This window comes from Eublepharis macularius, chromosome 4, assembly GCF_028583425.1.
Source record: "Eublepharis macularius isolate TG4126 chromosome 4, MPM_Emac_v1.0, whole genome shotgun sequence".
In the NCBI taxonomy this organism is placed as follows: domain Eukaryota; kingdom Metazoa; phylum Chordata; class Lepidosauria; order Squamata; family Eublepharidae; genus Eublepharis; species Eublepharis macularius.
This window is the reverse complement of record NC_072793.1, coordinates 174,139,053-174,281,821: the sequence shown is the minus strand read 5'-3', so window position 1 is coordinate 174,281,821 and position 142,769 is coordinate 174,139,053. Positions and strand designations below refer to the sequence as shown.

The following is a 142,769-nucleotide window of genomic DNA, read 5'->3' as shown; positions in this document are numbered from 1 at the left end:
CCTTCCAGTGGGCCTGTAAGACAGAGATGTTCCACCAGGCATTTGGTTGAGGCCAGTACTCAGATCCACCGAGTGGCCTCCCTGCCTGTCTCCTATTAGCGGGGGGCTATATTGAGTCATCTGCTCTATGTAGAAACGGTGGCTAATCTCGCACCAACTCACATCCCCACCCCTCTCTTCCCTTGTGGTTGGCAGGGAAGGGTGAAGTGAACCTGGGACACAGTGCAGAGTCAGAACATAGGGCAGAGTTTGTTTTTATACTATTAAGTCTGGCTTTTATCATTATTTAACGTACTGTTTTATCAGTGTGTTTTTATCTGTAGCTTGTAATCCGCCCTGAGCCTGTCCACTGGGAGGGCGGACAAATAAATAAATAAGTAAATAAAAATAAATAATAAAGCCATTTAGCAATTCCTTTGGCTCCCGTGATCACAACTGGGCATTGCCCACACGCTGTCAAATGTAGCCTCATAAGGGCTAGAAACCTGTTTTTGTTGTCTATTTCTAAAAGAAAAAGTGGTCGCTGAAATTCTCCAAGGCCAGGTAGCAGCTTCTGAGCTGCTTCTGTATTTTTGTGCAATCCCTACAAGAATTTTTGTGGAATCCAAACCCTCAAGGATAAGAGATGTTAGAGACAGAAGCCCACCAAGTACAACCTGGCAAACTGGAATTCCCTCCCACCCAAGCCTTCCTTCACCCTCTTGCTTCTCCATCCTGCTGAACGACCTCAAAGCTATTTCCATCAACGCTCTCTCTTTTGCTAGGAAACTCACAGCCACTTCAAAGAGCAACTCTCAGAGCTGAAAAAAGAGAACACCTTAGTCAAGAGAAGAGGACCTTCCCTTTCTAAAAGCAGTGGAATAAGTCAAGAAAAAAATCTCTCTCTACAAGCTAAGAAGCCATGGGCTGTGCCCTTGGTTGACTCTGGACCCCTGATGACTGTCTGGCTGAGACCCTCTCACCTGCCATTCTGGTTTTTCGGCCTCTTGCTGCCTTTGCAGGAACTCCTCTGCCAGGGCCACGGCATGCAAACAGCTCTCAATACCATCTCTTTCAACCCAGTGCCTCATTTCTGAAGGCAGAACAGCCAGGAACTGTTCCAAGACAACCAAGTCCAGCATCTGCTCCTTGGTGTTTCTCTCCGGCTTCAACCACCCATGGCAGAGCTCGCAGAGTTGGCTGTATACCTCCCAGGGCCCCTTGGCCTCCTCATAGCAGAGCTGCCTGAAACGCCGACACCGCATTTCTGAGCCGACAGCCTTCTTAGTCTTGATCTCTGTGGCTTGCCCACCAGCAACATCCAGCATGCTGTTGGCTTGTTGGGCCATTCCCTTGAAGGGGGGTAAGAATTCAGTCTTGCCTTCATCTTGAGTCCCATGGACAGTGGCCGCTGATCCCTCAAAGGGGGCTACAGACGCATCACCCCATGATGCAGTCACTGGCAGCTGTGGGGTTCCTTCTCCAGGCCAGGGCACCTGCACAATTTTGAGAAACTCCTGCCACTGGGTATCCCAGTGCTGCGACGAGGATCCCTCTTCCGGTTCCTGTTTAATGCTTTGGGAGTCCAGCGAGCTCAGGTGCCGCCCAACTGTTCCCCTGTGGTATGCACCAGGGGATCCCACTCTAGTTCCTTGTGCTCCTACATCCAGTTCCAGGCCTGCTGGCTCCTCCTCCTCCCTTTTCATTCTGGCTTAACACGTTCCTTTAGCGCAATTTGGTGCTGGAAATTCAGGGCTGGGAATTTGCCCCACAGATGTTTCACCTCACAGGGGCTATGCTTACCTGAGTACTTGTTTATTAAATGTGTTTTGTGTGTGGGGTGAGGTAGAAATCCAGCCTCTATTTTTGGACCCCCAGTTCCATCAACACAAGACTGAGGATTCGGACAATGGATAACGGGGCAGGAAGGGTTCCCTCAGAGAATCTTTATCTTGTTGGAGTCTCCCATCAGTCAGAAGCCAACAGCTTTCTCTGGCTGCTGAGGCAGTTAGCCCTGAAAGAAAGAGACATGCGTAGCAGTGAACTGAAGTGCAGAATCATGCAATTTAGAAGATGAGTGCTGCTGAATTGGAACCATCTAGCCCAATCACATGATTCTGACGGAAAGCCGTCAGAAAGCTCCCTCCAGAGGCAGCATCCAGCATTCAGAGGCACTGGACATGCAGATTTCCTTCTTAGTTTGGCTTGACCTAGTCCCTGCCTACCACCCACTTTCTAATGTTTTATTTACTTGATTTGTAGCTCACCTTCCTCACTGAGACTCAAGGCAGATTATAGAATAAAAACAACAAAACTCTTCCAACGTAAGACATCCAGTGAACCATGCAATGGGACTTGGGTTACAGAATTAGGGAACAATGTGAACAACAGACAAGGTATACTATAAACAAGGTCGGAAGTGGAATCACAAGCGTAGAATGCTGTAAAACCAGGATAATACTTAGAATAATCACTGCAGTAGGATACAACTACAGTAGGCAGCACAGTAGAATAATCACTGCAGTAGGCTACAAGTAGCCTATTCCATTATACAGGCTCCCTTCTGGATTCTTCCATTCCACTACATTTCTGATTCATTTATAAAAATGCCTTCCTGAACATTTCTGTTTTGTACATTCTGTGAGTTGCTGACCTCCAGGAGATCTCCCCGAATTACAACTGATCCTCCAGATGACAGAGACTAGTTCCCATGGAGAAAACAGCTGATCTGGAGGGTGGTCTCTGTAGCATTATACTCTGCTAAGGCCCCTCCCACTACCTTCCCCAGGCTCCACCCTGAAATCTCCAGGGATTTCCCAGCCCAGAGCTGGCAACTCTAAGAATGATAGAAGAGTGGGAGACTTTCTGACCTGCTGGGTCAGGCCATGAAGGCATAGCCGCTGCTTTTCAGAAGTACACGGCCTCGTGCCTTTGAACATGAAAGTTCCACTCTAGCCAAAGGAAAGGCTACATGGAAATAGAACTCCCCCCCCCCCCACACACACACACTGCCTCAGCTCCTGGAAAAACTTGTGTAGAAAAGGGACATTTACCAGCTGCAGTTTGTCAGGCCTAGAGATGCATTTGCAGAAATGCCCTCTTCAGCCACAACTTTGGCATGTCCAGAGTCTTGCTTAGCATCTGGAACCACCTACCACATCCCTCCCTCTGCCTGAAAGGGCAGGACAGCAAACACCATAGAAGGGTTTGTCCTGTGTGTAATACAAGCAGGGAGGAAAAGTTTTCATATTTGTCTTCTCTCTCCTAAGAACAGGCCTGCTGGATTAGCCCAAAGGTCCTGAATGATTTTCATTTTTTAACTGGATATTTTCACTGAACTTCTTTTTTTTTTTGGCCACCGCTGACCTATGGGTGATCCCTCGGGGGCTTTTCAAGACAAGAGCTGAGCAGAGGTGGTTTGTCATTGCTCACCTGGGCGAAGCAACCCTAGACTTCCTTGGTGGTCTCCCATCCGAGTTCTAACCAGGGTCGACCCTGTTTAATTTCTGAGATCTGACCAGACCAAGCTATCCTGGGCTATGCAGGTCAGGGCTTTCATGGAATATTTTTTAATAGTTTGACAAATTGTACCCTGCTTCTGATGCTATGTGGGGGGCTAACTATTTACTTTGGATTTCTATTCCGCCCTCCCCATGGATTTCTATTCTGCCATCTCCCCAGGGCAGATAATATCACAGCCTTTGTTCACTGCTCTGAGTGGGGTACTAATCTGTCTAGAAGAGCAGCATAGCTGTTGTTATTGTGTTCATTATCATCTCTGTGACCTGGAAATTAATTACTTAAAGAGAACTCCAGGCTACACCTGGAGGTAGGCAACCCTCCTTCACAGAGAAACAGTTTCTCCCCCAGCAACTGATCTTCAGAGGTATAATACTACTACTAAACACGGAGGCTCCACAGCCATCAGGTCTAGCCACCATTGGCGCAGCCTCCACCCATTTGCCCCTGCAAAAGGAATATTTGCGGATCTCCATTTTACCACTTTCCCCGGCAGCAACATCTCGCCTGGCTTCGCCTTTGTACCAAACCCCTTTCCCCCGCTCCGCCCTTTAACTCACACGGCATAAACACGAAGGTCCACTTTCCCCCAAAAGAAACACAAAAGCCCAGCCCGTAGAAAGGCCAAGGCAGAAAAGCGCACCCGCAGTTCGGGTCCCCCTAGGTATTTCCGTTTCGTTCCTCTCTAGGAATGGGGACTCAATAGCTTTAACCATTGAATGGACCTGGGGAGGGCGGATAGCGACTGCAGTAAAGCAGGAGCCTCCATCTTTTTCTTTGTAAATGCGTACGCGTATAAATCCTGGCTGCTCGCAGTTTTCCCGAATCGAGCCCTTTTACTCGCGTGGGGCGGCGTCGTAGGCGATTGGAGCGCTCTGGATTCGAAGCCGTTGAACGTTTAACGGCCGTTTAACGGCCAACCGCCTGCTGGTTAGAGCGGCTCTGCTCGGGCGGCAGTAACTGCGCCTTTAACCGAAGGATGTCCGGGAACTTGGCTCTGGAAAGCCGGGAAATCTTGTTGTTTTTTAAAATGTTAAAGCAAATGGCGTTTTATTGATCCTTTTTGCCCATTCCTTGGCAGACTTCCTTGGCTCAAGGTTTCCCGTGCTGGTAGATTTCTCACACTGTTTTGTATTTTGTATGTGATGTGCCTTATATACGTTATGCTTTTTCATACTGCACGCTTGAATGTTAATTTAGCTGGTAAATATCATGATAATAAAGATGTGGGACACAGCCCTGACCTCCCCTAAATTCTGAGTCCCTGAGTGATATTTTATGCAACTCTAGATATAGCACAAACGTATCAGAAAGATGACTATATGGATGTAGATGTAATCATGTTTTATGATTTTTGTCTTTACGCAGCCACACTAAGAGAAGCCTCTTACTCATCTTTTGTCCTTACAACCTAACAAAAGTGCTGACAGTAGAAAATGAAACTGCATTTCTAGAATCTGTGAGAACAAAACAATTAAGATCCAGGACTGTAGCATCTCCGTTCCCTCATTGGTAACATTGCAAGAGATAGATGGCCATCATCCTGCCGTACATTGGGGCACTTGTATTAAAGCCTTTGTTTCAGGAATGCTGGGAAATGTTCTGTGCCCAGCGCCTATATCATGCAATGGAATAAATTAACACTGGGTAGTTGTCCTGCTAGTTACATCAAGGATGGGAACAGATCCGGGCGAGTCGTGAAAATGACACACATCTGCCCAATGGATACTTGAACTGATATCAGAGTTGTCAAAGAAAGAGTGTTTGTTCTTTGAAATGATAAACAACTTTTACAAGTGTTTATTGAGTAAGGGGACACCCCTAATTATGCTAAACCAATGGAATGATGCTAAGTCATATGTACACGTAACTAACTCAACCGATCAGGAAATTTCCCGTATCACGACTTATGTGATACCCCCAAGCCCGGGACTTGTTTTCTTGGACCTTTGGGGAGATCTAGATATTCCTCATCTGCGGAAGGCATTGGTCAGAACTCTCCTAGTAGCTGCAAAAACTGCAATTGCACTCAGATGGAAATCGCAATACCCACCCACTCTTGACATATGGTACAGAATAGTGTGGGATCACCTTATAATGGAAAAGATAACAGACAGAATTCGATCATTGCAAAACCCCTCCAAACCTACACAATTTTACGCACAATGGTACCCCTTTCTGGAATTTTTATCTCAGAATGAATGGCTGATCTCTAAGCTACCTCACTACACGATTATAAACCCCGAAATTTGACCTATGGATTTACTCTGCAACATACTGGATGTGCCTGTATATGCTCCTCCCGATGCTGTTGTAATTGGCTTACTTAACACTGTATTGGAACCCTGTTGATTATGTATAACATTTGCACACTTGATTATTGCCGACTATTAGTGTTTTGCTGTTTATGTATTGTTGTATCCGAACACTGTTATGTATAATACCGTCTTTTTTCTACGCATTTATTGTTGATCTTGTTACTTGTTATACTTTCAATAAAAACTTAAAAAAAAAAAAACTAACTCAACCGATAACTTACTGAATACATAATGAATCCAAGGTGATAAAAGTTGATGTAATGTTTCTCAGACCTCTGAAGAATGATTGGTTTTACTGGGCTTTTATTGCCCTTGTATCCATGGTCTTCCCTCTATTCGAATAAAGTAACTCCGTTTCCTCTTCTCATTGGACTCTGTCTGTCTGCTTCTTCTGAATTGGGCCTGAGGCAGAACAGGACACGAATTTGCAGGGTTCAAAGGCTTTTGTGTTTCTGTCTTTGAAGTATGGAAATGTCCTTGATATTGATTGCACTAATCTCACTAGGGGTGTGCAAGGAAAAAACTTTCGGCATTCTTGTTTCGGGATTACCCGAAACAAGATTCTCTACCGTTAAAGCCGAAAGCCGAAACAAGAATCTCTTTCGGGATTCGGGATTCGGCATTCTTTCGGCATTCTTTCGGCATTCTTTCGGGTTTTTTTTTTGGGAAAATGCCTCCGTCTTTCAGGACGCCTGGAGGAGGCATTTTCCCACCAAATAAGCCCAAAATTGGTGGGGACCTTCCTCTAACCCTTCTCTAACAACTACCCAAGTTTCAGACAGATTGGACTTTGGGGGGCCATGTTATGGCCCCCCAAAGCAGGTCCCCCCATCCTCCCATAAGAAAGCAAAGGAGCAGCATATTGTTAGCATGCTGCTGCTCATCTTTCTTCATTATTTCCTATGGGGAAAAAATGAAGAGGCAGGCTTCCTTTGCCAGGGGTGGCATTTTGCATGCAAAATGCCCCCCAGCCCTCAGGGGCCCTTCTCCCACCCCTCCTCCCACCCCCCACCAAGGCTCAGCCTGCTCCCACTTGGGGGGGCCATTTCATGGCCTCCCCAAGTAGGTGCTCTAATCTCTACCACTGACAGCTGGGGGAGGCTTGTGTTGCCAGGGGTGGCATTTTGCATGCAAAATGCCCCCCAACCCTCTGGGGCCCTTCTCCCACCCCTCCTCCCACCCCCCACCAAGGCTCAGCCTGCTCCCACTTGGGGGGGCCATTTCATGGCCTCCCCAAGTAGGTGCTCTCAGCCCCTAAAGTCCACCCCTCACAGCCCCACACAAACCCAATTCCCCCCCAGCTGCCACACACAGACCCAAATCCCCCCAGTAGCCCCTCACAGACCCAAATCAACCCCCACCTGCCCCACACCCACCATAACCCCAGGAACAGGCTGGCCTGCCCTCCCCTTTTGGGAACCCCTAAACTCTCTTTCCCAGGGCAGTTCTGCACAGGCAAGGGGTGCCACAATGGTGGCAGTGCCAAATCGTCCCTGGGAAAGAGCACCTGCCCTGGCACACAGACAACCACCCCCCTGACCCCCCCACCACCCGCAGAGAAGGCTGGCCAGCCTGCCCCATTGTTCCCTATGCTGGGAACCAACCTCCCATCAAAGAAGGGAACACAGACACACAATCATTAAGTTTAAAAAACCTTTATTTTCTCATTTTCAAATTACAAGTGGTCAACAAATCACAACATATTACACTTATTGTCCCTCATAGCACAACACAACACAATTAACTACACATCAGAGAATCTTAAACACAATTTTTCTTTTGAAATGGACAAACAGTAAAGTTTTGAACATTACAACAGGTTACATAGTGAGCGGGCACAACAGGGCATGGAAACAGAAGATGATCATAACTACCAGCCTAATACAACTCTCCCTCCATAACATGACTTAATGGGGGGGAACCACTGCAACAAAATCCCCCCCAACCCTCTGGGGCCCTTCTCCCACCCTTCCTCCCACCCCCCCACCAAGGCTCAGCCTGCTCCCACTTGGGGGGGCCATTTCATGGCCTCCCCAAGTGGGTGCTCTGCTCTCATCTCTACCACTGACAGCTGGGAGAGGCTTGTCTTGCCAGGGGTGGCATTTTGCATGCCAAATGCCACCCTTACCCTCAGGGGCCCTTCTCCCACCCTTCCCCCCACCCCCCACCACATGCATTCCTTGACAATCAAGAAATCTGGAGTTAAATATAATGTGCATGTAAGTCCCTCAAAGACAGAAGCAATATGGAGGTAATGACCCATTTGATTTCCACAACCTCAGACACAATTAGGGATCCGTTTCCCCTTGGTGGGGGATCCCCCACTCTCACCTATCACCCCGAAGGGGGAAAGTCAGTGAATGAGCCTTCAAGGTACGCTCCAGGGGCTGCTGCCGTGATGTCACTGATGTCATCTGGCTGCCCTGAGAGTATTCCTGTGCTTTGCAGTGGGCTGATTTGGGCCCTACAGGCCAAAGCAGGATCCCTTGTGGCCCAAATCTGCCTGCTGTGAATTGTGCGTGCTCCCCAGCCTTGTGTGATGATCACATCACTTCCTAGAACAGACATCATCATGCCAGAGCATTGCCATTAAATGATCATGCGTGTGTGAACAGACCCTAAGTATCCTGTAGGCTTCAGTGATGGTATAGTAATGTTTTCACTCACATTATAGAGAGAGAGAGAGACAGAGAAGGGGGGGAGGCACTGAACCTAGATTATTTCTTCTATTTTACTGTCCCCTTCCAAAGCCAGGGTGGCATTGGCACAATGCCCCCCTCCCCCCGGCCAGAGCCTTAGTACCAGTATGCATTGACAGGCCCATGCATCATAGTCCTTTTTGAGACCCAGCCAAGTTGTGTGCCTTTTGGAGAAAAATGTTCAAGTTGCTGGTGGGGGTATGAACAATTTTTAGATATCCACTGTAGTGCAATGGCTAGAGAGTTGGTCTAGAATCTGGCAGACTCTGATTCTGTGCCTTGTAGGCTTGATGGATGTTCTTGGCTCAGCCTAAGTAAACAATTGTGTTGTGTTTTCCAGAGGCAGTCTAGGTGATTTTGGGGCCCTGGACAAATGTTCTGGACGGGGCCCCAGAACCAGTGCCGCCCCACCACTGGCTCCTTGCCAAGGCCAAGCAATTTGGTCACCTAGGCCCCAGATAGAGTGGGCAGGAGTGCGTTGTTTCCTTCCTCCCCCCCCTCCACCCCCTCATACAACTAAGAAGGCCATCGGTGGAGTCACTCCAATGTGAGGCATGGAGCAGCTGTCTATTGTTAGCCTGGTTGTGATGAGGGTGAAACAAATCAAGGGAGAACAGCAATGTGTAAACCACTCTAGGTTCCCATGGGGGAGAAAACCGGGGCATAAGATAAACCTTTAATTTGGTGGGGAGGGGGTATATACATTTTATGTGTATGTGTCTGTATGTTTTATGCATTCAAATCACTTGTGGTGTACTTTAGAATTATATTGAGCTCCACAGTATCCCAAAAACCTTGTCCATGTATTGCAAACCGAAGTCAATCTACCACATCTAGGGTATTCTTCTTTTTCAATTTTTCTTAGCATTATTGTCTTTTCTAGTGAACCTTGTCTTCTCATGATGTGACATAAGCACTATCATCAATTGATATCTTCAAGGGAGAAAGCAGGCCTGATTTGGTCTGGATGCCACTTACATGTCTTTTTCGGAGTCCATGGTACATGTAAATTGAAACTTTCTTCCCACTTCACAGTGTGAATGCTTTTTCCTCCTATGAGCTTTGTCTAAATTTTACTGCACTGATACTGCTCATTTGGCCAAAAGGCCTGCCCTTGATCAATGCCACATTAAATACTTCATAATAAAAATATGTTTTTAGAACCATTTAAAAGTGTCCTTAAGTGCCATACGCTGATTTAAAAAAACATAAGCTAAATGTTTGGGAACACAACCAGATATGTGAATGACTGAAATGCAGCCCAATCCCACTGCTACTTAAAATCCATTTTTGATGGAGGTCTGGATTGTCTTACAGTGGTGTAATTGGGCTTGGAATCAGAAACCTGGAAGTGTTCCATGGGGGCTACAACTTTCATGCCAAGGCTAAGAGGGTGGGAACGGGATCTCTCTGGGGTGGCAAACTCTGGCCTTGGAAGTTACTGGCAATTTGGGGGTGGGACTTGTGGAAAGGAAAATCTGAGTAGGGATCTCCCCCAGAATCCATGGTCCGCATTTGCCCTCTAAAGAGATTGCCCTTGGAAGCAGCCAGTTTCTCTGTAGGGAACTACTCTCTCTAACCTGAACTCAAGCCCAACCAGGAGTTTGGCAGCCCTAGGAAAATTTCTGAAAAAGATGGCAAAGGAGGGCCAGCAACTGATAGAGGCATGGAAGCCCACACCAGGACAGTAGCAGGGGCCTACTTGGGCACAAGGGACGACCAGTGCTCTCATCCCCCATAGTCCACTCCTTACAGCCCCACACAAACCCAGTTCCCCCACCCCAGCTGCCACACACAGACCCAAATCCTCCACTCAGCCCCTCTCAGAACCAAAACCACCCTCAGCTGCCCCACACCGAGTACCCCAGGAACAGGCTGGCCAGCCTGCCCCATTGTTCCCTATGCTGGGAACCAACCTCCCATCAAAGAAGGGAACACAGACACACAATCATTAAGTTTAAAAAACCTTTATTTTCTCATTTTCAAATTACAAGTGGTCAACAAATCACAACATATTACACTTATTGTCCCTCATAGCACAACACAACACAATTAACTACACATCAGAGAATCTTAAACACAATTTTTCTTTTGGAATGGACAAACAGTAAAGTTTTGAACATTACAACAGGTTACATAGTGAGCGGGCACAACAGGGCATGGAAACAGAAGATGATCATAACTACCAGCCTAATACAACTCTCCCTCCATAAAACGACTTAATGGGGGGGAACCACTGCAACAGGGTCCAGCAGAACCAATGTCATTTCCTGTGGCTGTGCTTTCAGTTCAGACACACAAAGCTGAACTGGGCACTTCCAAGGCACTGGACAATGGTATTTCTGGAGCAGTTCTGCAGAGGTCTCCCCCCACCCCCACACCAGCCTCAGAATTTACCTGGGAACATCTGTGAGAGATCATCATTGGCCGGTGCCCATCCACCACTCTTCCCGCATCCCCCAACCATGCAAACCCAACATTAACATCAAATTTTTTTTTTTTAAACATGAACATTCAATCAACTTTTAAAAAACATAATCACAACATTTTTTTTGGGTTTTTTTTTTTAAACATGAACATTCAATCAACTTTTAAAAAACATAATCACAACATTTTTTTTGGGTTTTTTTCCTTTTTTTAAACATGAACAGAACATCAACTTTTAAAAAACATAATCACAACATTTTTTTTTGGTTTTTTTTCCTTTTTTTTACATGAACAGAACATCAACTTTCAAAAACCAGTACAACAATTCTTCTACAATTTTTTTTTACAAGGATTTCATCTGATAAAAACACCTAAGCAATCCCTATCTAACCTGTTTCTCCCTCCAGTAGCAATCCATGTTTCTGGGGCATTATTTTTCATAATAAATTTGGTCCCACAGGGTATGTCTCAGTGATGGGAGATGTTTTGAATACCCTGGGGGGGGGGCTTTCAAATTGCTGGGTGTTTTCCCTTTGCCACTGGTTCCTAACCACCCTCCCTCTACTGGCCGGTTTTAACTGTATATACAGGGTTTTATACAGGGGAGAGCGCGATTCCAAAGGATTGGACTCATAGAGGATGCAGGCCACAAGTTGGGCTCACCTCAGTCACTCTGGAAGTCCAGTCCTGAGAAATCGAAGAGGCGAGAGTTGACCTTCAGGAAGGTCAACTGCTCGACTCTCCATGGGAGAAGGCGAGTGCGATGTGGGCCGACAATGTCGCCCGCATGTGAAAAGACGCGCTCGCTCTCCACGCTCGTCGGAGGGCATGAGAGCAGCCGCTGCGCCTCGAGGGAGAGGTCCGGCCAGACCGACTCCTTCCTGGCCCAGTAGCTGAGCGGATCGGTGGAGAGCGACTCGCAGGGCTCCGCGAGGTAGTCCCTGACCATCGCCTCCGCCGGATCCTCTCTCACGGTCCTCACGACCCCAGAGGGGACGAGGGCCCACCGGAGCATCTCCATCTCCATCGGCACTCCGGTGGTGGCCTCGGGGGGGGCCTGCGCAGAGGGGGCGTCAGAGGGACCCGCACGGCAGGGCCCCTCTTGCGTCCCCCCTGTCGACAGGCGTCCCCTCTTGGCCTGCCTGCGCCTCACCCAAGAGCAGAGGCCGTCTCTGGCTTGGGTGAGGTTCCCGTCCTGCTCGGCGAAAGTGCCCTTTATGCGCGGGTCACACATGGTCGCCAACATGTATGACTCTTCCTTAGTGAGAGGAGTTAGCCTGGCAGCTATGCCCTGCTGCAGCCTTCTCACTAATGCGCCCACCGCTGGAACAAGGTCAGCACGGGGCGCGACCCGGTCTGCAAGGATGGCCAGATTCCTCTGGAGCGTGTGCACCAGGGGAATGACCAGACCGAGGGTCGCCGTGTCTGACGAGACCGCCACAGTGAAGTCCTTGAAGGGCTTCAGGACCTCCACTGTCTGGGTGATGGTGAGCCAATCCTCCCGGCTGAACTCACCCACCTGACTCGCACCGCGGTTCTCGGAGAGCCACGCGTGGAGTGCGGCCTTCTGCTCCACCAAGCGCTCAAGCATGGCGCAGGTGGAGTTCCAGCGAGTGCTGACGTCAGTGATCAGAGCGTGCTCTGGCACACCTGTCCTGACCTGTGTCTGGCGCAGTTCGTGCGTGGCCTTCACGCTGCGCGAGAAGTGACCCGTGAGCCTCCGACATTTCTGGACAAGTAACTGGAGTTCACGGGTCCGGGTATCCACGGGTTCCTTCGAGGAGCCCAACCCCAGCGCATCTCTCACCACTAGGTGAAGCTTGTGAGCGGCACAGTAGACGCTCTCTCGGCTCACTAGATGCGCCGCTGCCCTCATGTTCTTGCCACCGTCCGTCACCATGCATCCCACGGTGGCGGGTCCCTGGCCTATCCACTCGTCCAACTGTCTCCTTAAGGTGGCAGCGATGTTCTCCGCCGTGTGGGACACGTCGAGCACCTCGGCGTGAAGCAAGGCCTTGCAGTAGCCGGCCTGGCGGTCTCGCATCCTTCCCTGTCTAGCTGTGCTAGGCACCTCCCCCCGGCCCCCACCCAGAACCGACTCGGGTTCCCACCAGTGAGCAGTAAGCGAGAGGTACGCTTGCTGCACACTTGGGCAGGTCCAGATGTCCGATGTGAAGTGCACAGTTCTCCCGGCAACCCGGGACAGCTGTGCCTTCACATGATCCCTGGCAGCCCTGTAAAACGAGGGCACCACCGATCTGCTCAACGACGTGCGAGCAGGGACGGCGTACCAGGGAAAGCAATCTTGGAGCAGCCCTGAGAAGCCGAAGTCTTCAACTACGGAATACGGTTGCCCATCCACTGCTATCATGTTGACGATGTGGCGCGTGATGCGCCTGCTCGCCCTCCGGATCCCCTCTCTGGGCACACTAGCGCCCTGCATACCAAGCATCTCCGGGAGAGAGGCTTGGCGTCCCTTTCCTGCAGGTACCCTTGGGGGGAGAGCACCAGAGGAGCCTGCCTCCTTCTGGCTAGCTGGCGGCCGTGCGGCGCCACTCGAACCCTCCTCCCGAAGAAGCACCGCCTGGTGGTGCCTCTTCATATGGTACCTCATCCCAGACGTGGAGAGATGCCACACATCTTTGCCACGGCTGACGCGCTGCCTACAATGCAGGCACAGGGCTGCTCGGGGATCCTCCGCTGCCTGGAAGTGCTTCCAGATTTCGGAGGAAAAGGGCATCCCACGCTTCCCAGGAGAAGCGCTTTCGGGACCACCCTGCGGCACCTCCTGTGAGGTGCTCTGGCCGGACACACCGTGTCCCACTCTCGGCCGGGCAGGTGGGGATGGACGAGGCTGAAGGGGCAGAGATGTGGGCTCTTCCACCACAGTCTCTGCCTCTTCCTCCCGCGTCCTCTCCTCCTGCACAGCCGCGAGAGGCCTGCTGCTGGCCTCAGAGGAAACTGGGGTGGACCGCCCCAGGGGGGGTCTCACGGGCAGTTCCTCCAACATCCTCCGGGTTCCTGGGGTGAGCGGGAGCGCAGGGAAAGTCATGTGCTCCGCGCCCATCCCAGGAGACACCACATGCTGCCCCTCCTCCAGCAGCTGGCTCGCAACCACTGGAGGAGGAGGAGCCTCAGCAGCAGGCCCCCGCCCAGTGCCAGCCCCTGCCTCACGCACCCGGGTTGGGGGTGGCCCTCCAGCAGCTGCCTCAGGAAAGAGAGTCTTGCGAACCCTCTTCCTGTCACCAGAAGCCAGGCTGGTGAACGGCAGCAGCGCAGGGGAGGGCCTCCTCCGCTCAGATGGAGGGGCTGCCGCAGCAGTCCCCCTCCCCCTCCCCTCCTCCCCTCTAGATTTCTCCCTAGCCTTTCCCCCGGGGCCCCTCTCTGCTTTCCTCTCCGACATACTTTCCCCTCCCAAATTCAACCCTAACTAATCAGAAAAGATTTAGAAAACAAAGGTCAACTTTGTTTTCAAGACCTAACTAACCTGCTCTAAATCTGTGCTTCTAGTGGCTCTGTGACTTGGAGATGAACAATCAAGTGCCTTTTTAAGCAACCCTATTTATGTCAGGGAACCTGAGCCTGCCAATCAGCTGAATTCCTCTGGAATTGAGCTGGCCCTAAACCCCAATAACAGGTGACAAAGCCTTAAACACTCACAGACTAGTATGCCCGGGCCGGCCTGGCACCACCACGGGTGCCAGAGATGGGCAGTGGAACCCTAGTTATGGGGGCACTAATGGGAAGCCTATTGACAGCTATTACAAATTTTTATATATATATATATAGAGAGAGAGAATTCAAACCTAACACTCACTCACTAATGCTTTCCCTGCTGAGTCCCTATTTAGTTTTTTAAAAAAAACTAGGCTCGGTTTCCCTAATAATTATGTTGAGGGCAATTATCCACTGATCACCTACCAACTGGCCTACCTACCTAAGAGACACTATTTAGCGGGACCGATGTATCTGTGGTATGTCGGTGTGGGGTGTGGATGTGGTGTTTTGAAGATGAGCCTCCCCCCTCCCAAGCTAGCAAGAACCCACCCCCAAGGCCACCCAAATGTGAACCCGGACTCGCTCACAGTAACACCAGTCCTGCAGTCCAGCGATGTTCAGGCGGTCTTGCAGCTGGTCCTCCTCTCCTCCACGATGCTGTCAAGAAAATTGGAAATGTTAGCAGAGTCAACACCACACGCCGCACACGCAACCCCCAAAATTCAAGGCCCCGTTGCACAAGCCAAGTCAGCCCCCCCCCTTAAAGGCTAGGGCCAACCAGCAGCAAAACAAAACACATCCACCCAGCAGAGCTTCTGGCCTGTGCAGGCCAAAAGCTGGCACACTCATTTTTTAGTCCTGTGAAACAGTAGTTCAAGCCCACCCCACACTCAAACTTGAAAAATGAAACATGAAAGAAAGCAGGCACTGCGATCAATGCTGGCCCCCCTAACCCCCAAACAATATCCTCTTGCCCAACCAGAAAATGCCCCCCCCAGCCCAAGCCATAAAGACAGAGCCAAAGCATATGCTCGCAGGTAGGCACAGCAGCAGACATAAGCTCAAAAACCAAATTTAACAACAACCCTACCAGTCCACCAGTGCAGATGTCCAGCAATGTTGATCCTCCACGCAGAGATCTGCAGGCCGATGTCCACCAAGTGCAGTCCAGTCCAGAAGAGGTCCACCAACGATAAACAACCTGAATGTGAAGCAAAACAGTGAGTGCCAGGCCAGCAAACGGGAAGGGTTACCAAAGCCGGAGCAGCAGGCCTGTGTGTGGGCCGAAGGCTGGCACAGTTGATCAGGACGGAGCCTGTTGGGAATCCTTGCAAGCAGGGGACCAGACACAGAAAAGCAAGCCACACCATTCCAGATTGTGGAGCACAACTGTGAGTGCCAGGCCAGCAACCAAAAAGGGTTACCTTGGCCAAAGCAGCATACCTGTGTGTGGCCCACAGGCTGGCACAGTTGATCAGGACGGAGCCTGTTGGGAATCCTTGCAAGCAGGGGACCAGACACAGAAAAGCAAGCCACACCATTCCAGATTGTGAAGCACAACTGTGAGAGCCAGCCAGAAGAAAGGCTTCTGGCCTGTGTAGGCCCAAAGCTGGCACACTCTTGTTTTAATCTTAAAACAGTGGATCAAGCTTAAAGAAGGCAAGCACAACAACCAATGCTGAAACCCCCCCCCACCATCAAACATTGTCTGCCCAACCTGTCCCCCAGGCCATACCTGTGTGTGGCCCACAGGCTGGCACAGTTGATCAGGATGGAGCCTGTTGGGAATCCTTGCAAGCAGGGGACCAGACACAGAAAAGCAAGCCACACCATTCCAGATTGTGGAGCACAACTGTGAGAGCCAGCCAGAAGAAAGGCTTCTGGCCTGTGTAGGCCCAAAGCTGGCACACTCTTGTTTTAATCTTAAAACAGTGGATCAAGCTTAAAGAAGGCAAGCACAACAACCAATGCTGAACCCCCCCCCCACCATCAAACATTGTCTGCCCAACCTGTCCCCCAGGCCATACCTGTGTGTGGCCCACAGGCTGGCACAGTTGATCAGGACGGAGCCTGTTGGGAATCCTTGCAAGCAGGGGACCAGACACAGAAAAGCAAGCCACACCATTCCAGATTGTGAAGCACAACTGTGAGAGCCAGCCAGAAGAAAGGCTTCTGGCCTGTGTAGGCCCAAAGCTGGCACACTCTTGTTTTAATCTAAAAACAGTGGATCAAGCTTAAAGAAGGCAAGCACAACAACCAATGCTGAACCCCCCCCCCACCATCAAACATTGTCTGCCCAACCTGTCCCCCAGGCCATACCTGTGTGTGGCCCACAGGCTGGCACAGTTGATCAGGACGGAGCCTGTTGGGAATCCTTGCAAGCAGGGGACCAGACACAGAAAAGCAAGCCACACCATTCCAGATTGTGAAGCACAACTGTGAGAGCCAGCCAGAAGAAAGGCTTCTGGCCTGTGTAGGCCCAAAGCTGGCACACTCTTGTTTTAATCTTAAAACAGTGGATCAAGCTTAAAGAAGGCAAGCACAACAACCAATGCTGAAACCCCCCCCCCCCCACCATCAAACATTGTCTGCCCAACCTGTCCCCCAGGCCATACCTGTGTGTGGCCCACAGGCTGGCACAGTTGATCAGGACGGAGCCTGTTGGGAATCCTTGCAAGCAGGGGACCAGACACAGAAAAGCAAGCCACACCATTCCAGATTGTGGAGCACAACTGTGAGAGCCAGCCAGAAGAAAGGCTTCTGGCCTGTGTAGGCCCAAAGCTGGCACACTCTTGTTTTAATCTTAAAACAGTGGATCAAGCTTAAAGAAGGCAAGCACAACAACCAATGCTGAACCCCCCCCCCCCCACCATCAAACATTGTCTGCCCAACCTGTCCCCCAGGCCATACCTGTGTGTGGCCCACAGGCTGGCACAGTTGATCAGGACGGAGCCTGTTGGGAATCCTTGCAAGCAGGGGACCAGACACAGAAAAGCAAGCCACACCATTCCAGATTGTGGAGCACAACTGTGAGTGCCAGGCCTGCAACCAAAAAGGGTTACCTTGGCCAAAGCAGCATACCTGTGTGTGACTCATCTGCACACCGTGATATTACAGCGATTAAGGAACATACATTAAGGAATACACACAGATGATAGACTCTCTGGACATCTTTATTGGCTATATATAAACAGTTTGTATAATTTTCGTGCAATTGCCTTTGAAATTACCTTATAATATCATATAAAAAGTATATTAATTTTTGGTTTGATTCCCACGAGAAATTTTTCTCTCTCTTTTCTGTTGGTACAATTTGTGGGGATAGCCTTCATTTCTTGTTTCTAGTTCTCATTATGGCTTCCTTTAGGATGTTTTGGCTTTTTCAGCAGAGGAACAACAGGAGATTTTGTCCGGTATGACTTCTATCTTTAAAGAGACAGACAATCCACCCAAGGATGATTGGGACACATTATGTTTTTTGAAATCTAAGCAAGTTAAATTTGATTTGCATGCTTCCACGTTATTTGATTATCATACATCTCAACTTATCCCACGTGGTTTAAGAATTCAAAAACCTCCAGGGATGTTTGCCGATGATGAATCATTCAAATCAGATTGGGCGTCAATTTTAAACAAATGTAGCTTTGACCTTATGCTTTTGGTTACTAAACGTTGCAGGAAGGAGAGTCAGGCATTGGTAGAGGAAATTCAAACCATGGAAACCTCTATCAAAGACACGATGCCCACTATTGAATTTGATGCTCGCCTTAAACAAATAGCTCAACAGGTACAACAATTTGAAACTCGTACCAAGGAACTTAAAATTAAGAAATATAAACGTGATAATTTGGATTATGCTAATAGTAGGGTTTATTTTTGGTGGGATCAGTCCAGGACTAATACTAGAGGACCACGTAAGGTATCTTGGGCTAATCCTGTTAGCACTTTTTCAGATTTGGAAACATCGGGGGTGTCTGACAGCTCGGGTGATGAGGGTCCTAGCAGCAGGAATCTTAGAACTAGAACAATTTACCCTAACCAACGACCATCTTTTTTAGAAAGAGGCAAAAAGAAATCATTCCAAAGAACGCGGATGAAAGTTTAATTTTCAATTTGTCTTCCCGTGAGCTGAATTCATTAGAAATAGCTGTTCTCAATAAGGGATTGGGATTTGTCCCAACCCCCAAATACCAACCACTTCAGACACGAGTAGACCTATTTAAGTTGGTTCGGCTTATTAAACTTAGATATTTCTTTCAATCTCAGCCGACTACCCCGGTTCAGGGAGAGTCTTTATTACTTAGGAAATTAAAGGGTCCGTCATCTTTTGTGCCGCCGGTCTCAGATCACCGTATTGACACGTTTGAATATATGATCCTTAGGGACCTTTCTCAATTAGAAAATGAACCTTACGGTACTTGGCACAACTTGTCTCGTTTAGAGAGACGGGCTCTTGAAACCTTACGTTCCGACGCTAACATTGTCATTAAGCCTGCCGACAAGGGCGGGGGTATTGTGATCATGGATAAAGATATGTATGTTAATGAGGTTCACAGACAGCTTAGGGATACCACCTTTTACACACGGATCTCTTCGGATCCAACTAATCATATTAAAGACCTAATTAAGATTGTCTTGGATGAGGCAAGGGAGATGGGGGAAATTACAGATACCCTTTATTATGCTTTACAGGTTACTTCACCTAGAATCCCATTATTCTATGTACTTCCAAAAATTCACAAAAAAACAACGCCCCCGCCAGGTAGGCCAATTATATCTGGTTGCGGCTCAATTTTGGAACCATTGGCAATCTTATTGGACTCTTTTTTACAACCGGCTATTACTAAAATTGAAGGTCTATTGCATGATACACGTGATTTCATTAAAAAAGTTGAGAACATCACCCTGTCGGAGGACACAGTATTTTTAACGATGGACGTTAACTCTTTATACACCATCATTCCTCATCAGGAAGCCCGAGAGGTAGTAGAAGAAGTTCTTACAACTACAGAAAACACTATCCCATCATCTTGCCTACTACAATTTCTCGATTTAGTTTTGGAAAAAAACTATTTTTGTTTTGATGATCAATTTTTCTTCCAGAAAAAAGGCGTTGCTATGGGGTCCCCGGTGGCACCCAGCATCGCAAATTTATTTATGGCCCGTTGGGAGAGATTTCACATTTTACAAGACATCAACCCTTTCAGGGGTAATATTGTTTTCTTTTGTAGATATCTGGATGATTTATATTTTTTATTTCAGGGAGCTGCCCAGATACCGGATTTTTGTAAATGGCTTAATGAACGGGATGCGAATGTTAAATTCACCTGGCGGTCAGACCCCAACCAAATCAATTTTTTGGATGTAGTTACATATCGGGATGCCTTCCAAAAGATACAGGTTAGAACCTACAGTAAAGAGACAGATCGGAATTCATATTTGGAATTTGGTTCCTTCCATCCCCGGCACCTTAGACAAAATATACCATATGGCCAATTTTTGCGTATCAGACGGAATTCCACCACAATAACTGATTTCGACAGGGATGGTAGGCAGATGGAACGAATGTTTACTAATAGAGGTTACCCATCTAAAATTATATCTCAAGCCTTTTCTAAGGCTAGAGCTATAGATAGATCTGTACTATTTCAGACTCGGGAAGCCCTACCAGATCAAAGAATTAGATGGGCATTGGACTACACACCCTTAACATATAAAATTAAAAGAATCGTAGCTCGCCATTGGCCCCTTATTGAGGAGATTGCGGGATGTGAACAACCACCGTTATGTGGTTTACGAAGATCCAGGAGCCTAAGGGATGATTTAGTTCATGCTACGATGCGCACTCAACTTCAGGAAACATCATTACCTGTGGGAAATTTTAAATGTGGCCGATGTACTTTGTGTAAATTTATGCTAGAGGGGAAGGAGATTTTTGTTAAGGAACGGAAACTGACAGTTAAACACTTTGCATCATGTTACACATCGGGTGTGATATACTTACTTGAATGTCCCTGCGCTCTTTTTTATGTGGGTTGTACGATAAGACCATTGAAAACTAGGATCTTTGAACATATGTCTAGAATTAGGCACAGAGTAATGGAAGCACCCCTGGTACAACATTTTATCGAGCATCGTCATGAAGAAAATTCCTTTAAAGTAGCGGTACTGGAGGTTGTAACTAAGGGACATGCAAATCAAATTAAGCTACTGAGGAGGGAAGCATTTTGGATTGTCTTTCTGCAGACGATTAGACCGCACGGCCTCAATACGGAACTATCATTGAATTGTTTTTTATAATCAGTTATGTTGCTTTAAAGTTTTGAGATTGGATAATGAGTATGTGATTTAAACTGCAGTTGAAGGGTTTGGCCACAAGCAGGAGAAGATACAGCTGCTGTGACTGTGATACTGGAGACATACGTTTCCACAATAATTATTGATTCAAATACCCTATGCTGTGTGAATACAACAGGTCAGTTCCGCTTGGGGGATTGCAATAATACTTAAATGTTGGTTATTGTATATTAAAGTAAGAATGTTGTTTTTTACAGCTATAAACCACGCCCCTGAAGAAGGGGACGAAATCTGTTTGTAGCCGGCCCCAGATTGGGCGTGGCAATGTATATGATAAGCTGTTTAGCTGAATTTATATGAGAAGACTTTTGTGATTATATTCCAAGCTGAATGCATATGAGAAGCTGTTTAGCTGAATTTATATGAGAAGACTTTGTGAAGACTCATCTGCACACCGTGATATTACAGCGATTAAGGAACATACATTAAGGAATACACACAGATGATAGACTCTCTGGACATCTTTATTGGCTATATATAAACAGTTTGTATAATTTTCGTGCAATTGCCTTTGAAATTACCTTATAATATCATATAAAAAGTATATTAATTTTTGGTTTGATTCCCACGAGAAATTTTTCTCTCTCTTTTCTGTTGGTACAATTTGTGGGGATAGCCTTCATTTCTTGTTTCTGGCCCACAGGCTGGCACAGTTGATCAGGACGGAGCCTGTTGGGAATCCTTGCAAGCAGGGGACCAGACACAGAAAAGCAAGCCACACCATTCCAGATTGTGAAGCACAACTGTGAGAGCCAGCCAGAAGAAAGGCTTCTGGCCTGTGTAGGCCCAAAGCTGGCACACTCTTGTTTTAATCTAAAAACAGTGGATCAAGCTTAAAGAAGGCAAGCACAACAACCAATGCTGAACCCCCCCCCCACCATCAAACATTGTCTGCCCAACCTGTCCCCCAGGCCATACCTGTGTGTGGCCCACAGGCTGGCACAGTTGATCAGGACGGAGCCTGTTGGGAATCCTTGCAAGCATAAGTAATTTACACAGCATGTTTAACAATGTGGAAACTCCCATTAGGCGCATGCGCCTAACAGGGTAGTGTACAATTCCTGCACTTAACAATGCATCTCTCTCCGTTTCTTCTTATGACACAATCATAATCTGGGGAAAACACCCTGCTAAATAATTCAGTTTTGCATAGTTTGTGAAAAGTCAGGAGAATAGGGGCTCGCCTGACCTCCTCAGGCAGGCTATTCCATAAGGTGGGACCACCACAGAGAAAGCACGTGTATGAGCAGATGCTCATTTTGCCGAACTGCAGAGCAGTATTTGCAAAAGTTCCTGGTCGTGCAGTAGAAGTACTGAGTCGCTGCTTGACAGCTGTTGTCAACAGGCTGAAAGCAAACACATTGAAATTGAACCCAAACAAGATGGAAGTGATGCTGGTTGGAAAAGCAGAGATCTTGAAGGACATTGTGCTTCCAAGCTTTGATGGGGTTCAATTTCCCTGGGCTGACTAGGGGTTGTACTCGATCCAGTGCTGCTACTAGAGAAGCAAGTAAATGCAGCTTCAAAAAAGGCCTCCTTGCAATTCAGACTCACCTGGAAGATGGCCTCCTGCCCTGACCTAGTTGATCTGGCCACCTAGATTCATGGCACAGTAGCATCAAGAATAGACTACTATAATACTACTGTAACAGTTAACTCGAAGACTCCAGCTGGTGCAGAACCCTGCAATTCGTATATTCTCATGGAGCAGCTATGTTTCTATGCCCAGAGGCCCTGCTAAGGGAGGGGCCACATGCATTGCTGAGTATGGATGCTAGGGGACACATCCTCCTCTGGCCTCACACACTCTGGGCAGTTGGTCAGCTATAGCTGCCTTTGCAGTCATCCTGCATCCAAGAGTGCTGCTCTTGGTCAGGATGTGTTCTGTTTTCCTGTGATGCTGGAAGGTCTGAGAGGTGTCACTCAAGCCTAGGGTGAGCAGCCAAACCGCACCGGAGTGGTTCCCGGCTTGAAGGACTTTACTCTGTGCTCCTTCCTCTCCCCTCTCCCTTTCTACCCCATCCAGGAACAGATTTCAGCAAGGCCCTGAAGAGGACATCTGGGCCTCTTTACCAGAGCTTCTGCCATGGAAGGGGCTTCTTCTCCTCCAGCCAGCCCAGAAGGGCCCCCAACTCCCCAGCCCAGGCAACCTGCAGCTCTTCTAGGTAGGGGAATAAAGCCGTGCTTGTGATGTTCCTCCGCACAGGTGCCCTGTTGCTCCCAGCCAAGCCCCGGGATGCGGTGGCTCACACTGCCTTTGTACTGAAGCTCTCCTTCGCTCCTGGCAGTTAGCCATTTGAATGTTGAACTTGTTTGGGACAGTTTTCAGTGTCCAATCAGACAGTGAGGTGCTCAGAGCTGTTCCTGCAGCAGAAAGGCTGCCAGGATCCGGGAAACGGAGGATTCAAATCCCTCTTCAGACACCAATTCCACTTTGGCACACCATTCTCAGGGCGGGAGTGGAGGAAAGATTGGGGTGAGCCAAGCTTCTGCCTGGAGCAGAGAGAAGGTGAGGGCAGACTCTGTGAATCTTGGAGAGGTAGGGGCGGACCCAAAAAGCCCAGGAAAGAGACCGGCCACACACCGCATGGAGCAAGGGACAAAGAGCAGGGTGAGTCCCGCTGGCTCAGATGGGGCGGGGACATGGTCTCCTGGGAGTGGTGACTAATGCTTGCCTCTCAGAAGGCAAGGGCCACCAGCATGTGGCGATGTCTGGTGCCCACCTCACCCAGTGCCCAGAGCCAGGGGAAGGTGAGCCTTGCCACTTTTAGGGTGGAGAGGAGGCACCAGTACTTCCCTGTTCCTCAGTGTGGCCTTGGCAATTCTTGGTGAAAAGCAGGAATCATGCATTCCCTTCCAAGAAAGTAATTCTTGTGTGGTGGATGTAGTGCTAAGGGAGGCCAAAGATCCCAGACCCACGTCTGTGGGGTGGAGACAGTGGGAGGCACGAGGGGCCATGAGGCTGGAGCTGCCCTGACAGAGTCCACGGGGCACTCACCACCACTGCTTTTGCTTTTGTCTCTCACAGGACATCATGCTGAAAGACTTTTTTGGCACCTCAGCCCTCTTCAGAGAGTCCATGAAGGCGGTCTCTAGCCTCAGGAATACCTCCCTTGGAGGGAACATCTCTTCTCAGCAATCAGAAGAAGGGCAGAGAGGAGGGCAAGAAACCTGGAGATTGCAGAGAAATGAACGGAGGAAGAGAAGCAAGAGTCTGTGGAAAGAGGCAACTGCCCCTTGGCCACTTAAGGGTCTCTGGGCCCAAGACAAGATTTGGGCTCCCCCTCCACCCCCAGCAAGGGCCCAGAAGCATTCCAAGAGAAGCATGGCCCTCAGAGGGCCTGCAGATCCCACAGCCCTTCGGCAAAGCCTTGGTCTGCGTTGGTGGGAGGGGGCATGACTCAGATAGCTGGTTCCTTCTCCCACACAACAGCGTCCAATCTTTTCTCCTCCATCTTGCTAGCCACTTCCAGCCCCTGCTGAGATGGGACATGGAGTCCTCTGCTGGGCCCTGGGCCCTCTGGGTCATCTTACACCAGAGCCCAGGCTGGGATGACCCAACAGGCCAGATACGTTCCATTTGGAATGCCTTTCTGAGAGTGGCCATGAATCCTACTGGCCCCGCAGCACCTGGTGCCAGGTCTCCTCTGGATTGCGGAGATGCAGCTTCCAAATTAACTCCCTCAACCAGGCAGGAAAAACCCTGGGAGAGCTGCTTTGCAACAGGGCTTCCTTTAAGGCTTCCTGCAGCTTCCTGGGGGGAAGGCATGCAATCCAGCCACCACCACCCCCAGCTCCCTCTTTCCTTTCAGACTCTTGGGGCCATGGTGGTGTGGAGCTTAAGGGGATGTTACAGGAAATGTACAGGGAGTCACCCACTGCTCCGTACCTCGTGACACTTCTCAGCATAAGTATGTGGGAGAAGAGGTGGTGGAGTTCCCTTCCACCACCCCACTGGCCCTTCTGGAACTCCCCACCTCATGGTTTGTCTCGGCCATTGCACCAGGGAAGGTTCTTGAGAGTGTCCCGTGCCCTGGAATCTCAGGGCTGGCTTCTAACATGCCCAAGCCATGGTTGGACTGGACCTCTGTAGGGTGCTGGTGGGAGAAGGGACCCATGGCTGACCCATCCTCAAATATCTCCGAGCGTGACACAAACTCTTGTTCAGGAGGAAATTGGTTCCTTGCTTTCTTCCCCACAGATTGCTTTGAGATATCTTGATGGTGTCTCCCCCCGCCCCCATTCACAATCCCTGGATGGATGCAGGCAGCTATCCCACAGGAACAGAGCCCCATGAGAATGGGGATTTCTGCGCAGAGGAGCAAAGTCATTGGTAGGCTCAACTGTGGCACGGATCTCGGGCCTGATTCCGAAGATCTGCTCCTTTCCACAGCATCTATCCTACTGCGTACAAAGCAGCTGAGCGTTTGGAGGCACTCTCCCCGTGCAGTTCACTGCTGCAGTTTCCTAGCCACTTGCTCTCCCTTGAGGTATCCCCAGCCCACCCACCCCCTCTGCCTGGGATTTGAAGGGAGCAGGAGAGTCAAGGCCAGGGCTCCCTGTGGATTGGCAAAAGACGCCTCTTTTTTTCCCTCCCTGACTAGAGGGCACTCTCCACCACAAGGACACCTCCAATCCTGTCTTCAGACACCTGCTGGCTCAGGTGGCCCTCTCCCTGCTGAATCCCAAAACAGAGCATGGCCCCACTCTACAACGTCCTTGAGGGCCAGCGGGGTAAGTAAACAGGGAGGGATAAGGCTAGCCAACCTTTCTGTCAGGAACCCCTTTATATCAGACCCTATGCGTGCTCAGAGTTTCCCTTCAAGTCCACAGACTTCTTTCTGAGACCCTTTTGTAAAAATGCATCTTCTGAAAAGAAGTCCTTGTTCATGCACATAAGCCCAGTCAGACCCATCCTGTGAGTCTCTTCTCCCCAAGCCTCCCCACCATCAGTCTACCTTAACGCACAGACAAGCCTTGGCCCTTCTCTCGTCCACACCTGGTTACTTGAGCCTTGCCTCATAGCTATTCAGAATGGGGCAGGGAGAAAGAGAGGGGCTGGAGGGGAGAGGGGCTCAGAAAACCACCACCTCAAGCAGTTATTATCCCAAGGGTAGCAAGAAAGAGAGCCCCCAGGGAAAACATCAGGGCACAACAACCAAGCCTGGACTTCTGCTGTCTTCATGCTTTGATTTGAAAGGTCGGATAGCTCCCTCAAATGGGAGCAGGACAACTGGCAGGCCTGGAAGGCCCCATATCGAAACATGGATGATGTGAGGAGAACCTTTTTTTAAACTTTTCACATTTTTTGGAATTATTTCTTTTTAGTAACAGAAAAAAAATTACACCACAGCAAATCAAAGGGCATGGTATCTAACAAACTACAAGGGAACAAACTTTGATCCCATTCCACAATCCTTAGATCTTTTCCGGATTTCCATGCACCTTGATTCGATAAATACAGGTATAGCTTCTGTTCTCCCAATTTAGCATTTTCAGTTTTATGTAGCTTATCAATTCAAAAGATTTATCCTTTAGTTTGAAAGTCTGCGATGAATTTCCTTCATCGTTGTAAAGGAACAAGCCTAAGAAATTTCCAGGCTCTTCATTTTTTAAAAAAAATCGTAAATGGCAACATGTTTGGGAGCGCTGGAGATGTCTCGGGTGGGGGAGATGTTCTTTGATATGTAGCCCATTGTAACAGCAGCTGAAATCATTCTCATGGCTATTTTTATTCTGATTTCATTTTCAGTTCCTGGGGAACACCAGCAATTCTCTGGGCCAAAGGCTGCAGGGCCGAATTCCCGCACTCATGTGATCCTCTGGCCTCAACCTCCCCCTGCGGACTGGGATTGCAAGTGCGCACCACCATGCCTGGTTTGAGAGCATAACCAGGCACTTCATCATGAAATGGTGGGGGGGAGGTATTTTCTGGCTCCCCATGGCCAGGGAAGGTCAGAAGATGGTCTTGCTGGTGAGAAGGAGTCCGTTCGGCCCTCCCCAGCCTGCCTGCCTGCCTGCCCTCTCCACCCAGATCTGAGTTTCCCCCGTTTTAACTCTCGCTCTGCACCCCAGATTTGTTTAGCCTTCCAAGATGCTCTCTTCAGCGTGGGCTGGCATTCCATACAAGTGGGAGGAAAAAAACTGGAGGATATTATGCAACTAGTTTGCATCTTGTCTTACTGTAATTGCTTGTGATTATTATGAACTGAATGTTGTGACTTAAACTGTGATACAATTACATTTAGAGACAACTGTTTTATTTTGAGAGAGCTGAAAATAGTCTGGGAGAGTTACAGCATACCATTCTAGATACTCCTGGTTCTCCTGTCCATTCTCTCATCAAGCAGATATTTTATTTAAATGCAAAAGGACAAAATTTCAAGATCATACATTAGCAATATATATATTGAAGAACTTTACAAAAATAGATGTTTCCTAATAATATTTTGAATTTTCAGAGATAATTCTTTAATCACTTCTGTTCCACTGTTCTATTTATCCCAAACAGCCTGTAACATACACAAAGTACTAGCTTAATATATCAAGTAAAGGTACTTTGTTAGGATTTGCAAGATGACAAAGAGTGATTTTCATTGCTATAAAATGGAGACTAGTATTCAGGTAGGTGTCCAGCTTGAATTCTTGATCTGTTAACTTCATTACTGAATATAAATTACCAAACTGCTCAACAGGTAAGGAAGCAAAATTTTGTAAGTATCCATGGATCCAGCTTTCCTCATTGTCAAAATGCTGAAAATGTCTGCCTGGTGTTCCCATAGGGAACAAGTAAAATACAAAGAGCTGGAGGAAATACTGAATAAACAAATCTCTCTACTACATGTATTTTTTCTGGTGAGGGCTCAGTGATATGAAGTGAGGATCCTATATCCTCCAATGTTCTTTCCACACTGAAGTGTTTACAGTTTTGGATGGGTAGCTGCATTGATCTGTAGTAGAAGAGCAAGATTCTGGTTCAGTAACATCTTAAAGACCAACTAGATTTCCAGAATATGTGCTCTGGAGAGTCAGAGCTTCCTTCGTTGGATACGAGGAGTGGAAAATGGAAAGAGTCCTTATAATCCAGGTAGAGGATAGGAGAGGTGTTGTAAATTGGAGTGTGAAAAAAAATCCCAGATCAACAAAGCCAAAATGATACCAAGGATGACCCGCTATAATATAAGCCCAAAAGGAATAAAACAGAACACCACTGGTAGTCACATGTAGCTATCAGCTCGAACCAGTTCAGCAAATTGTTAATGACCTGCTACCTATCCTGGAGAACGATACTGCTCTCTCATAGGCATTGGGTGGCAAACCTTTTCTTGCTCACAGACAGCCTGCCCACCCACCCACCCCCCGCAACCTTAAACAACAACTCATTCACAAAATGCATTTCCTAACAGGAACAGAGACTCCAGGACAAGGGCCTGCAATAAACCAAGAGGCCAACTCTGCCCCCATATGCATTCCAATCACACAATCACTGGACCTAATAGCACCAGCTATACCATGTCAGGATCGTTCACTTGATCATCTTCCAACATTATATATGCCATCAAGTGTCAGCAATGCCCTTCAACTCTCTATATTGGACAAACGGGTCGGTCCCTTCACAAAAGAATGAATGGACATAAATCTGATATCAAGGATCACATTCAAAAACCAGTGGGAGAGTAACAGTTCTCAAACGGAGAAACTTGAAAATTACAACACTAGACTGCAAACATTGAGTTTATTTGCAAATTAGGAACAATGGATCCCCCTGGGTGGAAGTAGAAGATAAGATTTTTCTCACATCACAAATGGTAATTTTCTGCTCTTCCCACCCAGGCTCTGTCAAGCTAACTACAACTTGTATTATAGCTAGCTTCCTCACAATCTATTTTGCAATACCCTTCCCACTCTCTGCCTGGATTATAAAGTCCCCTTCCTTTTTCTGTTCCTTGTATCTGACGAAGCTCTGACTCAAAAGTTTATAACCTGGAAATCTAGTTGGGACTAAGGTGCTACTGGACTTGAATTTTGATCTTCTAAAGTGTTTACCGGTATTGTCTTCTCCATCAATTCACACGTTTTGCATTTCTTTTATCCTGAACAGCCTGATCATTTAGACAATCTCCCCAAGTGAATGCTCTGTTTGTGGACAAGAGCTGAACCTTTCTACTGTTTTTTGCCTCGTGTGAATATGCACATGTCTCATAAGGTTTGAGTGCTGGCTGAAGCAAGATCCACATTCCTGGCATTTAAATGGCTTTTCGCCCGTGTGAATTAGTCGATGTCTAATAAGATTTGAATTGTGACTGAAGCAACTTCGGCACTCCAGGCACTGATATGGTTTCTTCTTGGTTTGGGTTCTTGTATTGGTTTGAGTCTGGTTGAAGCTCTTTTTACATCCGCCTGTCTGTACATTTTTATGTCTCTTAAGACTTATGCTGTGGCAGAAGCTTTTGCCACAATCTAGGCATTTATATGGTTTCACCTCTTTGTGGGTTCTTTGATGGTTTGTAAGTCTTTGGCTCAAACTAAAACTCCTTCCACATTCCAAGCATTTATATGGTTTTTCCCCTTTGTGGAGTAATTGATGTTTCATGAAGTTTTCATTTGTTGTGAACTTTTTTCCACATTCTGTACATTCATTTAATTTCTCTCCTGTGTGTATTCTTCGATGGATAGCAAGACTTGATGTCTGACTAAAGCTCTTTCCACATTCCAAACATGTATATGGTTTCTCACCTGTGTGGGTTCTTTGATGCATAATAAGGTTTGTGCTCCGCATAAAACTCTTCCCACATTCTAAACATTTATATGGTTTTTCACTTGTGTGGATTATTTGATGTCTAATGAGGTTTGTACTTTGCATAAAGCTCTTTCCACATTCTAAACATTTATACAGTTTTTCACCTGCATGGTTTCTTTGTGGTATGCTCTGCCTGAAACTCTTTCCAGACTTGTGAAACTGATGTAGTCGTTCCCTTAGATGAATCCCTTGATGTCTAATGAGATGTGATCTTTCAAGAAACCTCTTTCCACACTCCAAACATTTATAGGGTTTTTCTCCTGTGTGAGTTCTTTGATGCACAGTAAGGTTTGACTTCATATAAAAGCTCTTTCCACATTCCAGACATTTATATGGTTTTTCTCCTGTGTGGATTCTTTGATGCACAATGAGGTATGTACTATATCCAAACTTCTTTCCACATTCAAAACATTTATATGGCTTCTCTCCTGTGTGGGTTCTTTGATGCATTGTAAGGCTTGACTTCAGAATAAAGCTCTTTCCACATTCTGGACATTTATATGGTTTCTCTCCTGTGTGGGTTCTTTGATGCACTTTAAGAGTTGAGCTTTGACTGAATCTCTCTCCACACTGCAAGCAGTCATATGGTTTCTCCCCTGTGTGTACATTCCGGTGTGCTTTAAGTGTTGCAATGCTAGCAAAGCTTTTTGCGCATCTAGAGCATTCATTCCTTCTCTTTCCTTCCTGTGTTGCTTCATGGTAGCCACCATTACAATAAGGAACGGATTTACTTCTTCCTTTATCCAGATGGTCTTCCTCCTGCTTTTTTGGGATATCATGGTTCCCAAAGTTCTCTTTCACCTTTAGACTCATATCACTTCCCTTGAATGCGTGATGTGTTTCATTTTCATTAGCAGTGCCCCACAGATCTCCTGTTGAAACAGGGAACCCAGACTTAAATTTAACGAAGAAAATGTGTCATTCAACTATTGCGGAGAATTATAGAATGCAGGGAGTATCTGAGAACACCAGGAATGTCTAACTTCGTACAGGCTGTCAACCTTATTCAAGGATAGTTACATTGGTAGAGGGTCAAAAGACATTCAGATGTATGAGAAACCTGTAATCGTTAATTTTGCATAGACTTTGTTAAGACAAGAAGCAAGAATGAATTAACGATTGTTCTATGTTTCAAGAAGAAGTTTCAAACATGGATAACCTTGTTTGGTGTATGAAATCAATAAAGCTAAGGACCTTCAAAGCCCCTCCAAAAACAAAGGAAAGCCTCTGCCATTCTTCACAGATGACACTGGTTGGATGGATTAATTTTCTAATTCATCAAAGGGCAATTCTATGTTTGTTATTCTGAGGAACTGAGAATATCAATGGGGTTCCTCCCATATCTCCCTGTAATTGACAGAGCAGATGGCTTGTTGCCCTGTGTCAGGATGCCCTCTTTGCCAGTTTAGAGGAAGCTGTTCTTCAAAACTCAAAGCAACTACAGGAAAAGGACTTCTACTAAGCCCCCCTCCCACATGCCTCTGCCTGCCTTCCACATCTGCTCCAGTCACTATGTAGCTGCCCATTCTTTCACATCATGTGAGCCCCTAATGCCATAGCCCATTGCTCATCAATTCCATATCACGGCCCAAAGGCCGTGGGAACACTGCAGATTTTGCACTTTCCACATGTCTTCCTACTTGTACTAGTGATCTATAAGGAATATGGAAAGAAGTGAGCCCTTTCACCATACCACAAATGTTGCTTCTGAACTGGCTGAAAAAGAGATTGAAAGAGATCTTGGGGTTGTAATGGAAAGCTCAATGAAAACGTTGACCTAGTGTGCAGCAGCATTGAAATTATATGCTGGAGATTACTAGGAGAGGGGTTGAAAATTAAAAAAGCCAACATTATAATGCCCTGTATAGACCTATGGTGCAACCTCATTTGAAATAGCATGTGCAGTTCTGATCACCATTTCTCAAAAAGGACATGGCAGAGCTGGAAAAAGTACTGAAGAGGGCAACCAAGATGACTGAGGAGTTGGGAGTACCTTTACTGCATGGAAAGGCTGAAATGTCTGGGACTTTTCAGTCTAGAAAAAAGACACCTGATGGGAAAAAAGTTTATCAAATTATGCATGGGATCAAGAAAGTGGTTAGAGGGAGCTTTTTCTCCCTCTCCCACAATACTAGAACTTGGGGGCACCCATTGAAATTATTTGGAAATAGATTCAGAACAGAAAAAAAATATTTCTTTACTCAAAAATAATTAAATTGTGGGATTCACTGCCGAGGCAGGTGGTGATAGCCACAAACATAGATGGTTTTAAAAGAGGGTTATACAGATTCATGGCAAACTGGGGCCTTGGCCTCTGGGCCCTATGGGTTTGGCCCTTCATGGCAGCTGGTTGGCCACTGTGTGAAAACAGGACACTGGGCTAGATGGACGACTGGTCTGATCCAACTGAGCTCATATTCTTATGTTCCTAGTCCTAAAATACATCCAGTCATCTGGGTGAAGCATGGGCTGAGGGGATATGATCTTATTCGGTCTTCTATAAATATATGTTTTTTGGTATTGCTCCATTTCTTTAACACTAAGATACAAAAATACTCACTTTCATCAGCCGTAGTTTGGATGAAAATATCATTGAGCAATCTTCCTGAAGAAGCCTCAGGCATTCCTCTTGGCTCGGGGCCTTCCTCTAGAAAGTTCTCCTCTTTGATCTCTGTCATGGTCCTTTCATCGGTGGGAGACAGAGGAGGCTGTAAGAACCACCCAAGGCAAATTACCCAACAGCTAACCCACAATGCCGCACTTTATATGTCTGAGGCTATCCACCCACCTGCATCCCCTTCTTGAGGTGTTTCCCCTCAACCCCAATGCTGCAAGAAGGCTTCTCATTTCTGCAGTCCATCCAGCACCAAGGGCTGCTAATCCAACTGGAAGGCCCTTTTACATAGACCCCCCCCCCACAGGGAATAAGAAAGACTCACATATCACAAGGATTCTCAAAAGGGAGAAAATGATGAAACGATGGGAAAATCTCACTATAACAGAACAATGGAGATCGTGTAGTTAAAAGAAAAGCCTTTCTTCCCTCCTTCGGCTCTAAGATTTCCTAAAAGAAATGGGCTTGCAAGAAACTCTGCCTAAAGAGTAATTGCATTATGTCTGTTTCAGCACAATGGGGAGGAGGGCTTTAAAGACTAACAAAATTTTATTCCATCAGACGCTTTTGTGAACTAGAGCATACTTACGCAGCGCAATCCTATACAGTAGCAGGGGAAATGGATAAGGAGTTCAAACCGTCAGATATCCAAGTATTCCTGAGGTTAGGATGACTCATTTTAATGACTGTCCTAACGTAAAGAGTCAATGTAAGTCCAATTGGAGTAATGTTACCTAGCGGTCATCAGAGTGCCTCATCCCAGGTCCTTTTCTTTCCAGCTGGAGACCCTTCCTCCCCTTAATCAGCTAGATCCAGGTTTTCCAGACTACGCAAAAACATGGAGCCACATTGGTCCATAGCTAGAGACAAAATAAATAAAATATTACATGACAATTGCTATTAATATCAACCAAAATAACACAACCAAGCTTTTAGGATGCATGTTAAAAGGGGGGGGGGATTCCTTTAGGCCAGGAGGAGCTTAATGCCTCTTTGTTCTGGGCAGGAGGGGAGTCTCACTGACCACTGCTCTTTCTTTACTCCCAACATTGATTTCTTCCTGGCGTCCCCCCTTCCACTGTAAAAATTTCATCATTTTTCTCTCCAACTACCCTCCATTCCTCTTCCGTTCAGCTATGGACATAAGAGGCAGGCAGGCATCATCTTCAAGGAAGGAGGAAAGAGGAGCCAGAGGAAGGAGGGCTTCTCTCCCCACTCATTTCTGCCCTTCTCTCTTTTCTCTCTGCCTTTGGGACTTGCAGCCCCACAATTCACCCCCTCCTCTCTCCCAAGCCTCCCCCCCCTCAACTCACCAACTCCCTCCCAGCCTCTGAAGCATCAATCAGAGACTGCTTTGCCTTAGGCAGGAAGGAATCTGAAGAAATGAGTTTCACAGCTATTTCCGCCTGACCCCCTTCCCACTGAATGCCCGTCTAGGCCTGCGGCTCAGTCTCCTTAACCCTTAGAAAGGATGTCAAAATTTGAGTTATCTGGGAAAACGGAAAAAGGTTGCAGTGGGGATTCTCACTATAACTTTCACCAAATTCTGAGATTTCCCACCCACTAGTGGCTTCTGAGCATAACTAGTGACCACTTTTGCATTTTATACAATAACATTTCACAATCACTTTCAATCTTCATCCTGCTGGAACCTTGCTGCATGACCTTGGTCCAACCACATACTCTCTCTCTGTCTAATTTACCTCATAGGTTATTGTGAGAATAAAATGGAGGAAGAGAGAGCCCACCACACTCGGCTCCTTGGCATAAGGGCAGGATGTAAAAATGTAAATCTCCCTCATCATCCCTACATTTATAGTCTCTTGACTCGTCTGTCATTTTGTTGTTGCTGATATTGTTTTGTTGCTCAGACCTCCTACCTGCACCGTGAAGATCCATGCGTTCTGCCTGAAGAAGAGGGTTCCAGTCCACAAAAGCTTCTGCTGGAAGGTGCTGGAAGACTCCTGTTTATTTGTGATGCAATCTGAGAGAGAGCTGGGTTCCAATCCCCACTTAGCCATTCAACTGACTGGGGGCTCAGCTTCACTTACCTCACAGGGTTGTTGTGAGAGTGAGACAGAGGTGGGGTGTATAGGTAGCCCTGAGCGCCTAGGTTGATAGGTGTGATAAAAAAGGGTTAGAAAGAGCCCTACTTGTGGTACTGATTTATTTCCATGCATAGTCCATACTGGAGACACACTGAAGCTCACAGCAGCTCCCAAGGAAACCTGTGGCCATCTTTTGGGGCATTTCTACACTAGAGGTAAGGTTTGCAGCTCCAGGTTGGGAAATGCATGGATATTTGAGGGGTTGGAGCCTGGAAAAGGTGAGGGTTGTGAAGGGGAGGGACCTCAGCAGAATATAATGCCATAGAATACACCCTCCAAAGCAGTCTGTTTCTTCAGGGTAACTGATATCTGTTGCCTGTAGATCAGTTGTAATTCCAGAAGATCCCCAACCTTGAGGCTGACAATCCTATGGAGGGCCAACAAGAGAACATAGAGGCTAAGACCTTCCCTTGATGTTTCCTCCTGACACTGGTATTCTGAGGTTGACTGCCTCTGAATGTGGAGGTTCCCTTTAGTCACCATGGCTAGTAGCCACTAACAGACCTCTCTCCTGCATGAACTTGTCTGCTCCCCTTTTAAAGCTATATTTGTGGGCTTCTTGACATCTACTGGCAATTCCATATCTTAATTATTTGTTGTGTAAAGAAGTATTTCCTTTTGTCTGTCCTGAATCTACTGCCCCAACAGCTTCACTGGATGCCTGTGAGTTCTTGTATTGTAGAAAAGGGAGAAAAAATTCTCTCCGACTACTCTTTCTACTCTGTGCATACCTTTATAATCCTCAAACTCATTTACAATAGAAATAGTATTCCATTTGGTAGTAGAGTTACCCAATAAAAAGTGTTTCCCCCCAAATGCAGTAATTAGAGAGAGAGATGCAGTGCCGCCCCCCCCCCCAATGTCCAAGGCATACTGAGTTGTCTATTGCAACAATTTAGGGAACAAGACACTGTAAATTTTTTGAGTCCCAAGGCTGTTTAATTCAATTAAAGGGGGGGAGCTAAATATACCGTGCTTAAAAGAAACCGTCTTTGGAATTATTTCTCCCTTGGTCCTTCTTGGTTGGGCATCAACCTTATGCCATTTTAAGTGCGAGGCCAAAATACTTCTTTTTACCCAGGCTTTTAAAGGAAAGTTTCCATCTTTTAAAGCTCTTTTTAGAGTTTGTTTCTTGCCTGAGGGCTGTTTTCATGAATATAATTTTACTCTACTAAAGTTGTTTTATGGTTTTTCCATCTCCCTTTTTAAAAAATGTATAATTCTCAAATGGAAAGTACAAGAAGTGCCAACTATTGAAGATTGGATCTACAAATTGCTGTATATGGCTGAAATGGACAAGATGACAAGAAAACTGAGAGATCTGGACTCAGGGCAGTTTAACACAGACTGGGAGAAGCTGAAACAATATCTGGAGAAGAAGTGGGAGGTGGGAGGAAAACTGTGGCAGTTTGAGAACTACTGAAGTATAATAAAAGTATAAAAGAGAGGGGTGACTTTACCGGGGGAGGAAGAGAAATGTGAATTTATAAGCAGTTAGATTAATTGATTGAGATATATATAGATATGTAAAGGTTAATTGATAGGATATTGATAGAGAATAATTAATGGTAAGGTTTAAACATGAGGATTGAGTAATTAACAATATTTTCTTTTTTTGATAAGATTTATATGCACCAAACTGAATGCATAGAAGAGTTAAATTGATTGATTATGTGATGAGTTATATAGAATTACCATAAAAAGATGAAATGAGTAATATATAGAGAACAAATCAAATTGTTTGATTTAAATGTGGGAAATTTTTATGGTTTATGATATATAGAAATATTCAAAACTGGAAAATGGGATAAATTGTTTATCTAAAGACGTACAGTTTGGGTGTATAATAAGTAAAGGAGTTAAAGATGTACTGCTTAATATAATGGAGAATGTATATTTGTTTTAGATAGAGGAATTTAATAGAAGTAAGGGAAAAGGGACAGAGGGTGGGAAAGCTGTTGGAAGTCAACAAAAGGGGGGGAAAGGGAGGGGGTTAGAAACGAAAAATTAGGGGAAAATTGAATGTAATGTAAAAATAATAATGTTCTAACCCAATAAAAAATTTTTTAAAAAATAAAAAATAAAAAATGTATAATTCTTAGGCTGTTCTTTTTTACAATTATATTGTGTTGTTTTTTTACTTTGAGAGTTGCCTTGAGGAGGATTCTGGAGAGGCAGCACATCAATCTTATAAAGAATTTAATTTTAAAGTAGACACTTCTTTTTTTAAAAGCTACCAAGACCTGCTACTGTAACTGATCCTAAGGGGGAGATAGACAAGCACTGGAACGAGCCAATGGGAGAGCTGCTGAAAGGAGAGACAGCCAATCAGGAAACACAAGGCTCTAAATCCTATCCTCTATGCTTTGAGAAGTTTTGGAGGGAAAAGTCCTGAGGGAAGGAAAAGAGCTCAGCTGCTTTTTCAAAGTATCCTTCTTGAGCCATATTTTTGTGATTCAGTCACAACATGATATTTATTTATTTCATTTGTATACTACCCCTCAACCAGAACACTCATTTAAGGATGGCTAACAGCTGATGAAAATAATATCACAACAATAAAATACAAAGGAAATCGAAAATACAAAATAGCAGGAAAATACAGGAAGGAGCATTAAAAATCATCAAGTCATCACTGGAAATAAAAATACAGGGTATGACTATATATGCCTAGTATGGTTTCCTCACATCTTTCCTAAAAAATGGATTGAAATTGTAAGCACTCCACACACTGTCAGTTCTGTGAATACTGAATACTCTTCCCCCCATCTTTGTGCACTTAATATATATATATATATATATATTATTTCCTTCTCCCGTGTATGCCTCCTTGCCCTAGAGTCTGCAGCCTGGCTCTCCTCCTAGAGCTGTCTCCATGCATTCACTCTGTGAGTGCTTTTCCGTGCTTCTCCTCCACCTTTCTGCTTAGCACAGCAAATTGGTTCATAGTCTGGATTTCAGGTGACATGAAAGAAATGTGGAGACCCGTTTTGGCCCTCTCAATGTCTACAACTATTGAACTATTGCAACCAGGGAAGGTTGCTTGTGACTGAAATGGATTATGGTTGTTGTGGGTTTTCCGGGCTGTATTGCCGTGGTCTTGGCATTGTAGTTCCTGACGTTTCGCCAGCAGCTGTGGCTGGCATCTTCAGAGGTGTAGCACCAAAAGACAGAGATCTCTCAGTGTCACAGTGTGGAAAAGATGTTGGCAGGTCATTTGTATCTACTCAAGAGGGGTGGGGTTGAGCTGAGTCATCCTGTAAGAGTTTCCCAGAATGAACAGAGCATGGTTTCCAGTTCTGAAAAACACTAGGCTAACAAAACACTCTATACTCGACAATAGCCCTGCAGAGAAGATTAGCACATCAAGCACCAATCCATATGCAAAAGAACCTCCTCAGGATACAGTGAAGCCTCCCGCCATTAGCATTCCACACCCTGGGAAACTCTTACAGGATGACTCAGCTCAACCCCACCCCTCTTGAGTAGATACAAATGACCTGCCAACATCTTTTCCACACTGTGACACTAAGAGATCTCTGTCTTTTGGTGCTACACCTCTGAAGATGCCAGCCACAGCTGCTGGCGAAACGTCAGGAACTACAATGCCAAGACCACGGCAATACAGCCCGGAAAACCCACAACAACCATCGTTCTCTGGCCGTGAAAGCCTTCGACAATACATTGAAATGGATTAGTCCACAAACTCAGCTACATTACATAAGTATGTGCATTGTTGACATTCACTAACAAAAACTGACAATTTCCAGCTTTAGACTTCCATCATAACAACCCAAAAGTATGTATAGCCATTCTATACATACAGAGCAAATAACTTGCCTCAGACTACCAGTTCGGATTAATAGAGGTATTCTATATGCTGGAAGGTTCTAAAAATCACTACCAATAAAAACGTAGCATATCAGAGAGAAGACCAAAATAGAACTCATCTCTTTAACATAAAATAAAGTTTTCTGTGCGAATGGAGGATTAAAAGAAGAAAAGAAAAAATGGGAATATGGAAACCGCAGTTTTGTTTAAATAATTTCTTTTATTTCATCTTCAGATACATGCGATAGGTATAAAATCAACAGTATACTAAAATCTGAAATTTGGCATTGTTTTTGAATAACTAATTTGACTTATATATTGCAGCTAGTACATTTAAAAGCAAAGGAAGTGGACAGGGAAAATAAAAAGTAGGAAGGGGGATAAAAAAGAAAAAGAGCTAAGCAGGGTAAAGAGAACATGATCTTGCATTTCTAATTACACTATGAGCTGACAGGTTACATCACTTCCAAAATTCTGCCTTCAAAAATCTCCTAACATTTCAAGAGGCAATGTTGGGAACCTTACCAGAACTGGTTCACAAGCTGAAGTTGGCAAAAGGCATTACACGCAGGGCTCATTTCAAGGGGGAACGCACAGGAACGCAGTTCCGGCAGTTCCCCAAAGAGGTCACATGTCAGGTGGCCCCATTTCGGCCTGGATTGGGGTCGAAATGGCCTGGATTGGGCCTCTGACAGGAGGTGGATCACTCTCCTGCTCATCAGTGGCCTGATCCTGACCATTTTGGGCCCCTTTTCAGACATTTTCAGCCCCTTTTTGCCATTTTGGGCCCAATTTCTGCCCTGAATGGCCAGGATTGGGTCCAAAACAGCCAGAATAGGCGATGTCAGGGGTGTGGCATATGCAAATCAGTTATACTAATGACACACTTCCGATGATGGCAAGAGGCGTGGCATATGCTAATGAGTTATGCTAATGAGTTCCTCCAGCTCTTTTTCTACGAAATGACCCCTGATTACGAGGTTGCTGCATCACATAGCATCTGTCATTTCATCTCAATGAAACCACGGGATTGGCTTCCACAGATCTAACTGTCACGTGGACCTCTCCCCAAAACAAATTAAACATCCCACCCAACAGGACCAGCCAGGGTTATGCTAAATTACAAAATGTTGGAAAAACGGGGTGGGTTGGGAATAAAGCCCAACTGTAAGATCAATGTGTGACCATGCACCAACTTTGTTAAATGGCACCACAAAGTTTGACTTTGTGATCTTGTGGGAACAAGTTGTAGGGGGGGGGCAGGCACAGAGGCAACAATGAGCTAGAGAGAACAGGCAGAGGGAGAGGATTTCCTCAAAGCCCCCCCCCTCTTGTGAAGAGAAATATTAAAACATTTAAAAGCATTAAAACAAAACAATATGAAAACATGACAATATAAACTGATCGGTGGCAGGGTCATCTACCAGCATGCAAAAATACTTTCAACTAATAAATTCAACCCAGTTGAAAGCCCTCCTTCACAAACATTTCATTTCCTACAATCTATATTTACAAAAGCCATTTCCCAACAATCTGTCACACTGTCCATGTGGCTGAGAAACAGAACTCTGATGTCTACTGGAAGTTCTATAATTCCTAGGCATGTCAGGGCCTGATGCTGATTGAGACCTGGGATTGGGGTGTTCAAGCCTCTCCTTCACATGTCCTATCTCCCAGCCCAAAATGCTCCTGGATACCTATTTGCCCTGTTGGTTAAACTTGAGTAACTGATGGCTACCTGTAAGTTTCTCCAATGGCAAATTTTAAGTTGGAAAAGCAGCACGGTAGAAAGAAGATTTAATCCCCTTTTCTGCTATGCCACAGTCATAAACTGGGCCTCTGCGAAGCATGGAACTCCTAGTGCACATCTGACCCAAAGTCTTTGTTGACGGCATAATGTGCAAATCATCCCTCGGTGGCAGAGATCAGCAGGGGCACTGAGCAGTATTCGCTTCCCTTCACAACAGTATCCCTTGATGAACCTGCTCAGATTGTCCCTCCACACACACAAAGAAACAATCATTGTGTTATCCCTTTAGCCAGACATGCTAAACTGGCAGTTTGAACATCTAATAAGCAATGTAATGGGACTAGGATTACAGCAGTCTGAAACAAAACAAAGTATTAGGCATGATAGGTTAAACCATCTGGAAAATAATATTGCATAGTTTGTGTCAATGGCAAAACTTACTTCACTGATTAGAGAAAAGCCAGTTACATTTTTGACTGAATGGAAACCGTTTTCAGACTTTTAACATGAAATAGATAATAATGACTTGATAACATCTAGATTTATGGATTAAGAATAATGAACAACAGAAAAAAGAGGGCTCTTGTGTTTAACATAGCATAACACAACATAAGAAAGACTTTGAAAATGATGTATATTTGTTGCGGATAAAATCGGAACTCAATTTGTAGTTTAGTTTTTTTTCTTTTTTGTTTATTATTTTATGTTTATATGTATTGTTAGTGTGTGTGTGTTTTAGAATATTGCATTTATTTTTTGTTTATTGTTTATAGCTTTTATGTTACCGTTTATAGCTTAAATAAAGAAAAATTCCTCTAAAAAAATAGTATTATCTAAAACAAAGAAGAGTGAGATGATACCTAAAGCAAACAGTAAATATATACTTTACACAGTGATATAGTTCACAGCCCTGTTCCTTCCATAAATCTCTTTTTGAAGCATTTTCTTATAATGTAGCTTCTATTGTTTTTATAAAGATGACTTTCAGACTGCTGTAATCCTAGTCCTATTACATTGCTTATTAGATTTCTTATCATATTTGTTGCATTGACTTACGCTGCGTAAGTCTTAATGAGAAAGGCAGACTATAAAGTAAATAATAGTAATGTTGAGGACTCTTCTGGATATAAAAGGAATGTATTCAACAGTATGGTGGCATAGATGTGGTTATTGAATAATCTCAGAGAACTGAAAATATAATACAAAGATTTATTTGTAGAGTTCTACAATAATTGTTTTTGCTAATGTATGATCTTGCATATTTCCCCCTTTTGTATTTAAATAAAATATCTGCTTGATGAGAGAACGGACAGGAGAAACAGGAGTAACCAGAATGGATATGCTATAACTTACTATGACCGCTTTCAGCTCTTTTAAAATGAAACTGCTTGTCTTCAGACTTAAACATATTACAACTTAAGTTTCAATATCCAGCTAATCATTTGAACCACAAGAAATGATGCAATCAACACACACAATTCCCTCCCAATTGTTGCCACACCTTTGTGCCTAGAATGTAAGGCAAAACTGAAAAAAGTTCTTGGACAGAAAAAGAAATTTGGACCTCTGAGATGCACCTGATAAACTATGTCAAATGGAGATGACAAGGAGTGATTTTCATTGCTATAAAATGAAGCAACAAATAGCAAGTGCACGCGCGTGCACACGCACATGAAGCTGCCTTGTACCAGGGTCTCTCATTTCGCCTACTGTATGGCCCTTTTTAACTGGAGATGCTGGGATTGAACCTGCATGCAGATGTTCTTCCACTGAGCCACAACTTCTCCCCCAAATCTTCTCCTCATAGTGTTCTGCTATGTTCTGCAACTTGCATTGTTATTTATATCTACATTATTGACTATATCACCAAACTGCTCAACTGGTAAGGAAGCAAATGTGCAAGTATCGATGGGTACAGCTCTGTTCAATACCGAAAACATTTATTTGGTGTTTTCATATGAAACAAGTAAGACACAGAGCTGGAGAAAGAGCTGAATGAGCAAACCTCTCTGCTGCTGATTTTCATACTGGTGTAGGCTTCATGATGTGAAGTTAGGCTTCTATTGACTCCACTGCTCTTGTCCTAATAAAGCATGGAAAGGTATTGTGGCTGGTTTTAATTTCTACATTTTACAGTGGATTTACAGCACACCTGAGCATCTAGACAACTTACCTGAGTGAATGCTCTATTAATTCCTAATTTACAGACAAGAGCTCTCCCCAGCCAGTCTGAAGATCTCTACTGTTTTTGCCTAGTGTGAATAATTGCATGTCTCGTAAGGTTTGAGTACTGACTGAAGCAAAATCCACATTCCTGGCATCTAAACGGCTTCTCCCCCGTGTGAACTCGTTGGTGTATAAGAAGGTTTGAGTTGTGACTGAAGCAGCTTCGGCACTCGGGGCACTGATAAGGTTTCTTCTTGGTTTGACTTTTTGGGTTGCTCTGCATCTGACTGAAACCTTTTTTGCATTCCCCTGTCTGAATATCTTTATGTCTCTTAAGACTTCTTTTATGACAGAAGCTCTTCCCACAATCCAGGCATTTAAAGGGTTTCACATCTTTGTGGATCCTCTGATGGTTAGTAAGCCTTTTGCTCAGACTGAAGCGCCTCCCACACTCCAAACATTTGTATGGTTTTTCGCCTGTGTGAAATATTCTATGTTTAATGAGATTTGCATTCCGTGTGAACTTTTTCCCACATTCTGAACATCCATATATTTTCTCTCCTGTGTGAATTCTTTGATGGGTGGCGAGGCTTGAATTCTGGCTAAAGCTCTTTCCACACACTGAACATTTATATGGTTTTTCACCTGTGTGGGTTCTTTGATGCATAGTGAGATTTTTACTTTGCATAAAGCTCTTTCCACATTCCAAACATGTGTATGGTTTCTCACCTGTGTGGGTTCTTTGATGTCCAATGAGGTTGGTGCTCTGCATAAATCTCTTTCCACATTCTAAACATTTATATGGTTTTTCACTTGTGTGGATTTTTTGATGTCTAGTCAGATTTGTACTCTGCATGAAGCACTTTCCACATTCTAAACATTTATATGGTTTCTCACCCAAGTGGTTTCTTTGATGTACAATGAGGTTTACCCTTTGCCTGAAGCCCTTTCCAGACCTGACAGATTGACATGGTCGCTCCCTTATGTGAACTCTTTGATGTCTAATAAGACCTGATCTTTCAAGAAATGTCTTTTCACACTGCAAACATTTATACGGTTTCTCGCCTGTGTGTGTCCTTTGATGCATATTAAGGCTTGACTTCATACAAAAGCTCTTTCCGCATTCCAGACATCTATATGGTTTCTCTCCTGTGTGGATTCTTTGATGCACAATGAGGTATGTACTGTATGCGAACTTCTTACCACATTCAAAACATTTATACCGTTTCTCTCCTGTGTGGGTTCTTTGATGTACAATAAGAGCTGAGCTTTGACTGAATCTCTTTCCACACAGCAAGCAGTCATATGGCTTCTCCCCTGTGTGGATATTCCAATGAACTTTAAGGGTTGATATGCTAGCAAAGGTTTTCCCACAGGTAGAGCATTCAATCCTCCTTTTTCCTTGCTGAATTGTTTCACGGTAGTTATCTTTGTGATAACCAATGGATTCACCTCTTTCTTGTCCCATTTGATCTTCCCCCTGGTTTTTCACAATATCACAATTCCCAGAATTCTTTTTCACTTCTTTATTTGTAACACTTTCCTCCAATACCTGATGAGCTTCATTTTTACTTCCTGCATCCCACACATCTCCTGTTGAAGTAAAGAGACTCTTGATATGAATTCAAAGAAGAAATTGACCATAAAATCAGGAAATGTATCAATGAAGCAACTCAACTACTGTGGAAAATTACAGAATGCAAAAGATGTGTCTGACAGTACACATATTGAAAACTTGGTGGGGAGACATTTCTGCTTCCAATGAGACAACTGGGAAAGAGTCTTGCCCGAGATGAAGAAAAGCCTCTGCCATTCCATACATACAATACTGATTCACTTGTTATTTTGAGGAGCTGAGAATATCAGTGGGGTTCCCCCAATACATTTCTGCAATTAACAGAGCAGGTGATCTGTTGCCCTGCATCAACATGCAGTCTTTGAGCGGAACCACAAGTGACGCCTGACACGGGTTGGACACTTGTCAGCTTCCCTCAAGTTTTGATGGGAAATGTAGGCATCCTAGTCTTGCAGCTTGGCTCTCTGACTGCTGTCCAACGGACTTTTCAACTGTCACTTGTCCAACATTCCACCAACCTGCCTACATTTCCCATCAAAACTGGAGGGAAGCTGACAAGTGTCCAACCTGTGTCAGGCGTCACTTGTGGTTCCGCTCTTTGTGAGTTTAGATGAAGCAGGACTTCAACGCTCAAAGGGGCTGCAGGAAAAGGCTGTCCCCTGGGACTTTCCACCATTTAAGCCCTCTTCCCACATGCTACCACCTGCCTTCCAAAATCCTCTCATGTCACCAAGTAGCTGCCCACTCCTTCACACCATGTGAGCCAGCAGTGTCATATAGCTAACCCATTCCATGTCATTGCCCACTGGTTGTAGTGCTGGAAACATAGCACATTCTACACTTTCCATACCCCTTCCTACTTATACTGCTATTCGGGACGTTTTTTCTGAGAAAAGAGGTGGCGGAACTCAGTGGGTTGCCCTTGGAGAAAATGGTCAAATGGCTGGTGGCCCCGCCCCCTGATCTCCAGACAGAGGGGAGTTTAGATTGCCCTCCGCACCACTGAGCAGCACAGAGGGCAATCTAAACTCCCCTCTGTCTGGAGATCAGGGGGCGGGGCCACCAGCCATGTGATCATTTTCAAGAGGTTCCGGAACTCCGTTCCATCACGTTCCAGCTGAAAAAAAGCCCTGCTGCTATTCTGCTATTCGTCAAGGTATTTGGAGAGAAGCTGGAATCTGCATAAACACCAGAGGGAAGTCAAGCCTTTCACACTACTACTACTGTTCATTCCTAGCCCTGAAGGCATTCATTTATCTAGGTGGAGTATGGAAGGAACGCTCTGCCCTGAAAGTCTTGGACCGTATTCATTCCATACAAATATATGCATCTTGCCCAAAGTACACAGCTAAATTTCCCCATATTAGGATATACATCACCAACACTATTTTCCTCCCATCCAGAAAAATACTCACTTTCATCAGCCATCATATCCTTGGACAATTTTCCTGGAGAAGCCTCAAGCATTCCTCTCGACCCAGGGCTTTCCTGTAACAAATTCTCCTCTTTGATCTCTGTCATGGCCCTTTCATCTGTGGGAGACAGAGAAGATTGTAAGAACCCCCAAAACCTCAGTCTAAGTTTTAGAAAGGCAGGAGATGCCAAAGACGAGAAGAGCAGGTAGAACAGTCAGGGAAACAAAGGCTACACCAACTAAATCAGGGCTGAGAAAAGCCATCACGTCTCACTCATCCAATTTCCTCTAAGGAAAAAATTTTTCCTGTTGGAGCTACTGAGGGGCTGGCCTGGAAGATGGTTTGGAAACTTCAGATAGTCCAGAATGTAGCAGAAAGGTTAATTCAAAGTGTTGGTTTTAATCTATAAAAACCTACAGAGTTTAAGACATGGATACTTAAAAAAACACTTTCTGCATATTTGTGTTAAGCATCAGGGGCATTGTGTTAAGCATCAGGCCCCCTTTTGTGTGCCCTGACCGCCCCCCACATACACACTAGTGGGTTGAATGGCTGTTGGACGTGTGTCCTTTTCAGCTGTGGCCTCCAAATTTCAAGCGTCTTCCTCTTTTCTTACCCACTGGAATGAATTTCATTCCTTTTTAGAGTGTGGCCTTTTTTTTGAAGTTTTAAACCATTTTATTTAACAGTAACATCTGAACATTACAAATGTAACCAAATAAGTGATTGTTACAAATTTGAGTCATGTATAAAAAGTAAGTATACAGAAAAATAAATATATAAACATGAACTAACAACATGGCAATATAACAGGTTTCTTATTTATATATATATCAAACTAGAAAGAGATGGATGAGAAGAAAACAGTAAAGATTTAGTAATACAATAATATCATATGAAGAATGTTGTTGTTACAAAACTTCGGTTCAATTGAGTTGGACGACATTTTCTCAATTAAAGGAAACCATTTAGAGTATGACTTGGTTTTTAATCTTGCTGCAACTATCAAACAAAGGGTTGCACTTTTTATGTCTGTGTTTATCCATCCACCTGCATCCTCTTCTTGAAATCTTTTTTCACAATTCCACTGTTGCACAGACTCTTATCATTTTTGTGGTCCATCCAGCACCAGTGCTCTAATCCTGCTGGAAGGCCCTTTCACACAGACCCTGACAAGGCATAAGAAGTTCCCACAAATCACAGGCATTCTAAGTGAAAATAACAAGGATTCCAAAATTAAAAGGGAGAAAATAAGAGGATGGGAAAATCTCAGTATGTCAGTTTTATAAAGGATCAATAGAGATGGCATTGGTCATAGAAAGATCTCTGTTCCTCCATGGGTTCAAAATGAAGATTCTAGAAACGTCGCTTTTTTATGGTCAGTTCCAGAGGAATAGCCACATTGTCTGTTTTGGGGTGGGTGGGAAAGGCACTGTGACGTGTAACAACGTTTTATTCCATCATACAAATTCATGAACTAGTGCATACGTGTAGTGCAATACTATGCAGACTTACTCCAGTAAGCCCCCCACCGCCCCAGTAAAGTACCCTCCCCCCACTAGACAGGCCATTATGCAGGAGGAATCGGAGGGGAGAACAACAGATTCAAGGCATCATCGAATGCAGAAAGTATCATTTCTGGGTACAGTTGTGCGAGGGGCACATAAAAATATCACCTCCTGCAGAAAACCCGGCACCAACTGACCGCCACACCTAACTCTGTGCTTCCAGGTACCTCCTTGAGTAAAACATAGTGGTAGCAGCATTAGTCCATAGTAAAGTTCAAAAACAGAAAAGCTATGTAAATTTTTATTATTATTTAATACTCAGATTTATGCTTGAAATTGCTTATGTTTCGTTCCAGCATTTTCAGCTCAGATTTGTGCTTGTTTTCAAATTTCTGCCATCCATACCCTGTTGCATTGATTTCAGTGGGCTTAGACTGGAGTAACTCTGCTTAGGATTTCACTGTAAGGCCTCCCTGTGCTGGGTGGACTTCGTTCTGTCACTTTTAGAAGGCGTGACGCGTGGACAGCATCAAGTGGCACCAGACCACACATAGGCAGTCTGGGAATTCTGGGATACAGAAGCAAAAAATGGAACCCATTCAATTGCAAAACTAAAATCCATCAGATATACATATCTCCAGGGCCAAGAAGAGAGTCTGTAACACCAAGAGCAAAGGGTAAAAAAAACAGTAGTCTTTACATGAATAATACTGGAAATTAGTTTCAATTGATGAATAAAGACCAATGTAAGCTAAACTTTACTACTGTGGTTCATTTTCTACTACTTTTGTAACCCATTCAGTAAGGTATATTAAAATTCAGTCAGTGTGTTGCCTTAAAACAGTTCTTTGCCTAAATTGTTCTGTTTATTAGAAATCTTTACTGTCCAAATTGGGTTTTGTATTTTGTAATCCCCTTGCTGTTTGATTGAATTGTTTTTCTCATATTTTGTAATCCGCCTTGAGTCACAATGAGAGAGGCAGACTATGAATGAAGTTAAATAAAATAATGGTGAAGATGATGATGATGGGGGAAATACTACCTAGTGGTTATCAGCAGGCCTCATCCCAGCTTCTTTTTCTTCCCCCTAGTGGTGAGCCCCCCTTTTAACCAGCCAAACTCCAATGTTCTAAAAACAAAGGGATCCATAGCAAAACTCAAAAATGAAATTGAAAAGATATCATATGGCATTTGTTAATAAGATAAAACAAAATCAACACTTGAGCAAGCTTTGCAGCCCTGCAGAACTCTTCATCAGGCTGTATGTTAAAAAATGAGCTGGGTAAGGATGATCTTTCACGCCAGGAGGATGTCGATACCTCTTCCTTCTGCTCTCTAAACAAACCTTCTGACGGAGGAGCCTCACTGGCCGCTCCTTTCTTTAACTGCCCCCCTCCACTAACAGTGATCTCTTGCCCATTCCTGGAGCCCCCACTACCTAGCTGCAAATGATTTGGCTTCCTCCACAGCCCCTCTCCCTCTCGACCTTCCAGCTACAAAAAAGACTGCTAGATCCATCTTCATGGAAAGAGCAAATGGAAGCCAGCGAAGGGGATTTGATGGTGTGTGTGTGTGTGTCTTCCCTGCTCAGTTTAGCAACTGCCTTCCTTCCTCTCCCTTCTCTCTGCCTAGGGTCCTGCACACACACACCCATTCACCCTTTCTCCATCCCAAGCCCCTTTGAACTCACCAGCTCCCTCCCAGCCTTAGAAGCATCAGATAGAAGCTGCCTTGCCTCAGGCAGGAAGGGGATCTAAATAAATGACTTTCACGGTTAATCCCCCCCCCCACACACACACACTTCCCCAGAATGCCTGTCTAGGACTGTGGCTCAGTTTCTTTAACCCTTAGAGAGGATCTCAAAACTTGAGTTATTTAGCAAAATCAAAAAGACTCCAGTAGCACCTTTAAGACTAACCAATTCTATTGTAGCATAAGCTTTCGAGAATCAAGTTCTCTTCGTCAGATGCATGGTACAGAAACTGGTCAAATATAGAAGAGGAGGGGGGAGGAGGGGAGGAGAGAGAAGATGCAGTTAGGGGGGGAGAGAGAGGGATGTAACCAAAACATTCCTTTGCTAGTAGATAACATCTGACGGGGAGAGCTGTGGTTATCGAAGGCTTATACTGCATTGGAATTGGATGGTCTAGCTGTTTTACTGCTACAAACTAACATGGCAAACTCCTTTGAAGCCTCACGCCAAAAGGAGATGTTTACATTTACTAGCAAAGGAATGTTTTGGTTGCATCCCTCTCTCTCCCCCCCAACTGCATCTTCTCTCCCCTCCCCTCCTCCCCCCTCCTCTTCTATATTTGACCAGTTTCTGTACCATGCATCTGACGAAGAGAACTTGATTCTCGAAAGCTTATGCTACAATAAAATTGGTTAGTCTTAAAGGTGCTACTGGAGTCTTTTTGATTTTGCTACCACAGACTAACACAGCTAACTCCTCTGAGTTATTTAGGAAACCGTAAAAGGAGTGGGGAAATATCATTATACCTATTATTTTCATACTGGAATCCAGGATTTCTTAACTGCTAGTAGCTTTCAGAAGAGCCAGGGAACAGTCTCAGTATTTCACAGCCTGCTTTTACATCAATAATACTAATACTAGTACTAATAATAATAATAAGACAATTGGGAACATCATCCCAGATACTACCACAGCAAACCTGGCTACTGAACTTGGCTTACTTATCCTCTCCCACAACCAGGTTGGTAAAGTTGTTGTGGATTTTCTGGGCTGTATAGCCGTGGTCTTGGCACTGTAGTTCCTGACGTTTCGCCAGCAGCTGTGGCTGGCATCTTCAGAGGTGTAGCACCAAAAGACAGAGATCTCTCAGTGTCACAGTGTGGAAAAGATGTTGGCAGGTAATTTATATCAACTCAGGAAAGTGGGTTTGGGTCATCCAAAGTGGGTCATCCTGTAGGAGTTTCCCAGGGTGTGGAATGCTAATGGAGGGAGGCTTCACTGTATCCTGAGGAGGTTCTTTTGCATATGGATTGGTGCTTGATATGCTAATCTTCTCTGCAGGGCTATTGTGGGATGTGGAGTATTTCCTTAGCCTGGTGTTTTGCAGGGCTGGAAGCCATGCTCTATTCATTCTTAAAGTCTCTTCTTTCCTATTGAAATTGTGTTTATGCTTATGAATTTCAGTGGCTTCCCTGTGCAGTCTGACAAAGTAGTTGGAAGTGTTGTCAAGCATTTTAGTGTCCTGGAATAGGATACAGTGTCCTGTTTGAGTTAGGCTATGTTCAGCCACTGCTGATTTTTCAGGATGGCCAAGTCTGCAGTGTCTTTCATGTTCTTTTATTCTTGTCTGGATGCTACGCTGAAAGACACTGCAGACTTGGGAGGTTGAGGGGGCCTGGCAACCCTATGTTGCGCTAGGGTTGCCAGTTCCCTGTGGAGGTGGGAGATTCCCCACTCCCAGCTTCCACCCCGTCACCACTCACCTGGCCAGCAGAGGGAAGCGGTGTGGGAACAGGCCTCCCAGGGCGTGCTCCTGGTGCGGCGCAATAACATCAGTCCCAGGAGTGACATCATAATGCAGGCCCTGGGAGGGCTGCTGTGCTGTGCGCCAGGCCAATTTGGGCCCCAGCACAAAGCGCAGGAACACTCCCAGACTCCGCAATGACATCACTCCTGAAAGTGATGTCATTACATCGCGCCAGGAGCGCACACACACGAGGAGCAGCTGCAGATGAGTGCCTTTTCAAGGGCTGAAACAACCATGGGAGAAAAAGATTACCTGGTTCCCCCAGGTTGTGGGCCTTCGCAGCATTTTTTCATGGATGAATTCATCTCTAAAATGGCACAGGTTTCCACTTGTTAAACCCATAGAAGCCATAATGTCTAGGCTGGCCCTTAGTCTCCCCCTCTTTCTCTGTGGCCCATGGACTACAATGCTGTTCTTCTCCACTGCTCTGACACAGCTACTGGACCCTATCATGGAGCATCACTTCATCTCTCCCAAAGCCCCTCTCCAAATTCCCTGGTTCTCCGGCTCCTACCAGCCCCCCTCTAATTTCACCATGTCTCCAGCATAACTCTCCCCCTTCGATCCCCAGGCCTCTTCCTTGCATTATCTTTTATTCCATTTTCTTGTCTCATCTAGCCATTCCCTCTTGTTCTTCAGGGATACGCACTAGCCATGTGTGAGACATAACCGGGCATCTTAATGATCAAAGGTTTAAAAAATTGTTTGATAAAGACTTGCTGAAGTAGATACTTGAAATGTCTTTTTTTTAATTTGCCACAGATTTTGATTGCCAACTGCCTTAAAAATTTCCTTTTTGTCTTGCCACCAATCTATCCACTTGTAGTTAACAAAGTTAAGCCTTTTAGAAGAATGGTCTCATTCATTTATGAAAAAATGCCATATCACTCTGCAATCCATATATACAAAGATGCAGGTCTCACAAGGCCCAGAACTGAGGGTGCATGTGTGAATGGCCACACCCATGGACTCTTCTGGTCCCTGGGTAACAGGGCAGATAATCTCTCTGGGGAAAGAATTCTTAATACTCCTAGTTCTATCCATTCTCGCTTTAAGTATTTTATTTTTAATGCAAAAAGGACAGAATTTCAAGATCATACATAGTATATCTATATACTGCAGAACTCTACAGAAACAGATGTTTTCTTATAATATTTTTCAGTTTTCAGAGATCTCTCTTTAATCACTTCTATGCCAACATTCTATTTATCTCCATAAATCCAGAAGAGCCTCAAACATATACTAAGTAGTAGCATAATATGTCAAGTCAAGGCACGTTGTTATCATACACAAGACAATGAGTGATTTTTTTTCAGTGCTATAAAATGAAAGAACAACAAGTTGCTAGGGATAAGTAGTGTTCAGGCTACAGAACTGTTGATCTGTTAACTACATTACTGAATATATATCACTAACTGTTCAATAGGCAAGGAAGCAAAATCAGTTTTTTTTAAACATCCTTGGATCCAGCTTTCCTCACTGTCCAAATGTTAAAAACATCCGCTTGCTGTTTCCATAGGGAACAAGTGAGATGCAAAGACCTAGAGGATGTACTGAATGAGCGAATATCTCTACTACACCCTATTCTTTCTAGTGAGGTCTCCATGGTATGAAGCGAGGATACTATATCCTCCAAGTTCTTTTCAAACTAAAGTGTTTACAGTTATTATCTTCTATGTTAATTCTCATATTTTAAATTTGATTTATCTGAAACAGCCTGAAAATTTAGATAAGCTCCCCAAGTCAATGCTGTATTCATGGACAGGAGCTTTCCCCATAGTAAGAGGGTGCCTATTGTTTTTGCCTACTGTGAATAAGCACGTGTCTTGTAAGGTTTGAGTGCTGGCTGAAGCAAGATCCACATTCCTGGCATTTAAATGGCTTCTCTCCTGTGTGGATTAGTTGGTGTCTAACAAGGTTTGAGTTGTGACTGAAGCAACTTCGACACTCCAGGCATTGATATGGTTTCTTCTTAGTTTGAGACCTTGGATTGTTTTGCATCTGCCTGAAGCCCTTTTTACATTCTCCTGTCTCTGTATTTTTATGTCTCCTAAGACTTACGCTATGGCTGAAGCTTCTTCCACAATCCAGGCATTCAAATGGTTTCACCTCTTTATGGGTGGTTTGATGGTTAGTAAGCCTTTCGCTCAGACTAAAGCTCCTTCCACATTCCAAACATTTATATGGTTTTTCCCCTTTGTGGAGTAATTGATGTTTAATGAAATTTGCATTTGTTGTGAACTTCTTTCCACATTCGGTACATTCATATAATTTCTCTCCTGTGTGTATTCTTCGATGGATAGCAAGACTTGATGTCTGACTAAAGCTCTTTCCACATTCCAAACATGTGTATGGTTTCTCACCAGTGTGGGTACTTTGATGTTCAAGGAGGTTTGTGCTAGCAATAAAGCTCTTTCCACATTCTAAACATTTATATGGTTTTTTATCTCTCTGTTTTTTTCGCTGTATGCTGTGGCTGAAGTTATTTCCAGGCTTGCGGATATGATAGGGTCGCTCCCTCACATGAATTTCTTGATGTCTAACAAGACGTGATCTTACAACAAATTGCTTTCCACACTCTAAACATGTATAGGGTTTTTCTCCTGTGTGGGTTCCTTGATGCACAGTAAGGCTTGACTTAGTACGAAACCTCTTTCCACATTCCGGACATTTATATGGTTTCTCTCCTGTGTGGATTCTTTGATGCACAATGAGGTATGCACTGTAAGCAAACTTCTTTCCACATTCAAAACATTTATACCGTTTCTCCCCTGTGTGGGTTCTTTGATGTACCCTGAGAGCTGAGCTTTGATTGAATCGCTTTCCACAAAGCAAGCAGTCATATGGTTTCTCCCCTGTGTGGATATTCCAGTGTGTTTTAAGGTTTGGTATACTAGCAAAGGTTTTCCCACATGTAGAGCATTCAATCCTTCTTTTTCTTTCTTGTATTGCTTCATGGAAGTTACTGCTTCCTTGACCTATTTGGCTTTCCTCTTGGCTTTTTGGAATATCATGATTTCCAAAGTTCTCATTCACCTCTAGCTCTGTATCACTTTCCTCTAAGACCTGATGAGTTTCGTTTTCACTAGCTGTATCCCAAACATCTCCTGCTGAAACAGCGAATCCTAATAGAAATGTAAAGAAGAAATGCAACATCAAATCAGGAAATGTGTCAAATGAAACAATTCAACTACTGTGGAGAGTTATGGAATACAAAAAGTGCATTTGTCAAGACGCTGCTTCCAAACCACCACCAATGAGAACTGACTGAATGACAATAACCACACATCTAAAAGAGAATACCAGCTACCCAAACTGATCACTAATTAGAAATCCTCTCTGTTACGAGAAGACACTTCCTCATGTGAGAGCAAAACCAGCCAGAGAATTTGCTCTTTCCTGCTCTGCCCTGGAACAGCCCTGCCAACCTCTCAAATAATGGGCCGTTTGTTGGTCTCTCTCTTTTTCCTTTTCTCTCTTTCTCTCTCTCTCAGGGTAGAGGTACAAAATTAGGAGATGAGATTTGGCTTAAAAAACTGGTAACTGATAGCAGATTTTCAGTGAAATCCTAAACAGAGTTACTCCAGTCTAAGATCCAGAGAAGTTAGCCATGTTAGTCTGTAGAAGCAATATAGTAAAGAGTCAAGTAGCACCTTTAAGATGCATCTGACGAAGAAAGCTGTGGCTCTCAAAAGCTTAGGCTACAATAAAGTTGGTTAGTCTTAAAGGTGCTACTGGACTCTTTACTATTTTACTCCAGTCTAAGTTACACTTCATTGATGCCTTATTTTGTTTCCCTGTGTCGTCATTTTTAATTTTTACTACAGCCTCAAAACCTGTCATTCTGAACCAATATGAGGCGTGCTCAGATGCAACACTGCTGGGAAAGATCTTTGCTTAAGATGAAGGAAATTTCTGCTTCTCTGTTCTGATAACTGGCTGGCTGGACTAATTTTCTAACTCTTCATAGGGCAACTTTCTATGTCCGTTTATGATCCTGAAAAACTGAAAGTATCAGTGGGGTTCCACCACATATCTTCCTGCAACCGACAGAGCAGATGTTCAATTGCCCTCCTTCAACATGGCATCTTTTCCAGTTTAGATGAAGCAGGACTTCAGAAGTCAAAGGGGCTGCAAGAAAAGGCTGTTCCCAGGGTTTCCCACCCAATAATAATTTGAGCCCCCTTCCCACGTGCCCCTGCCTGCCTTCCAAAATCCTCTCACACTGCTAAGTAACTGCCCACTCCTTCAAGTCTTGTATCCCTAGAGTGTCGTGGTCGGTTGCCAACCTATTCCATGGTTGGAAATGCCGAAACCGTTGCAAATTCGACACTTTCTACAGGCCTTCTTACTTGTACTTCTAATCTTTAAGGGATTTGGGGAGAAGCTGAAACCTGTAACAAGATCCTATGGGAAGTCAACCCTTTGCCCCAATAAGACCATTGCTCTCTAGTCCTGAATATGGATTCATTTATCTGGGTGGAGTATGGAAGGAGCGCTCTGGGCTGAAATCTAAAGCATTTCTGCTACTTTATGCGATATCAGCTAAAGATACATTGCTTAATTTCCCCACTATTACATCACCTGTACTTGTTTTTCTTTGCCACTATATCATCCTCCTCCCATCTAGAAAAATACTCACTTTCATCAGACATATTTTGGAAGAAAATATCCTTGGCCAGTACTCCTGGAGAAACCTCAACTATTTCACATGACTCGGGGTCTTCTTGTAGAAAGTTCTCCTCTTTGATCGCTGTCATGGTCCTTTAATCTGTGGGAGACAGGAGGAAAAAAACCTTCTAAAACCCCCAAAACTTCAGTTCCAGTTTCAACAAAGTAGGAGATGCTGAAGAGGAGAACAGCAGGGTTGCAGGGGGACAGGGAAGCAAAGAAACAATATCAGTGCCCAGAAAAACCATCACATCTCATCAAATCCCTTCTGAGGAAAAGGAATTCTCACGTGGGACTAGCTTGGAAGACGGTTTGGAAACTTCAGATAGTCTAGAATGTGGCAGAAAAGTTAATTCGAGGTGGTGGTTTTTATCTATAAAATCTTATGCAGCTTGAAAGCAGCATATTTAGAGAACCTCTTTATGCCTGGGCATTGCGTTTATTATCGGACACCATCCTTCACGCACCCATTGCCCACCAGAGGGGGGCAAATAGCCATGAGACATGTGCTTTTCAGCAGTGGCCCCCAACTTTGGAGGGCCTTCCCCTTTTCTGATCAACTGGAATGAATTTTGTTAGTCTTTAATGTGTGACCGGACTCATTTTTCTGCAACATCTGACCCAAGCACATTGTACTTCTTATGCCTGTGGACTTGTTCCTGCTGTCCATCCAGCATCTAGCACTGCTCATGCTACTGAAAAGCGCTCTCTCTCATACGCATGCACACACGCACACGCACACACACAAATGTCCCACAAATCATGGGCCTTCTGAGCTAGACTAGCAATGAACTACTTGATTGCCTGATGTTATCATATAGTGTAATCTGCTTACTGATTGCCTGCGACCCAGCGTGGCATAGTGATTAGAGTATCGGATTAGGATCTGGGAGGCCCAAGTTTGAATCCCCACTCTGCCATGGAAGCTTGATAGGTGACTTTGGGCCAGTCACTCTCTCCCAGCCCAACCTACCTCACAGGGTCGTTGTTAGGATAAAATAGAGAAGAGTAGAACAATGTGGGTAACTTCGGGTCCCCATTTGGGAGAAAGGCAGGTTATAAATAAATACGTAAGTAAAATTTAATTGTACATGTAATTAGCCTTGAGTCCCAGTGAGAAAGCCAGAATAGTCAATAAAATAAAATAAATCCTATGAGGCACCATCATATAGCCACTGAATCACAGGCAATGCAGTTCTCCCCTCACTAGACTGTTAGGTAAGAGGAATGAAAAAACAAAAAGAACAATAGGTTCAAGTGGCCATCAAAACTGGGCACAGTTACGAGATGGGTGCATAAAACCATCACCTCCTGCGCAAAGTCCACTGCCAAGTGACCGCTACACCTAACTCTGTGTTTCCAGCTACCTCCTCGAGCAAAAGACCGCAGTAGCTGCGCTGCCTCTTAGCAATAAAAAAGCCATGTGAAATCTTTTATTAAAATTCACCAAAACAACATAACCCGGCATGCAAGCTTGCTTGTTCTCCAGATCTCTTCAGCAGGCTGAATGTTAAAAAAGATGCAGGGGGGGGGCAGATTCCTTCAGGCCACGATAACCTCAAGACCTCTTTGTGCCCGGTGGACTTTGTTCTGCGGCCTTCAAGAGGGTGTGAAGTGTGAATGGTATCAAGTTGCACTATACCGCACATAGGGACGAAGAAGCAGAAAAGGAAAGCCCTTTTAATCGCAAAACTAAAAAGCTAAAAATAAAAGAAGCCCTGAGGCCAGGCTGAACTGTCAGGCTTTACATGAGAATCCGTAACACCCGGAGCAAAGACGTGCCTTTACATGAACAATGGTGGATAGCCATTTTAGTTACTGTCCTTAATAAAGAGTCCATGTAAGGCCAACTGGAGTAACGTTCCCTAGTGGTCATCAGGTCCTTTCCATTCCCCCTTAATCAACTCTACTCAGGTATTCCAAAGTAGACAAAAACAGAGGCAGCCACGTTGATCCATAACAAAAAGATTAGTTACTAAGATCAACCAAGATTTTGGATGCACCTTAAAACAAACGGGAGGGGAGTGCTTTCAGGCCAAGAGGGTCGTATTTCCTCGTTATTCATTCTGGGCAGGATTGCATCCTGAACACACAGTCTCTTTTCACACCCCCATCGATCTGTTGCCCCCCGCCCCGGTCAATATTCCATCATTTTTTCTCTTCTCCCCTCCCCTCCCTTTCAGCTACAAAAAAAGCGGCAGGGAATCACCGTGAAGGAAGGAGCAAAGGGAAATAAGCAGCGACGCGGGGGAGGCTTCTTTTCTCCCCCGCACTGAGCTCCGCAGCCGCCCGCCTTTCCCTCCGCCTTGGGTCCTGCATCCCCCGGTTCAGCGCCCCCTCCCGAGCCCTTTAAACTCACCAGCTCCCTCCCAGCCTCTGAAGCGGAATGCCTTAAGCGGGCTGGGATTCCAAATAAATGACTTGCACAGCTAATTCCCCCCCACCCCACTTCCTCCTGAATGCCTGTCTAGGACTGCGGCTCAGTCGCCTTAACCCTTAGACGGGATCTTGCAAACTGGCTCTGCTTGGGAAACTGGGAGAAGGGGAGGGGGGTGTCCACCGGAACTGTGACTTTGTTATCAAAACCTGGGAATTCTCCCTCGTGGCTTCCTAGCATAAGTAGGGAAGGGCCTTGAATCGCATGTGGGGCGTTGTTCTTTGTGCTGAAAGCCAATTTGGCGGAAGATCATCAGCTTTTCATCAAAACTCATTCTAACAATGGACAACACATTTTATTTATAGAAAAGCGCAAGAGTCCAGTAGCACCTATAAGGCTAACAAAATTTGTGGTAGGGCATGAGCTTTCGTGAGTCACTGCTCGCTTCTTCAGAGACAGCTAGAATGTGAGTCTATCTGTCCTTATATCTTCGTGAGTGGAGTGATTTCAGATGCTGAAGGACAACAACAACAATAATAACATTCGATTTATATACTGCCCTTCAGGGCAACTTAATACCCACTCGGAGCAGTTTACAAAGTATGTCATTATTATCCCCACAACAATCACCCTGTGAGGTGGGTGGGGCTGAGCGAGCTCCAGAGAGCCGTGACTAGCCCAAGGTCAACCTGCTGGCTTCAAGTGGAGGAGTGGGGAATCAAACCCGGCTCTCCAGATTACAGTCCTGCGCTCTTAACCACTACACCAAACTGGATCTCAAGTAAATAGCAATAGTAGGTAAATGATAAAAGCCAGTGAATGACAATAGCAAGCTCAATCTGATAGGGTGGGGTTATGCAGAGGGGTGGTGGGTGTAGAGAAATCAGCTTCGCAGTAATGAAACTGGAAGTCTAGGGCCGATTCCAGACGGGCACAAATAGAGCGAGTGCTTTCGCCTTTTCAGCAACCTCACTCATAAAAACCCGCAATTTCCCGTCCTGGCTTACCTGTGGTCCATGGCGCTCAGTTGCGCTCTATAAGTGGACGGTATGAACGCAGTATTGTGGGTTTGCACACTTCTGGACGCTTCGTCGCCGCGGAGAGGCCCTCCCGTTTCCCTCCTTCCTTTGCCGGCCGGCCGGCAACAATATTCCCTTAATTTTTTTTTTAAAACCGGGCACCATTTGCACAGTTGCACGTTTGTGCACATCGAACTGCGCAAATGTGCATAAATGCACAAATGCACAAAAGTCAATGCTGCATATTCGCATACCTGCACATTTGCGCATTTGCGCAAAACACGTAAAAAAAAAACCAAAATGTGAACCAATGAAGGCCCCCCCGACGTCAACTGTGACGGGGAGGAAACAACCAATCCCGGGTACCTCAGTTGGCCGTGCGAACATCCGGAAGCGGGATGGCTCGGCACGCTGCGAGACAAAGCGGATGGAGATGAAAGTGAACGCGTGGCCGGTAAGCGATTATTTCCACAGAAAAACCGCAATTTCTGGCCATCTGGAATCGGCCTAGGTCTCAATTCAATCCAGGTGGATGCATTGTCTACATGACGTTTTATTTATGTCATTTATAATGACATTTATGTCATTTTTAGTTCCTCTTTCTCACTGAGACTCAAGGAAGATTACATAGTGTGAGATTAGTACAGTCAATATCAAGGACATTTCCATAAACAATGCCATTGGGTAAATACATACAAATTTACAAAGACGTAGCATTAGCAAGAATCCAATACAGAGTTAAAGAAATGCTGAAACAGAGCATAAGCAATTCTAGGACTGACATTAGACAACATGAAGCACAGGTAGTACATAGGAGCACATATTTAAAGCAACAGATAGGACATAAGACAACATAATGGTGAAGTCTATGGTCCCTAACTCATTAGTCAAGCATCTGAGACCCCCTCCCTACAATATAGCCCTTCTATCTTTTTGAATAATTCAGTTTTGCATCATTTTCAAAAAGCAAGGAGAATGGGGGCTCTCCTGATCTCCTCAGGCAGGCTGTTCCACAGGGTAGGGGCCAACACAGAGAATGCCCATGAACGGGCAGCTGTTGATTTTGCCCATGTGCAGGGTGGCACCTGCAGGAGACCCTGTTCAGATGAGCAAACGCATCATTTCATGCGTGTCATATATACCTATAAATTCTGTATGTGAACTGCATCTTACATGATTAATTCTACGTTCTTTTGCAAGACCACAGAGATTCCCCTGCGAGGAAATAGCAGCTTTAGAGGGCAGATGGCCTTGCTGAGCTCCCTCCCCTCCTGGTACTCTGCAGTCCCCAACAACTGCCCTCAAATCTCCAGAAATTTCCCAAGCTGGAGCTGACATCCTTAAATTGGTGTTAAGGTATTAGCCCTTGGAGGCTGTAGTCTTTTCTGTCTGGTTGGACACACTAAAAGATGAACAGAATCAATGGGCTGGGATTTGCCATGCGGAGTGCCCCAGCTCTCTCCTCTCTCTCTCTGCGTATATAGTAAAGATTGTCTGGAGCTCATCACGCCATCCAGCCCTACAGTTCATTGCCCAAGCCTCCAGATGCATCCGCCTTGCACGGAAGCAGTGCTTTGAGGCCTCTGTCAAGTGCCTAAGGCAGAGGATGTGGACCAACATGCCCTGGATCCAGAGCAAGATGAGAGCTTGGGGGGTGCTCATGGACCCAACCTGGCTGTTTGAAAAGCAGGTGGGCGCAGTGACCCAGAGAAGCTTCTGTCGGTTCCATTTGGTTCACCAATTCTTTTCCGCCAGTCTGGCCATGCTGATCCATACCTTTTAGTAACCTTATGACTGGATTACTGCTACACACTCTGTGTTGGGCTGCCCTTGAAGACATGAAACTGCATCTGGTTCACAAAGTGGCTCCCAATTAGTTCCAGGGGCTAACCAACAGCAATACATCTTGCTTATTTTAAAGTAGTTATATTGGCTGGCAGGTTTGCTTCTGAGTTCAATTCAGGGTGCTGGTTCTGATCTTTAAAACCACAGCTTAGGAGCTGTACATCGGTAAGGCTAGCCAAAGGACTTTGGGTGCCCCAGGCCAGTTGGCCAGGGCATGCCCCTTGCCAACTAGGTGCCCTCCCATGCTAGGCCAGGTGCACCCTGACCTGTTGGCCAGCAGCCAGCAAGCATGCATGTGCCCTGAGCCGACAGGCAGCTAGCTGGTGGATGCACATATGTCTTGAGCTGCTGGCCAGCCACTGTGCCTGTGGAATGGGCTCCCAGGCCACCATTCTTAGAGTGTTCAGGAAGTGTTAACAGCGTCCCCACCAACGCCGGGTGGGGAAATTCCTGGAGAGTTGAGGGTGGTACTTCGGGAGGCAAAGTTTGTGGAGGGGAAGAAACTTAGCAGGAATGTGCCCCCTCCAAAGCTGCCATTTCCTCCAGAGGTACCAGTCTATGCAGTCTAGAGATCAGTTGCAATTCCTGGGAAACTCCAGGCCGTGCCTCAGTAACTCTAGTTGTAAGGCCATTTTATCTTGCAAATGCTTTTGATGGGGTTTCAGCTGAAGGCATTTTTCTGGGGAGAGGGTAATGGCGTTTTGTTGTTTTTTGTCTTTTTAAAAGCATTTTGGAACTGTAAGCCGCCTTGAGCCCGAAGGGTAAGGTGGGGCATACATATTTTAATACATAAAATGACATTAGGAAGGTTTTTGACTTAGTCACTCTCATCTCACGAATATATTCACAAGAGGGAGAGATGCAGATGACAGCAGCAGCTGACCAAGCCTGTCTTGCAGTATCGCCAGGGGCTGCTGCTATTTTTTTGGTGTCCACTTCAGGCGGCGAGGAAATTTCCGGAGGGTGGCTAATTCCAGAGAATGCCCCATGCGCCTTTTCCCTCTTCGCGGCACCTTTCACTTATGAGAGCCCCTCAAAGGGTTACAATGACCGAGTTCCAGTCCTAGAAAGGCATGGAGGGGGGGGGCTACCTTTCAAAGCTATTTCCTGCCTGCCCCCTCCCTCCCTAGAAACCAAGGGGGCCTCAGTTTCCCAGGCTGCTGCATCAGTAGTTGGTGGGATCTGGTAAGTTCAAAGTGTGGCTGGGGAGAGGGAAGGGAAGTTGTCTCAAGGCAGGAGTTGGTGAATGTTGGGGGCGCTAAGAGAATTGCCCCCTCTGTCTCCTTCTTTCCATTTCTTCCTTAGCTTCGTGGCTAAATTTAGGCCCCTGCGGTCTTGCTCTATAGCTGGAAGGAGGAGGAAATTGATGGGCTGAGGGGAGACTCTAGAAATAACAACAACAACAACATTATTTGATTTATATACCGCCCTTCAGGACAACTTAATGCCCCCTCAGAGCAGTTTACAAAGTATGTTATTATTATCCTCACAACAAAACACCCTGTGAGGTGGCTGGGGTTGAGAGAGCTAGGAGCTGTGACTGACCCAAGGTCACCCAGCTGGCTTCAAGTGGAGGAGTGGGTTCTCCAGATTAACCACTGCACTCTTAACCACTACACCAAAGGGGCAAGAGACTTCAGTTCTGATGGTTAAGTAGGAGGCAATGTCCCACCATAAGAAGTCTTCAGTCACTGGCTTTTGCTGAGCCCCTCACCCATCCAGCCGCCTGGCAAAAGGCTTATATTTTGTGCAAAATTACCATTTTGAGTGGTGCCCCATAGCTAATAAAACAGACGGAAGGTAGGATTGCCAGCTCCAGGTTGGGACATTCCTGGAGATTTGAGGGTGGATAATGGGGAGAACCGGGTTTGGGGAGGGGAGGAACATCAGTGGGTAATAATGCCATAGAGTTCACTCTCCAAAGCAGCCATTTTGTCCAGGGAACTGATCTCCATTGTCTGGAGGTCAGTTGTAATTCTGAGAGATCTCCAATCCCCACATAGAAGTTGGCAACTTTTTGGCGGAAAAGAACGCCTCCTTGATACAAAAGAACAAACTTCCCCTGTGAAGGACTCTGATTTTTTCATCATTACCCCTTCCCCCTCCTCAAAATTTCCTACATTTATCCTCACAACAACCCTGTAAGGTATGCTAGGCTGAAAGTATATGGCTGGCTCCAGGGTCACTCAGTGAGCTCCTGAAGCAGACTGGGAATTGGCTCCTGGCTGTCCCAGATCCTAGTCTGACTCTCTAACCACTATACCATCCTGTCTTTTCTAATCCCATTGACTTCAGTTGACTTAGAATGGTGTAACTCTGTTTAAGATTGCGTGGCGTGTAAGAAATGCCATGCTGGATTAGGCCACTGGTTGTCCGTCATGCAAGATACTTGTAAAATAAAGCCAAAGCAACTGGCAAGACAGCCTCTGTACATGGATGGCCATGATGGACCTATTCCCCCACACCCACAAATTTGTCTAGCTTTCCAAAGCCGCAGCCATATCAGTAGAATCATACTTCTCATAGCTAATGTAATAGGATGAGGAACTGCAGAATTTTGAAAAGGGGCTGTCATCTGAACAAAGCATAATCTTAAACATGACATGTTAAAAATGTAGAACGTGACATTACGTCAGTGTCGTGCATTTTTCTGTACCATCCTGATAAGATACATGCCTGTTTCTTTATAAAAATGCCCTCCTGAACACATTGTTTGCACAATGACAGGAGCATAGGCGCCTCCCAGGCCTCCTCAAGCAAGCCCTTCTGCAGGGCAGGGGCCACTACAGAGAAGACATGCGTACAGGCAGTAGTAGATCTTGTGTATCTGCTCAGATGAGCGGAGCTGTCACGGTGGAGCATAGGAGAGTTGTTCTTGCAAGTGTGCTCAAAGATGGAGACAGCTGGGTTTTGCCTAAGGAACTAGAAGACAAAAACATGTACATGTGATGAAAAGTTTCCTGCCATTTTGCTTTCTCATCCTAGCCGGCAAAGGAAATATGTCTGTGATGGATTCCAGATCTCCTCCTTGTTGTGATGAAGTTGAAACAATTGCTCAGGTAAGGGACGGATCAGGAGACATGCCATTTTGGATGCTGTCTCCTCTCCCCTCCTCCTAGTGTAAGTAGATCTGCAAAAGAAGAATAACCATATATTGACCGTAAGCTCTATCACAAGGAGAAATGCAACTCCATGAGCCGTGGCTCAGAAATAGAGTCTCTGCTGGGCATGCAGAAGGTCCCAGGTTCGATCCTCAGCATTTCCAGTTAAAAAAGGGCCGGGCAGTAGGTGATGTGAAAGGCCTCTTCCTGAGACCCTGGAAAGCCACTGCCAAACTGAGCAGACAATACTGAACTAGATGGACCAAGGGTCTGATTCTATAGAAGGCGGCTTCATGTGTGTTTGCTCTGCCTAGGGTTGCATGTGGGTGGAATCGAATGGGCAGCAATGCAATACCCATTGTTTTCTCTACTCCAAACTAACAACCCAGAGAGCTTCTTCAGGAGATTAGATTAGTTTCTGGCTTTTCTTTGTTATTTTAATTTCAATTATTTCTACCCTACCAGTTTTGAGGCGGCTTACAAAAATTACATCCATAAAACAATGATAAATTAATGGCGTGAAACTGCCTGACTGCGTCCACCTCTGGATTTTTTATACCTCTTTTCCTCGTTGGTTAGGGTGCCATTTGAGAGGAAAGAGAGGTGGGAGAAAGATTCTTCTGCATGGTTGTGGACTCAATTTCCCTCAGAAAAAAACATGACTGATGTCCCCACCTACCCACACAATCATACCCGTTTGTCATTTTTCACTAACAACACCCAGATGGGCAAGATATTTCTCTCTTGATAACAACTTCAGGGCTTTTTTTATCCCATCAAATGCACTGTCCCTTTGCTTTTATATTATGACTGTGTCATTGGCTGTACAAAAGAAGGCTGTAGCTTCTTTTAGCTGAGTAGTAAGTAGATGGTGTATTGATCTGACTATGGGAGCTCTGAGTCTCGAAAACTCATACCCTAGAAATCTAGTTGGTCTTTATGATGTTACTGGACACAAATCTTGCTCTTCTACTACAGAACAACCTGAAACTATCTAAATGGTATAATGTTTCCGTCTCAGCTCCCCAGTGACATTTTCTCATTGGCATGCAGCTGTATCAGGGAGACTGAGGTAGGAAGCCATTATCTATTTTCCTCCAACCCCCTTGTATGTTGGGTGGTGGAGTCACCTTTGGTAGCTTCCCACCACCCCTGGATATCTGCCTCTATACTAGAGAATACCTCTTGTTTCCCAGCAACTGCCCAGCGATACAGTTGCCGTAGTGTTCCCTCAGTAGTGTTGGCTAGCGGTTAGAGCCGTTTTGTATCTGAATAGAGAATAATTTAAAAAGCTTTATTATTACCAACGCACAACTCTAGAGTAAACACAGTACAGAACTAGGACACAGGCTAAGAAATAAAAGGGACTGGGAAAGGTTGCTAAGCTAGATGGAAACTTACAGTTTCAGTATTATTTTCCCCCAACTGGTGACGACAGAAGGGTGTTGAATTCTACACATGCATCTTTGTGTGTTCATGGGTGTACACACACATACAGGCAGCTCCATTTCAGGATATCCCCTACGTGTGCCCAAGAGATACTATCCAATCTGAGCTTGAGATTTAGGAATCCAGGGCCTGCCAAACCCGGTTTGCCCAATAGTGCAGTGTTTACAAATCAAACGGATGCTGGTGGTTTCCCGCTGGGTTATAAAATCGACCATCCTGGAATCAATGGGTTGGTCCCCAGCCTGTGTGATTCCACAGGCTGTTCTTTTATCACTGTAAAATGTCAAGCTCTTATCTGCCCATCTGCCCACTTGTTCCTCAATCCAGATGGTATTTCGTAGACTTTATCTTCTCTCTGAGCTATCAAGGCCACTAGTCAAAGCTGAACTGTTGTAAGGCAAACTCAGTTTCTTCTTCAAGGCCCATGTCAGAGTCTTAACACCATGTAAGATGGACAGCAAAAAAACTCCACTTTATCTTGGTGTCTTGCATGAGATCTAGTTTGTTAGATACCTTGAAAGATGGATTAGCAAATTTCTCTGATCCGGTTGCCATGAAAGAGCCTCCTCTTGATTAGAAAAGAATTAGGCCCTAATAGTTTCCTGCACTCTTTTGAATTTTGAGGGAGGGCATGATTGCTCTCTTAAAAATTTGAAAGGCTGTCATTTGGAGGGGGGCAAGGAGCTGTTCCAGTTGGCAGCAGAGGGTAGGACCCGAAGCAATGGGCTTCAATTACATGCAGAAAGGTACCGGCTGGATATTAGGAAAAACTTTTTCACGGTCAGAGTAGTTCAAAGGTGGAATCAGCTGCCTAGGGAGGAGGTGAGCTCCCCCTCACTGGCAGTTTTCAAGAAGAGGTTGGATGAATACTTGTCAGAGATGCTTTAGGCTGATCCTGCACTGGGCAGGGGGCTGGACTAGATGGTCTGTATGGCCCCTTCCAACTCTGTGATTCTGTGAATTGTGTGTACCTGCTCAATACTGTTTGGTTTGGGATGCATCCTCAATACTGCAGTAATTAAACTGTGGGACGGACGTAGTGATGGCCATGAGATTCCAAACGGGATTTAGATTTGTGGACAAGAGGTCCATTAACGGCTACTAGCCATGGTGAGTAAGGAGGACCTCCATATTCAGAGGCAGTCAACCTCTGAAACCCAGTGCAATATCAGGGGAGGAAGGCCTTGGCTTTCCCACTGTGTGGGAAAGGATGCGGGCCACACTGATAATCTGATGCAGCAGGGCTCTTCCTTGTTCTTACTGTTCCTGATAGAACCTTATTCCAATACACCAATATGGCCGTGACCTGGATGGCCCAGGCTCACCCATTTTGTCAACTCTCAGAAGCTAAGCAGGTGGGGCCCTGGTTAGTACTTGGGTGGGAGACCTCCACGGAAGTCCAGGGTCCGCACAAGAGACAGGCAAAACCACCTCTGCTCATCTCTTGCCTTGAAAATCCTTTGAGGGTGTTGCCCTAAGCTGTGACGTGACAGCACTTTATGCACACAGACCATTATGGCTGCATGTAAGTTTTGTGAAGAGATCAAAAGTCGATTTCTCTCAGAATCCAACGTCCTTTGATTAAGCTGTTGGGTATTTCATTGTGCTGGACCCAGGTCAAAAGGTGGGTACAGGGGTCACACTGGAGAATTCTGGGCATGTGGCTTCCCTCATTAAGGGTCCTTGTTTCCTTTGGTGGTAGGAACCAGGCGCTAATTCCCTCCAGGCTTCTGCATCTCCCACTGGAGAACAGACTCTGATTCCCAAACTTGATCTCATTGCCTGTTTTGAAGGCGAGAAAATGCTGTGTGTCCAAGCTCCTGCTGAAGAGAAGAGATCAGCAGGTAGGTACTTGTGGTGTGCGGTCGGAGGGGACATCGGCAAACAACTGTGAGGCTCCTGGCAATCCTGAGCTTCACGGGCCTAGCTCTTCACCACAATGACATTGGCGGAGGCCGCCACAGCTGAGCGGGCCGTCAGCTTGGAAAGGATGGCCCTGGCTCCAGCGCCAAAGGCACGGAGGTGCCTGCAAGAGGCCAGGAGAGTCCCTGAGGCCTGGAGGGAGGGAAAGAGGTCAGTGAATATCTGAATCCCAGGAGGCAACGTCAGGAGAAGGCCTCAGCCTCTCTGCCTCGTTTGTTGGCTCACCAGAGTAACTGGCTGGCTGCTGTGTGAGACACGGGATGCTGGACTCAATGGACAAGCGGTCCGATCCAGCAGGGCTCTTTCCATGCTCTTAGCAGGAAATGGGAGCCGTAAACGTCCTCCCCTCTGAGTCTGAGGCTCTGGGGGAGTTCTAGGGAGAAGACAAGCCCATTACTGAACCCCCCCAAAGAGGCAGCCTCCACCAATGGGAGACATGAATGGCTAGCAGGAGCTTTACAGGGGTTCTTCACCTTGTATGCTCCCCTCCGCCCCAAGTTCTCCTGCCTTTATGACCCACAACTGAGTATTTGTGGGGGGGGGGAGGCATTTCTTAATTGTTTCTTCTGTCCCTCAAAGATGAAAGGACCATGACAGAGATCACAGAGGAAAACTTTCTACAGGAAGGCCCCGAGCCAAGGGAAATGCTTGAGGCTTCTCCAAGAAGATTGCCCGAGGAAGTTTCCCTCCACAATATGACTAAGGAAAGTGAGTATGGTTCTAGATGGAAGGAAAATGTGGCGAAAGTCTAATTTAAAAAATTACAAATATTTCATATTCTAATCATGGGGGAAATATTTCAATCATATTAGGGTATAGGTAAAGCAAGTGGGGGACCCACAAGGACTTTTGGGGAGGCATCTCATTTTCCCCTCCCACACTATTTCCCCTTTCCCTTCCCTGAAAGCCCCCACAGCCTCTCCCCTTTCCCTGATTCTTTCTCTCCTTCCCACCCACTAGCTAACTTATGTTTATCTACCCCCTGCCTTAGGGATGCTTGCCAGAGGCTGGCAGCTGGCAAGAATCTGGGAGGGAGAGGGTCATGGGGAGCACCATCAGCAGTTATGTCACATCCGGGGAGAAACCTGCCTCTCTAGGAATTACTAGAAATCCTATGGTAGAACCTATTGAGGTCCTCTGTTGGCCCATGGTATCCCCATGCACTGCACCAAATGATTTATCTAGCTCCAGAGCAAAGATTTGTAGGCCAAAGGAGTTAATTTTTTTTTCCCAGCGGTTGATACCGCATGTCCAAACATAAGCTTCTTTCCCAGTCCTTTTACATTAGCAGCACTCATGCCATCGAGTTGGGAAAGGCAACCAGTATGGAAGGCTGCAGAATGAACGATAGTCACTTTTAGCCCATGAAATTCTCATTTTGCAAGAATATTTCAGCTGGCGGGAGATAGGAGGCCAGGGGCTTTGGAATGTAAGAGGATTTTGAGACCAGCCAGGAACATGGTAGGATTGAGCTTCTGGGAACAATCAAGCCAGAGTTATGGGGAGTGCGGCCAGGGATTTCAGAGGTTATGATGAGATTTCAGTATAGAGGCCTGAGCTGGATGGCCCAGGCTAGACCCATCTTGTCAGGTCTTGGATGCTAAGCAGAGCTGACCCTGGTTAGTTCTTGCATAGGGGACCACTAAGGAAGTCCAGGGTCACCACACAGAGGCAGGCAATGGCAAGCCACTTCTGAACATCTCTTGTCTTGGAAACCCTACAGGGTTGCCACAAATCAGCTGTGACTTGACGGCACTTTCCACCACCATATTTTTTAGAAATTAGCCTGTAGATACAACTGTAAATAGAAGAGACTGAATCCAGGCCTTGCTTCACGGATAGGACGTAGCTGACAGCTACAGCTTATCTTCTAGTTCTTCTAGCTCTTCTAGTTTCCAACTTTTAGTCTAACTATCAACTATCTCGGCTAACTGATATTACATTTTTGATCTGCTGTTAATATTATGAGAGCCAATGTAGTGTAGTGGTTAGAATGTTGGACTAGGATCTGAGAGCCCCAGGTTCAAATCCCTACTCCGCCATGGAAGCTTGATAGGTGACCTTGGGCCAGTCATACACACTCTGGCTGATCTACCTCAAAGGGCTGTTGTGAGGATAAAATGGAGGAGAGGGGAATGATGTAAACCACCTTGGGTCCCCACTAAGGAGAAAATGGAGTATGAATGAAGTAAATAGTTAATATTATTGAATCAATAATCTTAGTTGTGAGCAGCTTAGTCTCTCTACTGTGTCTTTGAAGGTGGATCCTGACAAAATACTGTATTCTAGAATTCTCCACATAGTTAAATTGGCTCCTGTCCTGAACTGATGGTCCATTTCTTCTTTGAACTCATGTCAGAATTTGCTTTATTTCAACAGAGGATGTGTGGGACACTGCAAATGAAAATTATTTCCATGGAAAAACTAGATCTACTGGTTGTCGGAATAGTAACTACCATGAAACAATACATGAAGGAAAGAGGAGGATTGAATGCTCTGCTTGTGGGAAAAGCTTTGCCAGTGTCTCAACTCTTAAAGTGCACTGGGAAACCCACACAGGAGAGAAACCATATGACTGCTTGCAGTGTGGAAAGAGATTCATTCGGAGTGCAAACCTCATTATCCATCAAAGAACCCACACAGGAGAAAAACCATATAAATGCCTGGACTGTGGAAAACGCTTTATGCGGAGTACAAACCTCATCATACATCAAAGAACCCACACAGGTGAAAAGCCATATAAGTGTTTGGAATGTGGTAAGAGCTTCATTCAAAACTCAACCCTTACTGCCCATCAAGGAATCCACACAGGGGAGAAAACATATGAATGTTCGGAATGTGGAAAGAGCTTTATGCGGAGTACAAACCTCATTATACATCAAAGGATCCACACAGGAGAAAAACCATATAAGTGTTTGCAGTGCGGAAAGAGCTTTAGTCAGAATTCAAGCCTTACCACTCATCAAGCAACCCACAAAGGGGAGAAAGCGTATGAATGTTCAGAATGTGGAAAGAAATTTATGCGGAGTGCAAACCTCATTTTACATCAAAGAACCCATACAGGAGAAAGGCCATATAAATGTTTGGAATGTGGAAAGAGCTTTAGTCAAAGATCAACCCTTACCAGTCATCAAGGAATCCACACAGGGGAGAAAATATATGAATGTTTGGAATGTGGAAAAAAGTTCACACGGAGTGCAAATCTAATTTTACATCAAATAATCCACACAGGAGAAAAACCGTATAAATGCTTGGAATGTGGAAAACGCTTTAGTCAGAGCTCAAGACTTGTTACTCATCAGAGAATCCACACAGGAGTGAAGCCATTTAAATGCCTGAAGTGTAGAAAGAGTTTCACTCACAGCACAAGTCTTATTAGACACCAGAGGATTCACCTAGGGGAGCAACCATTTCAGCTCCTAGAGTGTGGAAAGGGATTTGTACAAAGTGCAAATCTCAGTGTAAATCAGAAGACTCACTCAGAGGAAAAATTGTATAAATGTCTGGAATGTGGAGAATGCTTTAATCAGAAATCAAGTCTTACTAAGCATCAGGAAATCCACACAGGGGTGAAAAGAAATGCATGTTATCTATGCGGCAAGACCTTCACACGGCATGCAAACCTCATTTTACATCAAAGAACTCACACAGGAGAAACGCCATATAAATGTTTGGAATGTGGAAAGTGCTTCAGTCAGAAGTCAACCCTCACGAACCATCAAGGAACCCACACAGGGGAGAAAATGTATGAATGTTTGGTATGTGGAAAGAAGTTCACACGGAATGCAAACCTCATTTTACATCAAATAATCCACACAGGGGAGAAACCTTATAAATGCTCAGAATGTGGAAAGCGCTTTGGTATGAGTTCAAGGCTTTCTAATCATCAGAGAATCCACACGGGAGTGAAGCCATTTAAATGCCTGGAGTGTGGGAAAAGCTTCATTTACAAAACAAGTCTGAAGAGACATAAAACGATTCATACAGGAGAGCAACAGTATCAGTTCCTGGAATGTAGAAAGAACATCAGTCAGAAGAAAAATCTTGCTTTACCCCAAAATATTCAAAGCACAGAGAAACCATATAAATGCCTGGAGTGTGGAAATTGCTTCAGCCAGAGCTCGAGTCTTATTAGACATCAACGGATCCACACGGGGGAAAAGCCATTTAGGTGCCTGGAATGTGGAAACTGCTTCAGTCAGAGCTCAAACCTTATTAGACATGAAATTATTCATGCAAGGCAAAAATTGTAGAAAAATTTAGAATTTAATAGATATCAGAGAAGTCACTGGGGAGGCCGTATCAGTCCTCATACTTTATACAAGCTTCTGTGATAAACTGACTGTAAAATGTGAGAATTCACCCAGGGGAGAAACCGCATGAATACTTAAATTTGGGAGAAGTGTTAGCATGAGTAGAAACCTTGCTCCCCATCAAAGAGCTGGCACCAGCAAGTAATGTGATGAAAGGTTACTTGTATATTTAAAAAAGTAAATACATTGGCTATATCCTACTTATCTGATAAGGAAGCAAAGTTTGGTGATATATTCAACAATTTTGTTAAGAGATCGGTAATTCGAGTAGTAGTTCCAAATCAGCACTCTGCTGGTTCAATGCCTACTACTGCCATGAGCTCAGCTGGTGGCTTTGGGTCAGGCATTTCACCCAGCCCCAGCTCCCCAGCTGTATTCTGAGGATAATGATAACACTGACTTAGTTTGCTGCTCTGAGTGGACACTAATCTGTCCAGAAGGGCAGTATATAAGCACAAGGTTGTTATTATTATTATTATCCTGCAATTTTATAGCAATGAAATTCTCTCGTTGTCTCCTGCTGTTGACATAGTTCATGTGCTGTTCCAAAGGTTCACTTTTGTTTCTGTCTCCGAGATCATCTTTTTTTCAATTCTGCCTGAAATTCCAGGCCAGAGTGTTGGGAAGAAATGGGCAGAAATTGTACATTTACCGTGCAATCCTATGCTGAGTTACTCCATTCTAAACCCACTGATCTCGATGGGTTTCGATGGAGTAATTCTGCATAGGATTGCCCCGTTAGTTTGCGAGCCATCTTATCTTAGTTCAGATAGCTGAATATGGAATCCGGCTGCTGTCTTATCCCTAAACCTGGATAGTTGTTCATACGAGAGCACCAAAGTGGCAGTGGAGGGGGAGAGCGTTCACTTTATGGACGCACTTTCATTCACAGGAATTATTTCATTTCATTTGACTATCCCAAAGGGACAAAACTACCCGAAGATGTGTGTTACCAATTTTTTATTCTAAAATGTATACAAATAAAGGTCAACATTGTACAAAACGTTTTCATGTATCATGGGATACTTCATTAACCACTTCTTTGCCACGGTGCCATTGAGTTTCATTCCTTCCCTCTTAGATCAACGTGTTTGAAGGGCTTGCTTCAATGAGTGCGATTGTTATGAGAAGCAGCCTGTGATACTGTCATAGCAGTGTTTCCAAATACAGCACTTAAATCCTCCTTGTTGAAAGGAATGGCAAGGAAAGGGGTTCATATGAAAGATCCTATCGAAGTACATCATCGCGATCCTGGATCTTGCTGACCTACTGAGTGTATCAGTCCTGCTCCTCTCATCATGTGCATCCTTAGTTTCATCTTTGGGTCATATCACAATGTGACGGGGTACCAAAAACTAGCTTTTGTATATGAAGACTTTAGAAGATTAATAACAATTTTAAAATTCTCTTTAGAAGACCTTCTAATTTGACCATGGACTGAAAGGCATTTCATGGGTACTGAGGACTGCAGCGATTCAGTTAATGTTGTGAGGTTTTCATATTGTTTCCTTTTATTGTTTTAAATGTTTGTCCCTCTGGAAGCCATTCGCTCAGTTCAGAACAGGATTTGTTGATCTGCAAAGGATCCTGAGAACCAAACGGCCAATGGCTTTCTTCTACTTGCACAGGCGATTCATAGTTCATCATTATGTCTGTACCAGCTGACTGGGTTGTGCTTTCCTTCCAAACCAGGTTTTCAAACCACAGAAGTAATTGGCAAAGTACAGGTTTGTGGGGAAAGCAAAACGCACCCTTTATTTGCTGGCTATGCCCAAGGGGAGGAGGGAGTACGTGGGCTCCTCTGAACTGAGCTACTCTTGGCTGGTCAGCAGCAGGCAGTCCATTTCTTGGACATTATAAAAGAATGGAACATTTGCAATGGGTTTTGTGTACCTTTCTATGTGTTTTAGGATGAAAACAATAGTATCTCCCAGGACTTTTTTTCTGGGAAAAGAGGTGGTGGAACTCAGTGGGTTGCCCTCAGAGAAAATGGTCACATGGGTGGTGGCCCCGCCCCCTGATCTCCAGACAGAGGGGAGTTTAGATTGCCCTCCGCGGCGCGGAGGGCAATCTCAACTCCCCTCTGTCTGGAGATCAGGGGGCGGGGCCACCACCCATGTGACCATTTTCAAGAAGTTCCGGAACTCCGTTCTCCCGCGTTCCCCCTGAAAAAAAGCCCTGGTATCTCAGTTCAGGAGAGTTTTTGATCTCTTGGCAGACAGTGAATTTCATGGATGCTGGAAACAGGGCTCCTATTATTGATTGTTTTCATGTTTTAAATGTTTACATTTTTTTAAACCTCTGTTAGCTCCACAAGAGCCATTGTTGGCTAATCGTGGCTGTATAGATATTGTGGAATAAATAAATTATCATATGAGATGGCAAAACTGTGCCAACCATCGTCTCACATGCTACAGTGCTCACTGGAGCTCTGAAAGGGTGGAACGGATGAACTGACTTAAGCAAACGGGTCGGTGCTAGCAGAAGAAGATCTAAACCAGTGAAGATTCGAGTCCAGCAGCACCTTAAAGACCAACAAGATTTTTGGCTATAAGCTCTCAAGAGTCAAAGCTCCCTTTGTCAGATACTCTCAAAAGTGTATACCCTGGAAAACCTGGTTCTTTAACGTACTACTGGACTCCAATGTAGCTGTCCTACTGCAGTCCAAAATAGCTACCCACTTCAAAATAAATCAGCCAAGAGTTGTGTTGCTGTTTTAAAAAATCCTTATTATCCCAAACTCTCCTCAGTTTCAAAGTGGCATGGGAGGAGTCCAGTTTGAGAAACACAAGATTAGAAATGCCGTATTGGGCCTAAATAAACAGGAACCAAGCTGCCTGGCAGTGTGGAAAGGGCACAGGCCGCCTTGGAAAAGCCAGTCCTGTACTTCGGGCCACCCAAACCCTCCTTGCTTATCAGCCAAAAACATCTGGAGAGGGCTGCCAGGTTTTTTTTAAATATTCTGGTTCCTGCGAGTGGCCCAAATGTGAAGCCACGTGATGAAGAGGAGCAGCTCAACTAATCTCAGGGTGACAGGCAGGGGCTCAAGGGGCAGGGGCTGGGCTGGTGAGTCAAGGATCGAGCCCAGTGGTGGCAACTCACAGAGCACAATCTCTCAGCTGTTGCCTGTGCTTGCATGTCCTTGTATCAACCACGTGTCCCATCAGGCCACTACTCAGACCAGCCAAGGACTTTTGTCAATCTAGGCTAATGACTTCGCTGCCACCATCCTGAGGACAGTGTGACTTCACTGCCACCTTCCTGGGGACTGTATTTTGCTAACAGGGATGGATTGGGAGACGAGAAAATGACCTTTAAAAGGGCCCTGTCCCTTGGCCTGCCCGTGGCGCTGGCTGCTGATGGGGGAGGGCAGGAGACAGGCTCACTTCGGGCCACCCATGGAGGCAGAGATGCCTTTCTGAGCTGCAAACCCCAATGCAATGGCAAGTTTTGGCACACACACCCCAGCATCCTAGGAAATCACCTCCATGTTCCTAACTTAGGGGACAGCCCTGGCCTGTACAGATTGGCCTAATACAAGTGTGTAGAATTGCCAGCTTTGGCTGGAGAAATTCCTGGAGATTTGAGGACAGACCCTAGGGAGGGTAGAGTTTGGGGGAAGGGAAGGCGCTCAGCTGGGATGTGATGCCATAGAGCCTGCCTTCTGAAGCTGCCATTTCCTCCAGGGGAACTAATCTTTGTAGTCCTAAAATCCCTTGTAATTCCAAAAGAAATCCAGACCCCCACCTGGTGGTTGCAATGGCTGAACCAACTGAGTCCTGCGCAAGGCAAGGAAGGCACCTTGTGAGTCCCACACAAGGTGGCTGGCCCGCACAAGGCAAGGGAAGCAACAGCCGGCCCAAGCAACCCCCTGGTCAGCCTGTGCAAGCCAAGGGGGGGGGTTGCACCTGGTCAGCAGGGGAGACAGGTTGCCTCTTCTTCCCTTCCACCTTTGGCAGGGCCCTTTCCCCCTCCCAGTCTACCCCTGCTCCTTCTTAGGCAGGTGTACTCAGGATTCATTTCCACACAGAGGCATCATGATCATAGGCCCTGCCCGTCTTTTAGGTGCTGTTTTTGCTAAAACAGACAGCACAGTGATAGCGTGCAAAGTCTGATTGCATCTTAATTATAGATCCCCCTGGTTTCATCCCTTTATTGTCACAACAACCCAATCAGTAAGTTAGCCTGAGAAAGAGTGACTGAGCCAAGATCCCCTTCACGAGCTTTGTGGCTAAGTTGTGATTCGAACCTAGATCTTTCAGCCCCTAGTCCAATACTCTAACCACTATACCACTTTGGCTCCAGCCACAGTGCAGCACTCCTGACACTTGATTATTTGGGGCACTTTTCTTGCTTCTACAGGGAACAGAAAAGAAGGATTCATCTACATAATGTTTTAATTATTAAGTGTCAGCTGCCTTGAGTCTAATAAATAAATGAAATAATAAACCAGGGGATATTTAAATTGTGGTGAAGCAAAGAAAGGCCTGCAGAAGTGCTGTGCCTCTGCTCTGAGTACTGCATCTCCTGAGGGGAGACAACCAGAACAGAGACTCTGTGTGAGTCTCTCTACACAAGACATCTTACACAGAGTCACTCAAATGACTTACTTTCAGTGTGGTCTTATATTCAAGTGTATTTTGTCTCCCTAGCAGTGCATGTGTATCCACCATGGGGGAACAAGTGTAAGATTTTCGCTTGAGCATCTCTGTGTAAGATGTCTTGTGTAGAGAGACACTGTGGCGGTGCCCCCTCTTGGAATCTCCGTCCCCTGGCTATGGGTAGCTGCCTATTTTCCTCACATTTTGGCACTGAGGCAGAATTGTCCACTCTTGCCTGGCATTTGTTGCCTTTGTGTCTAGAAGGCTGCGTGAGTCATAAGATTTAATCTGCCCCTAACCATTTGCTGTAGTCCTCCTAATCTAAAATGGGGTCTGTGAGCAGGCTGCTTAAGCCCAAAATCCTAGTGGGAACTTCAGACAATTAGTTCTCAACATGTTGCCTGGTTTGGGGCCAAGTCATCATCAATACTGGAGAATTAGTCACCCTGTGAGGAGTATGGATGTTGAATCTCTGTATGTGTCACAGTTCATTGCTTGCCCCCTTCTATTCAAGATTGACTGACTGATTCACATGGAAACCTTGGGATGGGGGTGTGGGGGGGGGAAGAGACTTCTGCAGGAACCTCTCAAGCTTTCTTTGATTTTCCTAGAATGGTAGTGAGGTGTTATTGCATCAGAATAACCCGACGTCTCTTGTGCCCCCTTAAAGACTAACCAGATTTTATTCTAGCAGAAGCTTCTGTGGACCGGAGAACCCCCTTCTTCAGGTGCAATGAGTGAGTCCTCACTCTGCAGTCTTTTTTATACAGGACATTTGGGAAAATACAACTCAACCGCACAAAATGAAATACAAACTCAGCAAGAAAAATATAGAGCCCGCCTGTTCCTTTTCTTGGGTTGATGTTGTGAGAGGATAAAATTATATAAGGCTTTGAGTCCCTCTGGGGAGAAAAGCAGGGTATGAGTAGCTAAATAGATAAAACCAGGTGCCTCTTTTTTTGTGAGATCCTTTCTAATGGTTAATAATGCAAGACTGTGTTTTTCTCTTTAACAGGAGTCTCTTGTGTTGCCTTAAAGACTAACCAAATGTATGCTAACATAAACATTCATCAATGCGAAGGGTTAAGGCAACTGAGCTGCAGTCCTAGACTGGCTGTGGGGGGAGATAGCTGTGAAAGTCATTTATTCCGATTCCTTTCCTGCCCAAAGGGAGGCTGCCTCTGATTGATGCTGGTGAGTTGAAAGGGGCTTTGGATGGAGAAAGGGTTGAATTGGGGCGTAGGGTGCAAAACGCAAGGCAAAGAGAGAGGAGATGAGGACAGGCAGGAAGCTGCTGAACTGAGTGTGGGGGGGGGCAGGAGAAGCCCTCCCCCCATTAAACCCAGTCCACCAGCTTCCATTTGCTCCTTCCCCAAAGATGGCTCCTGTAGCCTCTCTCCATCTTTGAAAGGAGCAAGAAATTGGGGGGGATGGATGCAGGAGGAAAAGGAGAAAGTATTTGCACCTGGAGGGTCGGGGATGAGTAATGATGCTCCTCCATAAGTAGGAGTACTGTGGTGCAATTCCATCAGAACAAAGCGGGATTAAGGTCTTTGTGCCTCCAAGGAGCATCCACCACCCGCCTTGTTAAACACTCTTTAATTGAGGAACTCACAAGCTTGGTCTAGGCGTTGTGTTAATTTGGTCAATCTTAATAGCAAAAGCAGAGCAAAACTCCGCTGTGAGATAATGAAAAGGCTGTGCTTCATTTTTCTCACATGTGCACCGATAGACAAACCCTTTCGATAAAGCATAAGCATATCACCTTTGTCTTCTTCAAAGGGACTTCCAGTTCCTCCATTCTTTGTAATGCAGAAGAGAAAATTTCTTTCTAAAGAAATTATTTGTGATGGACTTGAAAAAAGTGTACTTACTTTCCTTTTGGTGCCACATGCTACCACCACCACCCCAACTAAGAAACCCGGTGGTTTTTCTTATCTAAAGCCCTATGTGGTATAATTTGGTGTTCCAAATCCACGTCTCTGTGCTATGTGCCATCAAGTCGCCTCCATCATATGGCAACCTTATGATTGAAGGATCTCTAAAACGTCCTATCATTGACAGACCTGCTCAGATCCTGCAAACTGGAAGGTGTGGCTTCTTTTATTGAGTCAAGCCATCTAGGTTTAGGTCTTCCTCTTTTCCTACTTCCTTCCACTTTTCCTAGCATTACTGACTTTTCCAGAGAATCTTGTCTTCTCACGATGTGACCAAAGTACGATAGCCTCAGTTTTGTCATTCTAGGGAAAAATCAGGCCTGAACATCTGGTATTTCTCGTTCCATATATGGTAAGAATTTTTACTGTCGAATTTTGAGTACCACTTTGCTTGCGTGGGAAATTAACGTGATAACCTGATAATTGCTGCACTCTTTGGCATCCCCCCTTTTTTTGGAATTGGAATGTAGACTGAGCATTTCCAAATCTATAGCAAGTTTATAAAGATTGTAGCTCGTCTTGTAGGTCTGTTTAAGAAACAGTAGAAATCTGATACTTTTTACAAGGACCAACCATAATATCACCAAATAGTGATAATCCCAGAGGGGCAGCTGCGTTAAGTCTGTTGCAGCAGAAATAAACAGGAGTCCGTATAGTGTATACGGCACCATCAATCAAACCTTATTTATTTTCAGAATGAGGCTTGGAAACTCTCAGCAAAATGGACAGGAGAAGTGTGAATGTGTTAATTCTCCTGGATGTCTCTGCAGCTTTCAATAGCATTGATCACAGTATCCTTCTAGACCACCTTTTGGGTTGGGACTGGGAGGTACAGTCCTGCGGTGGTTCTGGTCTGCAGTGGTTCTGGAGGGTAAGTTTCAGAGTGTAATGCGGAGATTGCTTCTTGGCCTCTTGGCCTCTGGCTTACGGAGTCCCACAAGGCTCCATCTTGTTTCCCTTGTTTTTTAACAATACGTCCCGTATGAACCTCCTCGACCAGTCATCTTTGTAGGTCCTGCTGCCTCTACCATCTAAAGCTAGATAGGTGGCATCCCAAAAAGGGGGCTTCTTTGTTCCAAAGAGGGAGTTCTTTGGAACTCCAAAGACAGATTAATCCGTTGCCCTCTATTGTTGTCTTCTGCTGGTAGATGAAGACAGTTTGGTTTTGTTTGGCATTCCCTCATTAACTCCGATTAGCCTACTGCCCTGTTTGTCTGTTTTTATGAGTTTGTGTTAATATGAGTTTATGTGTTAACCACTGTAGCACAATGGTTAAGTGGGTCGGCTGCAAATCAGCAGTCTACTGGTTCGAATCTCACTACTGCCATGAGCTCAGTAGGCGGCCTAAGGTAAGCCACTCCTCTCAGCCCCAAATCCCCAGCTGTATTGTGGGGATAATAATAATGCTAACTTGTTCACCACTCTGAGTGAGGCACTAATCTATCTAGAAGAGCAGTATATAAGTGCAGTTGTTATTATTATTAAATATTTTTATATATTTGTATTTTAAATGCTTTTTAATGGTTGGAATGTTTTAATGTTCACTCTTTGGGGATCCTGAATTGTGTAAAAGCAGCATAGAAATGTCTTAAACAACTAAATAAAAGCTCATGAGTGAGGAAGGATTAATTTTTTTAAAAAGACTAACACAATTCTGTTCCATCTTAGCCTTTCGTGTACTTGAATCCATTTCTTCAGATACAAATGGGTTCTAGTCTGTGAAAGCTAACAGTGGAATAAAATCTTGCTAGTCTTCAAGGAACCATTAGATTCCCACAAAAAAGCCAGCAACCTTTTTGAATTCCTCAGAATTCTTCAGCAAAATGGATGTCTAGAGGGGATAAATATAATATGGTTGCTCCAAGGATTCAGCAAATGAATGTATGCGTGAAAAATTGGAAGCCAGTTTGGTGTAGTGGTTAAGAGCGATGGGACTCTAATCTGGAGAGCCGGGTTTGATTCCCCCACTCCTCCACTTGAAGCCAGCTGGGTGACCTTGGGTCAGTCTCAGCTCTCTCAGAGCTCTCTCAGCCCCATCATCCTCACAGGGTGTTTTGTTGTGGGGATAATAATAACATACTTTGTAAACTGCTGAGTGGGCATGAAGTTGTCCTGAAGGGTGATATATAAATCAAATGTTATTTTTATTAAAAAGTTACTGGAATATTCATTTATTTTAGGAAATCATGTGGGACAGAATCCAGGAAGGGAACACAACTTGTTCATTCTATAAGTAACGTCTCCCTTATTAGCAATACTGTCTCCATTGTTTTTAAAAAGTTGACATGGCTGGATTACTGTCCCTTTTGTCATTTGCTCCCTTTCAAATTGCAAACATAGGAACCTGGCATAAGGAAAGAGGTGGAAGAGAGACATGAAAGATGGTCTGTGATGGTGAACGCAGTGCCAGGCAGGACATAATAACAAGAACATAATAACAAGAAATAACAAGAACATAATAACAAGAAATAACAAGAACTCTGCTGGATCAGACCCATGGTCCGTTTAGCCCAACATCCTATCTCACACACAGTGGCCAACTAGTTTCCCAGGAGGGCCCAACAAACCACATGTAGAAGCCGAGCACCTGATGCAGTCTCCTAGTATGTTGCCTCTGAATGTGGAGAACTCTGTGACAGAAAGCAGTTCTTTAAGTACTCAGCTCCCAAGTTGTATAAAGGTTTATAGGTTAAAGCCATTACCTTGAATTAATGTCTCTCCTGAAACCTCACAATAGATACTTCCTGAGAACTCCTCCTTCTCAGAAGAGGTTGTATGAGGTGTGATAGATTTTCTTAGCACTGATCTTGTTTCCATATCCTTTGTTTCCTTTCCTTTCCCCTCATTCTCCTCCTCTTTGGCATCTCCTGCCTTGCTAAATCTGGAACTGAGGTTTTGGGGGTTCTTAAATTTTTCTCTGTCTCCCACAGATGAAAAGAGATCTGTGATGGAGGTCAAAGAGGAGAACTTTCTAGAAGAAGGCCCTGAGCCAAGAGGAGCGCTCAAGGCTTCTCCAGGACGATTGGCCAAGAATGTATTCTTCCAAACTATGGCTCATGAAAGTGAGTATTATTCAAGATGAGACAATGAGAATATAGAGATGAGCGGAAAAAATAATACAAGTGACATATATCCTAATTGTGGGGAAATCAAGCAATACCAGGATATATATCTTTGTACCAGAGGTGATAACATCAAAGAACTTCAGCCTATAGCACAGCACACTCCACCAAGATACATGAATGCACTTTAGGGATAAGAAGCGATAACAATAACAACAACTCATATATCACCCTTCTGGACAGATTACTGCCCACTCAGAGCGGTGAACAAAGTATTATTATTATTATCCCCACAATACAGCTGGGGAGCTGGGGCTGAGAGGAGTGGCTTACCCAAGACCACTTGCCAAGGTCGTGGCAGGAGTGGGAGTTGAACCAGCAGAGTGCTGATTTGCATCCCAACCACTTAACCACAATGGTACAGCAGTTCTCAGTGTTCTTAGTAAGGTGAAAGGCTTTATTTATTATTTATTTTACTTAGAACACTTTTGTGCTGTCTTGCCACACAGTTCATGGTCTCCAAGACAGCAAACATTTAACCCACTAAAACATTTCAAATATTAAAAAGCATTTAAGATGTTAAGATGCTAACAGGGGCTGGCAGAATAGTTGGAGAGCTCAATAGACTCGAGTACAGTCTCTGAAATGTTCTGCTCCTAAGGAAGGAACAAAAGTGACTAGTTTCCCTGTGACAGCTTATGCTAGCTCTTCAAGCTTCCATCTTGTCATTGAAGAAAGGATTTCTAATTAGTGATTGTCTCACATCGTTGATTTGTAACTAAAATCATTCAAAAGGGAACATTTTGGAAGGGGTCGTTCTTCACAGTAGATGAATTGCTTCAGTCCAGATTGGTTGTCCCTCTTCTTTGCACTAATGTCAGGATTCTCTTTATTTCAGCAGGAGATGTATGGGGCGTAGCAAAAGAAAATGAAGCACATCAGATATTGGGGGCAAGTGATAAGAATCTGGACATGAAACAGAAAGTTGGAAACCAGGAAGAAAACAAAAAGGATAAAAGAAGCAGTAATTACGTTGTCTGTGAGAATGGTGACTACCAAGAAACAATATACAAAGGAAAGAGAAGAATTGAATGCTCTGTCTGTGGGAAAAGTTTTGCTAGTATATTAACTCTTAAAGTGCATTGGAAAACTCATACAGGGGAGAAACCATATGACTGCTTGTTGTGCGGAAAGAAGTTCGGTCATCCCTCAACTCTTACTGTGCATCAAAGAACCCACACGGGAGAGAAACGTTATAAGTGTTTGGAATGTGGAAAGAGCTTTATGCGGAGTACAAACCTCATTATACATCAAAGAATTCACACAGGAGAAAAACCATATCAGTGTATGGATTGTGGAAAGAGCTTTAGTCAAAAGTCAAGCCTTAACATCCATCAAGGAACACACACAGGAGAGAAACGGTACAAATGCTTTGAATGTGGAAAGAAGTTCATACAAAGCACAACCCTCATTTTGCATCAAAGAATCCACACAGGAGAAAGACCATATAAATGTCTGGAATGTGGAAAGAGCTTCATTGTGAAGTCAAGCCTCACTCTTCATCAAAGAATTCACACAGGAGTGAAACCATTTAAGTGTCTGGAGTGTGGAAAGAGCTTTAATGAAAGTACACGCCTTCTCAGACATCAAAGAATTCATATGAGGGAGCAATCATTTCAATTACTCGAGTCTGGAAAAGGGTTCAGGCGGAATGCCAATCTCAATGTACATCAAAGAACCCACAAGGGAGAAAAACGATATAAATGTCTGGAATGTGGAAAAAGTTTTATGTTGAGTACAACTCTCATTATACATCAAAGAATCCACACAGGTGAAAAACCATATACTTGTTTGGAATGTGGGAAAAGTTTTATGCGAAGTACGACCCTCATCGTACATAAAAGAACCCACACTGGTGAAAAACCATATATTTGCTCAGAATGTGGAAAGAGCTTTATGCAGAGTGCAAACCTCATAATACATCAAAGAACCCACACAGGCGAGAAACCATATAAATGTTTGGAGTGTGGAAGGAGTTTTATCCAGAACTCAAGCCTTACTGCCCATCAACGAAGCCACACAGGAGAGAAAATATATGAATGTTCAGAATGTGGGAAGAAGTTCACACGGAATGCAAATCTGATAATACATCAAATACTGCACACAGGAGAGAAACCATACAAATGCTTGGAATGTGGAAGGAGCTTTACTTTAAATAAAAGGCTTATCAACCATCAAAGAATCCACACAGATGTGAAACCCTTTAAATGCCTGGATTGTGGGAAAAGCTTCAGCCACAGCATAACTCTTAAGAGACACAAAAATATTCAGACAGGGGAATGTAAAAGGAGCTACAGTCAGACACAAAGCAATGCAAGATCTCAAACCAAGAAGAAACCGTATCAGTGCCTGGAGTGTAGAAGTTGCTTCAGCCACAACTCTAACCTTATTAGACATCAGCTAATCCACACAGGAGAGAAGCCATTTAAATGCCAGGAATGTGGATCTTGCTTCAGCCAGCACTCAAACCTTATGAGACATGCACTTCTTCACACTAGGCAGAAACAATAGAAATGTTCAGAGCCGGGGAAAGCCCTTCCCCATGAATATAGCAGGAATAGAGCATTCACTTGGGTAGGTCTGTCTAAAGGAACTTGCATGATAAATCAACTGTAAAATGTGAGAATGGACATTGGAGACAGTACTTGTAAATGCTTTAGAATGGGAAGAACATTGGAATGGGTAGAATACGAGCTTTGTGTCGTGGAGCTCACACAGTAAGAATATCAGCAGCAGAGATGTTTGCTCAGTCAGTATTTCCTCCACCTTTCTGCATTTCTTGTTCCCGGGCAGATGTAGTCAGTATTTGGATAATAAGGAAAGCTGGATCCACAGAAAATACTTTTGCTTCCTTACCAATTGAATATAATATAGTCAGTTTTGGTGAGACTTTCCATACTTTCATCTAATGGTCCACAATTCATGTTGGGCACTTGGCTGACCCCTATTCCTCCCAACCAACCCGTCGTTCTTTTAGTTCATAGCAATGAAATTCATTCCTTGTTTCTCTTTCCAAGATCTTCTCTTTTCGGAGCTGCCTGACATTCCAAGCAATTGCAAGGCAAAGAATGGAAGGAAACTGTGCATTTCGTTTGCATCGTGTCTGATGGTCTGCATGGTTAGGTGAATAATGAAACTTAAAATAGAATAAGGCTGGAGACAAAGAGTTATCTGTAGAGAGAGCTGAAAGCAGTCCGGCAGACTGAAAACATACCAACACAGATTTGTCTGTTTTTTCTATCCACTCTCAGCTTTTGTAGATCAAATATAGTGTTTTCAGTTTTTAGAGCCCATCAATATGATTGGCAGTTTGTATATGCAGAGGAAAGGCCTAAACAAGTTCCCCTGGTGGATTCCGTTAGGGAGCCTAATCCTGTTCAGTGTCCCTGCTGCTCCCGGCTGCTGAGGGTGTTCACATGTTACAAAGTCCACTAGGACTTTGGATCAGGCATGTTGTGGGAGTTCTGTATTCCCTAGGTGCATGGTTAGTCTTCCCCCAGCACCTTTTTCCTAAGACTGTATAAGCCCCATTGCCTCACTGGAGAAACTTGACAATACTGATGGTTACACATAAATTTCCCCACTGGGGCAAAGTTCAGTGTCCTAAGTTGAACTGGGCCTGCCCGTGTTTGGGAAGTATGGAACTGCCAATGCAAATCTGATTCAAAGTCCTCATAGTGACCGCAAGAGCTGAGCTAGTTGTGCTGTGAATTAGCCCTGAGCATCAAATCTCCTCTCTGCACCGCTCACACAGCCCTTCCAGGTACCACCAAAGTTTGGCAGAAAGTTAGGAGCTGGCTTTTGTGTGTATATATAGACATAAGTGAAAGCATTTCTCTTAAGATGGGTTTTTAATTTGATTGTTGGCTAAAGGTATTTTATGAATGCTGTAGATTAGCTTGCTTGCTGCAGATCCATTTGTGGTTTTCCTATTTAGTGCTTCCTATTTTAGTCTTTTAACAGTTTTCATTTTGCCTTCATAAGAGGGGGCCCACGAGGACTCCCCAGAAGAGAGGTAATCACACCCCACCCTCCACTCTGGCTGTCCCTTCCTTCCCTATTCACCTCATTATGGCCACTGTGATTTGAAGGGTTGGGGCACATGACTCCTAGATATACATATAGAGAGAGATCAGCTTTTATGAGAACTATTGGTTTGATTCAGATGAAAGGACATAGACCATGTGATACAGCAGTCTGGTTAGTGCGGAATGGGAGGCCTGCACTGAGCAGTCGTTGACCTCCAAGTTCTTTTCTGACCCCAGCAGTGGTTTGCTGCCACGTGAATTTGTCTCTGGGTTCTGTGTGGCCAGCTAATGAATTTCTTCTGCTCGAAAGATGCCCGAACCAGCAATCTATGGCTTTTGCTTTTCCCATGAAACAGAATTCCAATACAGGATTCAACCACTGTTGATACAGAATGGCAAACTATGGATTTACGGGGAAAGCAGGAATCTATCCATTAGCTGTCTGTGCCCAAGTACAGGCAGGAGCATATTATGGACCCACCTGAACTGATCCATTGTCGGCTACTCAGTAGTGCAGATCAGTTTCTTGGTCCTTAGTAGGAGAGAGAAAGTTTGGAATGGACATTACAACCAGGGATAGCTATATATCCACCACTATGAGACCTTTGGCTAGCTTACACAGAAGTCTTTGGGTAGGAATGGTGACCAACCTGTTGGAGAAAAAGTGTAATTAGAAGTGTAGGCTCATGTTCTGCTCTTCCTCTGTTTTTAAATTTTGATTCTCCTTTTTCTATCTCCCTTCCCCTTCCTTTGCCTCTAAATTTTCGAGTTTCCACGGAGTAGTTGAATTATTCGAAAACATTTGCCATACCTTGAATTTATAGTCACATTTATTATAGACCTGTCACATGTAACTGAATGTAAAATAAAATAAATTATTTAAACAAAAGTGACCACTTTTGGAATTCTGAGAGTGTAGTGGTCCCAGCCACAAAATGGGAGGTGTGATCAACGCCCAAACATTTAAGGTCCCTAGGCCAGGGATCTCCTTCGGCAGAGAATGCTACTTCCCAACAGTTGATTTTTCAGACACAAATGTGATGCCTTTGGGACTCTTCTAATACACCTTCAGCTCCAAGGAGGCAGAGGAGGTACTTTGTGGGATGCCGTTTGGCATCAGCTTCTTAAGAAAGAGGTCACAAAATAGTAAAGAGTCCAGTAGCACCTTTAAGAGTAACCAACTTTATTGTAGCATAAGCTTTCGAGAACCACAGATCTCTTCACCAGAGACATCTGACAAAGAGAACTGTGATTCTTGAAAGCTTATGCTACAATAAAGTTGGTTAAAGGCAGGGCTTTTTATCTGGGCAAAGAGGTGGTGGAACTCAGTGGGTGGCCCTCGGAGAAAATGGTCACATGGCTGGTGGCCCCGCCCCCTGATCTCCAGACAGAGGGGAGATCAGGGGGCGGGGCCACCAGCCATGTGACCATTTTCAAGAGGTTCCGGAACTCCGTTCCACCGCGTTCCCCCTGAAAAAAAGCCCTGGTTAAAGGTGCTACTGGACTCTTTACTGTTTTGCGACTATAGACTAACATGGCTAACTTCTCTGGATTTAAGAAAGAGGTGTATTTGGTCCCTCTGTGGCTACAAGAAGAGGTCACCAAAGCCAGGAAAATAAGAATATCTGGGTCTAGGCCAAGCCAAGTGTGTGCAGATGTGATGTGGCTGCCTAGAACAAACTCTGTATTCTTTGCAATTAACCCCAAAACCACTAATAAGTGGGCGCCACTATAGTTACTCTTAGCTCATTCCCTTATTTTATTTACTTTTAAAATTCCCTTCCTACTCCAGAAGAAGCACCTTCCCCAAACTATACCACGATATATGCTTTTCAAAAATTCTAATGAGATGGTAATAGTGGTTCACGAGGAAAACTTCATCTTGGTCTGTGCCACTTCAATCAATAAACAGGGAAGCGCATGACTCAATGTTCCCATTTTTTAAAAAGCCCTCCCTGCATCTATAATCATAATAAAAGGGTGGGTGTGTCTGTCTGTCTGTCTGTCAGTCTACCTTTGGCAGGCATGACTCCGCAGAAAATAAAGCTCTCAGAATTCGCCACTCGCTTCACAATGATTAGGGTGTTTCCGTGCCAAAAATGAAGGGGAATGAAACCTGGCCCAGCTCCAGAACATGCTGTGCTTTTGCATGCAATGCGAGTGACGGCGCACTCCCTACACGCCAGGAGGCAGAGGCGGCTCAGATATGGGACGGTGAGTATATCCCCTCCTTTAGACAACAAGCTTTCACACCTTGCAAATTAACAGGTCTTTTCAAGGAACAATACACTACAGAAAATAGGTAGTGGCAAAGGAAGCCAACTGTCTGTATCCTATAACATGATTGTCTTAGCGGGTGCCGACGACTCACATTGATTCCACTGCGCAGGTGTGCTCTCCCCTGCCCCTAGCGGGGAAAAGAGGCTGGCGAGAGGGAGGGCGGTTTACCTGCTGTCCGCAGTCCGGATCGGGGTGGCGAGGCGGCCTCACACCTGTCAAGCCCCCGCTGGGCTGCAGGAAGAAGAGTCGCTCGGCTGGCAGCGGCTATCCAGCGCCAACGGCGCAGGAGCGGGGGGGGGGGGGGTGCAGCAAGCTTCGCTCGCCGTCCCTCCCCGCCAAGCCACAATCTCGCTGCAGCCCTGACTGAGCCAGGGAAGGGGCGGGAAGGGTGAGCCGCCCTCCCCAGCCCGCCTTGCCCGCAAGCCCTCCCCAGCCCCCCTCCAGCCCCCCAAACCTCTGTGGCCGCAGAAGGCCCGCAGCAGGTCGGCTCAGCCCTTCCCAGCCCGATTCGGCCGGGGAAGGACGCCCGACTTCGAAGCTCTTCCCAGCGGCAATGAGGTTGGCGCCAAGGTGGGAATGCCCGGCCCGCCTGCCCGTCCTCTCCACCCCGATCCGGGCGCAGCACTGGCGGGCAAGCTTGGCGAGGGAAAGCGCTCTGCACGTGGGACTTTAGCGCTTGCTGAAAGCTTCGAGCCTGCCCGCCGCTGGCAATGAAATTCTGGAGGGAGGAGGCTGAGCAGGCGCAGGCGCAGGTTTGGCTGGCGGCGGCGGCTCTCCGCACCCCAGGGACTCCTGACACAACTGGGGGTGGCGCTCCTGAGTCCCAACCCTGCCTGCCTCACCGCTGCCTGTCCCTTCCCCTTCCTTGCACCACCCGTCTGCGATCCGGCTCCAGGCTAGAGCACCGCACCTTCTGTCTGTCCCTCGCAGTGGCTGCAGCCCGTGTGGGTTGGCCCCCGCTGCCATAGGCCAGCCCTGGCGGGGACCCTGAGCTGGGCGACTGTCAGTCCCCTTGCCCGCCTTGGGCGCCCCTCTCCACGCGCCCCCCTGCCTCTGGCAGCCTGCTTGGCGTCTGCACACTTCATTGGGACCTGGGCACTTTTCCTGCTTGCCCCGCAGTGCCTCCCCGGTGCCTTCGGGCGCCTTTCCTCTCGTGCTCCTGCTCGCTGCTTCCTTTTCCATGCCCCTGGCAGCCCTCATCTGCACTTGCCACCCTTTGCCGCCTGGCTGCTTTTGGTAGCTTCGCTCTTGCGCGCAGCCCCCCCTCTCACCCGTGCCCCTCTCCCCCGCCCTTCCCTGAGCCCCTCGCTGGCCGCGATCTCCGCTTCTGCACTGCCGATCCCTCCCTCAAAACTCTCTCAGGCATCGCGGTGGCTCTGCTTCTTTCCCCACCCCAGCCCTCTTCCTTATCAGCTTGCCCGAATGACCCCCTCCCCTTTCCCCCACCGCATGGTTCGTGCTGGAGCTTTGTTTTATTTTAGCATATTTATATCTCGCCTTCCTCTCAAACAAGCTCAGGTCGGCTCCCAACAATAAAAGACTAATAGAATTTTAAAAACAGAATAGAATTACAGAAATTAACTGCCTGGCTCTTCCAATCAATCAATGAATTCTTCTAGCTCTACTCTCCCGCAATGTTTCTCTGCTCCCCTCCTCCATTACCCTCCTATCACCCCCATCCTTTTTATTTATTGCTACCAGCTGTGAAAGGCCCCCTGCAGGGCACCCCTCTGACCTTTCTGCCTGCCTCACTGTGCCCCCCCCACCTGTCTCTCCATCCTCCTTCCAATCAATTCTGGTTAACCCAGACAAGTTTCCTTTCTCCCCTGGAGCCCCCTTCCACTTCATGCCCTTGGGAAAGAATGTTGCATTGTGCATGACAATATAGGGTAACCTGCCAGTGTGGAGACTCGAAGAGCTGCAAACTCTAGAAATTTTCAAATGTGCATCCAATGAAGTGGGCTTGGGGCGTAGGAAACCTGCTGCCACCATGTATTGGTTATGCTTGCAGGGGCTACGTAATTCTTTGTGTTTTAGCTGGGGAGCGGCTGTCAGTCAGAGTTTGGGATTGATCCTTGGAGTTTGGGATTGATCCTTGGATCAATCCAATCCGGGCGCAGTGGTGGCCGACATGCTCGGCCCCTGCCAGCCCCCCCAGCCCGCCCTCCTGCCAGCACCAGCTTTCTAGAGCCCGTTGTATTTTTTCCCACAACGGGCTTTGCTGCTAGTCTATTATAATCGAATTAATTATTGAAAAACTATGCTGTATGTCAAATGTATTGTAACATTGATTTTACACCAGTTACATGTCTTTGGATGTAAAATAAAAGAAATTACTTAAACAAAAGGGAGCACTTCTGGAATTCTGAGAAAGGGTAGGTGGTCATAACCATGGAATGGGAGGCATGGCCAATACTTAAATGTTGAAGGTCTCTGACCAAGTGATCTTCTACAGCGGAGAAAGCTCCTCCCCAACAGTTAACTTTGCAGATTCCTGGGCTCTTCTGATGGGCTCTTCAGCTTTGAAGAGGAAATCTGGGGCTGGATCTTTGTGAGAAGCTGCTTGGTGTCTGGCTCCAGAAAGAGGATGGTTTGGTCCCTCTGTGTATAACTGTATATAACCACATAAGAAGCAGCTGCCCCCAAAGTACAGCACAGGACACTTTTTTTAAAAAAAAATTGCAGCGTGAGGCTAAATGCTTAGAACAGAACGCTCCCGAAATATGAACTGGGCTTCATGTGGAAGAACTGATCTGGGTATGTGCTACTTCAATTAATGAATGGGGATGCACGTGATTCAATGCCTCCTATTCTTTTAAAAACCATCCCGTTATGCAGGGCTAAACTAATCAAGATGTCATCCCCCAGGTTCGCCCTCCATTTTGTAGTCAGAGAACACCTTTTAAGAGCTCAGTTGGAGGCTATTCAGTTCAGAACAACAATGGTGTGGGGGGTGGAGATGGCGATGGTGTACTGGCAAATAATGCCCCCGCAAGCCATTTTGGGTCAGAAAAACAGTGTGGTGGGAAGCGGGAATAGCACCTCCTTGTGTACCGTGGTGATCTTGACCACAACCAGACCCCCTGCAGCGCTCTTAAAAGGTGTTCCCCGACTCTATAAAATGGAGGTCCTCAAGAGATGGTGTCTCACTCAGTTTGGCGGTATTCTCTGTTATATTCTAGTTCTCTGTCTTCCTTGATTTTCAAATATACATTCGGACCCATAGAACACCCATGCCTATTAGTCTAGGGCTGTGTGTGTACACAAGAACAGAGTTAGTGTGTTCCCTGTCCATTCCTTTTCCTAATCCCACAAGACTAGAAATTATGTGTTTTTTCTATTTCCTGAAGTTTCTCTGCAGAGCACAAATGGCAGGCCACTATGAGGCCTAGTTAGGGTTGAGTCGTTCTGCCCTCTCTCTTTCCATGGGTTCCCCTGCTCTTCCATGGGTTCTTCTGCCCCACATTCCTCCTGCCCTCACATTTTTATGGATTAAGAAAAAGAAGAAAAACAATAGGATATGTTCGTGGCAGGATATCCTAGAAACCAGATTGACACACTGTATAATTTTCATTAACTCCATCCCAGGCAAAACTGTTTTTTTAAAAAATAGACAAGAATGCCAGGTTCTAAGGCAGTCAAATTCACACATCCTTGGGCTAAGGGGAGTGATGCGCTCAACCACAAGATCCAGCTCAGCCACAAATGTCCTAAAGAATCCATATGCCAGCAGCCCTGTTGAGCCATTAACTGTTTTGTACAAAAAGGGACATCGCACCAGAAAAATGACAGGATATTCCATTCCACTACTAGCAGGGACAGTAATTCAAGGACAGATTGAAAATAACCAAGTACCACACATCAGGAAGGAATTAATAAATTTATTGTTGATTGTAGCCAAAATACAAATTGCACACGGATAGACAAAATGAAAACGTCCAACCATGACAGCTTGGTACAACAAAAGCTGTGATATTACGGCAAGATTCGAGTCCAGTAGCACGTTAGAGACCAACAAGATTTTCAGGATCCATCGTTCCAAATTTGCAAATAAACTCAGTTTCAGCAATCTTGCATTGTAATTTTCCTTTGAAGTATTCCATCTCTGAGTAACAGTTTTCAGGCAGAGAAACTTCAAAGGAAAACTACAATGTGAGATTGCTGAAATTGAGTTTATTTGCAGATCTGGAACAATGTATCCCCCCAGGGATGAATTGGGACATAGGATTTTTCTCTCATTATAGATGCTGATTTTCTGCACTTCACACGGAGGCTCTGTCCAGCTAACTTTGACATGTATTATAGTTAGCTTCTTGATACTCTAATTTACTATACCCCTCCCACCCTCTGCTTGGATTATAAGGACTCCTTCCTTTTCCCACTCCTTGTATCTGATGAAGGGAGCTCTGACTCTCAAAGGCTCATACTTTGGAAATCTAGTTGGTCTTTAAGGTGCTACTGGACCCAAATCATGTGGTAGAGCTGCCAGAGACAGAATCTCAGACCTTCTTCATGTGAAACTCTTGAATGAGGATTTCTGTCCTTCACAGACACACTCCTTTCTTTTGCTCAACTATCACCCCTTGTCCAGCGGGCTTTGCTGTGTGTTCAAAACTGTACCCAAATATGCATGAAATATTAAAAATCCTGAGCTGTCATCCCTCATTCCACTTGCCTTCAACTCTCTGGGCATTTTGGAAAGCTGGTGGAATGGAGAAAACCAATGGGATATAGTTATTTATTTATGTATTCGATTCATTTCTAGCCTGCCTTTCTCCCTTGTAGGGATCAAAGGTGGCTTTCATTATACTCCTTTCTTCCATTTTATCCTCACAACAACCCTGCAAGGAAGGTTGGCGGAAGAGTGTGTGGCTGGCCCAAGGTCACCCAGTGAGCTTCCATGGCAGAACGGGAACTTGAACCTGGGCCTCCCAGATTCTCACCACTACATCACACCGGCTGGATATAAGTTCTATAAACAGGGCAGGGAAGGAGATGTTGGCATGCCGGGCACAGAATCAAATACACCAGAAAACAGATTGGAAACAGCTGGTCATGGGGCATATTAGAGGAAAAATTACCAAAGACTTTGATCTGGTTGGTGCTTGAGACCTGCAGTGAGATGTAGATTTTTGTGTGTGTGTCAGCTGGAAACTGTGGCCAAAACACCGTATAATCAGTAAAAGTTGTGAAAATGTTAAGTCTGCACCTCTGTCTCCACCTCTGGGGAATGGGATGCCACTGAGTAGTGCCCTGGCCAAGGGAATGCAGAAAACATCTATTCAATGAAGGTGGGCTCAGAGCACCATTTTCTTTTGGGGGTCCGCCTGTCTTGAAAATTGTAAAGGGATTTTTTTTTAATGACCCCTAGTCTAAAGACCTATGTATGAGCATTATTGGAGCTGCCTTCTCACACAGAAGGCAAAACCTTTACTTTGCAAGCAGATTCCTTCTGACAAAGCTTAAAACACTAAAAACTTCAGGCCAGGAAGCCCTATAGTAAAGAGAGAATGTCAACAATTCCTTTCTTGTCTTCACTTTATACTCAAGAATTTACCTTGGATAAGCAGTCTCTCAGGAAGACACCCAAAACTCCTGTGTGGCACCAGCCATTTAGCGTGTTTATATTACAGAGAGATTTTACTGTCTTGTCAATCAGGCTTGTTTTAGTGCCATGCCTCCTGAAGAATTTGATTCTGAAGAATTGTTTGTATTTAGTTTTATATAACAATGTTATCTTATTCCGTAAACAATTAGCTTTGAATGTATATAAGATTCTCTGCTATGGCTGATCTTTATGCATATGTCCTAACAAGGCATAGCATCTGGGTTTTATTTATGAAATAAAGCTCATATTTCACAGTTTGGTGTCTTAATTAATAGAGGGTTGTTTTCCGTAACAAAAATTCTGTCCTCCTCTCCTGCTGAGTCCTATCCTTTCAGGTTTTACCCTGCTATACTAGCAGGGATAACAACAACAGCATTTGATTTATATACCACCCTTCAGGACAACTTAACACCCACTCAGAGCGGTTTACAAAGTGTGTCATTATTATCCCCACAACAATCACCTTCTGGTTCAGATACTTGGCTCCTGGCTTTCCTGATCCTGTGCCTGCCCCCCCCTTGAGACCACCCTCTGCCTCCCCTGCCCCCCCTGCCACCACTCAGCTGGCTGGCAAGGGGGGAGGCAACAGAACAGACCTCCGAGGCACACTCCCGGAGTGGCACAACAATATTACTCTCGCGAGTGAAGTCATCATGCTGCTCTGGGAATGTGCAGAAGAAATTAGAAAAGGACATCATCCTGGTTTCCTGAAATGAAATTCGACTCCCCTAGCATCTTGAAGACCAATAAAATTTCCCAATTTTGTGAGTCAAAGCTCAGTTTATCTGTTACAAATGAGAATGAAGAAGGCCCACCAGCCTTTACATCCAGGTCAGAAAGTGGGAGGAGTGTTAAAAAGAAGGGATAGTTGGAGCCAAGGTGCAGAGGTACAACGCAAAATGTAATCAACATGATTAGAACAAGGAGATATTTACAGAGCTGGGAAATTCAGAAAATACCATCTGTAATAATAAAAGGATCTTTCTGGTCTGTCTGTCTGTGGTAGGTATAATTCATCAGAAAGTAAGGCTAGGATTCTCGAAACTGTCCAACAGCTTCAAGATGATATTGATGAAGTGCCAAAAATGTAAAGGAATCGGGACAATCTTGGTTATCTCTGGACACATGCATACACACACCAGCTACTTTAAAGGCAAATGAAGGTTTCCTGGTTTTGATAAGCATACCTCATCAGGAAATAAATCTGAGAGTCTCAGCATTGGCCACCAGCTTCAGAATGACCATTGGACCCATAATGAAATCTCCATTCTGTCATGGCACTTGCTAGGTTGCTTATGGGCCAGTCACACACACTCAGCCTAACCTACACCCCAGGGTTGTTGTGGTGAGGATAAAATGGAGGACAGACATGAAGAAGAGTGACGTGAGCCCCTTTGGGTCCACATTGGAGAGAGAAGTGAAGTATAAATGAATTAACTCTTAGATAACAATTAAAGGAGACATCCATCTATCGTGGCAGGCATAAGTGCTCAATAAAAATAAAGCTAGGCGTTTGAAAATTGCCCACCCACCTCAAGTTTATGAGGAGACTTGCATGGCCAGAAATAAAGGGAACTGAAACATCCTGGCCCAGATTAGCTCTGCAACATCCTTCTGGTATTTCAGTGGAAGAAAAAGTGTGCTCATGGAAGCCACAAAGGTGGAGGAAGCACAGACAGGGACGGTGGAAAATATCCCTTCTTTTACAAAGCAAAGGGATATAACAATTTTCCTGACCTAATAGAAACAGTGTGGTGTAGTGGTTAGAGTGTCTGACTAGGCTCTAGGAGGTCCAGGTTTGAATTCTTCCTTCGCCACAGAAGCTTGCTTGGTGAACTTGGGCCAGTCACACAGTCTTACCCTAACCTAACCTCACAGGAATGTTGTTCGAGGAGAAAAAAGAGGAGAAAAGAACATTGTTAAACCTCTTTGTGACCCCATCAGAGAGAAAGGCAACACAGACGGGGAAGGTGGAAAATATCCCCTTTAATGGACGCTTGCTGGGTGGCCTTAGGCTAGTCACACTCTCTCAGCCTAAGCTACCTCATAGGGTTGTTGTGAGGATAAAATGAAAGCGAGCACAAAACAAGCTGATTTGGGCTCCCACCGAGAAGAAGACTGGGTATGGCTTTTGTTATCTATCTATTATGACCACTCTTGCTGTCGCTTCTTACAGTATTGCTGCAGCTATTTTGGCAAAACATTCAGTATTCATTAAATATTCCAAACGCAGAGCTTTGGTGGGCCCCTAATCTGTAATGAGAAAAGACTCCTCAGTCCCTGTTCAGCCATTACGGGTTGGAGGTCCATTGTCCTGAATGTGTTAATGAATTCTAGTTCAGCAATATCAGTTGAAATCTTGCTTTGAATCTCCTCTGTAGGAGATCTTTCCACTCTTACGTCAGCAACGGAATGCCTCGGAAGATTAGAATGTTCTGCCACTGGGTTCTGAACTTGTCTGACATTGAACAAACGGGCCAGTCCCTACGCAAAAGAATAAATGGACATAAATCTGACATTAAAAACCACAATACTCAGGCACCAGCTGGAGAACGCTTTAATCTCAAGGCATTCCATCGCTGACCTAAGAGTGGAAAGATCTCCTACAGAGAAGCTTCAAAGGGAGATTACAGCCAAGATTGGTGAATGAGAGTTTAACACATTCACAACGGACCACCACACACACTGGAGCAGAAAGGGATATGGGATTGGTATCTCCTTAAAATTTCTAGTTTTCTTCATTTCCCATCTCTATGCATATTGCCTCTAATAGAGTTGATTATGTTTTGCACAGGATGTGTTACCAGAACTGCTCTTTATTATAATGGGGAATTAGCTGCAGCAGTCTGTAACTATTAATATTAAGCGAGGATCATAACCTATGTTTACGGAGGTCCCGATCCCAGACACTCTAGTGAAAAAGAGGCAGACAAGGAGTAAGGTTCAAACACGTGTATTGAGTGTAGCGTAAGCCTAGCTTGCACAATCATACAAAGAACATACAAGGTCTAAGAAATACAGAGTAGGAAATACAGAGACGTTCGCATTAGCTGGTTCCCAACGATGATAGGGGGAATACTCACTTATCCTGAAGCGAAGCAGAGACACAACAGCGAGGTGGCCCAATGCCAGCACTGGAACCACAGACGGACAGCAAGGAAGTCTGGATAGGAATGGCCTGAGCCCCGAGTGGTCTGGGAGACCAGCTTAAATACCCCAAAACGTACCCTGGGGCTGGTGCTGTACTTGGTGGTTCTCACAGTTTAAAACAAAGGGTCTAATGGGCTACTGAATGGCTTGGATGGGCCACTTTGGTAATCAGATTGTGATAAGTGACACCTCAGGAAGAGGGGACAAAAGAGGGAGGGGGAAATCCAAGTGGGCTGAAAGGATGTTCCAGCGGACAGGGCTTGTCCTGATGTCATCAGCTTTGGAATGCGGAGGTTTCTTTGAGATGCATTCTCTAAGTGCTTGGGATGGTCGGCACTTAGTTCCTTCTCCGGGGCGGCTCCTAAGATATGCAGAGCGGGGCGAGGGGCTCTCGCTGCGGACGTGGTGTGCCCGCTTCGCCGAAATGGCTTCTCAAAGCAGTCTTCTTCCCAGGGTCTTCTGGCTGCCTAAGAACATGGATGCCGGCTGGGCATAGCTGGGGCTGGATAGCAGGCTGCCCGGTAGCGAGGGCAAGCTCGGCGACCGGCTCGCGGGAGGCTCCAGGCGGGAACTGACCAGGGAGCGCCTAGCCAGGCTCGCTGGAGGTTTCCCCGGCAGGCGCCCGGCTGCTAGCAGCGGCTTGGGCCCATATGAGGCAGGCTTCCATGGAGGCAGCGGGAACAACACTTTAAAACACAGTCCAAAGCAGGGAACAGGCACGGTCCGTGGCAGATGGCAATGCAGGCACGGGGAACACAGTCCAAACACACACTGGGAAGTCCAGATACAGGTTAGGGCAGGGTTGCCCAGAAAGAGAGTCCTTTTGTGCAGTTAACCAAACATGGAGTCAGTAAACTACACAGTCTATAGCAGCAACAAGGGTAATTGACACGCAGGCAGGAAACTGACACGTGTATCAGAGCACACACGTGCAAAGCAGTCTTTGGTGTAGCAGTGAGACAGTAATGCAGGAAACTTTGGCACAATTCATAGCAGGCTTTAAAGCAGGGGAGGGGGCCTACTTGGCAACAATTCCCCCCCTCGGAGACCCCGGGACGTCAGGCGCGCGGGTCTCCGAACTTGACTTCAAAGGCGAGGTGGTCGGCAATGTCCGGTGGTCGAGCTTCGAGCGAAGAAGGAGCGGGAAGGGAAGGAGGGGGAGGCGTCACTCAAAAAATTTAGTTTGGAGAACCACCTAACCGAATAAGTGCAATTTAGATCAGCCAATGGGCTGCAGGTCTCTGGGTTCACACCAGGGGGTGTGCTAAGTGCAATCGTCAGAATAAATAGCAATAATTCATAAGTAATAGCAATTCATAGTAGTAGGCAGCAATGATCAATTCATGCATATAAATAGCAATAATTCATAATTGTGTACATTGATTAATTCATGATTGAAGGTAATTCATACGGAATTCATGACGGGTTAAAAGCATTAAAAACCAGGAGCAATTAATATACATGGATCAATTCATGGATAGTTAAAATCATAAATAGATACATAGGATTAAAAGCAGGGACAATTAAAAGCAATTCATACAGGGTAAAGTGAAGTGTGCAAGCATGGCATAATTCATTGAGGGTAGGCTAATTCATAAATGGTTAAAATCATAAATACATATATGTGATTAAAAGCAATAGTTCATGAAGTCAAAAGCAGCAAGAATAAAAGCAAGTGCGTGGAAACAATTCATGAGGGGTAGGCGGCGGAAGGGCTCATGGGGGCAGAAAAATACACTCTGCAATTAAAAACCAAATCAATATGGCTGGATTAAAATCAAATTCATAGACTAGAACTGCCTCGGCGGAGGGAGTTGGGTTAAGAAGGCAATTCAAAAGGTTAAAATCAAATTCATCGGGATAAAGTTCATGGGCGCACTTGCAGTAGATAGAGGGAGGGACTAGTTCGGGGCTAAATTCATGGGAGTTAAAATTCATAAGAAGCAATGGCAAGAAATTCATAAGACCATAGAGTAACAAAGATCACAGACGGCTCAGTCCGCAGTACAGCTGCTGGACTGGGTTGCATATATACAAGAACAAGCAAGCTTAGTTCATGTGCTCCAAAACACACTTCCACCCCCCCTTGCTGTCTGCGTGAATCCACAGAGCAGGGTCGGTGAGCGGCGAGAAGGCTTCAGGCACACAGTTCTAGTCCTCATGGAGGTGACGCTGCTGGCGGTCGTTTGGAGACGGGCCGTGGGCTGGGAGGCAGAGAAACATGTCCCCCCCTAGTCCACAAGAGGGCCTCGGAGCGGTGTCCGGCAGCAGAGCGTCCATGGGGCCGGTGCAGGATCCGTACACATAGTAATAAACATAATCATAGTCCATACCGGCACAAGCAATAAAACAAACAAGGGTTAAAGGAGGGCGCCAAGAATAACCTTTAGGGCAAGAGGAGGTCGGGGTTGTAATGATCCAAACGGTAGGACAGTTGGAGTTGCTGGAGCTGTCGGCGGCTCCAACAGCCCAAATAAAGCAGTGAGGCACACAACAAAACCTGGAAGGCCAAAATAACGATGATTGGGTGCAAAGCCAAATTGTAAATTCCAGTGGCGGTGGGGCTCCAGCCAAAGAGGGTCTCCCACCACGAATGCTCGCCGGTGGTCTTAATCCGCTGGACCAGATCCAAAATCTCCTTTCCGTTGTGGGACACAACCAAAGCAGTGGTATCCCCGTCCCTCTGGATGCTCTGGAGGGTGCGGTGGAGCTGCGGGTGGGCCAGGAGCTCGTGGATTAGCTCCAGACCGATGCCGAGGGAGATGGGCTTCACATGTCGATAGATGGAGGGTGCCACCAAGATCTCTTCTTGGGTCCAGACCGGTACCGTGTAGGTGAAGTCGCAGGCTGCTACCGAAGACAGGTTACAGAAGCAGCGGTTGACTCCCGGGATCACGGGCTTCAGCTGGAACGAGTTCAGGATCACAAAATCGCAGGCCGTTCGCACGCAGGCACATCCTTTCCCAATGTAGACCACAGCGGAGCTGTTCTCCTGGACGACCTCGAAAGGGCACTCGTTGAGGGCGTCGACTTGCGGGGCTACACAGGGGTGATGCGGTGCAAAGGCTTGGTCTTGGCAAATGAAGCCGGTCTGGTCTCGATGCTGGCACCCTTGGAGGCTGACGAGCTTCCATCCGGTCGGGGTGAAGCGGGCCCAATGGTCGGGGTGGCGGGCGTAGAGGACTTCGGTGTCGCTGACTTGGAGTCCCAGAGGCACGACTGGATACATATGGAATGACTCGTGCGCACTGGCCGTTAATAAAAATAGTTTAAGCTCCTGGGTGGTCGGTGAGAATGAGGAATTTACGAGAGACCACCAGGATTCAAGCTCCAGTTCTATGGGTGACAATTTGGGCATAATCAATCTTTTAATTTCCAGGGGCAAATGCCCGTCCGTGGCTTGCCGAATTAGCCCCATGGCCACAGCCTGATTTAATTGTTGGGCTTGCATACATGCCATGGCTATTGACACGTTGCGTTCAAAAGACTGTGTCCCTTTGAGCAGCAGAGAAAAATCTCTTTCAATTTGCCTCTCCCAGTTAACTAAAATGGAGCTGATCTCGTGTTGCCCATTTGAAATGGAATTTAGGGACTGCACCACCGGTTTACCTAAGTCGGAGATGCTAGTCGTGACATGGGCAAACTTATTAGCGAGAGTCTCAATGTTGACCGAATCCATGATTGCTAAGCCTCCGGCTGCAGGAGCAGTCCAGTCGGCAATGCTTCGTCTGGCACGCGAGAGAGAGGGGGAGGGATCGATCCACAGTTGTAGCCATGCATTCCAACCCTTGCTACCGGCCTCCAGATAGGGAGCGCACTGCGGCAGCCTCTGGGTTACATTTAGCTCAGCTAAGTCTATGCGGATCTCTTTTAAAGACATTTGCGGGCGGACTAGAACTCTCTCTCGAATGTCAGTTTTCAAAACGTGGGAGCCCACTATATGCGTGCCGCCTTGGCTTAATTGTTCATTGCTAGCAATCAAAGGGTCAATTTGGATGGTGTGGGTCTCCTGGGTCCGGATCAGCAGGGAATAATTGCCTGGTTCGTGAGTCAAATTTACAAAGAGCAGCCCAAGCCGGTGAAATTTCTCTACTAGGGGCTTGGTTTGGCATTCGGGCGTCTGTTGAACCAGAATCCAATCGGGTGGGCCGTGTTTGGCTAGGTCTTCCTCTTTTACAATCCAGGTCAGGTTCTCCCAGCGTTCTATAGCAAAGGAGAGAACTGCACCTGAAGGGGGCGTGATAGTGACTGATGCAGACTCAGTGGTAGTAGTGCCTAGTAGGATGGTCATTCTAAAGGGGTCTCCTGCCTTCCATACTGCGGCCGACACTAAAATAACTTCACAGTATGGTCCGAAGGCCTCAGTGACAAATGGCGAGGTTTCGAAGTTGGCAGGGGTGGTATATCTGTCTACCACCGGGACTGCGGTGGGGGCTGGCCTTATACGGGGAAGAAACATACAAGGAATCGGAGCAAGTGGTGAAACTGTATCGGTAGGCGAGTAACATACTAATTCTTGGGACAGAGTTTTGACTCCCACACATAAAATGGCAAGCTCTGGGGGTCGGATCCACTGCTCTTCGCAACTGCGGAAGTTTGTGCGAGCCGTGGGGGTGGTCATATTGCTCTGCTGCACAACCTTGCAGACCATCATTTCGTTTCCTGCCAGTGTATTGATGCATCTCCAGTGGGGGTAGGGCATTAATTTGGACGGGCGTCCCTCTGTTAGGGTGCCTGCCAGCACGAGCAAACACAGAGTAGCCAGGTGCCTCATCTCCTGGCCTTCCTTTTCCTTTTGTGGTGAAAATATCCTGGGGAGACCTGCGGATATAAGTACAGGTTCCCTGAGTTGGTTGCAGCAAAAATAAAATAAATGAAGTGAAGTAGGGAGAAAGAAAAGGGAGGGCGTTTTTCTGCCAGCACTATTACTGATTGGGGCTCGAACGAGAAGTCCCAGAGCACTAAGCGGGCCTTCCAGCTTGTTGCTCTGGGGAGCTCCTGTGCGAAGGTCTCTTTCTAAAGCGTGTATATTTCAGGGGGGACGTCTTTGCGTCGGGCAAGGGTCGGCTGTGCGTTAGGCGGGATTATGCAAACTCGCCCCAGGGGTCCCTGGGTGCCTGGACTATGTGGCCTCCAGGTGCCCCTTGCTCAGTGGCGGGCTATTTTCATTTTGCGGGCTGAGAGCTGTCGGTCCGGCTCGGCCTGGCCTTGCCGTTTTAAAAAGAAAAAAAAAAAACCTAAAGAGCGGTTTCCATTAACTATAAGGGTTGCTGCAGACGGGGGCCCTCGCTTTTAATTTTCAAAAATAGGCCTTCGTCATATGTTTGCAGGACAACCAATTTTTGGGGGGGACTCCCTCGGGAGGCCCCATCTTCTAGTTAAGGAAAAAAACGATACACCGGGCAAAAAGGAAAAATACACTGAGCAAAAGAAAAATGCACTGAGCAAAAAGAAAAATACACGGAGCAAGAGGCATACGGGTGTGGGGTGCTTTTAGGTTGCCCTCACTTGGAAGGCCTGGCAGGGCTTCATTAAAACTTCAATATGTCTCCCCCCCTTCTTTTCCTTTGTACGGTACGGGCAAGGGAAAAGATTACGTGGGGCGAGCGGCTGCTGGCGGAAAGGGCCGAAGTGGAGCCGAGGGCGCTCGGCGGCGTTTATCGAAAAGCGGCGGAGGGGCCCGAGATCTGCCGGCGCCACTGGGTCTGGGTTATTCTGGGGTCATCTTGGCGCAGGGGATTCTGGCTATGTAAATGAGGTACGCTGCCCCTTGTGCGTGGCGAACGCACCCCAATAACACATTCCAGAGGTAACATATTTACAAAATACTGGCGGGTCTTTTACCTTTGCACTAAAGCGTACTGGCTGGTGGCGCCGTATAGCAACTCACCGTGACGGATATGAACATTAGTAAAAGAGGGATGTTGGGCTATCTGGGGGACCTTTTCCAGGGGAGGCACGGCCCTCAAAGCCAAAGCCGACCATCATGCGAAAGCGTGGGTCTGGCAGGTGAGACCCCGAATCTACGTAGATGCGGGATCTTCACTAGCACGGCGGGTGATATATTTTCGAATACAGGGATCACCTTATTTGGTGGTTCCACTATGTTCGAAAGAATGTATGCACCTCTGGGCTAACGCCTCTCCAACCACTTTCACACAGCAAATCTCTTTTGCCTGTGCAATTTTTTTCCGAACATGCGGCTTACAATCCAATTAAGAATCACTTTCGGTGGTGGTCCTATTTGGCTTTGATTGCCGTGTCTTTCCCTAAGGGTCCCAACTGTGGGGCCCGCCTAATGAAGTTAAAGAATAGAACCGAAAAGAAATAGCAAAAACACTAAATGATTATAGGAAGCTAAGTTGGCCTTTTACATCTAATTTCAAAAGGGAATTGGGCTTCAGGTTCACACACACATAAAGTTAAGACTGCACAACGAAAAGGGACGGGGGCTGCAGGGACTTGAACTCAAGTCTCCTTAAGGTGGCTTTTCCTCTCCTGGTTCCAATCCCTTCCAAATTCTGACAGGGAACCAGTGATTACATTTATTTGGGCTTACTTCAGCCTGGGAGAGGACAAAAGGAAGAACTGGGAGGAGGTCAGAATCCTGGTCTGGCCAGTTTTTCCATTTCAATGAGGGGTGGGGGTGCAACGCTGAGTGGGAACAGTTTGTTTCAGATGCTACTAGCAACTGGGATTCTTTCTGGAGTTTGCTCACTTGCATTATTACATTCCTGACTGCACTTACTGCTGGAGGCTCTACCTTTTCATTAAGTTTTGGGCTTGAGCGTTTTAAAACGTGGAAACAGATACACAAATGTCTCTGAATTAGCTCAAGCACTACTAAACCACACAGGCCCAACATGAGGTTTTCTTTAGGGGTGTTAGTCAGGGAAGGCTGAGAGAAAGCTATTTGGTGCGTAGTTGCAAGCACTGGATTCTCAAAGCAATTTAATTCTTTTAAAGGAACTGCATTTTTACTTTTGTTTACCTGTTCTTCAGGATCATTGCAAGAGGGCACAGTCACGGTGGGCTGTGTATAGCTTGGCTGGGGGCAGTCTATGGGAGCCAAGACAATTTCTTGGGGAATGACTTTTAAACTCTGCACATGCTCAGAGGCTAAGGTGAATTCTGGCTTCTTGGGCATGGGGGCTGAGGCAGAAATTGGAGGCAAAGGTGACTGGCTACATGTTTCACTGCCTTTGGCGGGGCGGGGTGCTGATTCAATCACTGATTGTTCCTCCAAAGTCTTTAATCTGGCCTCAGTGAGTCTCTGGGATTCCAGGAGATTTTGCATCAGGGTTTTTAAAGTGGCAGTTACATTATTCTGGTTCTCCAGCAAAGTCTGCATGCTAAGGAATTTATTGTGGAGCTGCTCTTTCTCTGTTGTGCAAGCATTTAATTTTTCTTTTAATTCCTCATTCTCTTTATTAAGATCATTTATTTTTAAATTCTGTTCCCTATTTACACTTATGAGCTCCTGAATTTTATTTTGCAGCTCTGTCAGATTTCTTTCAGAGGTGTCTGGCAAAGTTGGTGCTGGGTTCTGGGTGCGAATCACCTTTTGGAATCTTTCCTTCTCTCTTTTAAGTTCCAAGCTATTTTTAGTTCCCGGAGGTCGAAGGCTAGCCTCAACCTTTGGTTTTCTCCCACGGGCAGTTAAGTGGGGAGAATCATGTGTGACCCCCGGGCATCCCTATTGGAAAAAGGGGTTCCCAGCTGGTGGCGGCTCTTCTCTTACTGTAGCCACTGGCTGTGTATGTTGGGGAGGGCCTTTCCCAAAGATGTCTAGAAGGGCAGAGAGAAGAACTGAAGTGGGCTGCTGGTGGAAGAGCTCCATGTCTGCCCCATGATCCTTGAGCTGCTTCCAGAGTTCCCAGCGGAGTGAGTCCCTGGCTGGCGGCGGGCCACCTAGGTCAGAGGGCTCCTCATGGTCCTTTGGCTGCGGTCTCCAGGAGTCAGCCTGACTTGGGGGAGGGTAGACCTGGTGATTGTAGGGGTGAGGTGCCCGAGGAGGCGGGGGTGCCGAGGGCAGCGCAGGTCTCCAGGGCTCAGAGGGTACCTGTGGGGAGGAAGGGTAGTGACTGGGGGTGGGCACAAAGGTTACTCCTGGACGAGAGTCCCTCTGGCTGCGGCCCCGAGTGAAGCTACCGCTTCTCCCACGCAAGATGCCACCTCTAGGCTCCGAGTACGAGCTATGCCCTTGAGGCCGATATTGGGAGTGGGGACCATGGTTGGCATACGTGACTGTGTTGATGGGCTCACTCTCTTTCCTATGGGAGGCCGGGGACTTCACATGGCGGATGGCGCCGGTTTCTCGCAGCAGGCCAGCAATGCTCCTGATGCGGGATTCCAGCTCTCCCCATGTAATGCTCCCGGGCTCGACTCCTGCTAGGGCTAGGCGAGTGGTGCTGTTGAGTCCATCTATGACTGCCCTCCTAAACTCTAATTCGTCAAAGTCGGGTACATCGCTTGCATCTAGGTCCACTTCGTCTGACAGCTCGGCAAGAAGCTGCTTTCTAGCTAAGTATGCCTCTGGGTCCTCTCCAGGTTTTTGAGACTCCGCGATATACAGGGCTTTCAAACTCTTGGTGGGCCACAAGAATGCACAAATTTCTTTAATTGCTCCGTACTGACTGCGGGTGGCTAACCTTCGGTTAGAGATATAGGCATTCAGGGCCGAGACTATTTCAGGGGCAGCGCATTGGCGAGCCAGTTGGGCTACATCGGAACCACTAGCGGAGGGCTGGGAGGTGGTCACATGGGTGAACCACTGGATGGCCGTGTCTCGGTTTAGGGGTCCCATGCGATCTGCTATGGCTTGGAGCTCATCGGGCCTCCAATTGCGGGTTTCCTTAACGACCCGGTCTGTTTTCCTGCCATCCTCGTCCATGGATACAATTTCCTTGGTGGCTATTGGGTGGAGGGGCTGTGGGGCTTCCGCAGACTGGGGCGAAGGGGGTGACCAGCTGTCGGTACTACCTTCGGGGAGGGCCAAGAGGGCTGCGGGATGCACGGCGGAAATTACGGCCTGCTGCATTCCCAGGTGCTGCTTTAGGGCCTCTAGCTCCCTCTTACAAGCGGAGTGGTCTGCTGCGGCTATCTTAGCGACTTTCTGCTCTGCCATGAACTGGGCAGCATGGGTTAATTTTGCAATTTTCTCTTGTCCTTCAATTACTGCGTGCTCAGCCATATCGGCACGAGCGGTGGCTACTTCAGCCTTGTGCTGGGCGTCCTGGAGGGCAGCGGCTAGTCCCTGCTTCTCCAGCATGAAGTTAACGCGTTCTGAACGCCACTCGGCTGCTTTTTCCTCATGTTCCTTCTTTTCTCTCCTTAGCTTTTCTATCTCCTGTTCCTGTTCTTCCTGAGCTACTTGGAGCTTATTAATTAGGGACACGCTGTCCTGTAGGGCGGTGAAAAGTGCCCAGGCTCCGTATCTGTCCTTCTTACTGGACCTAGGTTTCTCCTTCTCACAGAAATCTTGGAAGGCACTTCTAACTATCTGGAGTGGGTCGGGTCCCTTGAAGGAACCGGCTTCCCAAGGGCAATCTCCCTTCTTAACTAGCCACTTCTCCAGGCGGGGCACGGTGGGGGCTGCCCAGTACATTTTTTTTCTTTTTAGTTTAAGGCTGATCTCGGGGGAGGTTAAAGAGTGGATCAGCGACACCAGGGGTGGGGCAATTAAAGCTGCTCAAGGGTTTTAACAACTTCTTCCTCTCTATGTCCCTTTTGGGAGGTTTATCCTTCCCTCAGGTCCTCAAGGGTTTTTACCAGGGGGGTTTTAAGGTTCTACCTTTAGGGTTTACAGGGTATTTTAAGGGTCCTACACTCGGTTCTTCTCCACCAGGGGAGAAGGGAAAATTCCTATTCCCGTTTCAAGCTTGCCTACAAGCCACGGGACCAGGAAAAGTTTACTGGCTCAGAGGGTGCTCTCAAGCTCTCTAAGCCCAAGAACCAAAAACGCTCAGTGCTTCCAAGCCTCTGCTCAGAAGCCAAAGCTCAGGGGTCTCCCAAGCCTCTACTCGGAAAACCAAAGCTCAGGGGTCTCCCAAGCCTATGCGCTCAGAAAACCAAAAAGTGTTCCCAAGCCTCTGCTCGGAAACTGCAATTAAGGGGTCTCCCAAGCCTCTGCTCAGGCAACCAGAAATGCTCCCAAGCCTCTGCTCAGAAGCCAACAATGCTCTCAAGCTCTCTGCCCAAGAACTAAACTCAAAAAGTCCCCAGGCCTCGCGCTCAGAGACAAACGGTTAAACAGTCTCCAAGCCTCGACCAAAAGACTAAATGCGCTCAAGGACTGCCTCTGCAAGTCCCCAAGCAAAAGTGCTCAGGAGTAAATTTACTGTACTCCCAAGCGGAAAAGCGCTCAAGAGTTCTAACAACTCCCAAGCAGGGTGCGCTCAAGAGTCCCACTGACTCCCAAGCGAGGTGCGCCCACGAGTCTGACTTAAAACTCGCAAGCGGAAAGGCGCCCAAGAGTCTTCCTTAAAACTCTTAAGCACGGTGCGGCCGGCTGCCGCGGGGCTTCAGGAACCTGGCTTTAGATTCCCAAAGCTAACTAACTAAACGGACTATCGATCCCTTCACGTTTCCTCCGGAGCGGGGATTGAAGCCTAAGTGCTGGCAGGAACGGGGTTTGGACGGACTTAGGAGAGACGGGGGAGGGCGGAAAAGAATTTTATATGTGCTGCTTCAGGATATATATATAGAGCCTACTTCTGGGATCCCACCCACATAGACGCGTTTAGGCGGCCCGGAAGGTGGCCAGGAACTTCACCAGTTCAGAGGTCCTCACCCACAGTACACCGGTTATAACGGCTGGAGGGCCTCGCGGTGCACCACAAAAGGCAAGTAGTCCAAAGCTGGCTGAAGGAGGAAATGGGGAAAAAGCCAACCCACAAGATAGAAATGCTCGCTAGAGCCACACACACTCACACTTTTAATTCCCTGAGCTAAATTGCGCTCTTTACACTGAGGTCTGGAAAATTTTCCTCTAAGTCAGTTCGCTGAAGACACGCGTGTCGACTCACATGTATTCACACGAACTGGGTTATGCCCGCATATTCTCCACCAGTAAACTGTTACCAGAACTGCTCTTTATTATAATGGGGAATTAGCTGCAGCAGTCTGTAACTATTAATATTAAGCGAGGATCATAACCTATGTTTACGGAGGTCCCGATCCCAGACACTCTAGTGAAAAAGAGGCAGACAAGGAGTAAGGTTCAAACACGTGTATTGAGTGTAGCGTAAGCCTAGCTTGCACAATCATACAAAGAACATACAAGGTCTAAGAAATACAGAGTAGGAAATACAGAGACGTTCGCATTAGCTGGTTCCCAACGATGATAGGGGGAATACTCACTTATCCTGAAGCGAAGCAGAGACACAACAGCGAGGTGGCCCAATGCCAGCACTGGAACCACAGACGGACAGCAAGGAAGTCTGGATAGGAATGGCCTGAGCCCCGAGTGGTCTGGGAGACCAGCTTAAATACCCCAAAACGTACCCTGGGGCTGGTGCTGTACTTGGTGGTTCTCACAGTTTAAAACAAAGGGTCTAATGGGCTACTGAATGGCTTGGATGGGCCACTTTGGTAATCAGATTGTGATAAGTGACACCTCAGGAAGAGGGGACAAAAGAGGGAGGGGGAAATCCAAGTGGGCTGAAAGGATGTTCCAGCGGACAGGGCTTGTCCTGATGTCATCAGCTTTGGAATGCGGAGGTTTCTTTGAGATGCATTCTCTAAGTGCTTGGGATGGTCGGCACTTAGTTCCTTCTCCGGGGCGGCTCCTAAGATATGCAGAGCGGGGCGAGGGGCTCTCGCTGCGGACGTGGTGTGCCCGCTTCGCCGAAATGGCTTCTCAAAGCAGTCTTCTTCCCAGGGTCTTCTGGCTGCCTAAGAACATGGATGCCGGCTGGGCATAGCTGGGGCTGGATAGCAGGCTGCCCGGTAGCGAGGGCAAGCTCGGCGACCGGCTCGCGGGAGGCTCCAGGCGGGAACTGACCAGGGAGCGCCTAGCCAGGCTCGCTGGAGGTTTCCCCGGCAGGCGCCCGGCTGCTAGCAGCGGCTTGGGCCCATATGAGGCAGGCTTCCATGGAGGCAGCGGGAACAACACTTTAAAACACAGTCCAAAGCAGGGAACAGGCACGGTCCGTGGCAGATGGCAATGCAGGCACGGGGAACACAGTCCAAACACACACTGGGAAGTCCAGATACAGGTTAGGGCAGGGTTGCCCAGAAAGAGAGTCCTTTTGTGCAGTTAACCAAACATGGAGTCAGTAAACTACACAGTCTATAGCAGCAACAAGGGTAATTGACACGCAGGCAGGAAACTGACACGTGTATCAGAGCACACACGTGCAAAGCAGTCTTTGGTGTAGCAGTGAGACAGTAATGCAGGAAACTTTGGCACAGTTCATAGCAGGCTTTAAAGTAGGGGAGGGGGCCTACTTGGCAACAGATGGGTTGTAGCTCACTGATGATACGTTGGATGGGTTTGAGCTGGGAGCTATAGGTGACAACCAGTGGTGTTCTGTTGTTAGTTCCTTTAGGTTTGTCCTGGAGCAGACTGTTTCTGGGTACTAGTCTGGCCCTGTCGACAGGGCTATGACTAGTACCCAGAATAAAATTGGTTAGTCTTAAAGGTGCTACTGGACTCTTTTTGATTTTGCTGCTACAGACTAACACGGCTAACTCCTCTGGATCTATTTTCATCTTTCTGACACTCTAGTTTACAATACCCCTCCCACCTGCTGCCTGGATTCCTTTTTCTACTCCTCCTATCTGACAAAGGGAGGTTTGACTCTCAACAACTCATACCCTGGAGATCCAGTTGGCTGCTACTGGGCCCAGATTGTATCTCACCTGTTTGACTTCCTTTAGACCTCAATACACACAAGGATCTACTAGTTATCTAACACTGACACGTTAACATACAAATCTTTGAGGAAGACACTTTTATATCCCCTCCCTATGTTTTTCTTTGGACATGCCACTAAGAGTGAACAGTCCGATATAACTCAGTTTATGTTCCCTGTCTGCACCCAATCCTGATCAAAGCCCTCTGTCCCCATCAATCCATCTTCCTGTTTCCGGCTGTCATTCCTAGCATAACAGCTATCAGAGCCCCCTCCCTTCTCCTACTTCTTCCCATCAAGCTGTTCCTCCAATAATATTTGAAGTTTTTAGTCTCAAACCAATCCATCCCCACTTAGCATCCTATTTCCCCTCCCACACACACACACAATATACACCTTTCCCATATCAATGTACCCCCAGAAACCCCAATACTAGGCTACAGGAGCAGTTTCTCCTGGACTTCTCCTTGTTCCCCTACATATCAGCACAGGAACTGTGGAAGAACTTCATCCCAGCCTCCTCGTTCCCCTACATACCAGCACAGGAACTTTGGAAGAACTTCATCCCAACCTCCTCGTTCCCCTACATATCAGCACAGGAACTTTGGAAGAACTTCATCCCAACCTCCTCGTTCCCCTACATATCAGCACAGGAACTGTGGAAGAACTTCATCCCAACCTCCTCGTTCCCCTACATATCAGCACAGGAACTTTGGAAGAACTTCATCCCAACCTCCTCGTTCCCCTACATATCAGCACAGGAACTGTGGAAGAACTTCATCCCAACCTCCTCGTTCCCCTACATATCAGCACAGGAACTGTGAAAGAACTTCATCCCAACCTCCTCGTTCCCCTACATACCAGCACAGGAACTTTGGAAGAACTTCATCCCAACCTCCTCGTTCCCCTACATACCAGCACAGGAACTTTGGAAGAACTTCATCCCAGCCTCCTCGTTCCCCTACATACCAGCACAGGAACTTTGGAAGAACTTCATCCCAGCCTCCTCGTTCCCCTACATACCAGCACAGGAACTTTGGAAGAACTTCATCCCAACCTCCTTTCATCAGGCCTTTTGGAACCTTCACTTCAGGACAGGTGGTATATTTTTTCATATCCACCCCCTTCTGTATTCCTAGGATAGTTTTGGTTAGGATTTATTAGGCATTAACATTTAACGTAGTATGTTGTGTTTATGAGTGCGTGTGTGCCCAATTTAACTAATTTCTCATTGGTCCTTAAACTGTTTTTATTCATTTGAGTTAAATCATGTCTACCTGCATTTACTCACTGGTGTCTCTCCCTGCCCAAATCTGGGACCCAGTACAGACTTGGCTGTAAAGATTCTGGTATAGGGTTGCCCTAGTGGTACCTGTTTACACTTTGGACATGCTCAGAGGGACACCTCTTGGAGCTATAGGATAGACACGGGAGTCCATTTGGGTAACAGTGTGGTTTTGCAACAGACAGTATGGTTAGATTTATGCATTATTTGTTCCCCCCTCCTTTTCTCATTTATTTTATCATCATGCTTCTGTAGTGTAAGAGCAAGATTCAGGTCCAGTCTTCAAGCTGCTACTGGACCCGAATCTTGCTCTTTTACAGACCAACATGGCTACCCACATGGAATTATTTTCTGTAGTGTGTTATGCTCGCTGGTGTAACCTTGGACCAGTCATATAAGCTCAGCCTAACCTACCTTGCAGGGTTGTTGTTATGAGGGTAAAACAGAAAATGGGGATGTTACAAGCCACTTTGGGTCCCCATGGGAGAGAAAAGTGATATATAAATATAGTAAATAAATAAATGCTGTACAGGACATCTGGCTTTGGGGTGGAACGCAGGAGCCGTGATTCTCATTTTCTCCCAGCCTCTCCCAAATAAGGTTGCCAACTCTGAGGTGGGAAATTCCTGGAGATTTGGAGGGTGAAACCTGGGGAGAGTGGGGTTTGGGCAGGGGAAAGAGCTCAGCAGAAATATGATGCAACAGAACCCACTATCCAAAGCTGCCATTTTCTCCAGGGAAATGTAGCTTGGAGATCGATCCGTGGTAATTCTGGGAGATCTCCAGGCCGCACCTGGAGGCTGGCAACTCTGTTTCTGAATCCCAAACAAGACTTGCTTGCTGCTTAATCACTGGCTCGGCTGCTCCACCCTGGGGGTTTCCCTTCCTCTCTTCCTTTGCCCTGCTGCGGATTCACCCACGAAGCCGCCACTGCTGGTCATACGCTTGGCTGGGGGAAATATCATAAGCCACTGACCGTGGTGGTGGGTTAGAGTAGGGGGTAGGACAGAAGAGACATCCAAGGGTTAAAGTGACTGAGTCCGAAATCCTAGACAGGCATTGAGGAGGAAGGGGGGGCTGCCCCTAGAAGCTGTTTCCTGCCTCTCCCCTCCCTAGGACAGCTCGGCTTTTGTTACAGTGGCTGGGAAGGAGCTGGTGAGTTCAAAGGAGCTTTGGATCCAGTGGCCGGAGGCGGCGCGGGGGGGGGGGGGTTCCAGTGCCAAAGCCAAGGGAGGGGCTGTATTCAGACCCCATGCAAGAATCCCCTCTGGAATGCATCCTTCCAAAACAGGGAGAGCTCTTTCCTCCTTCCTCCCCCCAGCTCCTGAGGATGGGGGGAGTAGGTGAAAAGCCCCAGATCCATGTCAGACCCTTGGCAAGAATCGCCTCTTGAATTCCACAAATAGGCGCGCATGCACGTGAGGATGGGGGTGGCACCTCTTCTCGTATCATTTTTTTAAATTCCCACTTCGCTGCATTTCTGTGTCGTCTGGATATAGTTCCAGTTTGTCACATTTGTGTTGGGCTACCATAGCACGCTCCTAGAACCCCTGAGGGATCACTTCCCTGGGAGTTGTGCGTCTCTCCTTCGCTGCAAGCATCCAGATGTCAGCTAAAGGCTCTTTGGGGGGAGAAGGGGCTTTTCTTGCCCTGGTTTTCCACATGTGTTATGTGCCAGCAAGTCGAAATCAATTTACGGCAATCCCAGCAAGGGGCTTTCAAGGCAAATGAGAAGCAGAGGTGGTTTGCCGTTGCCTTCCTCTGTAGAGTCTTCCTTGGTGGTCTCCCCTGCTTAGCTTCTGAGATCTGATGTGATCTGGCTATACCACGCCGCATTCCCTCCTGCCCCGGTTTTAAATGCTGTTAAGTGTTTTTCCCCTTGTTAAAAAGGCATTTTGAACGTTATTGTTTGGTTTGGATGTTATTTTATTCGTGAGCTGTCTTGAGTGCTGTCCTTAAAGTGGGAAGGTAACGTGTAAACAGTCTTGATGATGATGGCAATAACAATAACAATAATAATTTGTTCACCCTAATTCTCTGACTCAAAGCGCAGGTCCAGTATTTCCATTACCTTTTCCTAGAGTTAGATGGAAAGGAAAGATAAAATTGGGATCATGTTCACATTAAACAGCTTGGGGGGGGGGGGGCGGTCAGATGAGTTTTTCTGGTGGGCCATAGGCCAATGGCAAAGGGGTGGACCTATCTCTAGGCTCAGACCAATCTCCAGGGTCCCATCAGTGTGGAAAGACGGAAACTCGCAAAACAATGGTTCTTAGGCCAAGCTCTGTTCACGACCTGAGTTCGATCCTGGCGGAAGCCGGGTTCACATAGCCAGCTCAAGGTTGACTCAGCCTTCCATCCTTCCAAGGTCGGTAAAATGAGTACCCAGTTTCCTGGGGGTAAAGTGTAGATGACTGGGGAAGGCAATGGCAAACCACCCCGTAACAAAAAGTCTGCCAAGAAAACGTCGTGATGCGACGTCCCCCCATGGGTCAGTTTTGACTTGGTGCTTGCACAGGGGACTACCTTTACCTATATTAGATTTCTGCTGGCTTTGAATCTTTGCAGATCTGCATTTACAGTACCTTTTTACATTGTTTATTGCAATATCTTTGAAATGGACTGTGCTGACCCACACTGTGTAATCCTCCTTGAGTGCCAGTGAGAAAGGCAGACTATAACAGTGCAATTCTAACCAGAGTCACTCCAGTCTAAGCCCATCGAAATCTGTTTAGGATTACACTGCTAATAATATAAATAAATAAAATAATAGCCCTGACCTGGATAGCCCAGGCAAGCCCAATCTCATCAGATCTCAGAAGCGAAGGAGGATTGGCCTTAGTTAGTCATTGTATGGAAGACCTCCAACTAAGACCAGGGTTGCAGAAACAGGCAAAAGCAAACCGCCTCTTGCCGTGAAAACTCCAGCAGGGGTCACCATCAGTCAGTTACAATTTGATGGCACTCACTACCACCAAATAAAATAAATAATCAGGAGAGCAATAAGCTGGTCAATATCTGCACCCTACCATATATTTCACAATGGTGTGTGTGTGAGAGAGGCGTTGAGATAGATTATGCTCCAGGTATGGGTTGGGCATAGCACACTGTTGTAGTTGCCACAGTGCACATGGGAGTGTGGTTTCCAGACACCTCATACAATGATGCACACATCAGATAAGAGATGAGATGAGTAGACATGAAATAGCACTTGGATGTTAAATCGTTTTTAGATTGATTCATTATGGCCCGAAATACAGCATCACAGACCTGAGTTTGCATTACAGTGCTACACACAAGAGGTACATTTTCAAGAAGCAAACATATTGAAAGTTCCAGAGGAAGAGAGACACATATTTCAAAGCTGCTAGTTTTGCTTACAGTATCTGTGTATTAAAATTATTTGAAACTGTCACAGACTTCCTCTTCCAGGGTGTGGTGCTGTTTCAGAAGGCGGCTGTGTGTTTCACCAAAGCAGAGTGCTGATGGATCCGGACCAAAAGCTTTTGCACTGGGAAGTCATGCTGGAGAATTATGCGAACATGGCCTCTTTGGGTAAGGCTCCTTTTCTCCTTCGGTTGGGAGATGTGCAAGTTTTCAGATTCCCCTTGCCTCTTGTTTATCAAAGCACAGTTTAGGGTATCTCTCTGTAGTAAGATTGTAGCTGGCCTGCAATCCTGGCTGAGTTTTGCCACCTGTATGAATCTCATCTAGCCTGTCATGCACAGACTGGTGGTTCTATATATTTATTGGATTTCTATCCCGCCCTCCCCACAAGTGGGCTCAGGGTGGGTTACAACAGTAAAAACACAAGTTACATTTAAAACATCCATAAAATGGCAAAAATCCCATTAACACCGCCCCCAGTCAATGGCCTTGCAGCCCAACTCCTACCAGTAAAACACAGAAGGGTGGGGAAAAGAGGGGAACAGGCCTTTCCAATCAGGCTATAACTCAGGGGGGGAAGCAGATGGTCATACGGCCCCTCTGCCAGGAGGCTGGTTGGAAGGCTGCCAGGTGACTGCTAATCTGGCCTCAGCCATATGCCTTCGCAGGTTTCTGTTGTCCTCTCTTTACCTAATTCAGAGTCTATTGGAATGGAACTATGAAGGCGAAGTGGAGCCTGCAAAACAGGATTTTCCTTCCACCCCTCCCCGCTCTAGCCCACCTTGAAACATTGCCCCATGGGTTCAGGTACAGACACGTCCCTTTCTCCAGAACAGGTTACAAAGCTGGAGCTTGCCATGTGAGGAGGAATTAGCTAATATTCTCCTCACCTTTTCCAGAAATTGTGCTGTCCCATCCCTGGGATACACCTGAATCACCTTCCAAGCTCTGAATTCTCCTGCAAACATCTCCAGAGGCTCCACATCGGTTCCCCCTTCAGAGTTGCAGTTCCTGATCTTTGGGCATCTTTTATGCTTCAGCAGTTTCTGTAGGCCTCATTCTTTCCCACTCATATCCCATTGGGGGGGAGTCTCCTGCCTAACCGGAACTCAGTTTTCCAGCTGGAACTCAGTTTTCAGGGTTCTTATGCTGTTCTGTGTCTTCCCCAAACATGGCCGAAGGGTGACAGAGCTCACAGGTAGTCAACTGCAATTGCACTTGACTTCAAATGTTGCCAGGTTTGAGTTTCTCAGTTGTTCTCAGATGATAAGAACATAAGAAGAGCTCTGCTGGATCGGACCAGTGGTCCAGCCGTCCAGCATCCTGTTTTACAGTTACCAACCAGTTGCCCTAAAGATGCCAGACAAACTGGGCATAGAGGCCGTGGTCCAATGCTACCTCCTGGCACTGGCATCCAGAGGTTGACTGTCCCTGAATGTGGAGGTTCTCTTTAGTCACCATTAGTAGCCCCTGATAGGCCTCTCCTCCATGAATCTGTCCAACCCCCTTTAAAGCTATCTATGCCTGTAGCCATCACTACGTTCTGTGGTAGCAAATTCATTAATCATATCATATGATGAAATCACGTGGACTATTTCTGGACTAATATAAAGAATAAAGCATTTGAGAACAAAATTCTAGTCCAGTAGCATCTTGGAGACCAAGAACATTTCCCAGGATTCAAGTTTTGTGAGTATCCAAGTAAGCTTTGACTTGTACCCCTTGTACCCCAAGGGCTTATACCCCTAGAAAGTTTGGTTGGTCTGTAAGTTCCTGCTGGACTTGAATTTTGTTCTCCTGCTACTGACAAACATGACTACCCACTTGGAACTTTAAAACGTGAGCTATTCGTGGATGAGCTGCACCACAAAGAAGGAAAGGGGTAAACAAATGGAGAGGTACTGATAAGCCATTGTGGTGTAGTGGTTAGAGTGTTGGACTAGGGTCTGGGAGGCCCAAGTTCAAATCTCCACTCTGCCATGGAAGCTTGCTGGGTGAGCTATTTCCAGTCTCACTCTGAGCCTAACCTACCTCACAGGGCTGTGGGGAGGATAAAATGGAGGAGGAGGAGGAGAAAGTTGTAAGCCTCCCATTGGGAGGAAAGTCAGGGTGTAAGTGTAGTAAATACATTTTAAAAAGAGGGAAATAACTGGGAGAAGCATTTAAGTTATTTTCATGGAAGGAGATGGGGTATTAAAACAATATTGTTTTGTATACATTCAAAAATTTCAGTAAAGACATTTTTAAAAAAAAGCAGAGGGAGAATGTTGGCCTCATGAGGGCGGGGTGGGAAATGGATCGCCTTGTTCGTTTCAACAGCTCATCTGGCTTCTTGTTCTGGTGAACGACTGCTAGCCAACGATTGTCCCAGAAAACTGAAATTCTGTTTGATTGGTAGTCAATAGGAGGGCATCAATAATAATAATAGCGTTGCACTTATATACAGCTCATCTAGATTGATTAGTGCCCCACTAAGAGCGATGAACAAATTCAGTGTTATTATTATCTCCCCAGTATAACTGGGGAGCTATAGCTGAGAGGAGTGGCTTACCCAAGGTTACCTAGCAAGCCCATTGCAGTGGTGGGATTAGAACCAGCAGAATGCTGATCTGCAGCCCAACCACACAGCAGCTCTCATTTGAGTCATCACAGGTCTCCGCACCCCATCTTTGAAAGGGTATCTGGACAGAGATTGTTTTTGTGACCTGTAATTCTGCACAAGAGTTTATTGGATATTTTTGCCGTAACTGATATTTTTCCCCTTGTGCTCATGTCTGGTTTCTCTGTTTCAGCAGGAGATATGTGGGAGAGAGAAAAAGAAAAGGAAGAGCATCCATTGAAGGAGGAAAGTGAAATTTCTCCAGATTTTAAAAAGAATTTTGGAGATGTAGATGGAAAGAAAGAACAGGAGGAAAACCAAACAAATAAAGGCAGAAATAAATCTCAGAATGACTTCCCGGAATTTCTGCCTCTTCAAACAATTTACAACAGAAAGAGAAAGAATGAATGTCCTGCTTGTGGGAAAAGCTTTGCCACCAGGTCAAGCCTTAAAGTGCATTGGAAAACCCACACAGGAGAGAAACCATATAGCTGCTTGCAGTGTGGAAAGCGATTCAGACAAAGCTCAACTCTCACTTCCCATGAAAGAACCCACACAGGGGAGAAACCATATAAATGCATGCAGTGTGGAAAAGGGTTCAGTCAGAGCAATTATCTTGTTTCTCATCAGAGAATCCACACAGGGGAGAAACCCTATTCCTGCTCAGAGTGTGGGAAAAGTTTCAGTCACAGGTCAAACCTGACAACCCATCAGAGAATCCACACAGGGGAGAAACCATTTAAATGCCTGGAATGTGGAAAGAGCTTCAATCACAGCTCAACGCTTACTTCGCATCAAAGAATACATACAGGAGAGAAGCCGTTTAAATGCCTGGAGTGTGGAAAGACCTTCAATCAGAGTGCGAAACTTATTATCCATAAAAAAAGTCACATGAGAGAAAAACCGTTTAAATGCCCTGAGTGTGGGAAGGGTTTCTGTCAAAGAAGAACCCTTACAGCTCATCAAAGAACTCATACAGGAGAGAAACCGTATAAAGTCATCAAAGATAAAAAGAGATTCAGTCAGAACCTTGCAACCCATCAGAGTACCCACGTAGGGGAAAAAGCATTTAAATGTCTAGAATGTGGAAAGTGCTTCCGTCAAAGCACACATCTTACTTCCCATCAACGAATCCACACAGGGGAAAAACCTTATACTTGTTCAGCGTGTGGAAAGAGTTTCACTCAGAACTCAAACCTTAAAGCGCATCAAAGAATCCACACAGGGGAGAAACCATTTAAATGCCCAGAGTGCGGAAAGAGCTTCAATCACAGCACAACACTTACTTTGCATCAAAGAGTACACACAGGTGAGAAGCCATATAAATGTCTGGAGTGTGAGAAGAGCTTTGCTCAGAGGTCACATCTGATTACGCATGAGAAAATTCACACGCAAGAAAAACCATTTAAATGCCTTGAGTGTGGAAAGAGTTTCAGTCAAAAATCAAAACTTATATTCCATCAAAGAACCCACACAGGAGAAAAACCCTATAAATGCTTAGAATGTGGAAAGAGGTTCAGTCAGAACACAAACCTTGCGTCCCATCAAAGAATCCACACAGGGGAAAAAGACTTTAAATGCCTGGAGTGTGGGAAAAGCTTTACTCAAAGCACATATCTTATCAGACATCAAGAAATCCACGCAGGAAAAAAATCATATAAATGTTTGGAATGTGGAAGGGCATTTACTCATAGTGCAGGTCTCATTCGACATAAAAAGAATTTCCACAGCGGAGAAACTGTTTGAATTCCTCAAATGCAGAAAGTGCTTCACTCCAAGTAGGTATCTTACTTTCTTTTAAAGAAAAGTACTATTTAAATGCCTTGGAATGTGCGGGGGGCGTTCAGAGGCTGCACCTTATTAAATATGAGAAGACTCACAGGAGGAAGGAGCTGTGCAGATTCATGGAATGTGGAAAGGGATTTAGTTGGAGCGCGCATCAGATTTTCCATCAAAGAACCCACGTTGGTTCCTTTTATTAAATTGGATCATCAATATATCAAGGTCAGTATTGTCTACTCAGATTGGCAGTGGCTGTCTGGGAACTCAGGCAAAGGACTTTCACGTCGCCTGACCCTTTTCACTGGAGATGTCGGGGATTGAACCTGGGACCTTCTGTGTGCCAAGCAGATGCTCTGCCACCGAGACGCGGTCTCTCCCAGATGCCTGGAATGTGGAAAGAACTTCAATTTCAGGCCATATTTTTAAACATGAAAACATTCACAAAGTGAAGAAACTGTAGATAAGCCAAGGGGTTGCCGAAAAGTGTTGTCATCATAAACCCAGCCTTAATAGATATCGAAGTGGTTGTATACATTCTCGAGCTGCAGCAAGAAGGCATGAGATTACATAACTTTTAAAACACTGCCATCCCAAACCAATCCATGGCGGTGGCGGAGAGTGCTGTCAAGTCATAGCTGATTTATGGCAACCCCTGGTGGGGTTTTCATGGCAAGAGACTAACAGAAGTGGTTTGCCATTGTCTGCCTCTGCAACCCTGGTCTTCATTGGAGGTCTTCCATCTAATTACTAACCAAGGCCAACCCTGCTTAGCTTCCGAGATCTGATGACAGCAGGCTTGGCTGGGCCATCCAGGTCTGAGCAAAACCATCTTGTAGATTATATGAAAACAAGTCACATGAAAATAGATCCGCCTTTGCTGCTGAGGCATGTAGTGTGTATCTCGGGCTGTACACTTCCCACAATATATTCTCCAGTGCTGGAAGTGACATGCCTGACTCTTGCACACCATCACATGGGGCCATCTGTCAACTAATTCTTACACCAGTTCTTGATTCTGATCACTTCCCAGGTGTGGCCAGTTCACTGCACACACCCCTTTAACACAGGGGACCCTTTCACTTTGTTAGTGTGCATCAAGTACTTTGTCATTAGGCTGTTCTATCTTTAGTTGAATTTGCAGGGAGGTGTCAGCGTTTTTTAATAAAATGAATTGTTGATCTAATGGCAGAATTGTAGATTTCTTGTAAGTTTCTCTAGCATCTACAGTGAGCGTCTTCCTAAGCTATTCTTTGACCGTGCATCGGTTTGCTAGTTATTAATATTGTTGGGGGGAGGAGTGCAGGGTAATATTTTAATTGTTTTTGTATTTTCCCGTTGTTAGCTAGGAGATATAGAAATAGTGGAATAAATAAAAGTCATTTTCCTATGGTGTGGGTTCCTCTTTCTATAATTCCTGCTCTCTTGGTGGCTTCACATGTCTGAATGCCTGCCTGAGTTCTCAGGGGGGGAGGAGAATGGAACTGTTGCCTGTGAAAACACGTCAAACTGCCTTATACTGAATTGGATCATTGGTCCATTAAAACCAGTTTCATCTACTCAGACTGGAAGCAGCTCTCCAGGGTCTCAAGCAGAGGTCTTTCACATCGCCTACTGCCTGGTCTTTTTTAGCTGGAGATGCCGGGAATTGAACCCAGGGCCTTCCACATGCAAAGCAGAGTCTCTTCCACTGAGCCTCAGCCCCTTACCTCAGCAGGCCTTAAGGAAAATTGGACCCATGCTGTTGGGAGAAAAAATATTATTTATTTTAAAATATTCCAATGCAACGGCCCAACAACGCCAATTCTCAAGGGGCCTAAAAACTCAGAAAACTGGGTGCCACAAAAAAATGATTTATTTACATTATTTCTAGCCCACCTCTCTCACTCTCAAGATGAATTATGCAATCGATGGGACGAAACATCTAATCAACTGTGCAATAAGAGTGGGATTACTAAAATGAGGAATGGCACAAAAATACCAGACATGATATTTTAGGGTTAGCTACCCCAAACCTCCGATTTTTGGGGCACTGAAAAGAGCCAGTCCAACAGTCAGGCAGGTGAGGTGCACCAACTTTTTACTTAACTGGACCGAGAGCTCTGCCTTCCCCGAGGCCTCGGCCCTCCAGTCCCTTGGTTCGTTCCAGGAGGGGGGTGTACTCACACCTCAGTCAGTGATTCCAGACACAGCTTGATTAAAATATATTTTATTAGCTTTAGAGAGTGTTACAAAGCATGAAAACAAACAGGCAACAGATATAAAACCAAGAAACCTTACTGTTGCTAAACTAAAATGTGCCAATCTCAAAATTTTAAGAGCTGATTAACTTAAGCATCTCTCATTGGCATCCGATAATTGTTCTTCTTACCCATCTGGAAGCATACAGGCCTTGTATTGTCGAAGGCTTTCACGGCCGGAGAACGATGGTTGTTGTGGGTTTTCCGGGCTGTATTGCCGTGGTCTTGGCATTGTAGTTCCTGACGTTTCGCCAGCAGCTGTGGCTGGCATCTTCAGAGGTGTAGCACCTTTTTTTTTTTTTTTTTTGGTGCTACACCTCTGAAGATGCCAGCCACAGCTGCTGGCGAAACGTCAGGAACTACAATGCCAAGACCACGGCAATACAGCCCGGAAAACCCACAACAACCATCATACAGGCCTTCTCCATGCTCGGCTGGCACAGCATGGGGATTTGCCAAAGTGAAGAACAGAGAATGGTAGGTGTCAATGTATACAGAGCAGCCATCTTTTCTAGCCCTCAATGTTTTACCAAGCAACACAGAAGCCAGTTAGGATCAAGCTGCTAATTAGCGTTACTGCTAGGAGAAGTTTCAGGACTCTCTGAGACTGGTTTTCAAGGTCCTTTCACTAGAGACTCAGGGCCAAGCTACAAGTGACAAATGACACAGGTTGGACACTTGTCAGCTTCCCTCAAGTTTTGATGGGAAATGTAGGCATCCTGGTCTCACAGCTTCGCTCTCTGACTGCTGTCCAATGGACTTTTCAACTGTCACTTGTTCAACATTCTGCCAAGCTGCCTACATTTCCCATCAAAACTTGAGGGAGGCTGACAAGTGTCCAACCTGTGCCTTTTGTCACTTGTAGTTTGGCCCTCAGAGACCACTTGCAGGTATTGTTGATTAGCTGAGTCAGCATGTTCCACGCTAGGCCAAAGCCTGCATACACGCTACACTGAATCATACTGAACCAATGTTCAGCCACTCCTGCTAGAATCCTGGCCTCAGCCAGCAGCTTCCATACAAATGTATCAAACAATGCTCAGAAAATGTACTGATGTTTATCAAAACCATTTCTGTGCTGCCTTTCTACCCATTTAGAGTCCCGAACAGCAAACATTAAGGGTTTAAAACATTAAAACTGCATTTAACACATGATATACACAGTGGCACAGTCTATAGCCCTGTTCCTTTTTATCAAAGCACCTTCCTGAACCATTATAATATCTTTTTAAAAAGTGTAGTGCATCTAAAACAGGATAGCAGGACCTCTAACTCTTGAACACTCACACCCTGAAAATCTTGTTGGTCTCTAAAGGTGCCACTGGACTCAAATGCTGCTGTTCTACCACAGACCAACATAGCTACCCACCTAAAACTAAAGCACTGCTGTGGTTGTCACTGCCCCTTACAAGCTTACAAACTCACCCACTCAGGCAAGAAGATTTTAATGCCCTGAGATCCACATCTGTTCTTGAAACTTTCCTCTGTTTCTGATATGGCATGGCATAGGGGTTGCTGGCTTCCAGCTGGGGCCTGGAGATCTACGGAGTATGAAAATCACTTCCTTGGGAGAAAATGACTGCTTTGGAGGGCAGGCTCTGTGGCATTATACCCTGCTGAGGTCTCTCCCCCTTCCAAACCCCACTCTCTCCAGGCTTCGCCCCCAAAATCTCCAGGAACTTGCCCAACTAGCAAATCTACGTATGTGGCAGATGGAGCACGGAGCTAGCAGCACAGTTCTTTGGATCCTAGACTGTGCATCGTGACTGTGGATAGCATTTTGAGTTTGCTGCCATGGGCTTGTCTGGCTTTCGAGTGCAGTTAGACATGTTCCTTGAGGAGAGCTCTGTCAACAGTTATGAGCCCTAATAGCTAAATGGAACCTCCATAGTCAGAGGCAGGATACCTCCAAATGCTAGACATTTTACATTAGGCCTAGGTTTTACGCTTTAAAAGGATAGATTCCACTTTTGACAAATGTATGGCATCCAGAATTTCCCATATGTGAAAAATATTTGTCTTTCTGTTGTTGTCTGCTGCCATAAAAACCCTGTGTAATTTCAGTATTGCAGAGGTTAGTTAAGCTTACAAACTAGCACAAGGATCATTTCCTCCCACTTTAGGAAAAAGTGAGACTAGTTAAAAGCTTTTGAGAGTCAGCGGTCCCTCCTTCCACTGGACTAAAATCCTGCTGTTCCACCACAGACCAACACGGCGAACCACCTAACAAACTAATAGTTACATCCTGAGCCTTGGCTCAAAAATGTTTAAGATGACACGTAGAGAGGTGTAATCACCAAGTTAGGTTTCTGTGTCCTGATCGTACACATAGTAAATTCCCCCCTCCTCCCAAAGGAGCACATGTATAAGAACTGCAGCCGCCTGTGAACACATCTGTCCACATCTGCGGACAGATGAAACTAGATCTGTGAACTGTCATGTGGACACGAGAGGAACATCTGCTTCTTTAAAAAAAAACACAGTTGTTTACTGAGTACTTTACCCCCAGGAAACCGAATACCCAGTTTCCTGGGGGTAAAGTGTAGATGACTGGGGAAGGCAATGGCAAACCACCCCATAACAAAAAGTCTGCCAAGCAAACGTCGTGATGCGAAGTCCTCCATGGGTCAGTAACGACTCAGTGCTTGCACAGGGGGCTACCTTTACCTACTGAGGTTTTTAATTGATATGTATGCATGCATGCATATTTGCTGTTGGCGGCACTTTCCTCCATTAACCTTGCTTTCTAGAAAGAGTCGCACTAAGGGTTACGGGAGAGAGTGCGACTTCCTAGAGAGGCATCTAGGAAGACAGGACGAGGGAGGTCACTTCCTGTCCCTTTTCTCCTCTCCCCCCCCCTTCCGTGGGAAAGCGACCTTTGACTTTCCCACTCGCGGCATCCGCGGACCAGGCGCGGTCTGGTGAGTTGCAAACGCGCCGGGGGCCAATGCGAGGTGGGTGGGAAATGCAAGGCAGGGAAGCGGGTGGGTGGGGGTGAGACACCGCCTGAGTGACTCAAGGCAGGGAGGCGAGGAAATGTCATTTGGCACATATATGTTTTCAGCCTCTCCTCCCCCCTCCCCACTGCTAAATCTCTTAGAGAGGATGGGAATATGAAAATAATAAGTATTAAATGGAAAGCAAGGAGGCATGTGCTGATTTGGCCTGGAGGAGAGGGAGCAGACAAAGCGATTGCTTCCTCCCCCATTCCGCCCCCTCCGCCCATAGCTGACACATCTGGGGCTTTTCTGCAACCTCTTCCACTAGCAAACTTCTTCTCTGCAAAGACTGGGAGGGGGCTTGTCGTTTATTTAGGGGGGGCATCCTTTCAAGCTGCACCCTTTGAATTTGCCTGGGGTGGGGAAGCTGCCCCCCCCCCCGCCGCCTCATGCCACTGATCCACCTGGGCCTTCTCTGCAACATTTATTTATTTTATTTATTTGCATTATTTATAGACTGCCTTTCTCATTGAGACTCAAGGCGGATTAAACAGTGTAAGTAGAAAAGAGCAAGTTTCCATACAGGTTCCTGACTGAGGATGTGTCTGCATTGACTTACACAGTTTAGATCAAGATGGGTATCTGAAGAAGTGTGCTGTGACTCACGAAAGATCATACCCTACCACAGATTTTGTTAGTCTTATAGGTGCTGCAACTTTTATTAGTCCTATAGGTGTCTGCTACAGACAGATTAATACAGCTACCCATCTTCTCCATCAGGAACCTGTGTGGAAAGGCTAGTGATCTGTATAATGTATTCCTTGGGAGGTAGCTTCAAGCCCCTCCCTTTGATTTTTTGGGGAGGGGGCTGGGTTTCAGATGTGTTCATAGAGTGGGCGTGGAGTTTCATTGTGGAGATGTGTTGGGAGGAAGTGCATTGGGGCATGCGGAGAGCCTGTGCGAATGAGGCAGGATGCCCTTGAAACCCAGCGGAACCTGATTGCCAGAGCTTAGTGTCAAAGAAAAAAGCATCCAAGAAGAGAGCATTGAAGGGGAAATGGCAGTGAAAAGGGTCCTTGGCAAAGGACGCAGCTGCTAATGCCGGGGAAGCGACGCCAAGATGGGGAGGAAGGCGTGCTTAGCACTAAAAAAGAACATAGAGCTACTGTCTCTATTGGATTGTGGGTGTCGTGGAGCGGAAACAATGGCATGTGGTTATCCCTGGACAGAAAATGCATAGAACGGGCCAGGAAAGACCTATTTGAATTCTTTGGCCAATGTCATATAGGATCCAAACACCAGGGGGGAAAAAAGAATTTAAAAAACTCCTCTACAAAACCATCTGGGGAGGTACGGCTGGAGATGTACCATTTCCCCACCATCAATTTCTTGAGCCTGAGAATCTAGGCAGGCAAGCAAAAGTGATAATATAGGGATGGTTAAATCCGCTATTCTCACATTGACAGGGGAGATATATCTCTAAACCATGGTGGAGTCAACATTTCTCATTACAATAATGAAGGACTTTGACTCAGAATGAGTAGCCATGGAGATGTCTAGAGGGGAAATCTCTGTGTTACTCCATGGGACAAATTGTAGCTCTGAAGGGCCATTTCAGATTAGGAATATATTGCGGAGGGTGGGGGTGGGGGTGGGAGAGGGAAAGGATGCTTAAGCCCACCTCCTTTTCTTTTACCCTGCAGCCCTAACCAGGCCTGCTTTCACTGTTTTTTAAAAGTGGAGGAGGGAACTCATTGGGATTTCTGTTCACTGAACTCCTAGTAAGGTCAGGTCTGCTTTTGCCCTTCATCCTGACCTAAGTGCCTCGGTGGCCCTTTTTGGGCAGAAAGATGAGATATAAATTTTGTCAATAAGTAAAAGTGGCAGTGTGGTCACAGTGCTTGCAAATTCAACATCTTCATTAAAATCTTTTTATAAGGATCAACCGAAATATTACAAGGTTGTGAAGAAACTTTTGAGTTCCTCAGGCTGAATGCCCAGTAAAAAGATTGGGGGGGGGGGGAGAAAAGTAGAAATTTGCCCAGCAAATCCAAAATTATCATATTAGACTTCAGAAGAGAAAACTCTTCAAAACACATTCCTCTAGGATGTACGGAGATTATTTAAAATTATTGCAATGTAGCCAAGCTTTCTATGTAGTCAGGTTGCTGTGTTAAACCCATAAAGAAATCCCAACAAGAAAAGTTATTTAAATCAGGTTGGATGTTTAGTACCAAAAGGGAAGTGGGGGTTATGTTTGTGGGCTAAGTGGAAGAGCTCCTTGACTATCTTAAAATAAAGTTCAAGAAGTGTTCAAAATTTAAATGTTAGGTGCAAAATAAAGCAGGTTGCTGAACTGTACAAAGGCCATTTTTAAAAAATAACATTCGATTTATATTCTGTCCTGCCGGACAACTTAAAGCCCACCCAGAGCGGTTTACAAAGTGTGTTGTTATTATCCTCACAGCAATCACCCTGTGAAGTGGGTGGGGCTGGGAGAGCCCCGAGAAGCTGTGACTGTCCCAAGGTTACCCAGCTGGTGTATTGTCGAAGGCTTTCACGGCCGGAGAACGATGGTTGTTGGGGGTTTTCCGGGCTGTATTGCCGTGGTCTTGGCATTGTAGTTCCTGACGTTTCGCCAGCAGCTGTGGCTGGCATCTTCAGAGGTGTAGCTACACCTCTGAAGATGCCAGCCACAGCTGCTGGCGAAACGTCAGGAACTACAATGCCAAGACCACGGCAATACAGCCCGGAAAACCCCCAACAACCATTACCCAGCTGGCTTCAAGTGGAGGAGTGGGGAATCAAACCCGGTTCTCCAGATTAGAATCCTGCCGCTCCTAACCACTACACCAAACTGGCTCTCCCCCAACCCTTGGAGAATATAAAAAGGATGGCTCATGGCTCAGTGGTAGAGCATCTGCTTGGCATACAGAAGTTTCCAGGTTCATCTCCAGCATCTGCAGTCAGTAGGTAATGGGAAGGAACTCCACCTGAGGCCTTGGAGAGCTGCTGCTAGTCTGAATAAACACAACTGACCTTGATGGACCAAGGGTCTGTTTCATTATATGGCAGCTTGATATGTTCATAAAAATCAGTAGTTAATGTGATGAAGTAACTTTAGAGAGCATGGAGTCCATACATTACAGAAGGTACAAACCAATGTGTAGGATTCAACTTTTGTTGGTCTTCCTGGGATATCAGGAAGTGCCCCGTGGCGCAGGGTGGTAAGCTGCAGTACTGCAGCCCAAGCTGTGCTCACGACCTGAGTTCAATCCTGGCAGAAGCTGGGTTCAGGTAGACGGCTCAAGGTTGACTCGGCCTTCCATCCTTCTGAGGTCGGTAAAATGAGTACCCAGTTTCCTGGTGGTAAAGTGTAGATGACTGGGGAAGGCAATGGCAAACCAATGGCAACTTGTAAAAAGTCTGCCAAGAAAACATCATGATGCGACGTCCCCCATGGGTCAGTAATGACTTGGTGCTTGAACCTTTACCTTTTATCTGGGATATCATTGCTCTGGTTTGTGCCTTCCTCATTATTCTGGACAAGAAGAATATACCAGTGGATTTAAGCAGAAGAAGGCCTCAGTGGCCTTCAAATAAAGGAACCTCACGCTCACACATTCTTAACATTTGCCTGCCTTTCCTGTAGGGATGGGATTGGTCACTCGCTGGAATCATCTACATCATCTTGTTGGGGAAAAAATCCTGTCAGTAACTGGGACACAGAATGAAGTTTTGGCCTTGCTGGACCTAAGCCACATCACATTAGTGAATTCGGGACATAGGAAAGAAGCAGAGCAAGATTATTATCCTAGGGCACCGTTGGAGAACATCTTGTAGTACGGAGAGAAGATGGCTGAGGAAAATGCTGCAGGCCCGGAAGGAGCACAGGGCCCTTGTTCTGTTGACATCAGGAGCAGAACAGAATACTGGGAAAGGACAGTACAGAAGATCTTAGGTGAAGAAACCACCAGCTCTGATGTCCAGCGCCAGCACTTCAGGCGGTTGCGCTATCAAGGGGCCGAGGGCCCCCGAGAGTTTTGTGGCCGACTCCGCAATCTTTGCCGTCAGTGGCTGAAGCCAGAACAAAACACGAAGAATCAGATCTTGGACTTGGTGATCCTGGAGCACTTCCTGGCTGTCCTGCCCCCAGAGATGGAGAGCTGGGTCAGGGGATGCGGGCCAGAGACCAGTTTTGAGGCGGTGGCCCTGGCAGAAGTCTTTCTCCTGAGTCAGGCAGAGGATGAGAAGCTGGAGGGACAGGTGAGAGCATTTCAGACAGATTCAGAGTTGCTGTTTTCCCAGTGCAATCCTGTGCATGTTTATTATGCACTCCCAGGTAAGTATACACAGTATTGATACTGTGCAATCCTAAGCATACACCCTTCTAAATCCACTGAAGCCAGGTGACTTAGAATTAGAAGCCAGGTGGAACTGAATTAAAGCCTTAGAGAGCACACCGTAAGGGTCTTAAATATTTGACATGACATTTTTACTCTTTGAAACAGTGATACAGAACTTATTTCTCGGAGTACAGGGCCAATGGGCTCCAATAGGGTTAATGTTGTGGCCTGCAGTCGTAACAGATCTTTACAGATAGCATGTGGGTTGGAGTGGGCATTATATTGTGCTTCTCCCCTCGCCTCCCGACTGTTCCATCTGGTTTTTGTCTGTCTCTAACCCCTTGGCATCTGAGCCCCCATTCCTCGAAAAATAAATACTTCCCACCAGAAGCAGATCTGGTAGCTCCACTCATGGTTTTAGGTAGAGTCACATATATTCATGAATCGGGGTACTGAGTTGTTTACAGAGGTCGGGTTGTTTCAGGGCCTCAAGAAAAACAGCCTTTCATAAGTTCAGAAGAGGGTTCGTAAGGTCTGTTTCAGGCGATCACTCCATTTGCATTATTTATTTATTTATTTTTATTTATTTATTTACTTTGGATTTCTATTCTGCTCTCCCCGTGAAGGGCTCAGGGCGGATTACAACAGTATAGAAACATAGAATTAATTTATACAGTTAAAACCATAAATAGTTTTGAAAGCAAGTTTAAAAGAGAAAATTGGCGGCAATCGATAGGCAGCAAGCACGGCTCGACAAGATAAGGTGGTGGACAGCCCTAGCAGGGAGGGATTCAGGTTTTATATTTTTCTCTGGGTTTTTTGGCCGGCAGAGGCCAAGCCCTACCTCAGCCGTATGCCTGGCGGAACATCTCTGTCTTACAGGCCTGGCGAAACTATAACAAACCCTGCCGGGCCCTGATCTCAGTACTAGACAGAGAGTTCCACCAGGCTGGAACCAGGACCGAAAATGCCCTGGCTCTGGCTGAGGTCAGACAGGCCTCCTTGGGGCCAGAGACCACCAATAGATGTTTCCCTCCCAGTCAGAGCATCCTCTGGGGCACATACGGGGAGAGGCGGTCTCACATTAGCTCCAGATTTCAATTTAAACTGTTTTTTTAACAGGTAAACATAGTTGTAGGTCACCTTTTAAAAAATCCCAGCTAACATTTAAAAAACAGACTTTTTCCTTTTTCTTTTTTTCTCCCCCCCCTTTTTTCTTTTTTTTCTTTTTCCTTTGCCCACCCCCTAGTTCCCTCCTGTCCAGTCTGCCATTTAAGATCCTCCTTCCAAACTTGCTTAAGTGTAACTTGCCTGCAGGTGTAAGCTGGGTAGTGATGCGAGGCGGGACTTCCTTGGTGGTGGCACCTCTCCTTCGGAATTCCGTTCCTCTGGAGGCTCACCTGGCCTGTACCTGCCTGTCTTACCTGCCAGGTCAAAGCGTTTCAAATAACCTTGCCCTTTAACCTAAGTTGTATCCGTTTGGTTAGCCATTTTTTGAGATGTTTTTATTGCCTGCTTTTTAATGTTGTTGCTTTGATTGGCTTCTGATTATTTATTTTTGTTGGGTGTTCTACCCCAACCAGTATTTGAAAGAGGCAGCATATGAATATTTGAAATTGACACCCTCTAGCAGTTGCCCAGACATGTCTGAAAATCATCCCAGGCGCACAACTCTTGTTTTCTCCCCACCCAACGTCCTTGCCTGCCCCTTCCCTTCTATAACTCTTCTCCCCACTGCCTCGGTGGCATTTGCGCTTCTGTTTCAGGTGCAGTGCCTGCCGGTAGAAGCGGCTCCTAATATCTGTGTGACACAGAATGCTCCATCGGACAGTGGGCAGAGGCTGCTGTTCAAGGGAATTTTGCGGGATGAGGACCAAAGGACCGTCTTGCTGGGTAAGGATTGTGCGTGTGAAGTGCTGTCAAGTCTCAGCCAAATTAAGGTGATCCCAAAGGGTCTTCAAGGCAAGACGCGAACAGAGGCGGTTTTTGCCATTGCCTGCCTCTGCATTGCAACCCTGGGCTTCCTCGGTGGCCTCTCGTCTGAGTACTAACCAAGGCCAACTGACCCTGCTTAGCTTCTGAGATCTGATGAGATTGGGATAGCCTAGGCCGTAAAGATTTAGTGCAGGTAAGGATTACTCTTTCTATATAAAGGGGAAACCGTGTTCCCGATGACACACTTTTATCCTGGTGTGCCTGCACAGCAGCAGCAGGATAAAAAAGTGCGTTCTGGCCAATGCGGCTTCCAGAGGGAGCCACTGCCATGGGATAGCCAGGTGAGCTTGCCTGCCCCTCTGGAGGGAGCTGCTGCCATGGGAAGCCCAGCATTTCCGAGTTTTCTAGGGCCAGTTTTTTTAAAAAACAGACTGTGTTGCTAGTAAGCCATATTTCAACTTGGTCTCTCTGGGCATCCGTCTGTATATCTCATCTCCTAAATTCCCATGGGCGGCTTCTCTCTCCTCTCAGCCTACATGAATTTTGGACTTTAGAGAGTGAAATGTGCCCGAGCACCAGTGTGAGGAGAGAATATTTTTTCTGTTATTGCCTAAGGTACTGAAATTAAAAATAGGTGTTAAAATTACAAAACGTTGATAAAGGTTCCAATATTTTTCTGTCACTGTTGTTTCTGTCACAGATGGAGGAACGTCCCCAGCGATGCAACCTGTTCGTGTTGGAGGCGAAGTGGTTCCTATGCAGCCGGATCACGTAAGAGAGGGATCCTATTTCCCTGCACCTTCCCTTTAGCCTCAGAGAATCTCTCCCCCTTCCCCCTGAGCTAAATTCCTATCTCAAAGGTTTAAATCCTGCATAAGGCCCAGCCAATGTAGCTAACTTCTTGGACTATACTTGGACGGAGAAAGAATGATCATATTGTCTTTGCATAGAAAATGCTTTTTCTTTTTCCTGACAGGGTCTAACAACCTTGGAGGAGGTGTCTGTGCATTTCACCGAGGAGGAGTGGGCCCTGCTGGATGCAGGCCAAAGAGCCCTACACAGGGAAGTCATGCTGGAGAATTATGGGATGGTCGCCTCTCTGGGTAAAGATGCCCTTTCGGCTCTCACTGACATCTCCGCTTTTAATTGTGAGAGGCAGTGTGGTGTAGTGGTTAGAGCATCACACTAGGGTTTTGGAGACCCGGGTTTGAATCCCCACTCTGCCACTGGGTGACTTTGGGCTAGTCACAGGCTCTCAGTCTAACGTACCTCACAGGGTTGTTGTGAGAATAAAATGAAGGAGAGGAGAATGCTGTAAGCCACTTTGGGTCCCCGTTGGGGAGAGAAGTGACGTATAAATGAAGTAAATTAAAATTGCATTATTTATCGGATGTCCTGTTGTCACAGAAATGTGGATTAAAGCACATTATGCTTAGTGATACGGGTGTAGTCTAGTGAACTCTGAACTTTAATTTTTTCCTAACATGTTGTATAACTACACAAACGCTCTTTCATCTTTGACGGAATTAAAAATAGTGGCCAGTTATCAGATAAATGTTGTTAGAAAAGGACCAATGATGATCTGTTCACTTAACTTTTCCTGTCATCTTTACTGATTTATCTCTTATCTTGCAACTGGATATAGTGTCACTTTTTGCCTAGGTAGAAAAATAGTAAAGAGTCCAGTAGCACCTTTAAGACTAACCAATTTTATGGTAGCATAAGCTTTTGAGAACCACAGTTCTCTTCATCAGATGCATGAGAGAACTGTGGTCCTCGAAAGCTTGTGCAATAATAAAGTTGGTTAGTCTTACAGGTGCTACTGAACTCTTTACTATTTTGCGACTACAGACTAACACGGCTAATTCCTCTGGATCTATGCCTGGGTAGAATGTCACATGATTGAAAATATGAATGATTAATTAAATCTCAGACCAATCGTAGTTTATCTATGCTATCATATGAAAAAGATCTTAGATTTCGGCATAAGATAACATATAAAAGTGCTAACCCAAATAGCAGATAAGGGTTTGGGCTGAAAGAAATCTCATGAAGGTCTCGGTGAGAAACTTTTTTTTGTAATGTGTGTTATGGGAATTTCTTTCTTTTTTTTAAAGAAATGTTTATTGGGTGAGTATAAATTGCAATTACAAATTTTCCATTAATACCCTTATTTCTAATACCCCCCACCCTTTCCCTCCCCCCCTTTATCTAGGACTTCCAACAGTTTTCCAACCCTCTGTTAATTTCTATTACCTACATCTCTATTCTTTTATTACATATCCTAATATATTATTATACTAGATAATATCTAATACTTTCAGCATACCTTAACCTCCGTCCGGTAATAACAATTATAGTTTATCTTTCTTCTTCTCTAGTAAAGATCCATATCTCTTCCATTCTACAAAATCAATGATTTTCTGACAACCATAATTTTCCCTTCACATCCCACTTTTTCTCTAAGTACTGTTTTAGTATCCCCCAGTCATTAAAAAATTCTTCTGGATTCTGATCTCTCAACCTTCTCATCATTTTGTCCATTTCTGCCATATACAGCAATTTTTGTATCCAATTTTTAATCGATGGTACGGAATTTCAATGCATTTCATAGCAAATCTGATTGATTTAAACTTAGATTTAATTGAGAAATGTTAGGAGACAATTCTTGTTGCCTTTATCTGTTCCATCCTTGTAGGTTTTATCTTAATAAGCATTTATATTTTGATACCTTGCTTTATTAAAAAGACTAGAGTTTATTTTAATAAACGAAATCATTAAACTCTTAAGAGGAGTCTTTGTGTCTTGGTGAGGAAGATATTGCAAGAAGATCCCCGTAAGTTATTTTGTACTGAAAAACCGTCTCTCTTAAAGGAACGAAAGCTGTTTTCAGGTCTTCAAGGACTGAACCCGGCTCAGAGTAAAAGATAAAATCTTTACGCTGAACAGTGGGAAGTCTTAATGAGACATGCATAAGCATTCCATTATCTTGTTGATTGTACTGACTTTTCTTAATGTGCCTTGAGTCCCAGTGAGAAAGATGGACTATATAGAACATAAATTGAAAAATAAACTTTGTCAGCCCTCGCTGGTAAGATTATCTAACAACTTAGTGAGGAGAGCCCTGTGGTGCAGAGTGGTAAGCTGCAGTATTGCAGCCCAAGCTCTGCTCACGACCTGAGTTCGATCCTGGCGGAAGTCGGGTTCAGGCAGCTGGCTCAAGGTTGACTCAGCCTTCCAACCTTCCGAGGTTGGTAAAATGAGTGCCCAGTTTCCTGCGAGTAAAGTGTAGATGATTGGGGAAGGCAATGGCAAATCACCCCGTAACAAAAAGTCTGCCCAGAAAATGTCGTGATGCGACATTCCCTCCCCGCCCCCCATGGGTCAGTAATGACTCAGTGCTTGCACAGGGGACTACCTTTACCTTTACCTTAGTGAGGAGGGGAAGGCCTTGAGTTGTAGTTGTGTCTCAAAGACTCATTGCGCAGTGTCACGTGGCTTTCTTCTGGTCTGATAACCCAGAAGCATGCCTTTCTCCCTTAATGGGATTCCCCCATACCTCCAAATTCTGGACTTTTTCTCCATATGCACCTTTCAAATGAAACTAGGCGAACAGGATTTTCAATCAATCAGTAAGAGCATTGGAACTGACGGCAGCAATTCCTAGTAAAGCAAAAAATAGAGTTGGGCCAGGATTGTAGAAAAAGGGAAAATAAGCAAGAGCAATGCGTGCAACAAAACCATCAGACCTTTTCCCTAATAATAACAACAGTAGATTCATATACCGCCCTTTAGGACAACCTAACACCCACTCTGAGTGGTTTACAAAGTGTGTTATTATTATCCCCACAACAAAACACCCTGTGAGGTGGGTGGGGCTGAGAGAGCTCCTAGAAGCTGTGACTGACCCAAGGTCACCCAGCTGGCTTCAAGCGGAGGAGTGGGGAATCAAACCCAGTTCTCCAAATTAGAGTCCTGCGCTCTTAACCACTACACCAGACTGGCTCTCCATACAATAAAAGTCTCTCCTGCGCTGCTCCATTACACAAGAATGCCCGCCTGATCAATTCCATTTTGCCCATTTTGCAAAAGGATAGAAACATGGGCACCTTCTTAATAGCTACTGGCAGACCATTCCACCTCCCATGTCTGGCTCTGCTTACAAGGGGTGGCAGAGGCACCCGTGATTCTGGGGCCTCGTCCCGGTCTTTCCCCCCCAGGGCCCCTGAATCACTCAGACAACCTCTGATGCCATTTGTCCTCACACCTATATGATGAGAAAAATGTGTGTGCCACATTATATGTTGCTGGACATACTTAATATATGAAATTTCCATCAGTCCTAAGTCTGCCCTGACTGGGAGTTGTCTCCTCAAAGCCTCACACGTTGGTCTTTACCCTACTGCTGAGATTCTTTAATGTGGAGATGCCAGGAATCGAAGCAGATGGACTTTGTGTGTGCAAAGTTTATCCTCTGACATCTTTATTTTTTCCTGCCCAACCTCTAAGAAGTTCAAAATTCAAGGGTTTTCCCATTTATCTACACAACAGCCCTGTGAGGATGGTTAATTTGAGATGCTGGCTGATCCCTGAGCTGTCCAGCAGAGCCTGTGTCTTGTCAACCTAGGTTTAATTTGGTGCGTACACACCCCACCACTTGGTAATCTGCACTCCTCTCTGAGATAGATCAAGATAGATAGCCATGTTAGTCTGTCTGTAGCAGTAGAAAAGAGCAAGAGTCCAGGAGCACCTATAAGACTAACACAATTCGTTACAGGATATGAACTTTCATGAGTTCCGAAGTAGTGAGCTGTGACTCACAAATTTTGTTAGTCTTATAGCTGCTCCTAGACTCTTGTTCTTTTCTACCCCTCTCTAAGACTTTTTAAATAAAATTCCATCCATTTGTATCGGCAGTTGCTTGGTTTTATCCTCTGGTAGAAAACTCTTTTTCTCTCCTAAGACCTCACTGGTTTTTCTCTATTGCAGAGGGTGATGTGCGGGAAAGCAAGAATGAGGGAAAGCCAAGTGCGATTCCGTTGGATATCGTCAGATTTAATGGAGGAGAGCAGCAGAGGAGGAAAACAGAAGTGAAACGGAAGAGGGAGAACAAACCATTTGCTTTGCAGGGTGCTAATTTCCATAAAGTCCCAATCCGAGAAAAAATGGATGAAGGAAAGGAAAAGAGTAAGTACCTTTGCATGTGTGGTAAATCCAGTTTTAATGCTCATTGAAGGATTTACCTAAGGGAGAAACCCTTTTAATGCTGTCAGTCTGAAAGGAGCATCTATTTCAGGCATTTCACTGCCCACAAAAGAATCCTCTCAGGGCAGAAATGACTGCTATTTAATGCCCTGCGTTCATTCTTGGTGGGGGTGGAAAGTCGGTCCTAGCTGACTTATAGTGCTCCCTGGTGAGATTTTCAAGGCAAGACACTAACAGAGGTGGTTTACCATTGCCTGCCTCTGCAACCGTGGTCTTTCTTGGAGGTCTCCCATCCAGTTACTAACCAAGGCTGACCCTGCTTAGCTTCTGAGATCTGATGAGATCAGGCTCACCTGGGCTATCCAGGCCAAGGGCATTCATTCTTAAATGCCATTAAATGGGGTTTTTTTCCGAGAGAAAATACTTTGGAATCTCACCAGTTTTCTCTCTCTATTCCAGAAGGTGATATTTGTGGAAACAACGAGAGAGACTCTCACGAGGTGTCATTGGAAGGAGCAGGATTCACCGAAGAGGAGCCGATGTGGAAAATCAAAATAAAACAAGAAATGGGGAGTGAATCCTCTGCTTTTCAGGGTGGCGACTTCCAGGAAATCCCAGTCCAAGAAAAAATAGAGAGAGAGAAAGAAAGGAGTAAGCGCCCTGCGTGTGGAAGAAATTTGAGTTCTACATAAAGCTTTTGTGCCTACAGGAGAGCCCATAGATGAGAGAAACCAGCTAAATGTTCACAGTTTGAAAATAGTGTCTGTTGAGTGCAGAACCGTACTGCTTGTTAAAGAATTCACACAGGAAAGAAATCAATAAAAGTTCGTGGGCCATTCTATGTATTATTATTTATAGTCTGGCTAGATGGGTGCTGACCCAAGAAAGGGCCTTCTCAGTCGTGAGAGTCTGGAATTCCCTCTGCAGGGAGATTTGTCTGTCTCTCTCTTTCATTGTCTTCCACCAGCGGGCGAACGTTTTTTGTTTCGCTTGGCATTCTCTCCCTAAATCTCATTGTCCCTCATTCCTGTTGGTTTCTTTGTGTTTTTGTGTTCTTAGGTTTTTTTGGTTGTTCGCTGCCTTGGGGATCCTAAGTCGGGCAGAATGGCGACATGACAAATATTTAAATTAAATTAAATTTAAAACAACACAACTAAATAATATACATACAATAAACAGTGCAATACATTTTCCCCAACAGCCATGAAAAATACAGAGAATGTATTTATTATTTGTTTTATTCAAAACATTTATATGCTGCCTTTTTATCCAAATAGGTTCCCCAAAGGGCAAACAGCAGACATTAAAATATTTAAAATGTTAAATTAGAAAATGTCTTTTTCTATTCATCCTTAGATTCAGTTGATCGGTTTTGCTCCATGATTGGAAGCTTCACTTCTGCTTTAGGATCTTAACCAGTTTTCCTTCTTTTATTTCAGCAGGTTGGGAGAGCCGAAGTGAGGGTGAACCACAGCAGATATCATTGGAAGGAGTGGAATGTACAGAAGAAGACCATCCGTGGAAAATTGAAATAAAAGAAGAAATGGGGAGTGAATCCTCTGTTTCTCAGGGTGGTGACTTCCCTGAAATCCCAATCCAAGTTAAAACAGGGAAGGGAAAGGAAAGAAGTAAGTGCCCAGTGTGTGGGAAAAGCTACAGTTGTAAATCGAGTTTTAATGCTCACTGGAGGATCCATACTGGAGAGAATCTGTACGAATGCCTAGTTTGTGGAAAGAATTTCATTCAGAGTTCACACCTCACTTCACATCTAAGAATCCACACAGGGGAAAAACCATTTCAATGCTTGGAGTGTGGAATGAGCTTCAAATGGAATGAGCAACTCCGTTCACATAAAATAGTCCACACAGGCAAAAAGCCGTACCAATGCATGGAATGTGGGAAGAGCTTTATTCGCAGCACACACCTTACTTCACATCAGCTAATCCACACAGGAGAGAAACCATACAAATGCAATGAGTGTGGAAAGAGCTTCATCCGGAGTACTGAGCTGACTATCCATCAGAGAATCCACACAGGAGAGAAGCCATATCAGTGTTTGGAGTGTGGGAAGAGCTTCTCTCAGAGCACCAACCTCACTTCGCACAAAAGAATCCACACTGGGGAGAAACCACACAAATGCCTCGAGTGTGGAAAGAGCTTCACTCAGAGATCCTACCTTAGCAGACATCACAGGATTCACACAAAGCCCTACAAATGCTCTGAATGTAGCATGAGCTTTTGCGATGAATCAGACTTTAAAGCGCATCAGGTCATCCACACGGGGGGAAATCCTACGAATCCAAGATATCTCTGGAGTGTGGAAAGAACTTCAAGTTCTGCACAAATTTTACTTCATATTGAAGGACTGACACCTGTCTGGAAGCATGCGGACAATCAGACAAAAACTTTTCCGACCGATCAGCCTTTAATCTCTGTTACAAACCCTAATTTTTATTAGTTTGTTCTTTTTATCTCCTCCCCTAATTGTGCAGGACAAAGCTCTCCCTTGCCTTCTCTTTGTCACAAACCTGTTTCCTAGGAAATTCCTTTGTGTCTACTCCCTTGTAATGGGAACTCAAAATCCTTCCTGCCCAAAGGAAGTGCAAAAGCAGCTGAGGACACCTTGGTTCCGCCTGGTGTTCTCAGGTGCCTGCTCGGAAGCCAACTGCTCGTTACATCAGGCTTCACTCCTGGTTTGCGTAGTCCTCATCTGACTGACTAGCTGGTTTCTTACGTAAGGAGCCATCTACTCCACCCAAGGAGGAAAGTGTGCTTTTTGTTACTTACAAAGAGTGTTGGAGGGGGGATTAGACCTGTTCTTGAGCTTCTCCACAGATATAGAGGACTTACCATTTCCTGCTTCACCATTCTTGAAACACCATCTTGAAATACCTTGAACGAAGAGACTACGATTATATAAATGCACTTGAGCTCTGTCTGACTTTAGATATCTGTTTGTATTTTTCTATTTTGATAACCCTTTTTGGCCATTTTTGAACTTTTTCTGCTTTCTACCTATAAATACCGTATAGATTCTGATTTCCTTCTACATGAAATACTATTTTAAAGAAAAACCTTTTTACTGTACGCCCATGTTCAGGATATTCAAAGAGCACTCTCCTCGCCCACGTTAACGTATTTAATCCTGCTACCAGGTTGCTTTCCCTATTAATACTGCAGTTTCAGCCCTTTACAAAAAACGAGAATAGGTATCTTCAGTAACCAAGTGAAGGGCAGAGGTAGTGTGGCCACTTGGTTTTAAATGGTTGACTGTTAGTGGAAGAAAGCTGGACGTAGCGAGGCAGATGTTTTGGTGGAAATTTGGGGCGAAAGGAACTCTGCACATGCTCGGTGTTCCAGATCTCCATAAAAACCAAGAGAATTTGCACAGAGGAAAAAACTGTATTAAGAAACGCCCAAAGTTTAGCAGTGACTCCTTTCAATGTATATTTTCAGCAAGCAAGAGAAACAAACTTCAGTCAAAGCCTTTAAGAAGTCAAAGTAAACTTGTGATGTGGCAGTTCTCTGATCGCTTATGGGGAGTTGTCTTTTATGATTAAAATCTCATAAAGGATATTATGAGCTAAGAAAACTCTAGAAAAGAGCAGGTTGAATAATTATCGAGAAGCTAGCATGAGCCGGTGTGGCATGCTGTTGGACTACGATTGGGGAAACTTGGGTTCGTATCTTTACTTAGCCATGAAGCTTGGGCCAATCTTTCTTTCTCAGCCTAACCTACCTCACAGGGTTGTTGTGAGGATATAATGTAGGAAAGGGGGCAGATGTATGCCATGCTGAGCTCCTTGGAAGAATTTTTTTTTTAATGTAATAGAGTTTTTGCGCTTTTTAGTTTAGAGATGAGATGTGCTTGAGGTTTTATGAAGCAGTGAGCAGTGTTTAGAGAGAGGAAATGGCAAAATAAAAAATCTTTCCTTCCCGTCTCACAGCTGGGGCTCATGTTTATCCGGTGAAATTGATGGGAATTGGAAAGGCAGCACTTCTTTGTACGGTGTGTAATTAACTTACAGAGTTCAGGACTGCAAGACAGGGTGGGGGCTTTAAAAGGGAGTTGTTCAAATTCTAGAACTGGCCCTGCCAGTGATTCATAGCCATGATTGCTCAATGAATCCTCCATGTTCAAACACAGTATATCTGTGGTTGTTGGGTGCTGAGGATGAGCAAGAGGAAGGGGAACTGCCTTCCAGTCCTTTCTTCACGGCTACTGTTACGTGGTAGAATAAAACGCTATTCTGACGTGGAGTATCCCATTTAATTTAGTGCTTGGTTAATAGCTAGATGGTTTTATGTCGGTATGTTAGCACAATTTATCTGCTTCACTTGGTACTAAAGCTTCATGTAGGAAGTATTGTAGCTAACAGTTTGACCTAAAGGGGGAACAGAATTTTCCCTGTGCAACATTGGAACTGCGTGGATCTCTGCCTTACAAATTGACCTGCCCAGGTATTGAGGTTTTTAATCTAATAAAATATTGCATTTTTTCCAAAATAAAAGAAAATCTCATTTCATTTGTCCAAGAAAGAAAACTAGATTTGAGAATTAAGAATTGTGTTAACCTGTGACTCCAAGTTAGCGGTGGCGGTGGCTGGTATGCACATCTCCACACACACTGTCAGCATCTCCATAGTGGAGGCTGTGGGAAGGATTTCTTGGAATTGTTCACTGAAGGTATCTTTCAGACTCTTTAAAACTCACAGCTCTGAGAATGTGAAAATTTATACTTACGTGTTCAGACTGAACAGTGCAATGTAGGGGTTAGAGTGTCGAATAGGATCTGGGAGACACAAGTTCAATTGAACACTCTGTCTTAGAAGTTCACCGGGTCTAACCTACCTCACAGGGTTGTTGTTGTGAGGATAAATGGAGGACTGTGCAGTTCTGGTCACCGTATCTCAAGAAAGGACATTGCAGAGCTGGAAAAAGAACAGAAGAGGGGAACTGATAGGATAAAGAGGTTGGTTGGATCACCTTTTCTGTAAGGAAAGTCTAAAGTGACTGGGACTTTAAGAAAAGAGGGGACTAAGAAGGGACATAAAATTATGCACAGGGTAGAAAGAGTGACTGAACTTTTCTTCCTCTCCGAAAATATCGAGGGCATCCAATGACACAAAAGAGCAGTAGATTCAGAACAGATGAAAGGGAATACTCTCTTGCTTGGTGACTGATTAAAATGTGGAATTCGCTGCCAGAGGATATAGTGATGGCCACAGGCATAGATAGCTTTAAAACGGGGTTAGATAGATTCATGGAGGATAGTTTTATCAGTAGCTACTAGCCATGGCAGCTAAATGGAACCTCCATATTCAGAGGCAGTCAACCTCTGAATCTCAGTGCTAGGAGGCAACTTCAGACGAAGGCCTTGGCCTCTATGTTGCCCTGTTCGTTTGGCCCTCAGAGTAACTGGTTGGCCACTGTGTGGGACAGGATGCTGGACTGGATGGGCCACCGGTCTGATCCAGCAGGGCTCTTCCCATGTTCTTATGTTGTGAGCTGCTTGGAGTCTCCCCATTGGGCAGAAAAGTACAGTAGAAATAGCTCAACAAATAGCATTTGCACTGGGAACTATTTCATTGGATTGGGGCAAATGGAAGGACAGTGCGTTTCTTCTCACTGATTTAGGCATGTGGAAAGTCCTTGGAAGATTTCCTTGTGGGAGCCAAGCAAGTTACACACAGCATTGGAAGTCTTCCTAGCACCAAGCAATTTGGGGAAATTGTGCAAATATTGGTACAGGTTCTCTTTTTCAGACCTCCCCTAATAACTTGTTTACCTGGACATGCCTCCACTGGGAAGACGTTTCCCCATATATGACTTCACCCAGAAAAGAAGGGGTTTGGGGCGGGGCTTCCTGGAAAAAGGTACAGTCCAAACGATGGTAATCATTGGGGAGTTCCCTGTGGATGAAAATGGTCTGTCCAACTACAGCGCAGTGAAACTTTCCTATCTTGCTTTCATAGGAGAGGAGGAAAGGATTATGTAGGAAGAGCTGTGATTCTTAGAAAAAAGGTCTGACTTTTGAAAGAGATGATAGAAAACGTTAGGATTGTGTTAGAGAGTGTGTAAGCAGCACGCCCTGTTGATATGGTGGCAATATTTATTTGTACTATTTATGGTCTGTCTGTCTCAGTGAGACTTAAGATGGATTACATGGTGTAAATTGATACGAACTACAGCTGGAATATCCCATAAACAGTGTGCAATAGGTGACAACAGTTAGTACACAGTAGTATAGTCTGCACTTCCTATCCCCTTTCCGAAGGATCTCTCTGGACTATTTCTATACAGTACAGCCTTCCTACCTCCATAAAAAGCCCTGAGTAATTCACTTCTACATAGTTTGTGGAAAAACTAGGGGAGCAGGAGCCTTCCTAACCTTGTTAGGCAGGCCATTCCAGAAGGAATACAGACCCTGTTTACAGAACGTGTAGCCAGTTATGCCCCCACTCCATCAAATGCATCCAGAGACCAAGTGGTTTTAACCACAGAGGGGAGTTTAGATTGCCCTCTGTGCCGCTGGAGTGGCACGGAGGGCAATCTGAACTCCCCTCTGTCCGGAGATCAGGGGGCGGGGCCACCAGCCATGTGACCATTTTCAAGAGGTTCCGGAACTCCATTCCATTGCGTTCCAGCAGGAAAAAAAGCCCTGGTTTTAGGTGAATAGCTGCACTGGTCTGCAGAAGAAGAGTAAGATTCAAGTCCAGCAGCACTTTAAAGATCAATAAGATTTTCCAGGGTAACAGCTTTCAAGAGTCAATGTTCCCTTTGTCAGAAGTCTGGAAGCATGTGATAGTATCCTCCCCTCCCGTCCTATGAAAATACAGCTAAAAGGGACCCAGCAGAGATGTCAGACATCCTCTGTGCCAGAAGCCTCCCTCCATGTTCAACTCTTTGACATATTTGTGGCTATTTAATGAAGTATTTTCAAAAATACGAGTGACTCTCTTATGCAACAAAGACCGCAGTGCCGCCCCCTGGTGTTTCCTGCTGTTTTCCTGAACTGAAGATTGGCACAGTGCTTGAGACTTTTAAAAAACTTGACTTCTGACCCCCCATTTCTTCCCAATGGGTGTCCATAGCAACTTCAGCCCCAGTTCGCCCCTCCTCTGCTGTATCAGCAAAACAAGAGAGCACCTCTCTCCCTCCGCTCCGCCACTGCAGCTTCACTCATCTACACAGGGCTTTCCGCAGGTGCCACCCTACAAATAGGCAAAATCAACATCTGCCTGCACATTCGCATTCTCTATAGTGGCCCCCACCACATGGAACGACCTACCAGAAGAGGTCAAGAAAGCTCCCGTTCTCCTTGCTTTCTGCAAACTGCAAAATCAAATTATTCAGGAGGGCTTTTGTACACAGGTAATGGGGTTTTGCTGTAATGAAATGGTTCAAAGAGGTTCTTCGATAAAGGGAAAGGGACTGTAGACTGTACTGCTGGGTACTGGCTGTTACTGTCATTTACTGAGTCATGTTACATTGCTTATGTTTTATTTCAACATTGTTTCAGCTCTGTATCAGACTTCTTCATGGTTTCAGATTTCTGCGATCTGTACCCAATTGTATTATTTATTTAATGTATTGAATTACACTATGTAATCCACCTTTCATCTCAGTGAGAAAAGCAGACTATAAATAATGTAAATAAAATAAAACTAAACCCACTGTAGTAGATTTGAGTGAAAGAGCCACCTTTCATATTTCCATTGTAACCTGGTTGTTATCCAATACTGCCCTGACTTCATGTAAAGCAATATGGGAGGGGGTGTCAGCGTTTACATCCATTTATGAACTGTCTGTGAATCACTGAGGCCATATCAAACAGTGCTGCTTTTTCTGGCACCAATAGGGTCTACACCCCTCCCCTGGGCCAACACGGCTTTTGCAATTTAAAAAATCAGCACCAAAATATTGCTATAGCCAATAGCACTATAACAACAGTTGTAGTGGATTTTCTGAATCCCCAGCTTTCATTTTAGAAAAAAGTAAGTCTCTAACCCATTCCCTTGCGGAGATATAAGAGAAAAGGCATATCTCCACAATGGGAGGGGCTTACTTCAAAAAAAAAAGACTAAGAGAATCTGCTGTACCACTAATCTTTATATGTTCAACAAGAACAACAAAACTGAGGGAAAATAGAAGGCAGCCCTGTTGGAAGCATTACAGAGATTTCAGAAGTACCGTGCAACAAATGAGAAGTACGTTGAAAACCAGAGAATAGGAAAAACTATTTTTTTAAATGCTCAGTCCTGCTTTGCAAATGAGAAACAACTAGAAAAGTTTTTTAAAAAAATCTGTTAGCAGTGGCCACCTCAGAGGACCATCCCAAGGCATCACATCCCCAGACTCTGCTTTTCCCAGGAATAACCCCCAAATCTCCAGGAATTTCCCAAGCTGGTGTTGGCAACCCCTTCTTGTGCAGCTGAGCTCTCCATAGCTCCTGCATAATACCAGTACCAGAGATCGCCTCCCCTCTTCTCTAGAAAGCTAGGAGATCTCTTCAAGGTTGGAAAATCTGAACTAGTCCCAGACTTTTCAGATCCAAGCAACAGGCAGAAACCCAACAGGTCAACCAGAAGAGGTCAAGAAAGCTCCCGTTCTCCTTGCTTTCTGCAAACTGCAAAATCAAATTATTCAGGAGGGCTTTTGTACACAGGTAATGGGGTTTTGCTGTAATGAAATGGTTCAAAGAGGTT

At 45.6% G+C, this 142,769-nt stretch overlaps 6 protein-coding genes and 1 long non-coding RNA gene across 9 annotated transcripts in view; 2 read left to right on the top strand and 5 right to left on the bottom strand.

The window, feature by feature from the left end:
• The window catches only part of LOC129327073 (zinc finger protein 436-like), a 10,447-nt gene extending 6,136 nt beyond the window's left edge, over positions 1-4,311 (bottom strand). Inside the window, exons 1-2 of one of the 3 annotated variants that reach the window (XM_054975500.1) lie at positions 4,290-4,311; positions 963-1,993 (exon numbers count right to left, since the gene is read on the bottom strand). In XM_054975500.1, the coding sequence (XP_054831475.1) occupies positions 963-1,685 (723 nt within the window). In that variant the 5' untranslated portion in view covers positions 1,686-1,993; positions 4,290-4,311. Of the gene's footprint in view, positions 1-962; positions 1,994-3,979; positions 4,125-4,289 lie in introns of those variants that run through there. The other 2 variants (XM_054975499.1, XM_054975498.1) reach the window with 2 other exon arrangements.
• A 22,795-nt stretch (positions 4,312-27,106) lies between these two features.
• Positions 27,107-32,310, bottom strand: LOC129327083 (zinc finger protein 883-like). Its single transcript, XM_054975519.1, has 2 exons — positions 32,158-32,310; positions 27,107-30,469 (listed from the first exon to the last, which is right to left on the bottom strand). Exons 1-2 carry the CDS (start codon positions 32,273-32,275, stop codon positions 28,908-28,910), a joined length of 1,680 nt encoding a protein of 559 aa, XP_054831494.1. The 5' UTR covers positions 32,276-32,310; the 3' UTR covers positions 27,107-28,907.
• Positions 32,311-41,131: 8,821 nt separating this feature from the next.
• Positions 41,132-43,534, bottom strand: LOC129327871 (zinc finger protein 420-like). Its single transcript, XM_054976623.1, has one exon. It carries the CDS (start codon positions 43,532-43,534, stop codon positions 42,140-42,142), a length of 1,395 nt encoding a protein of 464 aa, XP_054832598.1. The 3' UTR covers positions 41,132-42,139.
• A 1-nt stretch (position 43,535) lies between these two features.
• Positions 43,536-48,310, bottom strand: LOC129327111 (uncharacterized). Its single transcript, XR_008596776.1, has 3 exons — positions 48,256-48,310; positions 45,058-45,174; positions 43,536-43,659 (listed from the first exon to the last, which is right to left on the bottom strand). It is a non-coding gene; the product is annotated as an uncharacterized LOC129327111 (long non-coding RNA).
• A 2,806-nt stretch (positions 48,311-51,116) lies between these two features.
• LOC129327088 (zinc finger protein 883-like) lies at positions 51,117-57,175 on the bottom strand. Its single transcript, XM_054975523.1, has 3 exons — positions 57,096-57,175; positions 54,708-54,836; positions 51,117-53,190 (listed from the first exon to the last, which is right to left on the bottom strand). The coding sequence occupies exons 2-3, from the start codon at positions 54,823-54,825 to the stop codon at positions 51,857-51,859; spliced, it is 1,452 nt and encodes a 483-aa protein (XP_054831498.1). The 5' UTR covers positions 54,826-54,836; positions 57,096-57,175; the 3' UTR covers positions 51,117-51,856.
• A 9,865-nt stretch (positions 57,176-67,040) lies between these two features.
• LOC129327870 (zinc finger protein 883-like) lies at positions 67,041-71,722 on the top strand. Its single transcript, XM_054976622.1, has 2 exons — positions 67,041-67,158; positions 68,830-71,722. Exons 1-2 carry the CDS (start codon positions 67,041-67,043, stop codon positions 70,701-70,703), a joined length of 1,992 nt encoding a protein of 663 aa, XP_054832597.1. The 3' UTR covers positions 70,704-71,722.
• Positions 71,723-80,140: 8,418 nt separating this feature from the next.
• Positions 80,141-138,537, top strand: LOC129327869 (uncharacterized). The gene is made up of 13 exons (XM_054976621.1): positions 80,141-80,363; positions 81,262-82,921; positions 108,833-109,444; positions 110,719-110,786; positions 113,064-113,186; positions 115,811-117,357; positions 126,419-126,841; positions 128,688-128,814; positions 129,557-129,627; positions 129,833-129,959; positions 133,846-134,043; positions 134,521-134,712; positions 135,501-138,537. The coding sequence occupies exons 1-13, from the start codon at positions 80,249-80,251 to the stop codon at positions 136,517-136,519; spliced, it is 6,282 nt and encodes a 2,093-aa protein (XP_054832596.1). The 5' UTR covers positions 80,141-80,248; the 3' UTR covers positions 136,520-138,537.
• Positions 138,538-142,769: the final 4,232 nt, after the last annotated feature.

Excerpts from the sequence above, each read along its gene's own strand:
- LOC129327871 (XM_054976623.1), bottom strand. The coding sequence starts at position 43,534 with ATGGGACAAGAAAGAGGTGAATCCATTGGTTATCACAAAGATAACTAC.
- LOC129327869 (XM_054976621.1), top strand. The coding sequence starts at position 80,249 with ATGGAGGTCAAAGAGGAGAACTTTCTAGAAGAAGGCCCTGAGCCAAGA. Across the intron at positions 109,445-110,718 it reads GAACCTTCACTTCAGGACAG|AAGCTGTTTCCTGCCTCTCC; the intron begins GTGGTATATTTT and ends GGCTGCCCCTAG. Across the intron at positions 134,044-134,520 it reads GGATGAAGGAAAGGAAAAGA|AAGGTGATATTTGTGGAAAC; the intron begins GTAAGTACCTTT and ends TCTCTATTCCAG.
- LOC129327088 (XM_054975523.1), bottom strand. The coding sequence starts at position 54,825 with ATGACAGCGATCAAAGAGGAGAACTTTCTACAAGAAGACCCCGAGTCA. Across the intron at positions 53,191-54,707 it reads CCAAAATATGTCTGATGAAA|GATTCGCTGTTTCAGCAGGA; the intron begins GTGAGTATTTTT and ends CATTTCTATTAG.
- LOC129327870 (XM_054976622.1), top strand. The coding sequence starts at position 67,041 with ATGACAGAGATCACAGAGGAAAACTTTCTACAGGAAGGCCCCGAGCCA. Across the intron at positions 67,159-68,829 it reads CCACAATATGACTAAGGAAA|AGGATGTGTGGGACACTGCA; the intron begins GTGAGTATGGTT and ends TTATTTCAACAG.
- LOC129327083 (XM_054975519.1), bottom strand. The coding sequence starts at position 32,275 with ATGACAGAGATCAAAGAGGAGAACTTTCTAGAGGAAGGCCCCGAGCCA. Across the intron at positions 30,470-32,157 it reads CCAAACTACGGCTGATGAAA|GAGATCTGTGGGGCACTGCT; the intron begins GTGAGTATTTTT and ends CTGTTTCAACAG.